The following is a 121,896-nucleotide window of genomic DNA, read 5'->3' on the forward strand; positions in this document are numbered from 1 at the left end:
CAGATTTCCACCGGTCTAATGTCCATTGCTCGTGTTTCTTGGCCCAAGCAAGTCTCTTCTTCTTAGTGGTGTCCTTAGTAGTGTTTTTTTTGCAACAATTCGACCACAAAGGCCTGATTCACGCAGTCTCCTCTGAACAGTTGATGTTGAGATGTGTCTCTGTGAAGCATTTATTTGGATTCAATCTGAGGTGCAGTTAACTCTAAAGAACTTATCCTCTGCAGCAAATGTAACTCTGGGTCTTCCTTTCCTGTGGAGGTCCTCATGAGAGCCAGCTTCACCATTGTGCTTAATGGTTTTTGCGACTGCACTTGAAAAAACTTTCAAAGGTCTTGACATTTTCCAGATTGACTTCATGTCTTAATTAATGATGGACTGTCGTTTCTCTTTGCTTATTTGAGCTGTTCTTAACATAATATGTACTTGGTCTTTTACCAAATAGGGCTAGCTTCTGTATACCACCCCTACCTTGGCTAAAATGCATTAAGAAGGAAAGAAATTCCACAAATTAACAAGGCACATCTGTTAATTGAAATGCATTCCAGGTGACTACCTCATGAAACTGGTTGAGAAAATGCAGAGTGTGCAAAGCTGTCATCAAGGCAAAGGACAGCTGCTTTGAAGAATCTCAAATATAAAATATAATCACTAAAATAGACATTCAGGGACAATCTAACATTTAAAAAAAATGGCATAGCATAGATTTTGTTATAATGTTTGAGTCACTCAGATAGCATAAAAACAAGGCATAAGCAAATGTGTATAATTGCAGGAAATGAGCTTTAAAACTTAACCCCCCCTTTAACCTTGCCAACGCTGCTAAAAGAAAACATTCAGAACATGTGCCTTTCTCTCTCATAGCTTCCACTGATAATGGTGCAATGGAAGCCCATTGGTGTCTGTCAGGCGATACCGTTCTTTGCTTCTCTGCAGTGAAGGGTATGTGTGTGTGCATGCTCGTCTGTGTCAAAAATCCCATTCTCACCTAGTGATTCAATATTTTGGTTATTACTTTGAAACTCAATGGAAAAAGATTTGACTGTCGTAGACAAATGACATGTATTAACACCATCCTCACTACTACAGTGGGGGAAAAAAGTATTTGATCCCCTGCTGATTTTGTACGTTTGCCCACTTACAAAGAAATGATCAGTCTATAATTTTAATAGTAGGTTTATTTGAACAGTGAGAGACAGAATAACAACAACAAAAATCCAGAAAAACGCATGTCAAAAATGTTATAAAATTATTTGCATTTTAATGAGGGAAATAAGTATTTTACCCCTCTGCAAAACATGACTTAGTACTTGGTGGCAAAACCCTTGTTGGCAATCACAGAGGTCAGACGTTTCTTGTAGTTGGCCACCAGGTTTGCACACATCTCAGGAGGGATTTTGTCCCACTCCTCTTTGCAGATCTTCTCCAAGTCATTAAGGTTTCGAGGCTGACGTTTGGCAACTCGACCTTCAGCTCCCTCCACAGATTTTCTATGGGATTAAGGTCTGGAGATTGGCTAGGCCACTCCAGGACCTTAATGTGCTTCTTCTTGAGCCACTCCTTTGTTGCCTTGGCCGTGTGTTTTGGGTCATTGTCATGCTGGAATACCCATCCACAACCCATTTTCAATGCCCTGGCTGAGGGAAGGAGGTTCTCACCCAAGATTTGACGGTACATGGCCCCGTCCTTTTGATGCGGTGAAGTTGTCCTGTCCCCTTAGCAGAAAAACACCCCCAAAGCATAATGTTTCCACCTCCATGTTTGATGGTGGAGATAGTGTTCTTGGGGTCATAGGCAGCATTCCTCCTCCTCCAAACACGGCGAGTTGAGTTGATGTCAAAGAGCTCCATTTTCGTCTCATCTAACCACAACACTTTCACCAGTTGTCCTCTGAATCATTCAGATGTTCATTGGCAAACTTCAGACGGGCATGTATATGTATTCTTGAGCAGGGGGACCTTGCGGGTGCTGCAGGATTTCAGTCCTTCACGGCGTTGTGTGTTACCAATTGTTTTCTTGGTGACTATGGTCCCAGCTGCCTTGAGATCATTGACAAGATCCTCCCGTGTAGTTCTGGGCTGATTCCTCACCGTTCTCATGATCATTGCAACTCCACGAGGTGAGATCTTGCATGGAGCCCCAGGCCGAGGGATATTGACAGTTCTTTTGTGTTTCTTCCATTTGCGAATAATTGCACCAAATGTTGTCACCTTCTCACCAAGCTGCTTGGCGATGGTCTTGTAGCCCATTCCAGCCTTGTGTAGGTCTACAATCTTGTCCCTGACATCCTTGGAGAGCTCTTTGGTCTTGGCCATGGTGGAGAGTTTGGAATCTGATTGATTGATTGCTTCTGTGGACAGGTGTCTTTTTTACAGGTAACAAGCTGCGGTTAGGAGCACTCCCTTTAAGAGTGTGCTCCTAATCTCAGCTCGTTACCTGTATAAAAGACACCTGGGAGCCAGAAATCTTTCTGATTGAGAGGGGGTCAAATACTTATTTCCCTCATTAAAATGCAAATTAATTTATAACATTTCTGACATGCGTTTTTCTGGATATTTTTTATGTTATTCTGTCTCTCACTGTTCAAATAAACCTACCATTAAAATTATAGACTGATCCTTTCTTTGTCAGTGGGAAAACGTAAAAAATCAGCAGGGGATCAAATACTTTCCCCCCCCACTGTATATAATAACCTTAGAATCGGTCATTTCTGTAGTGTAAAATAAGTGCTACGTCTGTGGCTCTGTAAGAGGTGCTGCTGGGTGTTTAACTCACCATGGTCGTGTGCAAAGACAAGCAGAGACTGTTCCTTCAGGGTCTGGCCGATCTCATCATACGGCCCACAATGCTCCCCTGCCCCATGGGCTACGAACACCAGAGCCCTTCAAGAAATGGGGAAGGAGAAGTCAGTCACATTACATGCACATAAGCACATGGACACACATTAACACAAAAACAACATCCTTGTGATCACCATCAAGAGTTTCATCAGAATAAACCATCCCACATCCTCCAGCGATAGCAGTTATCAGAACCCCGACACACCCTTGTTTACCCACAGAGCAGCAGAGTTAAGTGGAACCAGACAGAGGACTAATCTACAAAAACAGACACATAGCCACGAGAAAGAGCAGGGAACCAACCCAGCTTGCCACTGCTGCTTTAGTTCCTGTTTATAACCAGTTTGAAAAACTGAGTGAAGCTCTCAGTCAGTGGCAATTAGCCTGAATGTGTTCAGAGAAGGAGATGTGAAAGGAAGAGTAAGAGAGTGGCTGTTCATTAAACTTCATTGGTATCTCTGTTCCAGTTTCTCTCTCTCTTTCATTCTCTCGTTCTTATTTGAGAGCCTCCGGCTGGCTAGAGCTTCCCATGTACTTATTGGCTAAGGAGTTTCTCAAAGCGCGCCTTTGTGTGAACATAATGTTCCCAACACACATGGGACAGTAGGACTTCTATAGAGCTAATCTCAGTATATTCGGTGTCTTGAGAATGGTAGTAGGGAGTCAAAATTCTCTCCCTCCCTCAATCTCTCCAAGGAATTTGAAACCCACTTCGTCTCCCAGAATGTGGCTTTGAACCAGGCTTATCAAATGCTGCCTCTAGCCTGAAAGAACATCAAGTTTTCCTGCAGCATGAAACAAGCCAAGATGATAATCCTCTTTATGGGATGCAGACTGAACTCTGTTTTATAGGACATGGACTGATATCTATCATGAATAGATTAATTCACTCAAACACAATAAGACTGGCCAATCTCTGTGGCATATCAAGCTGCACGTGTGTGGTCGAGGTTGGGAGAGGTTGTAAATGGGCCAGGGCCTGAACACTGGCATCTTAATCAGATCAAGGGACTAAGCTTCTCAACACTCCAGGGCCATAGCCCTGACTACAGACTGTGTGAGACAGGGCTGGGGACATCACAGTGAATACAGCTACAACCAGAACAGCCAAATGAGCACATCGTGGTGTGTGTGTGTGTGTGTGTGTGTGTGTGTGTGTGTGTGTGTGTGTGTGTGTGTGTGTGTGTGTGTGTGTGTGTGTGTGTTTGTGCAAGTGAGTAGTGAGAGAGCCTAAAAGCAATAAGGCAAACATTCAAGTCAGCCTTGTTTGGTAAGGAAATTATTGTAATCCTGATTCAATTGTGTAAAACATCAATAGTGGAATGACCCACTTAACTACATGCAGTGTGTGTGTGTGTGTGTGTGGACACGTTTTAATATACTTGTGAGTATATTAAATGCTTGTTGAAAAGTCCTCACAGTAATAGCAAACCAACAGAAATTCAGAGAAGTGAGGACATTTTGCCGGTCCTCACTTGTAAAAAGGCTATTTTAGGCTTAGAGGTTAGGGTTATAATTAGGGTTATTGGTTAGGTTTAGGAGTTAAGGTTAGGTTTAGGGTTTAATGTTAGGGTAAGGTTTAGCAGTATTTCTCAAGTAAAAACAATTGCATGAAAACGAGTCGTCTATCTTTGAATGACAACAAACACTTCATTGAAGAATCTCTACTGTTGACCAATGACCAACAAAGGGGCGTAGACTTCGGCTCCGAACTTCAGCTTTTCGAGAAAACAAAATGGTGTGCACAAACAGCCCCCCCCAAAAAACTTGCCGAAGACCAAAACTAACAAAAACTTCCCAGAATAACATCATAATATATCCAGGAACTGTTCTGGATGGGAAGCACGCAGATGCCTTTACTCTCTATATGCCCAGTCAGGGATGTTATCAACTGACCTGTTTTGCAGAATCGGCATGTAGTTGATATTACAACACATTTTTACACAAGCATTTTTTACATTTTAATCCTACCTTTAAAAACTGAGGGGCTGGATCTCACAAAATCATAAAGGGGAGAATCCATAGCTTGTAGAGATTTACACCAAAATGGTCATTTTTATAAATGATGCCACCACATGAACAGAAAGCCCCAAAATATCTTTCTCTCTGATTTTCCCACCCCCATATGAGATGCCAAATACTAGCCGAGTCTAAAGAATAGCATGTGCTAAACAAACAGTGCTCTACTATAAACTGACCCATACTACTGTTAGTCGAAGTTATTCAATTGGCAGTATTCTAGGGACCTGATGGTAACCATAGTAACAGCACTGTAGTAAGACTGTGCTGCTGAGGGGGATGAATGGTTGCTGCAGTAACAGTTGCTAGACCGCAGTGCAGGCATGTAAATGGCTGTTGTTGTTGTGTGAGATGTGGGTGTACTGTACTTACTGTGCCATTGGACTAGCCTGCACTCTGTCTGTACTCACTGTACTGTGCCATTGGACTAGCCTGCACTCTGTCTGTACTGACTGTACTGTGCCATTGGACTAGCCTGCACTCTGTCTGTACTGTACTTACTGTGCCATTAGACTAGCCTGCACTCTGTCTGCACTGACTGTACTGTGCCATTGGACTAGCCTGCACTCTGTCTGCACTGACTGTACTGTGCCATTGGACTAGCCTGCACTCTGTCTGTACTGACTGTACTGTGCCATTGGACTAGCCTGCACTCTGTCTGTACTGACTGTACTGTGCCATTGGACTAGCCTGCACTCTGTCTGCACTGACTGTACTGTGCCATTGGACTAGCCTGCACTCTGTCTGTACTGACTGTACTGTGCCATTGGACTAGCCTGCACTCTGTCTGCACTGACTGTACTGTGCCATTGGACTAGCCTGCACTCTGTCTGTACTGTACTTACTGTGCCATTAGACTAGCCTGCACTCTGTCTGTACTGACTGTACTGTGCCATTGGACTAGCCTGCACTCTGTCTGTACTGACTGTACTGTGCCATTGGACTAGCCTGCACTCTGTCTGTACTGTACTTACTGTGCCATTGGACTAGCCTGCACTCTGTCTGTACTGACTGTACTGTGCTATTGGACTAGCCTGCACTCTGTCTGTACTGACTGTACTGTGCCATTGGACTAGCCTGCACTCTGTCTGTACTGACTGTACTGTGCCATTGGACTAGCCTGCACTCTGTCTGTACTGACTGTACTGTGCCATTGGACTAGCCTGCACTCTGTCTGCACTGACTGTACTGTGCCATTGGACTAGCCTGCACTCTGTCTGTACTGACTGTACTGTGCCATTGGACTAGCCTGCACTCTGTCTGTACTGACTGTACTGTGCCATTAGACTAGCCTGCACTCTGTCTGTACTGACTGTACTGTGCCATTGGACTAGCCTGCACTCTGTCTGTACTGACTGTAATGTTGATTGAATTAGGTTCATACACTAGCAGTGACATTCTGTAGCCTGGCCTATATGACAGGAGCTGTGTGTGTGATCCGAGACAGATTCTCAATCCGCCCACAAACAAGGAACATGCTTCCATGTTTATAGAGAAGTAAAACCACAACCCCCTTGTCAGAGCTAGCATGAGTCAGTTGTAGGCTACTGCAAGCTCCATGGTTTGGTGTGACTCTAGCTTGACTACAGTCCAGATGTTGTGTGCCTCTGTTTCCAGGGCCAACTCTCTGTCTCTGATGTATTGGAGTCTGTTCCATTTTAAATGGTGTTCTGGGGTGAGGGGGCAGGGACCAAGGACAGGTGCATAATAACTTACTGTATTGAAAACATTATGTTGTATCCTTTGAGTCTGACAGTCTCTAACAGGCTGGTGTAGCCTCAAAAAGATTATCTCTGTTGAAAATTCGACTTTTTATTATAGGGTACATAGGATACATAGCTGTGAACGTTCTATTAAATAATAAAGACATTGTTTATCATTTCAAAAATACACGCACAACCTCCGGACATGGCAGGTGACGAAAACAATGTCGTTGTCTTCGATCATCCACGCTCTTTTATGGATTATGCCTCGTTTTACACATCACATGACATTTCTTCCACTGACCTTGGGGGGCCCTCCGGCTCCCAGTAGCGGCAGAACAAGTGCTGTCCGTCGGCATTGACGATGTGCTGCAAGTCGGCGTAGGGGACACCTTGCGGAGTCCGCCGCGGAGCTCCTTGTTCGGGCATGGAGGCGCCGAGGACCCACTCTGCAACATAAACACGGAGCACAGATATTAGGTCGGTGCTGTACAGGTAGGACAGACCGGCGAAAAACAAGCACGTGACCAAGACTTTCATTGTTCGCTCTTTTTCATTCATTTGCCGGCTGGCCGGTGGTCAGCAGCAAGCGATTCCGCAGTTTAGAAATCTTTTTTTCAATTCAACACAGCGATCTACGTCACGGAAGCGTAAGCCTATGTTCAACTCGCCTCCCCCGGGTGACTGTGGTCACGCTTCACCACAACCCCTCCCCCTTCACGCTCAGCAGATGACTTTTATGGCAAGTGCACATTAAATGGATAGCAATATAGTCTTATGTTACAGTAACAATAGGCAGTGGTTGACTTGGGCACACGCTCACCTCAGCTGAGTACCAGCACCTCAAATGTTTTACTGCTTGAGCTCCTGTTCCTCTTAGAGAATATTAACTCAAAAGTATTGTGGAGCTCCTGTATCTAAATATAAACAGTACCGGCACCCAAAATGATTAACGGAACCTATTTCAGTCCAAGTCCAGCACTGACAATAGGCTACAGTGCAGTCAAGGTGACTGAATGTAGGCTACAGAATGTCGTGCAAAAGAGGCTGTCAGTAAGAATTAACCGCGCTATTTCCTGAGGTCGAGTTTGACTACATTTTAATAATAACCTATATCAAGCTGATGTCGTCTTGTGAAAACAAATATACATGTTAACCAATGTGCGCCTTGGAATAGGCTATGGGTCAATTAACTATTGATGACAGTGCTTCTGATAAGCTATAAATAGATCGACCATTCTCAAGGGACATGAGTGGACAGTGTCGACCACACTACCAGTTTTGGCACTGTCGAAAGTGGAGTCAAATAGCACACACAAGAAATACATATAGCCAGAAATGCTAGAAATACTTTTATGTTATTTTTGACAGCCTGTGTCAAAAATCTGGGTCCACAGTCCATTGTTTCAACATATACAATTTTGCTACTTATAACAATGTAGCTAAACGTGACATTTTTGTGATTTAACTGGCATACCTGTCACATTTGTTACGTTACTATTAGTAGCAACATTGTATCTGTTGAATAAAATGCAATATTCAGAGGTGGACAGTAAACTCTTGTCTGAGATAACAACACGAAATGGAAACAATGCTTGAGGTCTTGTTTTTATAATGATGATGACTGGCTAAAAAAGTTGACCAACCTTGTGTCCTGAAAGGTCTGTCAAGTTTCTGCTTCCTCTCACACGGCTCTCTCTTCCTTTTCAGCTCTTTCGGTTGAAGTTGCGTGGCTGCTTGTAGGTAATGCGTGCGAGAGAAAACACCAAATACACACACTGACTGAAACCCATTTCCAGCATGCGGATGGAGCTTCACGTATTAGACCAAAACGCCTCTTGTCCTGCTCTCTCTCTCTCTCTCTCTCTCTCTCAATCCACATGTGTTCTGCATGTCCAGAGCAAAACTGCTATTAGCTAGAGGTTCTGGGAACAGAGAATAGGTGATGAAGATAGATTATGTTTTGTCAGAGGCCCAGAATAAACCCATCCATTTGTTATTAAATGTTCATGTTCACATACTGGACTTGGCCAGTTCCAATTATAGATTGTTATGGTTGTGCAACTATGGATCATTAGATATTCAACTTTTTTTCTATTAAAATCTAATGGTCTCTCTCTTTCTCACACACACAGATACACACATGTGCATGCATGCGCACACGCATGTACACACAAACCCGCACACATGTACACAGAGAGAGAGAGAGAGAGAAAAAGAAAGAAATAAAACATTCATGCATGAATACATATACTTAGTGGAATATGCAGAGAAACTAGAGGAACTAGTGTTATGACACTATTATTGCCTTGGCCACCATTATGTCTCCATTGACTCTTGAGTGCCCTTGAAGTAATAACAGGTAAGTTACATACTAAGAATTTAAGAAAAACATTAAGGTACAGAAAGGGTAACTACTGTTACTGTGATGCACTGGAATGTTGTACATGGATCTGGGTTTGGACATTGTAGACTAATGCATTATGACCCAGAAACATGATATCAAATCACATACAGTCCCAGTCAAAAGTTTAGACAAACCTACTCATTGAAGGGTTTTTCTTTATTTTTACTATTTTCTACATTGCAAAATAATAGTGAAGACATCAAAACTATTAGATAACACATATGGAATCATGTAGTAACCAAAAAAGTGTTAAACAAATCAAAATATATTTAAGATTATTTTCAAAGGAGCCACCCTTTGCCTTGATGACAGCTTTACACACTCTAGGCACACTCTTGGCACTCTCTCAACCAGCTTCACCTGGAATGCTTTTCCAACAGTCTTGAAGGACTTCCGACATATGCTGAGCACTTGTTGGCTTCTTTTCCTTCACTCTGCGTTTTTTAAAAATTGATTTAACCTTAAGTCAGATAAGAACTAATCCTTATTTACAACGACGGCCTACCTCAGCCAAACCTGGACAACGCTGTGCCAATTGTGCGCCGCCCTATGGGACTCCCAATCACGGCCAGATGTTATACAACCTGGATTCAAACCAGGGACAGTAGTGATGCCTCTTGCTCACTGAGATGCAACGCCTTATACCGCTGCGCTACTCGGGAGCCCAAACCATCTCAATTAGGTTGAGGTCGGGTGATTGTGGAGGCAAGGTCATCTGATTCAGCACTCCATCACTCTCCTCCTGGTCAAATAGCCCTTACACAGCCTGGAGGTGTGTTAGGTCATTGTCCAGTTGAAAACAAATGATAGTCCCACTAAACACAAACCAGATGGGATGGCGTATCGCTGCAGAATGTTGTGGTAGCCATGCTGGTTAAGTGTGCATTGAATTCTAAATAAATCACTGACAGTGTCACCAGCAAAGCACCATCACACCCCCTCCTCCACGCTTCACGGTGGGAACCACACATGCGGAGATCATCCGTTCATCTACTCTGCATCTCACAAAGACACAGCAGTTGGAACCAAAAATCTCAAATTTGGACTAATGTCCATTGCTTGTGTTTCTTGGCCCAAGCAAGTCTCTTCTTCTTATTGGTGTCCTTTAGTAGTGGTTTCTTTGCAGCAATTCAACCATGAAGGCCTGATTCACGCAGTCCCCTCTGAACAGTTGATGTTGAGATGTGTCTGTTACTTGAGCTCTGTAAAAGAATTTATTTGGGCTGCAATATCTGAGGCTGGTAACTCTAATGAACTTATCCTCTGCAGCAGAGGTAACTCTGGGTCTCCCTTTCCTGTGGCGGTCCTCATGAGAGCCAGTTTCATCATAGGGCTTGATGGTTTTTGCGACTATACTTGAAGAAACTTATTGCTTATTTGAGCTGTTCTTGCCATAATATGGAGTTGGTCTTTTACCAAATAGGGCTATCTTCTGTATTCCACTACCTTTTCACAACACAACTGATTGGCTCAAAAGCATTAAGAAGTTAAGAAATTCCACAAATTAACTTTTAACAAGACACACCTGTTAATTGAAATGCATTCCAGGTAACAACCTCATGAAGCTGGTTGAGAGAATGCCAAGAGTGTGCAAAGCTGTCATCGAGGCAAAGGGTGGATACTTTGAAGAATCTCAAATATAAAATATATTTTGATTTGTTTAACACTTTTTTTGGTTACTCCATGATTCCATATGTGTTATTTCATAATTTTGATGTCTTCATTGTTATTCTACAATGTAGAAAATAGTAAAAATAAAGAAAAACCCTTGAATGAGTCGGTGTGTCCAAACTTTTGACTGGTATAGTTGATGTTTGGGTCCACCCTGCACATAACGTCAGCAGCCCCAGACTGAGTTTAATGGTTTGAGTGGAAGATCTTGTGAAGTTAATGTCACTTCCTGTTTCAACACAGCCACCACCCTCGGCAGTTTCATAACATAGTCTCTGCACAATGCTTTAGAGAGGCTTAGGTCAGAAGCTTTGCATTCCAAACACATCTTGACGCTTTCAGAGAAGGCTTTTCAAGATCTATCAGTATAACCTGCCTGATCACTGGTAAAACATTCCCTGACTGTAGTGTGTGTTCCCTGACCAACTACCATAAACATGTACAATCTCCCTGTGGAGCTGTATTAGAGTCACGCTTGCAACTAAACATATCAAATCAAAGTTTATTGGTCGCGTACACAGATTTGCACGTTTTATAGCAGGTGCAGCAAAATGCTTATGTTACTAGCTCCATCAGTGCAGTAGAATGTCTAGCAAATGCAATACAAATACACAAATAATCTAAAACAAAATCAGGAAATGGCAGAATGAGTCCAATTAACAATCCAAGGAGACACGTATATTAGAGTGAGCAGTGTCAGAATCCACAAGAAAAATATAAATATGTGGTGTGTATAGACAGTACAGTTGAAGTCGGAGGTTTATATACACTTAGGTTGGAGTCATTAAAACTTGTTTTTCAACCACTCCACACATTTCTTGTTAGCAAACTATGAACATAGAACGCCCACCCAATGTAACACCCTGGCCTAACCAAAATAAAGAACAAAAAACCCCTCTCTATGGCCATGGCGTTACAGCCTTTAAACAGCTTGAATGATGTCATGGCGTTAGAAGCTTCTGATAAGCTAACTGACATCATTTGAGTCAATTGGAAGTGTATCTGTGGATGTATTTCAAGGCCTACCTTCAAACTCAGTGCCTCTTTGCTTGACATCATGGGAAAATCTAAAGAAATCAGCCAAGACCTCAGAAAGGAATTGTAGACCCCACAAGTCTGCTTCATCCTTGGGAGCAATTTCCAAATGCCTGAAGGGATCACGTTCATCTGTACAAACAATAGTACATAAGTATAAACACTATGGGACCACACAGCCGTCATACCGCTCAGGAAGGAGACGCATTCTATCTCATAGAGATGAACGTACTTTGGTGCCGAAAAGTGCAAATCAATCCCAGAACAACAGCAAAGGATCTTGTGAAGATGCGGGAGGAAACAGGTACAAAAGTATCGATATCCACAGTAAAATGAGTCCTTTATCGACATAACCTGAAAGGCCGCCCAGCAAGGAAGAAGCCACTGCTCCAAAACCGCCATAAAAAAAGCCAGATTACGGTTTGCAACTGCACATGGGGACAAAGATTGTACTTTTTGGAGAAATATCCTCTGGTCTGATGAAACAAAAATAGAACTGTTTGGCCATAATGACCATCGTTATGTTTGGAGTAGAAAGGGGGATGCTTGCAAGCCGAAGAACACCATCCCAACCGTGAAGCACTGGGGTGGCAGCATCATGTTGTGGGGGTGCTTTGCTGCAGTAGGGACTGGTGCACTTCACAAAATGGATGGAATCATGATGAGGTAGGAAAATTATGTGGATATATTGAAGCAACATCTCAAGACCTCAGTCAGGAAGTTAAAGCTTGGTTGCAAATGGGTCTTCCAAATGGACAATGACCCCAAGCATAATTCCAAAGTTGTGGCAAAATGGCTTAAGGACAACAAAGTCAAGGTATTGGAGTGGCCATCACAAAGCCTTGACCTCAATCCCATAGAAAATTTGTGGGCAGATCTGAAAAAACGTGTATGAGCAAGGAGGCCTTCAAACCTGACTCAGTTACACCAGCTCTGTCAGGAGGAATGGGCCAAAATTCACCCACCTTATTGTGGGAAGCTTGTGGAAGGCTACACGAAACGTTTGCCACAAGTTAAACAATTTAAAGGCAATGCTACAAAATACTAATTGAGTGTATGTAAACTTCGTACCCACTGGGAATGTGATGAAAGAAATAAAAGCTGAAATAAATCATTCTCTCTACTATTATTCTGACATTTCACATTCTTAAAATAAAGTGGTGATCCTAACTGACCTAAGACATGGAATTTTTACTAGGATTAAATGTCAGGAATTGTGGAAAAACTGAGTTTAAATGTATTTGGCTAAGGTGTATGTAAACTTCCGACTTCAACTGTATATAATTTGGAAAAGAAAATGGTATGTACAGTAGTAGGTATATTAGGATGAGTTGTGTTGAGAATACAGTATATACAGTTGAAGTCGGAAGTTTACATACACCTTCGCCAAATACATTTAAAATCAGTTTTTCACAATTCCTGACATTTAATCCTAGTAAAAGGGCACAGTCAACTTAGCGTATGTAAACTTCTGACCCACTGTAATTGTGATTCAGTGAATTATAAGTGAAATAATCTGTCTGTAAACAATTGTTGGAAAAATTACTTGTGTCATGCACAAAGTAGATGTCCTAACCGACTTGCCAAAACTATAGTTTGTTAACAAGACATTTGTGGAGTGGTTGAAAAACGAGTTTTAATGACTTCAACCTAAGTGTATGTACACTTCCGACTTCAACTGTACATACACAGTGAGTAAACAACAGTATATGAAGTGTATATGAAGTGGCCAGTGTTCAATGTCTCTCTATACATGGGGCATTAGTCTTAAGGTGCAGGGCAGAGTACCGGGAAGGTACCTTGCTAGTGATGGCTGTTTAACAGTCTAATGGCCTGGTGATAGAAGCTGTTTCTCAGTCTCTCAGCATCATGCAAATCATGCAGTCTTTTGTGACACTGTGTCTTTAAGCGATATAGGCAGCATGCATATGTTATTGACACTCTGAACACTGCCTTGGGTGGTAGAACATGAGATAACAGCTTAGCTACATCAGTAAATGAAGATTATATGACACAGCCAGGGGTGGAAATCCCAGGGGGGACGGGGGGGGACACGACCCCCCCATCCTGGGAAAAATATGATTTGTCCCCCCCCCAATATATCACTGTAAACATAACTATCTAATTTAAATAATATTACTAATACGCAATGAAAGCAATTGTGCTGATAATAGACACTTAATAGCTCGTTTTTAAGTTTCAAAAGATTGCGCCCCCCCCCACCCTTTGCCTCACAATGGTTTGATCCACTGCCAGTTCCTTAGTTGGCAAGGTAACAGAGGGTTCGTATCTACTGTAAATTAGTGCTTCAAAGTCCCTGTGATAAGGTTAGTGATGAACTGAAGTCCAAACTGAACAGAACTACACTCTGTTCTACGATTGTCTTAAATATATTTAATGGTCTCGTTGCAAAAGCTAAATTGTCGCAAGGGAACTTTTATTTATTTTATTTCACCTTTATTTAACCCGGGTAGCAAAGATTATAGCAAACACCACTGAAACGGAATTGGTGCTCGCTAGCTTTGCAAATTCAGCTATTGTTGGAAGCTAGCCAATATGAAACAAACGATTAAAATGACAAAAGGTTGCAGCATATGTTGTGTAAATGGTGAACTCATACAGCTGTCAACTCTTGTCACTGCAATCCGTTTCACATTTGCTAGCTACCTTTTAGATCGAAGCCCATATAGAATGATAGAAGATAAGATGGTAGAAGCCCATCTCCTACTGTAAATAACCTGCACACTGTGTGTGTGTGTGTGTGTGTGTGTGTGTGTGTGTGTGTGTGTGTGTGTGTGTGTGTGTGTGTGTGTGTGTGTGTGTGTAGCCAGCTAGAAAAATGGCAGAAAAAAGACGGACATCAGAGTATTTTTCAGTATACCAAAACGCAAAGTAAGAACCCTCGTAGCCTAATATCTCAAAGACTAGTTGATAAAATGTTCATAAGAAAGAAGTGAAATACTAATGGAAATGTTTCACAATGATGTCATTAGGCAGAGCAGGCAACAGATGGCACACAGACAGCAGAGTTGGGGACAGATATGCAGGGACAGACTGGCAGAGACAGGGAGTCTCAGGTAAGTTTGTTGAGTCTTTGTTTGGCAACATTATGAAAGGTTCTCAATTTTTTTGACTAGTAAAATAGGAACATAATTGGAAAATGCCATGGATACCCCCACTCTCAACTTAAACTGGTGACTGAACTAAGATTTGTTAAAGGCAATGGTATTGCTGTTGTGATTAGTTGTGTAGTTTTGGGTACCGGTAGTTAGGAGTACGGCAAACACCTTATTTCTTTGGTTCCTCAATATACATTTACCATATTACAACGTAGGCTATGTGTTACAGCATTACTTTTGGTGTCCCCCTCAGGAATTGCTCTTGAGAAAATTTAATGTAATTGTCCCCTCCAAAGTTGATATAAGATTTTCGCCCCTGGACACAGCACATGCAGATACTATTGAACATTAAGTCATTATTTTGATTGACATTGAACATTTGACAAGGAACTGATATAGACATGACTCTGAACACAATGCATCTCTGCAATATAGAATCAAACATGTATGTTGACAATCACACAGATAACTAACATTATTCTTCCTACAACAAATATAAAGCTAGATATGAAGAGGAACATGTTTTTAGATGTTTTTTTTATTTGTTAACAATTTAAACAATAAATATACAATAGTTTATTTAGCACAGAAAATGTGAATATCTTTCAATATAAAAGTTTCCCCAAAGGTGTATCTATTTGCTTATAGGAAGGTCATAGAATAATATTATTCTGTTTCAATGTACATCCTTGGCACATTGCATGGAGTACAAGGCTAACATTCATCTGGGGTTGTCAAGGTTTGTGCGTCTCGTTGAAGTGTTTGTATCTGTCTCTCTTTTTGATACATTCTTTCTTTCATACTTTCTTTCTGTGTCAAAAAATATGTGGACATAATATGAATGTCAAGTATTCTGAGCTTTCTAATAAGTACCCAAGTACCATACAGTAAGACGCCTCCATTATCCTCAGTATTCAGAAATGAGTCGCTTGCATTTCCTAGAGAGCCGAGAGGGAGATAGAGAAAGACAGGCAAGGGAGAGAGAGATAGAGAAAGACAGGCGAGGGAGAGGGAGATAGAGAAAGACAGGCGAGGGAGAGGGAGATAGAGAAAGACAGGCGAGGGAGAGGGAGATAGAGAAAGACAGGCGAGGGAGAAAGGAGGAGAGGAGAGAGTGTTATACCATGGCTGGTTTGGTTAGAAATAGTTAACAACTACTAAAGGAAAAAGCTCCACTCAGGGTCACGTCCAATGTGGACCACTCTTGTATAGTCACATAGATGTTTGGGGCCACCCTGCACATAACGTCAGCAGCCCCAGACTGAGATTTTATTATTTATTTATTTATTTCACCTTTATTTAACCAGGTAGGCTAGTTGAGAACAAGTTCTCATTTGCAACTGCAACCTGGCCAAGATAAAGCGTAGCAATTCGACACATACAACAACACAGAGTTACACATGGAATAAACAAACATACAGTCAATAATACAGTAGAACAAAAGAAAACAAAAAGTCTATATACAGTGAGTGCAAATGAGGTAAGCTAAGGCAATAAATAGGCCATGGTGGCGAAGTAATTACAATATAGCAATTAAACACTGGAATGGTAGATATGCAGAAGATGAATGTGCAAGTAGAGATACTGGGGTGCAAAGGAGCAAGATAAATAAATATATAAATAAATACAGTATGGGGATGAGGTAGGTAGATAGATGGGCTGTTTACAGATGGGCTATGTACAGGTGCAGTGATCTGTGAGCTGCTCTGACAGCTGGTGCTTAAACCTAGTGAGGGAGATATGATGGTTTGAGTGGAAGGTCTTGTGAAGTTAATGGCACTTCCTGTTTCAACACAGCCACTACCCTCGGCAGTTTCATAACATAGTCTCTGCACAATGCTTTAGAGAGGCTTACGTCAGAGGCTTTGCATTCCAAACACCTCTTGACGCTTTCAGAGAAGGCTTTTCAAGATCTATCAGTATAACCTGCCTGATCACTGGTAAAACATTCCCTGACTGTAGTGTGTGTTCCCTGACCAACTACCATAAACATGTACAATCTCCCTGTGGAGCTGTATTAGAGTCACGCTTGCAACTAAATGCTAAAACAGAGCTGCCAGCAACCAACACCTAAACCCCACAAAACCAAATGTTTGAAAGTAACGATTTGTTTTAGTGAAATAATGTGAATGTGTTTGTGTGTGTGCACGTGCGTGTTAGTATGTTTCACCTCGTCATCTTTGTTAATCTTGGCCCTGTCTGTCTGACAGTGAAGCACTGCATCGTGGATTGAGGAGAAGAGACATGCTTTGCTGACTTTCTCGCTGAAGAACCCACCACTCTCCAGGTTCTCAATAACACCAGCTACAGAAAGAGAGATAGAGAGAGAGAGAGAGGAGGGAGGAATGGATGGCGAGAGAGTGAGTGAGTGAGTGATGTGATCAAACATTCATAATTATGGTTAATCAACATTCTTAACTACATAAACATTGGCCACTTTAGTGATTTTGCCTGTATAATCAGTAATGATAAGCAATTTCCTCAATTACATCAAGAGAATGCAAGTAGATAACTCAGAAAACATGATGGGAAACAGAAACAACTACAGGAACGCCCACTATTTTCAGCACCCAGGGTATGCATGTTACAGTGCTGTATGTTTAGCATGGAGGTTTTGGTAAAAGTACATGGAAAATGTAACTCACTCTGACATCCACACAGGACTACCTCTACACCGATATCGCCGTAGTCTCTTTGGATCTGAAGCAGCACCAGAGAGGTCAAAGGTCAGGTCAGAGGGAGCGAAAAAGAGACTGCTCCATTCATTTTGCTTGAATTGTGTCTCTCATTTTGGCAACATTGCATTTTTGCATTTTATCAGAGAAAATAGAGAGAGATAGAGAGAAAGAAATAGAGGGAGAGAAAGAAATAGAGGGAGAGAAAGAGCGAGGTGAGCTGGCAGAACAGGTTAAAAGGTTGAGTAAGATGGATATCAGTGCATACAGACGACTCACATTGCGTAGAGTCTTGACGCCCACAGTATCCAGGAAATTGACTGGACTCAGTTCCAGGATGATGGCACGAGGAAGGGTGGAGACAGGTTTACTCCCTTCCTCCACTGTGGCCACACCCTTCTCCACGTCGTTCTCCGAACTGTCTGGCTCCCCTTCCTGGACAGGACAAGACATGGATGGATCATCCATAAGACACTCACCCAACACATTACCTGCATATTAATCCAATACTCTCCTAACACATTGACCATATTAGTGGATTTCATTGGAGACATACAAACAGACTGGAATGATCTCTCTCTCTTCAGTGTCACTCCTCCTCCTCACCCATTCCTGTGCATTCTTCTTTGCATCCTTCTTGGCTTTCCTGGCCTCTTTCTTTTCTTTCCTCAGTCTCTTGGCCTCTGCTTTCTTCTTTTGGGAGATGAGTTTGGTGATGTCAATCCCACTCTGGAGACACAATAGCAAGGGAGTGAGACATTCTATCATCTTTTTCTATTCCTGCCTTGGAACATGACAGCATAATGGGGTTGTAGAGAGGAGAGAGGAATGGATGCCATCTTAACAATGTCTGTCACGCTCGCCATACGCACACAGCAGAATGTAAGCAAAACAGCTCAGGCGTTTTGCCAATTTGTCAAAGTATGCTTGTGTAGTGCATAATAATTCCTGTGACCTCACCTTCTCTGCCAGGGCGTCTTGGTACATCTCAGCATTGGCAAAGTAGAGGGTCGCAGAGGAGCGGAAGATCACCACACCAGGGATCTCATTCACCTGAGAGACAATGGTCATTTATATCAATGCTCTTATTATAATAAAGACTAACGGGGGGAGGGGTGCTGGAAAAATGTTTGCCCGTGCTACAGATGTCTGTACAGGTCCGCTAGTACAGGACTAGTAAAGGCCCAGTGCACTACTTTTGGGGAAAAAAATATATTTTAAAATCATTTGTATTTATTTATGTTTTTTCAGTGGGTGTTGCATCACCCTCAGCACCCCTATTTCCCGCAGCTACGATTGAAACGATACAAAAGTGGTTACCCTGCCACTGTTTTGGTAAAAAGCTGAGGGATGGGCGTGGAGAAATGTATCCACTCTCAAATTCATAGATGGATATCAAAAGTATAGTTTTAACCATGTTGAGGCTATACAGTGTTTGTTTACATTTACATTGTTTACAAACCTTGGAGTAAAACAAGCTAATGTTTTGGGTTCTGATCGGTTACGACAGTTAAGGCATTTGTAAATGATATTCTTCTAGAATCAATGGGTGTATATCATTCATTTATAAGTCCAAAAATGGATGTTGCAACTAATGATTCTAGTTTTAAGGATATGATTGGGGGAGGGGAAGCTGATCCTAGATCTGTATCTAGGGGAAACTTCACGCCAGACCCTAGTTGAAGTACACAACTGATATAGTGTAGAAAACCAAAGTGAAACCCCGCCAGACATAGACCTGATACCTACAAGTGAAAGATTCCCTCTTGACTGAGTGGCGGTATGATTAGAGAGTAAGTGAATACGTACTGTATGTTTTTATATCTTGTTTCCATGGATGCATACCTGATTATAGTCCTCCACTGGTCTGTAGATGTCAGTCTCAGGGACCTGCCCTAGGAGGGAGTACTTCGGCCTTAAACGGACAAATAGACAGGTAGCGATTTAACACACGATTTAGTACACAATTTGGTATGTTTTTTCAAAGATAGTTTCATAAGTGGAGCAGATTTGACATCTAGTCCCTTTTAAATCTGTTAAAAGGACTTTTAAGAGTGAATGGGTGGTCTAATGATGTGTGGGGTAGATCCAAATGAGTAGTGTTGGATGTTTGTGGTTAGGTGGAGTCTGTCTGGGATAGTTTTGTGTGTGTGTGTGTGTGTGTGTGTGTGTGTGTGTGTGTGTGTGTGTGTGTGTGTGTGTGTGTGTGTGTGTGTGTGTGTGTGTGTGTGTGTGTGTGTGTGTGTGTGTGTGTGAGAGAGAGAGCGGTTGTGTACTCACAGCTGGGTCCTGAAGATGACCGTGAGCATGGAGAAGGCAATGGAGGCTGCCAGGCCCATGTCTGGGTTGAAGAGCACGGTCAGGATCAGAGTGGCCACCCACACCAGCTAGGGAGAGAGGGAGGGGGGCAGACAGAGGAAAGTTACCACACATCCTCCCTCACCAAACTATCTCACTTTACCCCTGAGACTTCTGTTTCTACTATTACCATATTACCTCTGTGAGGAAAAACCAATTCAATAAAATCTAACTCATCCTCCTCTTTTGCCCCTCTATTCTCTTTCTCCGCTCTCCTCCATCTCTCTAATATATCCCCCTACCCCTCCTCCCCCTGCCCTCTTTCTCCGCTCCCCTTGTCTCTCTCTCACTCACTCACCATATCCACTTTATTGCTCTTCCACAGAGTTGGGATGTCCATGAACTGCTTCATCATGCCATGCAGGTTCACATAGATGATGGCTGCCAACACAGCCTGGTGGACAGAGAGACAGCCACCAATCACAATCACACACAGAACCACCTCAGTCTATTAACCAACAGCCAAAAGAATGGTACCTTTGGCAGCTCTTCAAAGAGAGCCCCAATCCACAGCATGATGACCAGAATCACCATGGCTGAAAGAGCACTCGCCACCTGGGAGGGAGAGGGAGAGAGAGATGGATCATTGAGGGTTAAAACAGACAACAACCAGGCCCTCCTGTAATTGCGTAATGTTGTGAATATTGAGCCCTGTCTGTTGAAATGATGTGCTAGACAACTCATTATTTCAGTTTTAATGAATCCAAGTGGGTGTGTGATGTGGGTTTTAATTAACGCTTCAAGTGTTTTTTAATGAACCCACTTACAGTGGGGAAAAAAGTATTTGATCTCCTGCTGATTTTGTATGTTTGCCCACTGACAAAGAAAGGATCAGTCTATAATTTTAATGGTAGGTTTATTTGAACAGTGAGAGACAGAATAACAACAAAAATATCCAGAAAAACGCATGTCAAAAATGTTATAAATTTATTTGCATTTTAATGAGGGAAATAAGTATTTGACCCCCTCTCAGAAAGATTTCTGGCTCCCAGGTGTCTTTTATACAGGTAACGAGCTGAGTATAGGAGCACACTCTTAAAGGGAGTGCTCCTAACCGCAGCTTGTTACCTGTAAAAAAGACACCTGTCCACAGAAGCAATCAATCAATCAGATTCCAAACTCTCCACCATGGCCAAGACCAAAGAGCTCTCCAAGGATGTCAGGGACAAGATTGTAGACCTACACAAGGCTGGAATGGGCTACAAGACCATCGCCAAGCAGCTTGGTGAGAAGGTGACAACATTTGGTGTGATTATTCGCAAATGGAAGAAACACAAAAGAACTGTCAATATCCCTCGGCCTGGGGCTCCATGCAAGATCTCACCTCGTGGAGTTGCAATGATCATGAGAACAGTGAGGAATCAGCCCAGAACTACACGGGAGGATCTTGTCAATGATCTCAAGGCAGCTGGGACCATAGTCACCAAGAAAACAATTGGTAACACACAACGCCGTGAAGGACTGAAATCCTGCAGCACCCGCAAGGTTCCCCTGCTCAAGAATACATACACAGACCCGTCTGAAGTCTGCCAATGAACATCTGAATGACTCAGAGGACAACTGGTGAAAGTGTTGTGGTCAGATGAGACCAAAATGGAGCTCTTTGACATCAACTCAACTCACCGTGTTTGGAGGAGGAGGAATGCTGCCTATGACCCCAAGAACACCATCTCCGCCTTCAAACATGGAGGTGGAAACATTATGCTTTGGTGGTGTTTTTCTGCTAAGGGCACAGGACAACTTCACCGCATCAAAGGGACAATGGACGGGGCCATGTACCGTCAAATCTTGGGTGAAAACCTCCTTCCCTCAGCCAGGGCATTGAAAATGGGTCGTGGATGGGTACTCCAGCATGACAATGACCCAAAACACACAGCCAAGGCAATAAAGGAGTGGCTCAAGAAGAAGCACATTAAGGTCCTGGAGTGGCCTAGCCAATCTCCAGACCTTAATCCCATAGAAAATCTGTGGAGGGAGCTGAAGGTTCGAGTTGCCAAACGTCAGCCTCGAAACATTAATGACTTGGAGAAGATCTGCAAAGAGGAGTGGGACAAAATCCCTCCTGAGATGTGTGCAAACCTGGTGGCCAACTACAAGAAACGTCTGACCTCTTTGATTGCCAACAAGGGTTTTGCCACCAAGTACTAAGTCATGTTTTGCAGAGGGGTCAAATACTTATTTCCCTCATTAACATGCAAATCATTTTATAACATTTTTGACATGCGTTTTTCTGGATTTTTTTGTTGTTATTCTGTCTCTCACTGTTCAAATAAACCTACTATTACAATTATAGACTGATCATTTCTTTGTAAGTGGGCAAACGTACACAATCAGTAGGGGATCAAATACTTTTTCCCCTCACTGTATCAATGCAACAGAATAATGTATGACTACTGTCATAATGGGAGGTGTCTGTACCTGAGTCTTGCCCCCAGTGCTTTCCTGTACCATGGTGCGGGACATGGAGCAACTGATTGCAAAGCACTGAAACACCCCTCCAATGGAGTTGCTGAGACCCAGGGCTATCAATTCCTAAACCAGGAAGAGACCACTTTCTTCAGTAAATAGGGGAGTGAATAGCACAACCAGTCATTCACAAGCAGTGCATGCCACACATTACAACAACCACACCCAGAGAGATTTCCAATCACATAGTCATTGACAATGTTTTTACCTGGTTGCTGTCAACTTTGTAGCCATATTTTAGGGCAAAGATCCGTCCGAGGGAGATGGCAATGCCGTAGCCAACCACAGACAGAGCGAAGGCATCACCTATCACCTGCCCAAATAGAGAGGCTGTAGGCATGACAGGGGGCTGTAGACTAGGGAGGAGAAACAAGGGTAACAGTCATTATCCTTGACAAGGATATCTTTGTGTGATCATGTTGTGTACTGTAGTTTGGTGGTTGTATAGCTAGGTATAATGCCATCTGTACGAGTGGTTGTGTAGTTAGACTATGTGAGTGAGTATCTGGGATGTGGCCTGTTATGGCTGTGCATGTACTGTATGTTGTTTTGTATCTATGTTGTTTTGTATCTATGTGGTTGTGTATCTATGTGGTTATGTATCGAATAGCCCCCGCGATATGCAACTTTTCAGGGAAGTTAGGAACCAATATACACAGGCAGTTAGGAAAGCAAAGGCTAGCTTTTTCAAACAGAAATTTGCATCCTGTAGCACAAACTCCAAAAAGTTCTGGGACACTGTAAAGTCCATGGAGAATAAGAGCACCTCCTCTCAGCTGCCCACTGTACTGAGGCTAGGAAACACTGTCACCTCCGATAAATCTGCGATAATTGAGAATTTCAATAAGCATTAATCTACAGCTGGCCATGCTTTCCACCTGGCTACCCCTACCCCGGGCAACAGCCCTGCGCCCCCCACAAAAACTTGCCCAAGCCTGCCCCATTTCTCCTTCACCCAAATCCAGATAGCTGATGTTCTGAAAGAGCTGCAAAATCTGGACCCCTACAACTCAGCCAGGCTAGACAATCTGGACCTTCTCTTTCTAAAATTATCAGCCGAAATTGTTGCAACCCCTATTACTAGCCTGTTCAACCTCTCTTTCGTATCGTCTGAGATCCCCAAAGATTGGAAAGCTGCCCCGCTCATCCCCTCTTCAAAGGGGGAGACACTCTAGACCCAAACTGTTACAGACCTTTTTCTATCCTACCCTGTCTTTCTAAGGTCTTCAAAAGCCAAGTTAACAAACAGATCACCGACCATTTTGAATCCCACCATACCTTCTCCGCTATGCAATCTGGTTTCCGAGCTGGTCATGGGTGCACCTCAGCCACGCTCAAGGTCCTAAACGATATCATAACCACCATCGATAAGAGACAATACTGTGCAGCTGTATTCAACGACCTGGCCAAGTCTTTCGACTCTGTCAATCATCGGCAGACTCAACAGCCTTGGTTTCTCAAATGACTGCCTCGCCTGGTTAACCAACTACTTCTCAGATAGAGTTCAGTGTGTCAAATCGGAGGGCATGTTGTCCGGACCTCTGGCAGTCTGTTTGGGGGTGCCACAGGGTTCAATTCTCGGGCCGACTCTTTTCTCTGTATACATCAATGATGTTGCTCTTGCTGCTGGTGATTCTCTGATCCACCTCTACACAGGCGACACCATTCTGTATACTTCTGGCCCTTCTTTGGACACTGTGTTAACTAACCTCCATACGAGCTTCAATGCCATACAACTCTCCTTCCGTGGCCTCCAACTGGTCTTAAATGCAAGTAAAACTAAATGCATGCTCTTCAACCGATCGCTGCCTACACCTGCCCGCCCATCCAGCATCACTACTCTGGACGGTTCTGACTTAGAATATGTGAACAACTACAAATACCTATGTGTCTGGTTAGACTGTAAACTCTCCTTCCAGACTCACATTAAGCATCTCCAATCCAAAATCGAATCGAGAATCGGGTTCCTATTTCACAACAAAACATCCTTCACTCATGCTGCCAAACATATCCTCATAAAACTGACTATCTTACCGATCCTTGACTTCAGCGATGTCATTTACAAAATAGCCTCCAACACTCTACTCAGCAAATTGGATGCAGTCTATCACAGTGCAGTCCGTTTTGTCAACAAAGCCCCATATAGTACCCACCACTGCGACCTGTATGCTCTCGTTGGCTGACCCTCGCTTCATATTCATCGCCAAACCCACTGGCTCCAGGTCATCTATAAGTATTTGCTAGGTAAAGCCCTGTCTTATCTCAGCTCACTGGTCACCATAGCAGCACCCACCCGTAGCACGTGCTCCAGCAGGTATATTTCACTGTTCACCCCCAAAGCCAATTCCTCCTTCGGCCGCCTTTCCTTCCAGTTCTCTGCTGCCAATGACTGGAACGAACTGCAAAAATCACTGAATCTGGAGACTCATATCTCCCTCAATAGCTTTAAGCACCAGCTGTCAGAGCAGCTCACAGATCACTGCACCTGTAAATAGCCCATCTGTAAATAGCCCATCCAACTACCTCATCCACATACTGTTATTGTCACGTCCTGACCATAGTAAGTTGTTATTTTCTATGGTAGAGTAGGTCAGAGGAGCAATTTCTATGTTCAGCTTTTAGTTTGGTATTTCTATGTTGGTTTTTGTTTGGCATGACCTCCAATTAGAGGCAGCCGGTTGTCGTTGTCTCTAATTGGAGGTCATATTTAAGTTGATGTTTGGCCCACCTGTTTTTGTGGGTGATTATATTTTGTGAGTAGTGTTTGTTCCTCCTGTGTCACGGTTTGTTGTTTTGTCCTTCAGTTTATTTTGGTATAGCATTAAGTTTCACAGTCTAATTAATATGTGGAACGAAACAGACGCTGCATTTTGGTCCGATCATTTAAACAGCCGTGACAGTTAGTTATTTTAATTATTTTGCTCCTTTGCACCACAGTATCTCTACTTGCACACTCATCTTCTGCACATTTATCACTCCAGTGTTTAATTGATATTTTGTAATTATTTAGCCGCTATGGCCTATTCATTGCCTTACCTCCCTTATCCTACCTCATTTGTACACACTGTATATAGACTTTTTCTGTTGTATTATTGACTGTATGTTTGTCTATCCCATGTGTAACTCTGTGTTGTTGTTTGTGTCGCACTGCTTTGTTTTATCTTGGCCAGGTCGCAGTTGTAAATGAGAACTTGTTCTCAACTAGCCTACCTGGTTAAATAAAGGTGAAATAAATAAATAAAGATGTATCTGTGGTTGTGTATCTATGTGGTATCTCTATGTGGTATCTCTATGTGTGTATAATACTCCTCTCCTCACCCAGAGGGGATCTCTCCCACCACTTCCACTCCATACTTCCCCTCCAGGTTGACCTGCCAGGAGATCACCGTGGCGATGATGATCTGACAACAGACAGACAGACAAAGAGATTAATTCAATGTTTGAATCCACATTCAGTAGTAGTGGACATTATAAAACAAATCAGCTATTAAAGTCAATGTTGTCAGAGAGTTGGAACTTTGAATAAAATATACTCTATCCATAGATAATTGTTACGGTACTTTGTTGTACTTTCATAAAAATAATGTTTAGCTGTTTATGTGGTCAAAATAAAGTTACTATATTTTTGTTCTACATTAACAGTGTTCCTCCTACTCCACTTCATTATCCATTGTTTATGCACAAACAATTTTATCTCAATGCCATTCATTTGGTCTAATATTCACGGTGGGATCTAATCTGTTTATCCTCTGTTGGGTGTAGGAGGAGTGGGACTGTGACTCACCCCTAGCAGCTCTACAGGAATGGGTACTGGCAGCTTTTTGCCCAGGTAGGTGTTGAGCTCCTTGACCATGATGAGGCCAATGATGGACACCAGACTCACCACTAGGGTGCCTATGTTGGTTTCTGGCACCAGATAGCACACCTCTATCACCGTCTACACACACACAGAGACAGAGAGAGAGAGACAGAGAGAGAGAGATGGGCATCAGGACATGGGACAGGACACATGCTTGAGTATATGCATTTGCCTGTGTGTTTGTAGTACTTACAAAGATCAGGGCGAAGGATCCGCTGTGGCGTTTTGGACTGATACCAAAGGTGTACTTGAGCTGAGAGACGATGACGTGGATGGCTGCTCCGGTGGTGTACCCTCTGACCAGGGGCTCAGACAGGTAGGTCACCACAAAGCCAAACTGAACCAGGCCCAGGAGCATCTACACACACATTCACACACACACACACACGGGAGAAGCTGTCATACAATCTCTGCTAATATAACAGGTAGTTTGGAGACGAGTAATGATGACTAACTTTGCCTGAGACCTAAAGACTTTCTAGGCTTTAGCTCAGCAGGCTAACAGTCTTGTGGCACGCAGTTGAAGTTCAGTCAGATTTACCTGGAAGAGGCCGGACAAGAAAGTAACGGCAGCAGCCACTTTCACCCGCTCCGTGTCTCGAGCCAAAACATCCACCATACTCTGATTGGTGGCGTTAACATACATCATGAAGTTAGAGTCTGGGGCCAAGCGCTCTGTCACTCCCCCGATCATCACACTCATCACTGCATATGTACCTAAGAGAGAGAGGTTTATATACAGTAAAGTAGTTAGTTTGAAATTAATGTTCTGACTAGGCAAAACATTAGTGTTGTGTTCACTGGATGGCAAAATAATGTGTAGTCATCTCGGGTCCTACTAATCACCCAAAATAACTCCAAACAGGTACCCAAAAGAACCCAAAACAACCCCAAAGTACCCAAAACAACCCCAAAGTAAGCAAAATGACCTTAAAACACCCCAAACAACCCCAAAAGGTACCCAAAACACCACAAAAGTACCCAAAAGAACCCCCAAGGTACCCAAAACAATCCAAAAGTACTCAAAACAACTACAAACAGGTACCCAAAACTACACAAAAAGTACCCAAGAGAACCCCCCCAAAGCTACCCAAAGCAACCCAAAACAACCCAAAACAACCCAAACCAACCCAAAACAACCTAAAACAACCCAAAACAACCCAAAACAACCTAAAACAACCTAAAACAACCCAAAACAACCCAAAACAACCTAAAACAACCCAAAACAACCCAAAACAACCTAAAACAACCCAAAACAACCCAAAACAACCTAAAACAACCTAAAACAACCCAAAACAACCCAAAACAACCTAAAACAACCCAAAACAACCTAAAACAACCCAAAACAACCTAAAACAACCCAAAACAACCCAAAACAACCTAAAACAACCCAAAACAACCCAAAACAACCTAAAACAACCTAAAACAACCCAAAACAACCCAAAACAACCTAAAACAACCCAAAACAACCTAAAACAACCCAAAACAACCTAAAACAACCCAAAACAACCTAAAACAACCCAAAACAACCTAAAACAACCCAAAACAACCCAAAACAACCTAAAACAACCCAAAACAACCCAAAACAACCTAAAACAAGCACAAAGAACCACAAACAGGTACACAAAACAACCCATAAGTACCCGAAAGAACCACAAACTGGCCACCAAAACAACACAAAACCACCCAAATGATCAGTTGGTTCACGTTTTGGTTTGGTTTGTGCTATATTGGGTTCAGGATTCTATATTCGATATTGTCACGATAGCAGAGATAATAAAAAAGTTTGACTGAAATGTTTGTGCATGTATAGGTTATTTGGGGTTCTTTAGGGTAACTGTTTGGGGTTGTTTTGGATTGTTTGGGGTGATTAGTAGGACCCATGGTCTCTGTGTGTGACATCAAACATTAAACATGGTTTGTACTCTCTACATAGCAAAGAACTTACCCACAGAGATGTGTTTGGACGACCCAAAGATGAAGTAGATAAGGATGGGGTAAAAGGAAGAGTAGAGACCAAACACTGGGGGCACTGCTGCTAGCAGAGCATATGCCATCCCTACAGTGACACAGCATATATTCATATTCACAAGTTACTCAAAGATGGTTATTATAAGTTTATTAAAGAGGGTAACAGGGCAATAATACAAGACACATAAAAGGATGTTTTAAATACAGAGGTTATATTTAGTCAGGCAATCAGACCTTGTGGTAGGTGCATGATGCCCACACTGATGCCTGAGATCAGGTCTCCGATGGCGTTGTCTCTGAGGGAGTAGCGAGGCAGCCAGGAGAGGACAGGAACAGACGACAACATACAACTCTTCAGCCTGGGGACAGAACACCTGGGAGAGAAGACAGACAGACAGACAGACAGACAGACAGACAGACAGACAGACACACACACACACACACACACACACACACACACACACACACACACACACACACACACACACACACACACACACACACACACACACACACACACACACACACACACACACACACACACACACACACACACACACTGAGCCTCAGAAAAGCTAACACTAATGAGACATATGCAGGTCTGTGGTTAAAGAGGGTAGGTACAGAGATTTGCCTCTAATGTTCTACTGTTTGAGTACCAGCACCTGGTATCAATTACCAGTTCTAAAGCGTTAACCCTGGTATGATACATTGAGTACCGATAATCTCTTAAAGCCCTGAAACATCTTAATAATTGACATTTCCTGTTGCGGCATAACTATGGGGAACTAAGAGGCACACTCAGATACTCTTAGACATACTGTGCTAGAACAACACTAGGATACACTGAGACTATCCAGGCATTACAGATGGTATTATTTTATTTTTTACTGTAGTCAGTTACGTTACCAGCTAAAATGTTGTAATCAGATTACAGATACTTTTGAAAAATTGGAAGATTACTTCTTGGATTACTTTTATGGAAGGGAAAGGGGATACCTAGTCAGTTGCACAACTGAATGCTGTCCCGCCCTGACCTTAGAGAGCCTTTTTATTCTCTATTTTGGTTAGGTTAGGGTGTGACTAGGGTGGGTACTCTAGTTTTTGTATTTCTAGGTTGGCCTGGTATGGTTCCCAATCAGAGACAGCTGTCTATCATTGTCTCTGATTGGGGATCATATTTAGGCAGCCTTTTCCCACCTGTTTGTTGTGGGATCTTGTCTATGTATAGTTGCCTGCGAGCACTACATTAGCGGCACGTTTCGTTTTGCTCTTGATTGTTTTGTGAGTTTCATTTAATAAACATGTGGAACTCTATGCACGCTGCGCCTTGGTCCGACCATCATTACAACGACGTTCGTGACAAATGCATTCAACTGAAATGTGTCTTCCGCATTTAACCCAACCCCTTTGAGTCAGAGAGGTGCAGGGTGCAGCCTTAATCCAAGTCCAAATCATTGGTGCCCGGGGTATTAAGTTCAGAAAGTGTGTTTGCAGAAAATACGTGACGACACCTTTCTGTTTTCTCAATGACATTCAATTCAGAATTTAAAAAATGTGCAAGTTTAAGTTTGTTCCACCTGAAGGAGTCTGATGACAAGTCAGAGATCCCTATGATGACAAGTCAGAGATCCCTCTGATGACAAGTCAGAGATCCCTATGATGACAAGTCAGAGATCCCTCTGATGACAAGTCAGAGATCCCTACAGAGATCCGTATGATGACAAGTCAGAGATCCCTCTGATGACAAGTCAGAGATCCGTATGATGACAAGTCAGAGATCCCTATGATGACAAGTCAGAGATCCCTCTGATGACAAGTCAGAGATCCCTACAGAGATCCGTATGATGACAAGTCAGAGATCCCTATGATGACAAGTCAGAGATCCCTCTGATGACAAGTCAGAGATCCCTATGATGACAAGTCAGAGATCCCTATGATGACAAGTCAGAGATCCCTACAGAGATCCGTATGATGACAAGTCAGAGATCCCTATGATGACAAGTCAGAGATCCCTCTGATGACAAGTCAGAGATCCCTACAGAGATCCGTATGATGACAAGTCAGAGATCCCTCTGATGACAAGTCAGAGATCCCTACAGAGATCCGTATGATGACAAGTCAGAGATCCCTATGATGACAAGTCAGAGATCCCTCTGATGACAAGTCAGAGATCCCTATGATGACAAGTCAGAGATCCCTCTGATGACAAGTCAGAGATCCCTACAGAGATCCCTATGATGACAAGTCAGAGATCCCTCTGATGACAAGTCAGAGATCCCTCTGATGACAAGTCCGAGATTCCTTTGATGACAAGTCAGAGATCCCTCTGATGACAAGTCAGAGATCCCTCTGATGACATACCAAATGCATTTGATGGATGCCTCTCAAAGTGATGCTTCAGAACTTTTGTATAATTTCAGACAGTAGAACGTGGTGTACTGCAAAAAAAACATGTTTTTTTTCCCACTGATTTTTGGCAATTCATATGATATGTTGCGAATCCAATTCGTAAAATATGCTACAAATTTGTTGTGCTTAAGATCACAGACTGCATCTTTAGGGGGAAAGTAGTCCAAAAGTAACTGAAAGTAATCAGATTACATTACTGAGTTTGAGTAATTCAAAAGTTGCGTTACTCATAAATTTGGACAGGTAACTTGTAACTGTAACCGATTACATTTATAAAGTAACCTACCCAACCTTGTGCATTATTATACTGAACAATACTCACTCAATAGTGAGTCATTTCTGAGACACAGCATTCTAGAGATGTCAACACTGAACACTGTTTTGTCACAGTTTAATTTCTTATTAGTTTTTTTTCTCAGTTGTATGCAAGGTTAAAGTAAGGTTATCACCTTACCTCACTGACTCTCTGATTTTTTCAGAGAAAGGGACTCTAACATCTGATTTCTCAGCCAACTGGTCCACTTTTCCCTCATCCAGCACCTCTCTGTGCACGCAGTAGCCCACACGCCTTCTCTCCTCCATGGTTGGGCCTGTGTGATCTGCTAGAGTCCCGTATGTGTAGATGTCACCTCTGATATTCCTTCAACCTTGTCTCTCCCTGTGCTATGATGTGTTGTGATCTTATGACTTAAATGTCTTATGTCTCAATAGAAACTGGCTTCAGGTTGATTCTCAAGGATCAGTTGTGATATCCCACTAGTTTCAACTTGTGGAAAGATGTTTCTCTCCTTCAATGCCGGTTTGTCCAAATATGGTAATCCAAATGCTTGATGAATCTGTGTCCAAACTGTCTGAGTCTTTGTACGACTTTGTTCCAGTTAGAGAGGATATTTTTTATTCATCCCTTTGAGATTCACTGTGTTGCCACACTCTTTTCCTCCTTAGCCTTCTCTGTTAGTGAGTATTCCCGCTTGTCCAAGTATCTTGACAGTGGACCTTGAAGACAAAACAGAGATATAGTCGTGAAGGTGGGGAGGACTGAGGAGGAGAGCAAAGTCCCAGTCAATCATTTGTCACAGCTGAGATGGACAGCCAGGCATGCGGTTGGACATTGGAGCTTCAAGCCAAGGCAGTGAGACAGCAGGTCTTCAGAAAGAGACATATGAGGAGCCTTATCTGGGCCTGATTAGATAGAGGACATCATTCAGTCGAGTCAGGGATATTAACATTGTTTTTGCTTACCCTGTGTGGATGGTGTACGACCAGGTTGTTTGCACAAACTGATACGGCCCCAGTAATGATAGTAGGGGACCTTGAGGGATAAATAATGAACTTGTTGGTTGGACATTCTAATGTTAAAAACCAAACCTTCTTTGGAACAGGTTATTGTTGGTCCATGTGAAAGGAAATGCCTAAAACGACGATCCTGAATGACCTTTCAACTTTGCCCTCCAGTTCACCCCTCTTGTGGAGTCCCTAATATGTAACTATATTTATGCTCTCTGCTAGACTTATTATCTATGGGCAGTTCTTCTGTCCCTCCCTTTGCAGTCAAGTTAAACTGCAAAGTTTAACTTGCAGTTAAACACATTTAGGCTATTTAAAAAATAGCCTAAATGTGCATTTTGATGTATGTGTGTGTATATTCATCACTCCTTTCCCCTCAAATATAATGTATACAGTTTTATTTGATCAAGTGTTTGTTTTAAAACAATCTTTTTGTGGCTTCTCGATCTGACATGGTTTTTGTTTTTTAATCTGTTATGAGAAAAGTCGGCCTCGTTTTGTATGCGGAGCTTTATAACGTCTCCTGTTTATATTGTATTCGGCCCCAATAATGATATTAGGAGACCTTGAGAGATAAATAATGAACTTGTTGGGTTGGAGTTGGTTGGACATTCTAATGTTAAAAACCAAACCTTCTTTGGAACAGGTTATTGTTGGTCCATGTGAAAGGAAATGCCTAAAACGAAGATCCTGAATGACCTTTCAACTTTGCCCTCCAGTTCACCCCTCTTGTGGAGTCCCTAATATGTAACTATATTTATGCTCTCTGCTAGACTTATTATCTATGGGCAGTTCTTCTGTCCCTCCCTTTGCAGTTTTCCCTCCCTCTTCTGACATGGAGTGGATATTTAATATTTATTAATATTTAATTTCTATCTGAAGCTTAACAGGGGTGTTGCACCTGATGATATATGTTGAAACAATATTACTTTCTTTAGTATTCAAAAGGTTCACATAGAGTTAAATAGAAGTGTTGACTTCACAACTTTGCATTGAGAAAAGGCTCCTAATGATAAGTAATCTAACAGGGGTGTTGCACCTGTCAATCATTAAAAGTAAACCCACCGTTGTGGAAACTGTGTGTGTGTGTGTGTGTGTGTGTTGGAGTGTCAGTGTGAGTGTGCAGAGTCCTATTTGGTCAAATTCTTAATATTGTGTATGTATTCTTAGAAACAAGGGTGGCTGAACTTACCCCAGTCTCCCCTATGAAACATCAGTCTTATCCTGGAGGCAGAACTGAGCCATTTCCCCAGCTGCAAAGTCTAAATTGCCTATATTGTAAAAATTCATGAAAACAAAAATGGGCTTTTTGGTCTAAATTTAAGGTTAGGGTTAGCAGTGTGGTTACAACAAGATATCACAGGATAACGTCAGCTTGGTTTCATTTATTTTTTAATGTCACAATAGTTGACGTTTTTCGCAATACATTACAGTCAATGGGAAAATATGAATGTCACAGGCAGGCAGACAGACAGGCAGGCAGACAGGCAGACAGAGACACAGACAGGCAGACAGGCAGGCAGACCGAGACACAGACAGGCTGACAGGCAGTTAGGCAGACAGAGACACAGACAGGCAGACAGACAGGCAGGCAGACAGAGACACAGGCAGGCAGACAGACAGGCAGGCAGGCAGGCAGGCAGGCAGACAGAGACACAGACAGGCTGACAGGCAGTTAAGCAGACAGAGACAGACAGGCAGACAGACAGGCAGGCAGGCAGAGACACAGACAGGCTGACAGGCAGTTAGGCAGACAGAGACACAGGCAGGCAGGCAGGCAGGCAGGCAGGCAGGCAGGCAGGCAGGCAGGCAGGCAGGCAGGCAGGCAGGCAGGCAGGCAGACAGACAGACAGAGACACAGACAGACAGACAGGCAGTTAGGCAGGCAGAGAGACAGAAAGACAGTTTCAAGTTTCAAGTCAATAAAAACAAAAATTGACCAATATCCTCTTCAGAATTCATTCAATAATTCATAACAAGGCTCTTAGTTTTCTAGAACTGCAAGACCATTGTGTCCAATGAAGGTCAAAAACGCTTTTGGTTCTATTGACTTCAGATTTCATATGCCGGGTCCCCAGATCACAAATATGTAACATTTGGGAAGATGAAACTTTGTTAACCCTTTGAAACCACCCCTACGACGCCCAGTTAAGTCACTTCAATGTACAGCTTCCTGGGGACACTGTTTAACGATGCCCTGTCTTTCAAATCTTTACGTTCAGAATTGACCGATAAATGAGAGAGGTTGAGGAAGGACAGGACTAAAAACAAAAACAGAACTATTGTAAAATAGATTGTGTCCATAAAATGTATATATTATGTATAAGCTGGAAGTAGAAGCCTAAGTATTGTTGTTGTCACGACTTCCGCCGAAGTCGGCTCCTCTCCTTGTTCGACGTCACCGGCTTTCTAGCCATCACCGCTCCATTTTTCATTTATCCATTTGTTTTGTCTTGTTCCCTGCATAACTGGTTTTCATTCCCCAATCACACTAGATGTATTTATTCCTCTGTTCCCCCTCATGTCTTTGTGTGAGATTGTTACGTGTCTTGTTTAACGCGCTATTTCTGGTGTGCGTTTACTCCGTGTTTATTTCACGAGGTATGTTTATTTGCTTGCACATATTATTGTGACTGTTTGCAAGTTTTGCACTTTGGCATATTGGCTGGAGGTTTTCGATGCAGTGTGTTGCTTTCTCCTGCCTAAATAAAGTATGCGCCTGTTCACAAATCTCTGCTCTCCTGCACCTGACTTCGCTCCCAGTACGCACACCATTGACAGTTGTTCATTCATTTACTCCAATTAGTGTAGTGTAGGGTTAGTGGAAAATAATGAAGGAAAATATATTTTAAAAAGATGTGTGAAGAATATATATATACATATATATACAGTTGAAGTCGGAAGTTTACATACACCTTAGCCAAATACATTTAAACTCAGTTTTTAACAATTCCTGACATTTAATCCTAGTAAAAATTCCAAGTCTTAGGTCAGTTAGGATCACCACTTTATTTTAAGAATGTGAAATGTCAGAATAATAGTAGAGAGAATGATTTATTTCAGCTTTTGTTTCTTTCATCACATTCCCAGTGGGTCAGAAGTTTACATACACTCGATTAGTATTTGGTAGGATTGCCTTTAAATTGTTTAACTTGGGTCAAACGTTTTGGGTAGCCTTCCACAAGCTTCCCACAATACGTTGGGTGAATTTTGGCCCATTCCTCCTGACAGAGCTGGTGTAACTGAGTCAGGTTTGTAGGCCTCCTTGCTCGCACATGCTTTTCCAGATCTGCCCACAAATTTTCTATGGGACTGAGGTCAAGGCTTTGTGATGGCCACTCCAATACCTTGACTTTGTTGTCCTTAAGACATTTTGCCGCAACTTTGGAAGTATGCTTGGGGTCATTGTCCATTTGGAAGACCAATTTGCAACCCAGCTTTAACTTCCTGACTGATGTCTTGAGATGTTGCTTCAATATATCCACAGAATTTTCCTACCTCATCATGATTCCATCTATTTTGTGAAGTGCACCAGTCCCTCCTGCAGCAAAGCACCCCCACAACATGATGCTGCCACCCCCATGCTTCACGGTTGGGATGGTGTTCTTCAGCTTGCAAGCCCCCCCCCCCTTTCTCCTCCAAACATAACGATGGTCATTATGGCCAAACAGTTCTATTTATGTTTCATCAGACCAGATGACATTCTCCAAAAAGCACACTCTTTATCCCCATGTGCAGTTGCAAACTGTAATCTGGCTTTTTTTATGGCAGTTTTGGAGCAGTGGCTTCTTCCTTGCTGGGCGGCCTTTCAGGTTATGTCGATATAGGACTCATTTTACTGTGGATATAGATGCTTTTGTACCTGTTTCCTCCAGCATCTTCACAAGGTCCTTTGCTGTTGTTCTGGGATTGATTTGCACTTTTCGGCACCAAAGTACGTTCATCTCTAGGAGACAGAACGCGTCTCCTTTCTGAGCGGTATGACGGCTGCGTGGTCCCATGGTGTTTATACTTGCGTACTATTGTTTGTACAGATGAACGTGGTACCTTCAGGTGTTTGGAAATTGCTTCCAAGGATGAACCAGACTTGTGGAGGTCTACAATTTTTTTTCTGAGGTCTTGGCTGATTTCTTTTGATTTTCCCATGATGTCAAGCAAAGAGGCACTGAGTTTGAAGGTAGGCCTTGAAATACATCCACCGGTACACCTCCAATTGACTCAAATTATGTCAATAAGCCACACACACACACACACACACACACACACACACACACACACACACACACACACACACACACACACACACACACACACACACACACACACACACACACACACACACACACACACACACACACACACACACACACACACACACACACACACACACACACTACCAGTCAAAAGTTTGGACACCTACTCATTCAAAGGTTTTTCTTTATTTACTATTTTTTACATTGTAGAATAATAGTGAAGACAATTACATTGATGGAAGCTACAATCTATCTGCAATATTAAAGCTGATCTACCCCCTAAACATTTTTAAAATATATATTTTTTGACCATTCTACAGATGATGGAAGACTGTTTTTGTGTAACTGCAGGGAGAGAATAAAGGACCATGTTGATTAATTAAGCCATTTCCTGTTGCCACATGGAGCTGAACCTCAACATAGGGCATCTCTATAAGCTCACGATTGGTTGTGTGCAAGGACGGTTAGCTAATTCAATTGCAGTCAACGCGGGCGACATGGTTATGTGAGGGCTGTAGGTAATGCTTTTCTATGGAAAAAAGCCTTGTTCTCGGTGGGACCAAGTTTTCACTGTGAAGAGGTCATGTAGGCTTGCGTTCTGTTGAACAATCCCCATGAGCGAATTTTGTTTCAAGCCTCAACCGTTCTGCTGATGTCACCCAAAAGCACGTTAAGTCTAGGTCACTGAGGCCTACCTTTCTGCCATGCAGTGGGGGAGGGGCAAATTAATACTATGGCTTAAGTCTTGGTTTGAGGTCCTAACCTTAACTCTAGCTTCATGTCCACTCCCAGCTCAACCCTAAACCTAGCCTCAACCCTAACCCTAGCTTCATGTCCACTCCCAGCTCAACCTAGCTTCATGTCCACTCTCAGCTCAACCCTAAACCTAGCCTCAACCCTAACTCTAGCTTCATGTCCACTCCCAGCTCAACCCTAAACCTAGCATCAACCCTAACCCTAGCTTCATGTCCACATCCCAGCTCAACCCTAAACCTAGCCTCAACCCTAACTCTAGCTTCATGTCCACTCCCAGCTCAACCCTAAACCTAGCATCAACCCTAACCCTAGCTTCATGTCCACTCCCAGCTCAACCCTAAACCTAGCCTCAACCCTAACCCTAGCTTCATGTCCACTCCCAGCTCAACCCTAAACCTAGCCTCAACCCTAACTCTAGCTTCATGTCCACTCCCAGCTCAACCTAGCTTCATGTCCACTACCAGCTCAACCTAGCATCATGTCCACATCCCAGCTCAACCCTAAACCTAGCATCAACCCTAACCCTAGCTTCATGTCCACTCCCAGCTCAACCTAGCTTCATGTCCACTACCAGCTCAACCTAGCATCATGTCCACATCCCAGCTCAACCCTAAACCTAGCATCAACCCTAACCCTAGCTTCATGTCCACTCCCAGCTCAACCTAGCTTCATGTCCACTACCAGCTCAACCTAGCATCATGTCCACATCCCAGCTCAACCCTAAACCTAGCCTCAACTCTAACTCTAGCTTCATGTCCACTCCCAGCTCAACCCTAAACCTAGCATCAACCCTAACCCTAGCTTCATGTCCACATCCCAGCTCAATCCTAAACCTAGCCTCAACCCTAAACCTAGCTTCATGTCCACTCCCAGCTCAACCTAGCTTCATGTCCACTACCAGCTCAACCTAGCATCATGTCCACATCCCAGCTCAACCCTAAACCTAGCATCAACCCTAACCCTAGCTTCATGTCCACTCCCAGCTCAACCTAGCTTCATGTCCACTACCAGCTCAACCCTAAACCTAGCATCAACCCTAACCCTCGCTTCATATCCACATCTTGGCCTCAACCCGAACACTAACTTATTGTCCACATCAACCCTAACTCCAAGAGCTGAGCCAAGATGTGGAGGGCTAGGGTTATAGCTATGGCTAGGGTTGAGCTGGGAGTGGACATGAAGCTAGGGTTATGGCTATATGTGCATATGAAGCTAGGGTTAGGTTTAGTTTTGAGTTTAGACCCTGCCTGCCTGCCTGCCTGCCTGCGTTTATGCCCGTCTGTGAGTGGACATGTACACTGAGTATACCAAACATTAGGAACACCTTCCTGATATTGAGTTACACCCCCCCACCCCCCCTTGTGCCCACTGAACAGCCTCAATTTGTCGGGGAATGGACTCTACAAGGTGTCGAAAGCGTTCCACAGGGATGCTGGCACACAATTGTGTCAAGTTGGCTGGATTTCCTTTGGGTGGTGGACCATTCTAGATAAACACGGGAAGCTGTTGAGTATGAAAAACCCAGCAGCATTGCAATGCTTGACACAAACTGGTGCGCCTGGCACTTACTACCATACCCTGCACTTAAATATTTTGTCTTGCCCATTCACCCTCTGAATGGCACACATACACAATCCAATATTTCAATTGTCTCAAGGTTTAAAATCCTTCTTTAACCTTTCTCCTCCCTTTCAAAACACCAACCTGCTCTGAAACATGGACTTGAACACAAGATACCATATTGCTCCAACACATATGTTATATAAACAGCTTCTTTTTCCTTTCTTTCTAAACCCACAGCAGAAAGAATGAATGACTTGACAGTATGGTCTTGTTGTGAACTATCAGCATGTGGATTGCAGTCATAATACTATACAGGTAATGTACAACCTTTCACTGAGCGAGGTTGAAAAAACCATCCACATTTACCCTCCTGAATTCCACTTCATTTGGAAACGATGTGACAAGAGGGCGAGTCAGTCAGTCATGATTTATTTCTATGTAACATGAATGTAACATTCTATGTAACACCTTGACATTTGTCTTTCCAAACTTTACCAACCCACCTAGGCAATGCCAGTAGTACAGCAGGCCTGAAATGGAAACGAGGATGCCATCGTGGAATGACATCAGCTGAGCTCAACCAAGTCTTATCTCATTGGAGGTGGTCCAAGAGAAACAGCCAACGTTAAACCCACACAGACACCTCTTATCATTACGCAGGAGGGTCAGACTTGGACATGTCACAGAGATTGCAGACAGACAGACCAACCGACTGACTTAGGCTGGCTCCTCTCCCTATGCTGTCTTTTCATAGCTGAAAAGAAGACTACAGCATGTTAATATTGAGCTCAAAAGGAAAGAAACCTTCCATAGTCCTATGCTACAATCTGAAACCGACATGCACAGTACATTACAATCTGAAACCGACATGCACAGTACATTACAATCTGAAACCGACATGCACAGTACATTACAATCTGAAACCGACATGCACAGTACATTACAATCTGAAACCGACATGCACAGTACATTACAATCTGAAACCGACATGCACAGTACATTACAATCTGAAACCGACATGCACAATACATTACAATCTGAAACCGACATGCACAGTACATTACAATCTGAAACCGACATGCACAGTACATTACAATCTGAAACCGACATGCACAGTACATTACAATCTGAAACCGACATGCACAGTACATTACAATCTGAAACCGACATGCACAGTACATTACAATCTGAAACCGACATGCACAGTACATTACAATCTGAAACCGACATGCACAATACATTACAATCTGAAACCGACATGCACAGTACATTACAATCTGAAACTGACATGCACAGTACATTACAATCTGAAACCGACATGCACAGTACATTACAATCTGAAACCGACATGCACAATACATTACAATCTGAAACCGACATGCACAGTACATTACAATCTGAAACTGACATGCACAGTACATTACAATCTGAAACTGATTTCTAAAGCAACTGCAATCACATCTTCCACCAAAAACAGTACTATCAATGTCCTGAGGGGTACAATTAATAGCAGTGTCCAGTTTCACATTAGGATATATATTCAGTACATCAATCACTGTTGAGGGTAGAGCAGGGAGCTTTATAAGGGAGGTTGTTATGGCAGTAACATGACGGTTTGTGGGAATTTATCTGGGCAAGCTGCCAGAAACACACAGTATGGAATATCTCTATCTCACGCTCTCTCTTATGCTCATTATCACACACACACACACACACACACACACACACCACACACACACACACACACACACACCTTATTCAAAGACTGTCTGTATGGTTGAAGATAACACAGAACACACAGATAAGATCAACAACATCCATTATGATATGCTGTGAGGTAAAGGAGGCCCATACATTTTGATCTCACAGCACAGTCATGTTTTATGATGTAATGGGTATTATGTTTTACTGGATTATGCAATATGTTATGCACCAGTCACAAAGCTATTGTTAAAGGCAATCAACCCAATCAAGCAAATTCTTTGTCTGGGTTGAGGTATAGCTTATGTTATATTGTCTGGGTTGAGGTATAGCTTATGTTATATTGTCTGGGTTGAGGTATGGTTTATGTTATATTGTCTGGGTTGAGGTATAGCTTATGTTATATTGTCTGGGTTGAGGTATGGTTTATGTTATATTGTCTGGGTTGAGGTATAGCTTATGTTATATTGTCTGGGTTGAGGTATAGCTTATGTTATATTGTCTGGGTTGAGGTATGGTTTATGTTATATTGTCTGGGTTGAGGTATGGTTTATGTTATATTGTCTGGGTTGAGGTATAGTTTATGTCTCGTGGCATGTAGCCTACCTACAGTACCTCAGAGAGCTGAAGAACAGCTCAGCGTTTGCAAAGCACAGAGGGTTGGAGCAGGAGAATACAGTCACTCCAGTTATCAGAGAGAGGGCCATGGCAGCAGTCAGGCCCAGATCCAGGTTGAACAGCAGGGTGGAGATTAGGGTGGCCAAACACACCAGCTGTAGGGAGAGACGGACGTACGATGTCTTTTTATGACGGCTTATTCTGGTCGGCCATTTTTATGACGTCTTATTACTGACCAGAAAATGTCTTTTTCTGACCACCATACGACCAGCAGGTCATAATTCTGACCACTATAACACTTCATATTAAGGGCTCCTTATTACAGTGTAATTGCATGTGTAATTACAGTGAAACAAGCATTGTAGTTAACTGGAACTAATAGTTAGTGTAATAACATGTAACTGGTAGTAATTGTGGTCTGTGATTACAAAGGTGTAACAATTAATGCTTGTTACAAATGGGCAGCTTTCCACTACATTCACAAACGTTGTGTTTTGTTTCTTCTCAGCTGCGTCCGATTCAATAACAACTGTCACAAAGGTTGTGACTCCTCGTGGATGTGCTGGGTGTCCGAGAGATTATGCTCAACAGACTAATTACTTAACCATGAATGTGGACTGTTGAAAATATATCTCCTGTCAATGTTATTGCTAGCACTTGCCACCAAAATAAAGTGTACCATCTGGGTTAAGGAAAAACACACTATTTCAAAGCATAGTACGTCACTTGGTATTTTATGTTTTACATGTTTTAAAGGCACACGTAGCCTACATATCAATGCATACACTCAAATATTTAGGTCAAATAGGGGAGAGGCGTTGTGCCGTGAGGTGTTGCATTATCTGTTTTTTTAAACCAGGTTTGCTGTTTATTTGAGCAATATGAGATGGAGGGAAGTTCCATACAATAATGGCTCTATACAATACTGTACGTTTTCATGAATTTGTTCTGGATTTGGGGACTGTGAAAAGACCCCTGGTGGCATGTCTGGTGGGATAAGTGTGTGTGTCAGAGCTGTGTGTAAGTTGGCAATGCAAACAATTTGGTATTTTCAACACATTAGTGTTTCTTATAAAAAGAAGTGATGCAGTCTCCTCAATGTAATGTTTGCATAAGTACAATGTAATTACTAGGTGTTACACGGGATTTAGATAGTTAAAATGAAATGTATCTTGAGGGGTACTTACTTGTAATTAATGTGTACTTATACAGTACATTACGCATCCTGACAACCTGGCCCACATTTTAAAGCTTCTGGAAGTTTCAAAAAGGGCTCATCGGCTGTCCCCATAGGAAATCCCTTTTTGGTTCAAGGTAGAACCCTTTTGGGTTCCATGTATAACCCTCTGTGGAAAAGGGTTCTTCATGGAACCCAAAAATATTATACCTGGAGAACAGGGAATACCACTTAGCAGTCAAATCTTTTTGCCTTTTTTGTGTACATTTTGAGAAACTGTTGTTTTCCTGCTTTGTTGTTGTGTAGCCTACCAAGGGCACTGTCCCAACTACCATACAGTATGTGACCGATGCGCTCGAGCAAGCAGGCTGCCTGCACACAGAGATCTATTGCTGCACGTGATTCCAATCCAAGTTTTAGCTGGAACTGATATGGCTACCTCCTTATTTAGCTACTGAAATTGAAATAAAATGACAATGCATTATGTTAATTGTTTAAAAGCTTTAAGGGAAAATATAACAGTCATATTTTTGGGGTCAAATTCAGGTGCAATACTTTTTGGACTAATTATTGATGGAAATAAATGCAATAAAAATAGGGTTTTTTAAATCCTGGTGGATTGTAGTAGGACATTGAAATAAAATACATAGGCCTATGTGTTATTTGTTAGATAATGGGCAACTGGACATTTAACACATTACCCTAAGCATGATGGGATGTTAACCACACCTGTATGGAAGCACCTGCTTTCAATATACTTTGTATCCCTCATTTACTCAAGTGTTTCCTTTATTTTGTCAGTTACCATGACATATACAGTACCAGTCAAATGTTGACACACCTACTCATTCAAGGGTATTTCTTAATTTGTTCTATTTTCTACATTGTAGAATAATAGTGAAGACATCAAAACTATGAAATAACACATATGGAATCATGTAGTAACCAAAAAAGTGGTTACTACATGATTAATAGTCGGGTGATTGTGGAGGCCAGGTCATATGATGCAGCACTCCATCACTCTCCTTCTTGGTCAAATAGCCCTTACACAGCCTGGAGGTGTTTTGGGTCATTGTCCTGTTGAAAAACAAATGATAGTCCCACTAAGCGCAAACCAGATGGGATGGCGTATCGCTGCAGAATGCTGTGGCAGCCATGCTGGTTAAGTGCCTTGAATTCTAAATAAATCAGACAGTGTCACCAGCAAAGCACCCCCACACCATCATACCTCCTCCTCCCTGCTTCAGGGTGGGAACGACACATACGGAGATCATCCGTTCACTTACTCTGCGTCTCACAAAGACACGGCGGTTGGAACCAATTTGGACTCATCAGACCAAAGGACAGATTTCCACCGGTCTAATGTCCATTGCTCATGTTTCTTGGCCTCTTCTTCTTATTGGTGTCCTTTAGTAGTGGTTTCTTTGCAGCAATTCAACCATGAAGGCCTGATTTCACGCAGTCTTCTCTGAACAAATGATGTTGAGATGTGTCTGTTACTTAAGCTCTGTGAAGCATTTATTTGGCCTGCAATCTGAGGTGCAGTTAACTCTAATGAACTTATCCTCTGCAGCAGAGGTAACTCTGGGTCTTCCTTTCCTGTGGCGGTCCTCATGAGAGCCAGTTTCATCATAGCGCTTGATGGTTTTTGCAACTGCACTGGAAGAAACTTTATAAATTCTTGATGGACTGTTGATTTTCTTTGCTTCTTTGAGCTGTTCTTGCCATACTATGGACTTGGTCTTTTACCAAATAGGGCTATCTTCTATATACCACCCCTACCTTGTCACAACACAACTGATTGGCTCAAACGCATTAAGGAGGAAAGAAATTCCACAAATTAACTTTTAACAAGATACACCTGTTAATTGAAATGCATTCCAGTTGACTACCTCATGAAGCTGGTTGAGAGAATGCCAAGCATGTGCAAAGCTGTCATCAAGGCAAAGGGTGGCTACTTTGAAGAATCTCAAATATAAAATATATTTTGATTTGTTTAACACTTTTTTGCTTACTACATGATTCCATATGTGTTATTTCATAGTTCTGATGTCGTCACTATTATTCTACAATGTAGAAAATAGTAAAAATAAAGAAAAGCCCTGGAATGAGTAGGTGTGTCCACATTTTTGACTGGTACTGTTAGAGATAGAAGATGTGAGAAGAAGTCTTTATTTGTGCCAGAGTTTAGTCCGGTGGCAATGCAGCCAACTATGGACTACATATTCCCACGGGAGACCAGGGTTAAATTCCCGTATCAGACTTTTAATTATGCATCACTATCACTTGTACCCCCCTCTCATTTCACTACTATGTCTATCACAAAGAATAATTCCCTTCTCCTTAAAACATTTAAAATCACTACCTGAGTTTTCACCTAACACTCCCTTAGACCGTACTGTGTGGCAAGGATCAGCTGACAGCGAAACACAGGAACATCCGTCCAATTGTGTTGCAGAGCCCTATCGCCAACAGGTCCTACAGCAGGGAGACCACTTATAGCAATGAAATAGGGGGAGAGAAAAACTGGTCCTTCTGACAGTGGAGTGAGGATAGTGAGTTCATTATGAGATCTCATTTCTCTGTTACCTGGTTGCTGTCCAAGGTGTAACCATGTTTGTGGGAGTACATTCTCCCCATGGAGGATGTGAAGCTGAAGCCTACCGCAGCTAGGGACAGAGCCGGACGAAACAGCTCCTTGGCCTGTCCTAGAGAGGGGAGGGTTGGGTTGGGGGGGGGCAGACTGGAGCCACGGAGAGAGAGAGGGGACCTACTGGTAGTGTCATCATATGTTTGTATCTATCCCATGTAGCTTGGGAACATAACATTCTAATAACTTAAGTTTTATATCACAAATAAATTATCTTTCACTATTATTTCTCTACATTGCACAAACAGATGAAGAGAGACAGTAAGACTGACCCAGTGGGTATGTGTCCTACTACCTGGACACAACTCCAACTGCACTGACAGGAAGGAGGCCAGGATTACTCCAACTGCACTGACAGGAAGGTGGCCAGGATTACTCCAACTGCACTGACAGGAAGGTGGCCAGGATTACTCCAACTGCACTGACAGGAAGGTGGCCAGGATTACTCCAACTGCACTGACAGGAAGGTGGCCAGGATTACTCCAACTGCACTGACAGGAATGTGGCCAGGATTACTCCAACTGCACTGACAGGAAGGTGGCCAGGATTACTCCAACTGCACTGACAGGAAGGTGGCCAGGGTTACTCCAACTGCACTGACAGGAAGGAGGCCAGGATTACTCCAACTGCACTGACAGGAAGGTGGCCAGGATTACTCCAACTGCACTGACAGGAAGGTGGCCAGGATTACTCCAACTGCACTGACAGGAAGGTGGCCAGGATTACTCCAACTGCACTGACAGGAAGGTGGCCAGGATTACTCCAACTGCACTGACAGGAAGGTGGCCAGGATTACTCCAACTGCACTGACAGGAAGGTGGCCAGGATTACTCCAACTGCACTGACAGGAAGGTGGCCAGGATTACTCCAACTGCACTGACAGGAAGGTGGCCAGGATTACTCCAACTGCACTGACAGGAAGGTGGCCAGGATTACTCCAACTGCACTGACAGGAAGGTGGCCAGGATTACTCCAACTGCACTGACAGGAAGGTGGCCAGGATTACTCCAACTGCACTGACAGGAAGGTGGCCAGGATTACTCCAACTGCACTGACAGGAAGGTGGCCAGGATTACTCCAACTGCACTGACAGGAAGGTGGCCAGGATTATCTGAGGATAAAGTGAAGAGAACAGAGGAGAGGAAGTCATCAGACTGGAACAGTCGTCAACAGAAAGACAGACCTTTATGCAATTCTGACTCATTTCTGAATGTGTGTGTGTGTGTGTGTGTGTGTGTGTGTGTGTGTGTGTGTGTGTGTGTGTGTGTGTGTGTGTGTGTGTGTGTGTCTACCAGCACCAGCTCCCATGGAATGGGCATGGGTGGCATGGGTAACTTGGTCTTGAAGAGTCTATTCAGCATCTTGACTCCCAGCAGGATCACCATAGAGGTGACCAGAACAGCATGCCAGGCGTTGCAACAGTCAATCAATCAAATCTATTTATAAAGCCCTTCTTACATCAGCTGATGTCACAAAGTGCTGTACAGAAACCCAGCATAAAACCCCAAACAGCAAGCAATGCAGGTATAGACGCACATGCTGTCACTCCAGACACCACATCAACATTGCGCACACACACACACACACACACACACACACACACACACACACACACACACACACACACACACACACACACACACACACACACACACACACACACACACACACACACACACACACACACACACACACACACACACACCAAGCGGAGCTTACCCAGCCTACAGCCAGAATGCCGCTGTGTCTGTAGGTTGGGATGACCAGAGTAGAGGCAGCTGGTGGATGTTGATATGGAGCGTTGTTGCCATGGTGTAACCACTCAACGGGGCCAAGACAGCCAGCGACACACACCCCAACAAAAACAACACTGTCTGTAGAGTAACAGAGACAATTGACAGTGTGTGTGTGCGTTCACCTGTATGAGGCCACAAAGGAAGGTAAGTTGTACTGCCACGTCTCTGTCAACCCTCCCGCTCCTCAACACCGTTGCTAAGCAACTCCACGTTACACTTCACAGTGCCAATCAGGATAGCAAGAATGGCGAAAGTACCTGTGTCAGTCATACATACATACAAACATACCGATAGATATTATATTTAAAGCCTTGCATGATTTTCTCTCTCATGGTAAATTGACCCACATTTCACTCTGTTAGCACCTAGCTGAAAGGACAAATAAATGACTCCTCTGTCCTTTCTCCTTCATGACCTGGAAACCGATAAGTGGAGTGTCAATTCGTTATTAGGTGAACGGAGGAGTCTGCCTCTGTCCTCGATTGCGTCTTCCCGCGGAGCATCCTCTGAGTTTACTCTGCCACACACAAGAGAAAATCATGCACACATTTAAAAACAATATGCTACTTATCCTTTTATCACTAAAATACATTTGTACAACTTTAGTCATGTATTTTGGGATTCGTACTCTGTAAGCATCATTTGCCTGATGCGGTGCTAGTGGAGGAGTCTCATTTCATACAAGTGCATTTGTTTCCACGTTTCCTCTCCTCAATTACCTTTTTCAAAAGGATGTAAGGAGAGTACGGAGGACATAGGAGTTTAGCGAAATCCAATTGAGAATCTTTCCATGAATACAGCGCTGGGGCAAACAAGGCCCCACTGTCACTCACCAGCATTCTGTCTTCTACCTCTCCCAAACCGACCTGGACTTCTTTCTGAACCGCTGCCCCAGGAAATCCAGCTGTGTGCTTCATCCAGCATGGCTGTGTGATCAGGCAAAACAGGCTTGAGAGAATTAAGAATAACACTGTCCATCCTGAAGTCAAAAGCACAGTGCAGAAACACTCTCCAGCACTGCTAGATAAGGACGGTCAACATTCCCTGACTTCTGCCAATTTTCCATTCGCCAATGTCTCTCTATTTTTGGTATAAATAGTTGAGTGAAAAAGTTTAGATATAATTAGAGTGAATGCACAAAAATAATAGCATAGTAATTAAATAGGTGTGTAGTAGAGTAAATACTACGGTGAAAATAAAAGCTGTAGAAAACTATGTGCAGAGAGAATGAGTAGGCCTATGTAACGTGAATGTGAGAGTGTGTGTCCCGTACACCATGTGTGCCTGGGAGGGTGGAGTGAAGCCTTGAACTCTACTCAGAATAGCGCCAATCCACCCTCCCGACTCCCTCCCTTCCCAACTGTTCAATGCTACTGAATACCTCCTTTCTCAATGGCTCCCATTCAGACAGAGGCTGCATCCCAAATGGCACCCTATCCCTTTTTAGTGCACTATGGGCTCTGGTCAAAAGTAGTGCACTATATGGGGAATAGGGTGCCATTTGGGAAGAGAACTGTGGCTTTAGTAGGGCTTTGCCCAGGAGAAAGAGTCCAAACAAACCCCATGATCTCCTGGCCCATCTCTATAGCCATACTGTCATATCCACAGGATGACTTAAGCTATTAAGCAAATGTGTTTCTTTCTAAGAGATCAATCTAAAATCCTACAACACCATCGGTGAAATGGTTGGTGGATTACAAGGCATCATTCACGACTACACTGAACTAATCCCTCAAAGCCAACAGTGTGGAGACCTGAGGAAAGCATTCAACACATATACTAAATCACGGAAACACAAAACTGCTTAAAAAGGTCCTGAAAAATGAAAATCCTGTTGTTTTCATGAAATTGGATTATATTTGAATGAAACCAGATCAAAGAAGGGCTACCAAAGTATGAAACATGACTGTTGCTTCTACACTGATAAAGTTTGATCACAGGGTTATAATTGTGTTATGTTCCACCCCATTCTGGAGGACAAAGTCCAAATAGACAATAGTCTCACTATCCACTGATAACAGACAGCCACACGTGACACTATGTCAGTTAGCACAGGAGGGCATGTACACTACATGACCAATAGTATATGGATACCTGCTCGTCCAATATCTCATTCCAAAATCATGGGCATTAATAAAGGAGTTGGTCCCCCCTTTGCTGCTATAACAGCCTCCACTCTTCTGGGAAGGCTTTCCACTAGAAGGAACATTGCTGCAGAGATTTGATTATATTCAGCCACAAGAGTATTTGTGAGGTTAAGCACTGATGTTGGGCAATTAGGCCTGGCTCGCAGTCAGTGTTCCAATTTATCCCAAAGGTGTTCGATGGGGTTGAGGCCTGTCAAGTTCTTCCACACCGATCTCGACAAACCATTTCTGTATGGACCTCGGTTTGTGTACGGGGGCATTGTCAGGCTGAAACAGAAAAGAGCCTTCCCCAAACTGATGCAACAAAGTTGGAAGCACAGAATCATCTAGAATGTCATTGTATACTGTAGAGTTAAGATTTCCCTTCACTGGAACTGAGGAGCCTTGCCTGAACCATGAAAAACAGCCCCAGACCGTTATTACTCCTCAGCAAACTTTACAGTTGGCATTCGAGCAGGTAGTGTTCTCTTGGCATCCGCCAAACCCAGATTCGTCTGTCGGACTGCCAGATGGTGAAGCGTGATTCATCACTCCAGAGAACGCTTTTTCACTGCTCCAGGGGTCAGATGGCGGCGAGTTTTACACCACTCCAGCTGACTCTTGGCATTGTGCATGGTGGTCTTATGCTTGTGTGCGGCTGCACAGCCATGGAAACCCATTTCATGAAGGTCCCGATGAACAGTTATTATGCTGACGTTGCTTCCAGAGGCAGTTTGGAACTTGGTAGTGAGTGTTGCAACCGAGGACAGACAATCTTTACATGCTACGCAGCTCAGCACTCGGCGGTCCCGTTCTGTGAGCTTGTGTAGCTTACCAATTTGTAGCTGAGCCATTGTTGCTCCTAGATGTTTCCACTTCTCAATAACAGCACTTACAGTTGACCGGGGCAGCTCTAGCAGGGCAGAAATTTGACGAACTGACTTGTTGGAAAGGTGGCATCCTATGACGATGCCATGTTGAAAGTCACTGAGCTCTTCAGTAGGGCCATTCTACTACCAATGTATGTCTATGGAGATTGCATGCCTCTGTGCTCAATTTATACACCTGTCAGCAATGGGTGTGGCTGAAACAGCCGAACCCACTAATTTGAAGGGGTGTCCACATACTTTTGCATATACAGTGCCTTCGGAAAGTATTCAGACCCCTTGACTTTTCGTTTTGTTACGTTAGAGCGTTATTCTAAAATTGATTAAAATATGTTTTCCCTCATCAATCTACACACAAGACCCCATAATGACAAAGGGAAAACAGTTTCGAATTTTTTTCTAATTTATTAAAAACAAAAAAATCTTATTTACATAAGACCCTTTGCTATGAGACTCGAAATTGAGCACAGCTGCATCCTGTTTCCATTGAACATCCTTGAGATGTTTCTACAATTTGGAGCCCACCTGTGGTAAATTCTATTGATTGGACATGATTTGGAAAGGCACACACCTGTCTAAATAAGGTCCTACAGTTGACAGTGAATGTCAGAGCAAAAACCATGCCATTAGGTCGAAGGAATTGTCCGTAGGGCTCCGAGACAGGATTGTGTCGAGGCACAGATCTGGGGAAGGGTACCAAAACATTTCTGCAGCATTGAAGTTCCCCAAGAACACAGTGACCTCCATCATTCTTAAATGGAAGAAGTTTAGAACCACCAAGACTCTTCCTAGAGCTGACCACCCGGCCAAACTGAGCAATCGAGGGAGAAGGGCCTTGGTCAGGGAGGTGACCATGAACCAAATGGTTACTCTGACAGAGATCGAGAGTTCCTCTGTGGAGATGGGAGAACCTTCCAGAAGGACAACCATCTCTGCAGCACTCCACCAATTGCAGCACTGACCCGCTCTGCCCATTCAGCGCCATTTACCCGTTGTTGTCTTAGCTCTCCTGATCAACACCTGTGATTGCTTTTGTGCCTTTCTTTAATGTCAATATGCCTTGTCTGCTGCTGTCTTGGCTAGTTACTGTTTTATTTCACTGTAGAGCCCTCAGTCTCACTCAAAATGCCTTATATAGCTCTTTCGTCCCACCCCACACACATGCAGAGACCTCACCTGGCTTAACTTGTCTCTCCAGAGACAAAACATCTCTCATCGTCACTCAACGCCAAGGTTTACCTCCACTGTACTCACATCCTACCATACCCTTGTCTGTACATTATGAATCTATTCTCCCACGCCCAGAAATCTGCTCCTTTTACTGTCTGTCTCCAACGCACTAGACAACCAGTACTTATAGCCTTTAGCCATACTCTCATCCTCTGTTCCTAGAGAGGTAGAGGTTAACCCAGGCCCTGTAGCAATTAGTTCCACTCCTATTTTCCAGGCACTATCATTTGTTGACTTCTGTAACCGTAAAAGCCTTGGTTTCATGCATGTTAACATCAGAAGCAACTCCCTAAGTTTGTTTTATTCACTGCTTTAGCACACTCCGCCAACCCTGATGTCCTAGCCGTGTCTGAATCCTGGCTTAGGAAGGCCACCAAAAATTCAGAAGTTCCCATCCCCAACTACAACATTTTCCACCAAGATAGAACTGCCAAAGGGGGTGGAGTTGCAATCTACTGCAGAGATAGCCTGCAGAGTTCTGTCATGCTATCCAGGTCTGTGCCCAAACAGTTTGAGCTTCTACTTTTAAAAATCCACCTTTCCAGAAATAAGTCTCTCACTGTTTCCGCTTGTTATAGATCCCCCTCAGCCCCAGCTGTGCCCTAGACACCATATGTGAATTAATTGCCCCCCATTTATCTTCAGAGTTTGTACTGTTAGGTGACCTAAACTGGGATATGCTTAACACCCCGGCCGTCCTACAATCTAAGCTAGATGCCCTCAATCTCACACAAACTTTCATGGAACTGAAACACGGCACCCTCATAGATAGCATCCTGACCAACCTGCCTTCTAAATTCCTCTGCTGTCTTCAACCAGGATCTCAGTGATCACTGCCTCATTGCCTGTGACCGTAATGGGTCCACGGTCAAACGACCACCCCTCATCACTGTCAAACACTCCCTAAAACACTTCAGCGAGCAGGCCTTTCAAATCAGCTGGGCTAGACAATCTGGACCCTCTCTTTCTAAAATTATCTGCCACAATTGTTGCAACCCCTATTGTTCAATCGCTCTTTCATATCGTCTGAGATCCCTAAAGATTGGAAAGCTGCCGCGGTCATCCCCCTCTTCAAAGGGGGTGACATTCTAGACCCAGACTGTTACAGACCTATATCTATCCTACCCTGCCTTTCTAAAGTCTTCGAAAGCCAAGTTAACAAACAGATCACCGACCATTTCAAATCCCACCGTACCTTCTCCGCTATGCAATCTAGTTTCCGAGCTGGTCATGGGTGCACCTCAGCCACACTCAAGGTCCTAAACAATATCATAGCCTCCATCGATAAAAGACAATACTGTGCAGCCGTATTCATTGACCTCGCCAAGGCTTTCGACTCTGTCAATCACCACATTCTTATCGGCAGACTCAACAGCCTTGGTTTCTCAAATTATTGCCTTGCCTGGTTCCCTAACTACTCCTCAGATAGAGTTCAGTGTGTCAAATCGGAAGGCCTTGTCTGGACCGCTGGCAGTCTGTTTGGGGGTGCCACAGGGTTCAATTCTCGGGCCGACTCTATTCTCTGTATACATCAATGATGTCGCTCTTGCTGCTGGTGATTCTCTGATCCACCTCTACGCAGACGACACCATTCTGTATACTTCTGGCCCTTCTTTGTACGCTGTGTTAACAAACCTCCAGATAAGCTTCAATGCCATACAACACTCCTTCCATGGCCTCCAACTGCTCTTAAATGCAAGCAAAACTAAATGCATGCTCTTCAACCGATTGCTACCCGCACCCGCCCGCCCGCCCGTCTAGCATCACTACTCTGGACTGTTCTGACTTAGAATATGTGGACAACTACAAATACCTAGGTGTCTGGTTGGACTGTAAACTCTCCTTCCAGACTCACATTAAGCATCTCCAATCCAAAATGAAATCTAGAATCGGCTTCCTATTTCGCAACAAAGCATCATTCGCTCATGCTTCCAAACATACCCTCGTAAAACGGACTATCCTACCGATCATCGACTTCAGCGATGTCATTTACAAAATAGCCTCCAACACTCTACTCAGCAAATTGGATGCAGTCTATCACAGTGCCATCCGTTTTGTCACCAAAGCCCCATATACTACCCACCACTGCGACCTGTACGCTCTTGTTGGCTGGCCCTCGCTTCATATTCGTCGCCAAACCCACTGGCTCCAGGTCATCTATAAGTCTCTGCTAGGTAAAGCCCCACCTTATCTCAGCTCACTGGTCACCACAGCAGCACCCACCCGTAGCACGCTCTCCAGCAGGTATATTTCACTGATCACCCCCAAAGCCAATTCCTCTTTGGCCGCCTTTCCTTCCAGTTCTCTGCTGCCAATGACTGGAACGAATTGCAAAAATCACTGAAGCTGGAGACTCATATCTCCCTCACTAACTTTAAGCATGAGCTATCAGAGCAGCTTACCTATCATTGCACCTGTACATAGCCCATCTGTAAATAGCCCACCCAACTACCTCATCCCCATATTGTTACTTATTTTTTTGCTTCTTTGCACCCCAGTATCTCTACTTTCACATTCATCTTCTGCACATCTATCACTCCAGTGTTTAATTGCTAAATTGTAATTATTTCGCCACTATGGCCTATTTATTGATTTACCTTATTAATCTTACTACATTTGCACACACTGTATATAGACGTTCTATTGTGTAATTGACTGTACGTTTGTTTATCCCATGTGTAACTCTGTGTTGTTTTTTGTTGCACTGCTTTGCTTTATCTTGACCAGGTCGCAGTTGTAAATTATAACTTGTTCTCAACTGGCCTACCTGGTTAAATAAAGGTGAAATAAATACAAATAAAAAACAATTAGGCCTTTATGGTAGAGTGGCCAGACGGAAGCCACCTAAAGACTCTCAGAACATGAGAAACAAGATTCCCTGTTCTGATGAAACCAAGATTGAACTCTTTGGCGTCACGTCTGGAGGAAACCTGGCAACGCAGGATTGGCTTCGGGACAAGTCTCTGAATGTCCTTGAGTGGACCAGCCAGAACCCGGACTTGAACCCGATCGAACATCTCTGGAGAAACCTGAAAATAGCTGTGCAGCAACGCTCCCCATCCAACCTGACAGAGCTTGAGAGGATCTGCAGAGAAGAATGGGAGAAACTCCCCAAATACAGGTGTGCCAAGCTTGTAGCGTCATACCAAAGAAGACTCTAGGCTGTAATCGCTGCCAAAGGTGCCTCTACAAAGTACTGAGTAAAGGGTCAGAATTCTTATGTAATTGTGATTTTTTTTTGTGCTATTTTATAAAAAATAAAAGCAATAACATTTTTGCTTTGTCATCATGGGGTATTGTGTGTAGATTAATGGAAAACAAATAATTGAATACATTTTAGAATAAGGCTCTAACCTAACATTGTGGAAAATTCAAGGGGTCTGAATACACTGTATAGTGTGGGTACAGTATGTGAACGTGTTTGTGTGTTTCAGCAGCTGTGATGCATGTTCTCTCCTAACACTGGTGTCATTGTGGCAGCAAGGCAGCAGGGAATAGGTGTGTGAGAATGATTGTACAGGTGAACTCAGGTATCTGTACAAGTGAGCTGGTCAAAGCTCAGGTGTATGTGATCATGTGTACTTTGCTGTACTGATATGCATAATGGTCTTTGGACAAATCATCCATTTGCCACATCACATATTAACACATTAAAGACTATAACTGATTGTAGAATATAAAGTGATATGACTAAAACAAATAGTCTTCAAAAAAAAAAAAACATTATTGGGAAAGAATTATTGTAAACATATGCCACAGGATGGGTACATCCGAACATCACACCTGCGGGACAGGTACAGGATGGCAACAACAACTGCCCGAGTTACACCAGGAACGCACAATCCCTCCATCAGTGCTCAGACTGGACTGAGGGCTTGTATGCCTGTTGTAAGGCAGGTCCTCACCAGACATCCCCGGCAATAGCGTCGCCTATGGGCACAAACCCACCGTCGCTGGACCAGACAGGACTGGCAAAAGTGCTCTTCACTGACGAGTTGCGGTTTTGTCTCACCAGGGGTGATGGTCGGATTCGCGTTTATCGTCGAAGGAATGAGCGTTACACCGAGGCCTGTACTCTGGAGCGGGATCGATTTGGAGGTGGAGGGTCCATCATGGTCTGGGACGGTGTGTCACAGCATCATCGGACTGAGCTTGTTGTCATTGCAGGCAATCTTAATGCTGTGTGTTACAGGGAAGACATCCTCCTCCCTCATGTGGTACCCTTCCTGCACACTCATCCTGACATGACCCTCCAGCATGACAATGCCACCAGTCATACTGCTCGTTCTGTGCATGATTTCCTGCAAGACAGGAATGTCAGTGTTCTATCATGGCCAGCGAAAAGCCCGGATCTCAATCCCATTGAGCACGTCTGGGACCTGTTGGATCGGAGGGTGAGGGCTAGGGCCATTCCCCCCAGAAATGTCTGGGAACTTGCAGGTGCCTTGGTGGAAGAGTGGGGTAACATCTCACCACAAGAACTGTTGTTGTGAGCTTTACAGTGCATTGTTAATTATTCCATGCCCTGTGTGTCTCTGTTGACAGGATCGAGTGTCTGTTGACAGAGAACAAAGCCAGAGGAAAACAAACACTTGAGAGCCAACAGAGATGAGAGGGGATAAAACAGGAGATGAGGAGGAGTGGGAGAGGATGCAGAGCAAGAGGAGAAGGAGCTGGCCTTTTAAACAGTAATGGACCAGAAGTCAACAGACAGTGAAGCAGGTTCAGATAGTAGTGCTATTAAATTAAGTGGTGGGAAACCTTCGTTGGTTCACAGTACCTGCTGGTTTCCTTCCAGAGGAGCCAATCATAGGCAACCGATCCCGTAACACCATAGATCCTATAACCTGTGATGACAGAGCAGGGAGATCACAGTTCATTACTTTAGTCCATAATAACAAATGACAACAATGTTACCTATCACTACTAAAGTACCTCTCTGGTGGGTGTGGAGGGCTCCTCCTCAACTTGGGGGTCTTTCCTCGTCCCTCGGGGGTCCACTGGCACACCTCAGCCTCGTTCCCCTGGCTCTGGCGACGCCGAGGCATCCCTCACGCACCACTACACAAACCCCTCCTTTCTCACTTTAACCTTTCAGCAGACAATGCCTTCTGTCCAACTGTTCTTACAGTAAATGACTTCACCAATCAGCCCCGACTCCCTTCAGGCATCAATAGATTCCTTCCATGAGTCTTCTCTCACTCTGCAGACTACCGTTGAATTACAGGTCTTTCTATTGAAACAAAACAAATCCAGAGATTTCCCATTGAGCCTGTAAGAAGCAATGTGTATGTATTCACATATACAGTTGTTTTTATACGTCATTGGTCAGAAGGCATCACCTCCTTCCATCCTCTGGCTCTTCAACTACCACTCTCTCTCTCAATAGTTTACTTATTCATTCACCTCTGCTGTCCATTTCCATACTCAAACTCTTCTCTCTCTCTGGTTGCCTTCTTTTTCTGATTCAGTCTCCCTTTATCTCCTCAGTGAAGATGGTCCTCTGATGGGAATCGGAGATGTGAATAAAATATTCATGTTCACCTGCTGCAGTCTTGCCCCCCTGTAAACTTGTGCATTGACCCCCATCGAGACCTCCCCCCCCGAGGAAAATGTCAGATGCTTTGACAATGAATTTTGTAAAGTACACAACAGGTCATGTTGTCTTCCGGACAACGCTGGTGAAAAGACTCTTTCACACGTCCCTCTTTCACACATCTTTCTTCCAGTTCTATGCTACCCGCTCCCTCCATCCTGCATGTTTGTTACCTTCAGTAGCTGTAACCCCTGTCCACAGACAACCACCCAGCCCCTTTCCCTAGCCCCAACTTCAGGCCCAGCCCCCATCCATATCTCCAGCCCTACTGCGTCTATGACATGGGAGAAGAGCGCTCCCTGCTGGCTGAGTCCGGTACTGGCCAGCCACAACAAACACCCTCTGGTCAGGGGGGTGGACATCAGGCCTGGGCTCAGCATCCTTAGGGCGGTCAGAGGGGCAGTGTGAGCTAAAGCCACTGACCACTGAGACTGGAGCTGTAGACACTCTGCTGCCCTCTACCTCCTCCCCCTGGTACTGCCCCCTGATGAGTGCCAATGACAGCTGTCTGTCATCTCGACTGGCTAATTTGTCCCCCCAGGCCTTCCTCCCATACGGCAAGGGTGTTGACTATCCTCTAGTGAGCGGGGACTGTTAGACAGGGGCTGGGTGGGGCTAGGGCCGCAGTAGGGGGCTTGTCCTCCGAGTTGGCCACGGTGATCATATTCCATACTGCTATCCTTCCATCTGTGGCTGCACTGAAGAGGAACACACCTGATGGAGACAGAGGTGAGAGAACGTTAGGCAGATGTTATTATTATGATTGGCCAACAACAAGCTACACGAGCCACGCTCCACTCTCGTGAAAAGCAAGAGCAGCCGCATAAATGTTAGCATTTCTCTCTCTCTTACTGCAGCAGTTGCGTTCGGATCTGTACGGGCCCTTCCGGACAAGTCAGTTAAAATTACAAATACCTGTGACCCCTGACAATTATATCAGATCCGACCCAGACCTGTGACATTCCGCTCGGGACCCGGACCAGGTCTAGGTTACAGGTGAATCCGTGAAGACCTCTACCTCAAGCATTGGACTAGTAAAATAATGGTAGGTAAATCCCACGTCTGCAGTGGCCGTACAGCACTACGATATGGCCTCCGCAGAAGTCAGGGCATGTAACTTATTGCGCTTTGCAGAGCAGAGCTGTTGTGATGGAAGTGAGTTTGTGTTTATACTGGACCTCCCGCCCCCACCTACCGTCAACCAATCAAGTCAATGCAGAGCTATACTGAGCCCTCCGCATTGTTACAGAATTTGGGAGGCGCACGCGATGCGGTACGGAGCTCAATTTAGCCTCTACGTGCATCACACCCTCCATACGGCGCCTCCAACTTCATTTTTAGATTGAGCATGAATTGGACTTTAAGCAACAGAGTGTGCTTGTAGTCCTGTGAGAGAAAGGGCAGCTGCATGACAGTATCTGTGTGTTGTGTGTTCTGGTAGAAAGTCAGGGGATATCTTTGAATGTTAATAAAAATGAACCATAAGTTCAAACACCTCGTTTCTGGGTCCATTTTCAGTCTTGTGTCAGTTCTGCTTTCTCTCCCACTAATCGTCCAATCGGTGGCTGGCCACCTGTATCACCTGACAGGACTCTCCATTTCCTACAATCAGCAGCCGGAAGCACTGCATCTGAGCCCGCATATACAAACAGTGCAGAGAGGCACTGTGTTGCTGTCTGTTCATCGGTCAGTCCTTCCATCCAATCATTTGACTGCTGTCAGTGTCCGAATATTAGAGATGTGGTTGGTGAGGAACGACAGCACTGACAGCACCGGTCTGCAGTCGGACCGCCAGGACGGTCAAGCTGGTGTCCTCTCCTCCGGTCACCAGCACCTCCCAGCAGCCCTCTCCAGCCTCCACCACCCCCAAGCGACACACACAGCCCACTCACCTGCCATGCAGCCCATCTCTCAAGTCCAGGCTCCCTGCCTGGCTGGATACCTCCCCTGCTTGATGAACACCAGGATCCCCTGGCCCACTGAGAGGCCATCCTGCTGGGGGCAGTCGCTCCAGGACCAATGGCCTCCTCCACAGGGCGCTGAAAGCAGCCTTTCCTGCCTCACAGGGTCCCACACCACAAGTTGGACCGAGTGGAAGACCATGATCACAAAGTGGACCTCTTTACCACTCCCAGACCCAGTCTAGTTCCTGGACCCTCAGGTCCTCTTCAGAGTCCTGGGGTTCCAAAAGCAGAACTCTCTCCAGCCACTCCATCCCCCTGCATGCCCGATGGACCCTCAGAACCTCAAGGCTCTCTGGTCCAATCCAGAGGACTTACACAGCTATCTCTACCTGCGCTGTACAGCTGCCCGCGATGCTCACACACCCACATCACCCATTGCTTCCCGTGCACCCCAAACAGAGAGCTCACAGGCTGGAGGGCCAGCCTCTCTCTTATCCTTATCCCCCTCTCTGACTGTCACATCCCCCTTTCCATCATTGCTTTCAACTGTCCCATTATGTGCCTCTCTTCCAATCTCTTCATACCTATGCTCTGCTCCATCACCCCCCTTGTCTTGCTGGTGTTCTCTCCCTTCAAAAAGAACCAGTGATCCTCTCCAGGTAAACTACAGCAGTGAGCCGGCGTTTTGCACAGGAAGGCAGGAGGAGAGCACAATGGTTCTACCCTTAGATCCAGTCCTGTGTCTCTCATCTCTACCTCCACCTGCCAACGATAGACCAGCCCCTCTGCCCCAGACACCTGCAGGTATCCCCTGTCCCTCTACCTGCCCAACCCACAGCACACTGTGGACCTTTCCTGGCCCTGCCCTCAACAACACCCCTGCACCAGGCTGGGACATAGGGAAGACCTGCACCCCTTCACGGAGGCTGCCTATAGCACACAGCAGACCCCCAACGCATAACTCTCAACACCTCTGACACACAGGACCTGAACTCAAGACCCCCCTGTCACAGGAGGGGAAGCCCAGGTCCACCAGGCTCTCGCCCTCTCCTCGCTCAGCATTCCCCTCCCCCTTCTCACCCCCCACCTGCCATAGCTGGACTCCTCGATCTGCCGGCCCCCGGTGGCCACCCACATGCCCTGGCCCTCCCCTCCCTCAATGACCGCCCTCACTCCCCCAGCCCGGTGTCCATTCAGTGTCCGGCCCACCCTCCCCCACCTCCCCAGTCCCACAACAGAGACCCGTCCTCCCCAGTGCTGTACACCCGTCCAAGGGACAGCTTTACGGAGAAGACTGGTGTCCGTACAGCACCCCCATACACGTCGGGCTGGGGTCATATCCCCTCCAGCACCCCCCAGGTCCCCCACCCCCCGAGAACCTCACACTGAGGTCATTAGAGGCAGAGGCCAGCCAGCCAGTCTCCCGGCAGTAACAGAGGCTGAAGATGACACCACTATGACCTGGCAGACACCTTTCCACTGGGGCCTTCCTGTCTGGCTGTGCCCCTCCTGGCCTCCAGAGCACCAGCTGGTTGAACACTGTCTCCCCCACCAGGTCAGAGTCCTCCTAGGTCCCACCGAGGAGCAGGGTGAAGTACAGCAAACACCCCTCCTGGCAAGAGCAGAGGGCCAGGACGCGGCCCTCCGCAGGGTCCAGCAACAGAGTAGCATTGTGGGCCAGAGCCACCCTGAGGAGGGGCTCTTCCTCTCCAGAGACCAAGTCGACATCCAGGGCCCAGTCCTGCAGCTCCATGAGGGCTGCAAGAGTGGCTCCAGCCTCTACCTTCTAGCACTCAGCCTCAGCAGGCGCACAGCCTTCCCTCCAAACACTACCACCTCATCCTCTGGGTCACGGGTCCGTCTGTCTCTTGGCTGTGGTTTGGGACGGATCCCATGGATGCGGTAGTTGTGGAGCAAGCTCAGTGAGGTGCAGGCTTTGGGCTGAGGTTGGAGGCAGTAAACTGTCAGGATCGGACCCTCACATGTACGGACATATGCAAATGTCATTATTTAAAATAAAATCTTTATGACAGAACAAGGACAAAGGAAGATTGTCCTTGTGTGGCTCAGTTGGTAGAGCATGGTGTTTGCAACGCCAGGGTTGTGGGTTCGATTCCCACGTGGGACCAGTACGGAGAAAAAAAAATTATGACATGTATGCACTCACTACTGTAAGTTTCTCTGGATAAGAGTGTCTGCTAAATAACTAAAATGAGAAAGGATGCAGTTTATACATTTCTTGGAACATGGCCCAGATCAGATTGATAATGCTAGGGTTATGATTAGGCAGTAATGACCAGAGAATTAGGAATTTGAATATTAGTAATTTAATAGGATCTCTATGGTACGGACGGTCTTGTATTCTCTAGCCAGGGATCCCTCCCTTAGGAACTCCAGAGCAGTGACGCTATCAAGGCTGCGGTCTCCATAATCACTGAGCTCCTTTCCTCAACAGTACCTGACAACCTGGGACACATACAGAAGAATTAGCCAGTAATCCTCTTATTCAAAAGCCTTTTTCTGTAGTGTGCCAACATCAACTTGCTAGATACTAGCGATGTGTGTGCTGTAACATTAGCTTGATAATTTGTGGCTTTAGCCCGTTATGTTAGTCTTTCTCTTATGAATGAGAATCAGAAAAAAACGAGTTAAATTTACAATAACTTCTGATTTAATGTCAACACCAAGGCAGTAAAACACAATATGAGAAACACTTTTCACGTCGCTTCAATACAGCTATGACCGGAAGTGACTTTTCGTAGCAGGTTAGGAGAATTACAGGTTAAGGTTAGGAAAAGAGTTAGCGAAAGGTCAGTGGGTAACCCCTACCCTGACCTTCACCAACCCATTTTAAGTGTTAACTTCAATGAGGTAGGGACGTCTCAAGGGTCCCGGATTAGAAAATGCTCGTGTAACCTGCTACAGAAATCACTTCCGGTTGTAGCTGTATCGAAGTGGCGTGAAAAGAGTGTGTACCAATAGCTAGCTAGATGACATAATGCTAATAACTTTGTATAATAAAAAATAAAAAGTATAACGCTAACTAGCATGCTAACAACTAGCTAGCAATGTCAGGGCTACTGCTGTATTAGAAATACTATGGCTAGCTACTTACATATCTATATAGGAGAACCCTTTCATTTCTTGCAAATCATTTTATCCATTTCGTGTATTGGTTCTATCTAGCCACCCATGTGTTTCTCCACTGCCAGAGTAGTGTGTATGCCACGGATCCAATCAAATATGTCTACACTGACATGCATCGCAATTGCAATAAAGTTGATACCCATTGGTTAAAAACTAGTTGAACGTGCTATTTGCGTAAATTACGCAGATTTGTTGTTTACATTTTGTATCCTGGCCACTCAAAGTGTTTTTCTGCGCAATTATTGTCTGTCTGGTTGCATGTCAGTAATATAAAATGTACATAAAATACGTGCATTTAAAGGGGAATGCCAGGTTTATTAGTTTGACAGTAATGCTAGCTAGCCATCTTGCTAACAAACCTGCTAAGGTAGCAAGCAAGGCATTCGATACGTTTTAGGTGGATGCAAAAATTTGGAATCCTTGCCAACGATGACTGATGCCTCTAAAAATCTCAACCTTGCTGCAGGTATTCATATAAATTTCAATGTCGTTCTGATGTGCTTCCTTCCATTTCAAACCAGGAAAACAAATGATTTTGTGCGTTATTAACAATCACAGAATCGACCACTGCACCTGTTCATCATGTAATTTGATTTAACAGTGGACAGCCATCTGTTGCTATAAAAACATTCCAAAACAGTTGGTTATCCAAGATGATGCTCTACTGTGGATTACAGTACCATTCATGACAATGACACATCCAAGTAAATGCATGCGCCTAGCAGTTCTTCCAAATGATCAGGTCATCAAATTGAACTAAACCACACAACCCCTCAGCTCCACCCCGTTGCCTTGGCAACCAACAACCATGTCGTACCTCACGCCCAACTTCACCATGCAGCAAAAGCTCTACTTCCTGCAGAGGATACAAAGTGTGGCACAGTCCAGGACTTCAGGAAGGACACCAATACCACGGTGCACTGCAAAGCCGTGTGGGGCGAGGTGGTGAACGCCTTCAAAGCCGCCTTCCCTGACTGGCCACCCAGCTCGGTGGGTACCATGAAGACACTGTGGAAGAGACTGAAGGTGAGGTGTCACCAGGTGCTGCACCGGCACCAGAAGCAGGTGGTCACTGGCCTGCCTGTCACGGCCCTGACTGAGGTTCAGCGAGAGATCACGGCCATGGTGCCCAACCTCATCTCCAACCAGGACAACGTGGACAGAGAGGAGGGCTACACCAGCCTCTGGCCTGGCTCCCCCACTGCAGGGGATACTACACTACTCAAATCAAATCTATTTATAAAGCCCTTCTTACATCAGCTGATATCGCAAAGTGCTGTACAGAAACCCAGCCTAAAACTCCAAACAGCAAGCAAGCACTACTCTGTGCTGACACTCCGCTAAGATGAGCTCATCTACATTGAATTCACACGCTTATATTTGTTTTCCTCGGATGATAGAATGATGTGGTGTCAACCAATCTGCTCACACACATAGTCCAAAATTATCCCTTGATAAAGATTAGCAAAACAAAATACTAAAATAAATACAAATATTGTATGCTCCAAAAAATTACATGATTTTATACAAATAAAATGGATTGGCACCCCTGTTTTCAATACCTCACTTTACGTAGCCAGTAGATTGACCTGCTTGCTTACAGCTGCACTAGGGTCGTACAGACTTCCTGTGTAGATCAAGACACCGCGAACCGGAGCGAGACATTGGCTGGGAAAACGTACCTTAATCCAGGGATGAGAAATGTGTTGTACACTGAATTGTCCCATTATCTCAACTGTTACCCTGAGAAGATTGGACGACTGCTAAAGTAGCAGACGTTCAATCTTCTCGGTGTAACAATTGGGATGAATTATTAAATATTAAAGCATTAGGCCTCACTAAAGGCATCAGTCATACAAAAGCTATACTTAAATCTGAACTGGTTCTCTAGCAGATTAGTAAGAATGGCTCACCCCGTTTTTAAGAATGGCCTTTTTCCCTTTATTCAGATTAACCTTTCACTTTCAGTTATTTGAAAATTAAATAATCTACAAAATGTCGATATTTTTTAACAAGCCATAGAAAGTTGGTTGCAATTTCAGTTTAATCCATCAGAAAAAAACAGAACCAATATTACAATGGGGTAGCTGACGTTTTTACAGGCTCCTAAACAAACTGGGCTATTTTGTTGGTAAATTATTTTGTACATAATGATGCTGCCACCACCGTCTTTTGACCAAAAAGAGCTTCTGGACATCAGAACAGTAATTACTCACCTTGAACTGGACAAAGATTATTTCTTTATTGAGTCCGACGTGAAGGATATACTGCTTTCGAGACCAGGCCCAAATCCTTTGGCCTTTTGGCAAACTCCAAGCGTGCTGTCATGTGCCTTTTACTGAGGAGCGGCTTCCGTCTGGCCACTCTACCATAAAGGCCTGATTGGTGGAGGGCTGCAGAGATGGTTGTCCTTCTGGAAGGTTCTCCCATCTCCACAGAGGAACTCTGGAGCTCTGTCAGAGTGACCATCGGGTTCTTGGTCACTTCCCTGACCAAGGCCCTTCTCCCTGGATTGTTCAGTTTGGCCAGGCGGCCAGCTCTTGGAAGAGGTTTGGTGGTTCCAAACTTCTTCCATTTAAGAATGATGGAGGCCACTTTGTTCTTGGGGACCTTCAATGCTGCAGAAATGTTTTGGTACCCTTCCCCAGATGTGTGCCTCGACACAATCCTGACTCGGCGCTCTACGGACAATTCCTTCAACCTCATGGCATGGTTTTTGGTCTGACGTGCACTGTCAACTGTGAAACCTGATATATACAGGTGTGTGCCTTTACAAATCATGTCCAATCAATTTAATTTACCACAGGTGGACTCCAATCATGTTGTAGAAACATCTCAAGGATGATTAATGGAAACAGGATGCACCTGAGCTCAATTTCGAGTCTCATAGCAAAGGGTCTGAATACTTATGTAAATAAGGTATTTCTGTTTTTTAATTTTTTATACATTTTCAAAAAGTTCAAAAAACCTGTTTTTGCTTCGTCGTTATGCGGTATTGTGTGTAGATTGGTAAAAAACCTGTATTTGATACATTTTAGAATAAGGCTGTAACGTAACAAAATGTGGAAAAAGTGAAGGGGTCTGAATACTTTCCGAATGCACTGTATAGCTCAGTATTTGTACAGTCACAATGAGGTAATGTGTCTTCTCAACTAGATCACATCTCCATAGACAATCCTCTCTGTATGATGATCTTACATATGAAAATGTCGATAGAGTTCTTCTATTATAAGAGCAGAATGTCTTACAGTGAAGTTAATCTAACCCAGTGTCATGTCTTCCCCACGAGTGTGAGAGTAAAGACCAGGTAGCCATGAGTATCGGCATCACCTCCTTTACAGCACTAACAGGAAGTGGTGGACCCCTCCGGGCCCCCTCCACCAACCAGCCCAATGCCTCCACCCTCACCCACAGTGGATCCACTGGTTCTGGGACGTCCCCTTCCTACCCTTCTCTGCCCATCCCAGCTGCCTCATCCGCTAGCCTGCTCACCTCTCGCCCTGTGAACTTTGATCTGCCCTACACCCCCCGGGCCACCACACGACCCCTCACCTCTCTGGCGGCAGTGGCAGGGCAAGGTGCGGAGGACCCACGGTATGGGCCGCGCATGTTGGAACTGTCGGAGCTGGAACATGAGCAGAGGATGAGGCTTCTACAGATGGAACAGAAGGTTCTAGAAGATAAGAGACAGGCTGTGAGGCAGAAAGAGAAGGCCTACAGGCTAAAAAATAAATACTAATCAGGCTAAGCTGAAGAAGATAGGGGAAGAGGTACAACCGCCCTCTAGTAGCGAGGACATGGAGGATGAGGATCACGATCAAATCATTTGACGTTTTACTTGCTTTTTACATTTTTATTGCTCTTATTTTCTGACAATGATTTTTTCCGTTAATGATTTTTTCCGTTTTTGACAGTTTCAGGTTTTAGTGATTTTTGTTTCAGTATTCCTTCTCACTGCTGCTCAGAATCTGGGGGAGTTTTGTTGTAATGGGCTGGGGTAGATGTCTGAATATGAACTTGTTTTCATCAGGGAATGTCACTCACAGAAAACACATCTTGTTAGGAATAGTTCTTTTTTTAATGTGCAACATTTCTCTTGTATGGTTTCCACGGTAAATGAGGAGCAGCTGTTTTAAATTCCCCCCATGCTGACTGGATAGCACATACCCCAGAATAAACAAACTGACAAAAACAATCCCCCATCCCAACCTCTCTCTATCCCCTCATCATCACACTTCAATGTCTTTCCTCTTGACTCTTGTCATCTCACTCGTTCTTTTCTCTCAATGCATTTTGTCACAGTGGGAGAGTCAGGCCATAGGAAACATTACATCCTCTCACACAAAATTACAAAGTAATAAATATGATCGTCATAAATAAAATAAAATCTTATGTCTGTACAAGTTAAAGGTACTGCAATAATAAATCATGTGAAAAAATAACTGCCCAGTAGCTAAATAGCTGGAGCAGCTAAACATAGATGGAACATGGGTAAGGATGGATATTGGGGGTACCCTGGGGACCTTTTTGGCAATTATAGTGTCACATTTATAATAACATACCACCAAAGACATGAAATGATATTACAGCAGGTAATTGAAAATAGATATTTTACACTTAAATGGACCATATATCCTCAGGCAGAGAAAGTGTTAGATGTGGAACCAGATCTGATATAATACTTTGTTTTGACTGATATGTTTTGTTTGTGATTTGTAGTAGCACAGAGAGATATATGATGCTGTAGAATAGATGATCGACATTCAAATGCAGTGGGTCTTGGATTAACAGAACAATTATGTCTAAAGAATGAGATAATCAAGCCATCATCAAGCCTTGCAAATATCAAAGTATATCTGCTTTCTTTCTTGTTCACAATCATTTGTTCTATCAAATCTCGCTTTCCTAGAATTCCTTCCTATTTACAATCACCCGCCCCCAACATCTTCCTCATCCTATCACGTCTCGTAATCTCATCCAATCAACACTAACCAACCCTGGCCCTAGTTTTATAAACATAGTTGACAGGTTTGAGGAAAGGTTTCGGGATAATGGTAGTGGAATTTGGGATTGAGTTAGGGCTATCGCCCATAGCAACAGATTCCATTCACATCTCCTTCACAACCGCACAATCTTCCAAAACGTCACAAGAGATTTTTTTTTTCCATCTCTGTTGAAAAAGATACAAAATGTATAAAAATGTTATCTACAGGTTCATCTTTTTCTTAGCAGATCGATTCCGATCTTTGTGTTCATGTTGAAATCTGAGGATCGAAGTTCGTTAAAACGTAGTGGCTGAGGTAGCCACCCCTCTGTTTCAATCATATAGCCCTCCTCCCCATACTGGTTGCTACTTGTGACCGAAAATACTTAACAGCAGCACCAACCCAGCACCTTCAAACTCCCTCTCACTGTCTCTGCCTTCCTTCAACACATATCCTCCAGTATCCCAAAGTGCTTCAGCAGCCCAGGGGCTCCTTGACCTCTGCCCTACCCCCGCGCAGTCCTTGGTAACCCCACTAGACATGCATTGTGGGATTTGGAGGGTGTCATCAAGACTGTCCTTCACTTCTGTTGACTCTGAAGAGGCAAGAGAGACCACAATCAGTGACAAGGGAAAAGAACATCATGTTATTAATGCTACATAAATCTCCTGATATGTAGGCTATGACACATTTAGAATCCAAATCACCACATCTTTGATGGGGACCAAAAAGAGGGCTGACCAAAAAGAGGGATACGTGAGGATAGAGAGAAAAAGAGCAGAGCAGGAGTGTGAAGAGAAAAGGCAGCAGGTAGATGAAGGTGAGTGAGTGATTGAGTTCAGGACTTACTCAGAGTCTGGGGAAACCTCAGAGATGCTGTGGGAGGTGGCGGAGTGGGGCGGGGAGGGGGAGGGTCCCTGTGCAGATGAGGGGTCTGGGGGGGTGAGCACAGAAGAGCTGAAGGAGGCCAAGATGGAGGACAGGATGTCCAGGTGCTCGCTGGACGGGTGGCGGCTGGGGGGTGCGCCGAGGGCAGGGAGGGGGTACCTACATGGGGGAGCAGAGTCCAGCCGGCCGCGATGGGGTAGGGGGGACTCCTGGGGCTCCTCGCTGATTGGAGGTGGAGGGGAGGAGGGTGGGGGCTGGTCGGGGTGCGAGGGCTGACGGGGGGGTAGTGTGCGCAGCCACTCCCTGCAGGGCTGGGACTGAGTCACCCCACCGCCCCCATTGCCCTCCAGCTGCTCGCGGGAGCGGCTGCTCATTAGCGCTCCTCCCAGGTGTTCACGAGAGGAGGCCTGGCGTCGCATCAGGTTGTTTAGCTGGGAGCGCGACCCCCCCAGACTCGGCTCCACACCTCCATTCCCACTCAAGTCCTCCTGGGAGGCGTGGGCGCTGTGCTGCTGGATGTCCAGCCTGTCTCTGGAGCTGCTCAGGTTCTCCCTGGAGGCTCTGTCCAGGCCCGGCTCACGGCGGCGGGGGAGCAGGTCCAGGTTGTCCCGGGAGCCCTGGCGGTCCAGGCGGTTCTGGGACCCTCCTCCAGCCTGGCGGCCCAGGGGGTCTCTGGAGAACTGGCGGCGAGCCAGAGAGTCTAGGTGCTCCCTGGAAGAGTAGCGGGAGGCGGGCTGGGACAAGGAGCCCGTGCCGGACAGGGAGCCTGTCCCAGAGTACATGCGGCCATAGGAGGCTGCCGGGACACCCCTGTGGCCCAGGGTGGAGGTGCGGTACCAGGAGAGATCGCTGGGGACCCGGCCCATGGTGGAGAGACCCTGCAGGGCCGGCGGACAGCCAATACGGTTCTTCAGAATGCCTGAGACAGCAGGGAGAGATGAGAAGAGAGAAAAGGTTAATCATGTGTATGTATTTTGGCCTTTGAGTCTACATGAATCTGTATGTGGAACCCATTGGTAATAAATGCCGGTCATCAGCACTCCAAAGTCAACCATTGATACCCACAGACCAAAATAGTATAATCTGGTCCAAGGGCGAGGTTACTGAGGTTGTGACTCACCCTTGCGGTGGCGGCTGGGCTGTCCTGTCAGGCCGTTCTCGTCCCCGCTGGTCAGCGCTGCGTCAGGTTGGTTGTTGTTGGAGCCATCCTTGCTGTAGTCAGCCCCTAGTCGGCGCTCTGAGCCCCACTTCTGCAGGGAGTGGACCTCGCACTCCTCCAGCGCTGGCCAATAGGAGAGCAGGTCATTGCCGTCTAGGTCTGACACACAAAGATGGACAATCGCCAATGGCCAACAACTCAAAATAAATCACAACTGAATCCAATATGAGATAAAGTTTTGTAGAAGTGACAGGTAAATGCATAAGGATTTTTATTGATTTATGGATATTGGTTTCTGACATTTATGATATCTGTATGTATTAATTTGTGAATCTATGAGTCTATCCAGTCTGACATTTTCTTAGCGTCTGTGTGTACCTTTGGTGCTATTGTGGGCGGGCTCTGTGAGCAGCCGCTCGCTGTGATTGGTGCGTTTGAAACGCCGCTGGATGCGTCCACGGAGACGAACGTTGTCCTCACTCTCGGAGGAGGGGATGGAGAGACTACGTTCCCCTTCCAAAGAGACATCTGAGTCTGTGTCTGAGTCCTCACCTGAGAGGAGAGACAGAACAACAGAGAGAGAGAGAGAAAGACAGAACGACAGAGAGAGAGAGAGAAAGACAGAACGACAGAGAGAGAGAGAGAGAGAGAGAGAGAGGGAAAGACAGGACAGAGAGAGAGAGAGGGAAAGACAGAACGACAGAGAGAGAGAGGGAGAGAGAGGGAAAGACAGAACGACAGAGAGAGAGAGAGAGAGAGAGAGAGGGAAAGACAGAACGACAGAGAGAGAGAGGGAGAGAGAGGGAAAGACAGAACGACAGAGAGAGAGAGAGAGGGAAAGACAGAACGACAGAGAGAGAGAGGGAAAGACAGAACGACAGAGAGAGAGAGGGAAAGACAGAGAGAGAGAGAGAGAGAGAGAGAGAAAGACAGAACGACAGAGAGAGAGAGGGAAAGACAGAACGACAGAGAGAGAGAGGGAAAGACAGAGAGAGAGAGAGGGAGAAAGACAGAACGACAGAGAGAGAAAGACAGAACGACAGAGAGAGAGAGAGAGAGGGAACGACAGAACGACAGAGAGAGAGAGAGAGAGGGAACGACAGAACGACAGAGAGAGAGAGAGAGAAAGACAGAACGACAGAGAGAGAGGGAAAGACAGAACGACAGAGAGAGAGAGAGAGTGAGAGAGAGAGAGGGAAAGAGAACGACAGAGAGAGAGGGGGGAAAGAGAACGACAGAGAGAGAGAGAGAAAGACAGAATGACAGAGAGGGAGAGAAAGACAGAACGACAGAGAGAGAGAGGGGAAAGAGAACGACAGAGAGAGAGAGAAAGACAGAATGACAGAGAGGGAGAGGGGAAAGACAGAACGACAGAGAGGGAGAGGGGAAAGACAGAACGACAGAGAGAGAGAGAAAGACAGAATGAGGGAGAGGGAGAGGGGAAATACAGAACGACAGAGAAAGACAGAATGACAGAGAGGGAGAGAGAGAGAGAGAAAGACAGAATGACAGAGAGGGAGAGAGGTAGAGAGAGAGAGAAAGACAGAATGACAGAGAGGGAGAGAGAGAGAGAAAGACAGAATGACAGAGAGGGAGAGAGAGAGGGCACCAATAAAAACGTAAAAGTGGTCATGCACATTTGTTATCATTTTAAGTGTATTGTATACAGTATTAAAACCCTAGTTGAGTGTTTATGAATGTGTGTATTTCTATTACAATGCATGTGTGTGTGTGTGTGTGTGTGTGTGTGTGTGTGTGTGTGTGTGTGTGTGTGTGTGTGTGTGTGTGTGTGTGTGTGTGTGTGTGTGTGTGTGTGTGTGTGTGTGTGTGTGTGTGTGTGTGTGTGTGTGCGCGCGTGTCAGTGGGTACCTCTGTCTCTATGGAACATAGCCACGTCCAGGTCTGTAGCTCCAGTATGTCCCAGATTGTGTTCCAAGGTCTGGCGGGCCAGCAGGTTCTCTCTGTGGGAGGACAGGAGGTGTTAACCAGAGCATTTACACATGACATCACGCACACTGAGACACTGGACTGGTCACTACATTAACCAGGCTCCATATAAACCTTATTCACAAACAGTGGAAGTCTGCAGTACATGTACACAATGAGCCGGTTTTCCAGACTCTGACTGAGCCTACTCCTGGACTTAAAAGCATGGTTTATGGAGAATCTCCATTGAAATAGCTTATAGCCCAGGACTAAGCTGAGTCTGTGTCTGGGAAACAGCCTCACAGATCCTCACAGATGGCTTACTGACCGAGCGCTGCTGACAGAGGAGATGGTGGAGGCTCCGAGGGTGATGCGGTGCAGTCCGCTCTGCTCCAGCAACGACGCATTGTTGTAGGGGTTCTGACCCTTGACACAAAACACCCACGTGTTGAAAAATACATTCAGGACTAGAGCACACCAACATTCTAGGTCATACCGCGCTAGTCGAGTCTGAATTAGAGCACACATCAACATTATAGGTCATACCGCGCTAGTCGAGTCTGAATTAGAGCACACCAACATTCTAGGTCATACCGCGCTAGTCGAGTCTGAATTAGAGCACACATCAACATTCTAGGTCATACCGCGCTAGTCGAGTCTGAATTAGAGCACACATCAACATTCTAGGTCACACCGCGCTAGTCGAGTCTGAATTAGAGCACACATCAACATTCTAGGTCATACCGCGCTAGTCGAGTCTGAATTAGAGCACACATCAACATTCTAGGTCATACCGCGCTAGTCGAGTCTGAATTAGAACACACATCAACATTCTAGGTCATACCGCGCTAGTCGAGTCTGAATTAGAGCACACATCAACATTCTAGGTCATACCGCGCTAGTCAAGTCTGAATTAGAACACACACCAACATTCTAGGTCATACCGCGCTAGTCGAGTCTGAATTAGAGCACACATCAACATTCTAGGTCACACCGCGCTAGTCGAGTCTGAATTAGAGCACACATCAACATTCTAGGTCATACCGCGCTAGTCGAGTCTGAATTAGAGCACACATCAACATTCTAGGTCATACCGCGCTAGTCGAGTCTGAATTAGAACACACATCAACATTCTAGGTCATACCGCGCTAGTCGAGTCTGAATTAGAGCACACATCAACATTCTAGGTCATACCGCGCTAGTCAAGTCTGAATTAGAACACACACCAACATTCTAGGTCATACCGCGCTAGTCGAGTCTGAATTAGAGCACACATCAACATTCTAGGTCATACCGCGCTAGTCGAGTCTGAATTAGAGCACACATCAACATTCTAGGTCATACCGCGCTAGTCGAGTCTGAATTAGAGCACACATCAACATTCTAGGTCATACCGCGCTAGTCGAGTCTGAATTAGAGCACACATCAACATTCTAGGTCATACCGCGCTAGTCGAGTCTGAATTAGAGCACACATCAACATTCTAGGGGGGGCGCATGCTCACAGGGTTCTGTGGGGCTCTAGGTGCATCCTCGTTGGGGCTCTTCTTGCCCAGACATGACAACTTCCAGACCTCCTGCACCTCCACGTTCAGCACCGTGAATACCAGGAACATAGCAAGACCCTGGGAAGAGGGGAATGTATACATTAACACACCACCAAGTACTCACCAGGACTAGAAAGCAACTCACACAGTCTAATAAGGCGCGCGCACACACACACACACACACACACACACACACACACACACACACACACACACACACACACACACACACACACACACACACACCAGATAGGGTCAGTACCTGCAGTAAGCATAGTACAATGAAGATATAGTGGAAGGCCAGAATGCTGTTGTTGACAGCCATCAGCCCAAAGAACCAGGTAGAGGTGGCCAGGAGCAGCAGCAGGATGGCACCGCGTATAGTGGCACTGGAGAGACAGAAGGAAAAGGAAAAGAATAGAATAGAGAGAAAAAAGAGAGAGAGCATGTCAAACAATGTGAGAGACAGAGAGGTTTTTTATCAAAAAAGCTTTTATGGCTGGATTTAAAGGTATACTGTTTTACTGCAATAGAATTGTATTCAGCAGAACGCGGCAATTTATATGTAATATGTTCAACCTCTCTGGGATACTCACATGACAGGTAGTTTCTTGGTCTCTTTCTGGGAGGGGTTGCAGGACATGCGAGCCACAATCAGAAACATCACACCATTCATCTGCAGCAAAGAGACAGCAATGAGGCAGACATGAGACTAGATAAAACTAGAACTACAGAGAACTAGAGGCAAACAAAGTGACTGACACAGAACTAGAGGTATAGAGGCAAACAAAGTGACTGACACAGAACTAGAGGTATAGAGGCAAACAAAGTGACTGACACAGAACTAGAGGTATAGAGGCAAACAAAGTGACTGACACAGAACTAGAAGTATAGAGGCAAACAAAGTGACTGACACAGAACTAGAGGTATAGAGGCAAACAAAGTGACTGACACAGAACTAGAGGTATAGAGGCAAACAAAGTGACTGACACAGAACTAGAGGTATAGAGGCAAACAAAGTGACTGACACAGAACTAGAGGTATAGAGGCAAACAAAGTGACTGACACAGAACTAGAGGTATAGAGGCAAACAAAGTGACTGACACAGAACTAGAGATATAGAGGCAAACAAAGTGACTGACACAGAGTGAGAGGGAGACAGTACCAGGATGACGATAGCGATAGGTCCAGCGAAGCTCCAGATGAGTTTGTCATATATGGAGATCCAGCAGAAGTCTGGGTTTCCATAGCCCTCAGGATCCAGCCCTACCGCCAAACCTGAACGAGAGTAAGATGTGTTTTTTACTTTGTGTTCTTACTAGTATCAGTGAAATCCATTCTAAATCAGGTCTCTGTAGGGACCTGCGTGTGTGTGTGTGTACCTGTAATGATAGCAGGCACGCCCCATCCGATGGCATAATAGAACCTCATGGCTCCATAATTGATGTTGCGTGCCTCTGTCTGCATGCGGTAGATATGGAGCCCCTCCACAAACAGCCAGGCAAACGTGGCCATGAACAAATAGTGCAGCAGGATGGCCACCACCGTACACAGGAACTAAGAGAGAGAGGACAGTCAGAGACATGTATAGAGATTATGTTATGACAACTTTCAATGTATTCATATGGGTCTGTAGCCGAGTTCAGTAACTATTTTCCCATTGGGCTTCTATTGGTGGGTTTGGCCGAAATTTGTTTAACTTCTCTGGGCTCGGTGGGACGTGACTGTTCCACACTATTCAACAGCCAGTGAAATAGCCTGGCGCGAAATACAAAACAGCAAAAATCTCAGAATTTCATTTTCTCAAATATCCAACTATTTTACACCATTTTTAAAGATAAGACTCTCGTTAATCTAACCACATTGTCCGATTTCAAAAAGGCTTTACGGCGAAAGCATAAAATTAGATTATGTTAGGACATAAACTTTACAAGAAAATCCACACAGCCATTTTCCAAGCAAGGACATGCATCACAAAAACCAAAAGTACAGCTAAAATATTCACTAACCTTTGATGATCTTCATCAGATGGCACTCATAGTACTTCATGTTATACAATACATGTATGTTTTGCTCGATAAAGTTCATATTTATTTCCAAAAACAGCATTTTACATTGGCGCGTGATGTTCAGAAAATGTATTCCCACCAAAACGTCCGGTGAATGTGCACATCAATTTACAAAAATACTCATCATAAACATTGATAAAATTTACAACAGTTATTGAAAAAATTATAGATACACTACTCCTTGACGCAACCGCTTTGTCAGATTTCAAAATAACTTTACGGAGAAAGCACATTGTTCAATATTCTGAGTACATAGCTCAGCCATCGAAGCAAGCTATACAGCTACCTGCCAAGTTCTGGCATCAACAAAACTCTGAATTAGTATTATAAATATTCTCTTACCTTTGCTGATCTTCGTCAGAATGCACTCCGAGGACTCCTACTTCCACAAGAAATGTTCGTTTTGTTCGAAATACTCCTTATTTATGTCCAAATACCTCCGTTTTGTTCGTGCGTTCAGATCACTATCCAAAGGCATAACCCGCGAGCGCGGTACCAGAGACGAAAAGTCAAAATGTTCCATTACCGGTCGTAGAAACATGTCAAACGTTGTTTACAATCAATCCTTAGGGTATTTTTAACATAAAACGTCGATAATATTCCAACCGGACAATAGCATATTCATTCCAGGAGAAAAAGAAGGAACGGCGCGCTCGCGGGATCGCACATCACCAAGCCCTTTGTCCATAGGCAGTCCACTCATTGACTGAGTTACTATTCTCTGCCCAGTAACAGGAGAATGATGAAAAAACTTTCTGAAGGCTGTTGACAGCCAATGGAAGCCTTAGGAAGTGCAACGTGACCCCACAGACACTGTCGTTTCGATAGGGATTCAAAAGAAGAACTACAATTCTCAGATTTCCACACTTCCTGGTCGGATTTTTCTCAGGTTTTTGCCTGCCATATGAGTTCTGTTATACTCACAGACATCATTCAAACAGTTTTAGAAACTTCAGAGTGTTTTCTATCCAAATCTACTAATAATATGCAAATATTGGACTCTGGGCCTGAGTATTAGGCAGTTTACTCTGGGCATGCTTTTCATCCGAAATCGAAAATACTGCCCCCTATACCCTAAAAAGTTAAGGCCTTTGGCTTTCAGACCAGTTAGAAAACATTTACTGGGAGAGAGAATGTACGAAATCTGGTGTCATACTGTAAGCATCACAGTGCAAAACACCAATGAACACAAAGGCAGAGAGATGTTCAGCCTTGGCACATGTTCAGCCAGATGGTCATTTTGTCCACCCACTCAAACAGAAAAACCTTTCAGTCAGTTTGACTGGAAATGATCCAGATTGTGTAGATTAGCTAGTTAAAAATAGTAAATGGGATATTAAAGGTCATTGAAGACAATGATATAACATACTGTTACTGTACATACGATACACAGTTGTTGAACGTACCCATGCATACTGTGCCATCTTGGTTGGGTGCACACACACCCATGCACATAAACACACATAGCCCCATGCACACTGATCTCTCTCTGTCTCTCTCAGACCCCCCCCCACACACACAACACACACCTAACCTACCCATCCACACATACCTGCTGCTCGGTCTGGTTGATGCCGAGCAGGAAGACGAGCTCAGAGAGCAGCATGGCGGCAGCCATGTTGGAATGGATGGAGCGGGTGTTGGACTTGAGGCCCCGGAGGCAGGACAGCACCAGGACGGTGAGCAGCAGGGCCAGCATGGACACAGACAGGGAGAAGTAGGTGACCAGGGCCAGGGACTCCAGATCCCCCTCCAACTGTTCTCTCTGGGAGCTGTCCATCAGGACACCAAAGGTGCCCAGCCTCTGACACTGGCAACGCACGTGGGACGTGTTCCTGTATACTACGATGCAGTCCCTCACTGTCCAGCAACCTCCCACCTCCAACCTGTAGAGAGAGGGGGGTGGGGTGAGAGAGACAGAGAGTGAGCGTCAGAGTGAGAGTGAGAGAGAGAGAGAGAAAGAGAGAAGGGGTGGATAGGGGTAGAGAAAAGGTGGGTGGGAGAAAGTCAGGATAAAGAAAAGAGATGGGTTATTAAGAGAGAGAAAGATAACGGCATCAAACCCACTACAACTCCCAGTTGACAGTATTTATTTCCCATAGAGCACAAGCCCCCTCAAGTCATGTAAAGCTCTACTCACGGGCTGCTGTGGTTCCACTGGACACACAGGGGCTTGCTGCGGTTGGTAGTTTCCAGCAGGCGGAACTCCAGCAGCAGGGGCGAGTCCAGCGGACCCCCGACAAACGTCTGGTTGTTGTAGATGGACACACTGACCACTGGAGAGTTCATCACTGGATGTCTGGGGAGTCTAAAGGAGAGGAGGAGTGACAGAGGAGAGAGAGAGAAAGAGAGAGAGAGAGAGAGAATTTGTTTTAGTAGGACAGACGTAATAGCCCTAACACTGTTTTATGGTCCACCAAACACACAATACTGTTGGCACAATTCCAATGTTGTGCTTCGAAAAGTCCAATGAAAACATAAATAAACAGTCATAAATACAGACTCCTGGTAAACCAGATGTCATGAGAGAGACAGACACTGGAGGACAGGCGTATACAGTACACACACACCTGACTCCTCGGCGGTCAGTGTGGTACTTGGGGGGGAGTGCTGCTCCAAGGCTACGATAGATCAACATGATGACAATGGTGACAGGCGGCTCGAGTAGCGAAACAGAATGCCTGGCTGCAGCATAGTCTCCCGTCTGATTGGCCAACATACTGACAGGGGCAGGAGCTGTGTTCTGTGAAGCTGAAACTGGAAAATGCACAAGGCATAAGAGGAGTGACATAAGGTAGGTATGTGTATGTGCTTGTGTGTACAGTATGCGTGTTTGTGTGTTTCAGTGGCTGTCGTGTATGTGTGTGTTCTCCTTACGTTGGTGTCGTTGTGGCACCAGGGCAGCAGGGGGCAACACCACATGTGTGTGGGGGTCCCAGAGAGCCTGGCCGCGGAACAGAGGGCTGTGGTAGCGAGGGAAACGTCTGCGCACGTGAGTGTGGTTCTCAACACGGTCCAGGTTCATCACTGAAACACGAGCATACACACACAGTCCATGACTCCAGGTTACACCACACAACATAACACAAATAACCTGATGAACAATGTTGTTGGTTTACTCACTACTCAGCAATAAAACAAGTATTAAAGTCAAGGTCGGTCATCTGTCATCACTGTGTGGTTTCTACACTTGTTTTTGATATTTAGTTGTTCCTGCCAAAACCAACCCCTGGATCTCTACATGCACTGCTGTGCACAGGGTTCTCTCCTTCGTTTTTACACAGGAAAAGGACTAGGGCTACACACTTGCATGGATTGACTACTTGACCAAATAAAGCAGGAACAACCATTCAATACAGAAAGGTAGACCTCACTTGACACAATGAACTGATCCCACCACATACAGTGGGGGGGAAAAGTATTTGATCCCCTGCTGATTTTGTACGTTTGCCCACTGACAAAGAAATTATCAGTCTATAATTTTAATGGTAGGTTTATTTGAACCTACCATTGAGATACAGAATAACAACAAAAAAATCCAGAAAAACGCATGTTAAAAATATTATAAATTGATTTGCATTTTAATGAGGGAAATAAGTATTTGACCCCTCTGCAAAACATGACTTAGTACTTGGTGGCAAAACCCTTGTTGGCAATCACAGAGGTCAGACGTTTCTTGTAGTTGGCCACCAGGTTTGCACACATCTCAGGAGGGATTTTGTCCCACTCCTCTTTGCAGATCTTCTCCAAGTCATTAAGGTTTCGAGGCTGACGTTTGGCAACTCGAACCTTCAACTCCCTCCACAGATTTTCTATGGGATTAAGGTTTGGAGACTGGCTAGGCCACTCCAGGACCTTAATGTGCTTCTTCTTGAGCCACTCCTTTGTTGCCTTGGCCGTGTGTTTTGTGTCATTGTCATGCTGGAATACCCATCCACGACCCATTTTCAATGCCCTGGCTGAGGGAAGGATGTTCTCACCCAAGATTTGACGGTACATGGCCCCGTCCATCGTCCCTTTGATGCGGTGAAGTTGTCCTGTCCCCTTAGCAGAAAAACACCCCCAAAGCATAATTGTTCCACCTCCATGTTTGACAGTGGGGATGGTGTTCTTGGGGTAATAGGCAGCATTCCTCCTCCTCCAAACACGGCGAGTTGAGTTGATGCCAAAGAGCTCCATTTTGGTCTCATCTGACCACAACACTTTCACCCAGTTGTCCTCTGAATCATTCAGATGTTCATTGGCAAACTTCAGACGGGCATGTATATGTGCTTTCTTGAGCAGGGGGACCTTGCGGGCGCTGCAGGATTTCAGTCCTTCACGGCGTAGTGTGTTACCAATTGTTTTCTTGGTGACTATGGTCCCAGCTGCTTTGAGATCATTGACAAGATCCTCCCGTGTAGTTCTGGGCTGATTCCTCACCGTTCTCATGGTCATTGCAACCCCACGAGGTGAGATCTTGCATGGAGCCCCAGGCCGAGGGAGATTGACAGTTCTTTTGTGTTTCTTCCATTTACGAATAATCGCACCAACTGTTGTCACCTTCTCACCAAGCTGCTTGGCGATGGTCTTGTAGCCCATTCCAGCCTTGTGTAGGTCTACAATCTTGTCCCTGACATCCTTGGAGAGCTCTTTGGTCTTGGCCATGGTGGAGAGTTTGGAATCTGATTGATTGATTGCTTCTGTGGACAGGTGTCTTTTTTACAGGTAACAAGCTGCGGTTAGGAGCACTCCCTTTAAGAGTGTGCTCCTAATCTCAGCTCGTTACCTGTATAAAAGACACCTGGGAGCCAGAAATCTTTCTGATTGAGAGGGGGTCAAATACTTATTTCCCTCATTAAAATGCAAATCAATTTATAACATTTTTGACGTGTTTTTCTGGATTTTTTTGTTGTTATTCTGTCTCTCACTGTTCAAATACACCTACCATTAAAATTATAGATTGATCATTTCTTTGTCAGTGGGCAAACGTACAAAATCAGCAGGGGATCAAATACTTTTTTCCCTCACTGTAAAGGGTAAGAGAGCAGATGGTTCTGTCCTGGGGGGGACTCACCGATGTTGGGGGCAACCAGAGCCACGGGGTTCAGGTAGGTGAGCTTCATGTTCTGGGCCAGGGTCTGGGCATACTGCTCCAGCAGATCAGCCAGCCCTCCTGCCCCTCCCTGGGCCTGGATCTGGGCCCGCCATAAACTTGCACTGCCTGGACCCAACACCGCACTGCAGCCCTGCAGAACATTCTGGAGACGGAGAGGGAGAGGGAGATTCAGTTCCTACACACACAATCTAATAAAACAGTGACTGCATTTTCCAAACTCCACTAAAAGGTTTTATGAGCGTGTTGCCAGGCAACCCTCACCTCGTTGAAGTTTGCGTCCTGGGTGGCGGTCAGGCCGAAGCCCGTCTGCAGACTCTCGAAGGTCAACAGGCGGGACAGTAGCCGCTCGGCAATCTGGAGGTCATTGCCATAGAGACGGGGCGTGGCCTCGGTGACATCACGGAGCTGGTGGGCCAGTTTCTTCTCCATGATGGTGCTGAGCTCTGTCTCGTTCCGCTCAACCGACTCCAGCTATGCACACACACACACACACACACACACACACACACACACACACACACTATTTTAGACACCATTCCGTATTGTACAGTTCCAACCAGTATGAGCAATGGGGTAGTGGAGTATTCTTACTGCTGCATTGAGCTCCACAAAGGGAGGAGAGGTACAGTTGTAGAGATCCGGCTCCAGCCAGCCCCTCTCCACATCACAGTGTCTGATAGCAGCACCTGGAGAGAACAGACACAGACACTAATACCTGTATAACACATCCACAACACTAAAAAGCAGCACAGGGGATACATTCAAACATAGATAGTAGGTTTCAAAGGAATGGGGCGTTTATCTGCCTATAGTCAGTATAGATCATGAGTCTTCTAATGGGAGATGTTATCTTTCCTTCTTTGGAAGATTCAGGAAATATACAGTATACTGAACAAAAATATAAATGCAACAATTTCAAAGATTTTACTGAGTAACAGTTCATATAACTACAGAGAAAGTGTAGAGTGTTGAGGGACTGACCCACGGATCCTTTAGGACAGGGCACGGCAGCTGGCAGGTTGAACTTGGTTCTGGGCCACCAGATACCCAGGGTGATGGTCTTAGGACAGCCGTCATAGATGACTAACAGACAGAGAGAGAAACAGGCAAAAAGACTGTTAGTATGCTCAATATTACAGTAAAAACTGTGTATGAAGGCAATGACAATCTCATACTAGTTTGAGAGGAGAGAGGTTTGACAAGAGAGAGATGTCTTTGAGAGAGAAAGAGTCTTACAGCAGGGAAAATAAGGGAATCAGAGAAACGAGAGGCACAGAGAAGATGAGAGAGAAGACGTGGGAGGAAGAGCGAAAGAGAAGGGAGGGGAGAGAAGACATGCGAGGAAGAGAGAAAGAGAAGATCACAGGTAGGAGGAGAGGAATCCCTCGGTCTCACCTTCGCAGCCCTTCTGTGTGACTTCAGCAAAGGGGTTGTCGCACATGTTGCACTGTCGACCAATCACACCAGCCCGACACTGGCACTGGCCACTCTCTGGGTCACATGACCGTGAGAAGGAGCCCACAGGGTAGCAGTCACACGGCAGGCAGGAGTCACTTCCCCGCAGGCGGTAGTGGAACTCCTGACACACACGGATATATACACAGAGATAGGTACACAGAGAGACAGACACACATATACAGAGATATAGACAAACAGGAAACAGATATACACCCAAACACATGTAGACATAACATTCAGACCAAAGACAACCTCATCCAAATACACAAAGAACAGACATAGCAAAGTCACATACATATACACGCAAACATTCACATATACAGGCATATCCATGTACATAGACGCACACAGACGATACACAAATGCGCACACCAACATGAAAAGGGGAAAAGAGAAGGATTTAGAGAGAAAAAGAGATACGTAAGGAGACATGGACAGACAAACACAAAAAAATATTGTCAGGTGGCCGTTTAGAAACACCAGTATGTTAAATCTCATCTTAGAACAATTCAACATTTAAATTACAATACTCAATATAATGCTATACTGTGAGAAAACGGAGCTTCTGTACTGTCCTTGAAACAGGATTTAAGATGGGGTCACAGTTTGGAGGGTGGTAGGAGGGATAAGGGGGGTCCGTTGGCATTAAGAGTGTTAAGGGTAATGGGGATGCTCAGATTTCAAGGTGAAGCTGCTGATAATGCCTCATAAGGTAACGCCTGTTTGATAGCAGTGTCAGGTTAGGATCAGTATCAAGGATTAGGGTCACAAACAGGGATTAGAAGATAGTAGCTAAGGGTGGTATACAATGATTATATGTCTGCTGAGGTATGTAAGAGCATGGATCAGTGCCTGGGATTGTGATATGAGTTGATTAACGGTAAGAGTATTTACTGCTGATACGCGTGATTGTGCGAGCGCTTGTGTGTGTCGTGGCGGGCAGGTCACCTTGCAATGGCAGTGGCCACTGGTCTTGTTGCAGTCGGGGTCGAATCCTTTACTGGTGTTACAGTGGCAGGGCCCACATGTTGGAGAGCCCCACCAACCTCGTGGACACTGGTGGTCAATCCTACACAGGCACGCACACACACACACACACACACACACACACACACACACACACACACACACACACACACACACACACACACACACACACACACACACACACACACACACACACACACACACACACACACACACACACACACGTTAAAAGTGGTAGTTCTCCCAATTTCAGTCTCTGTCTGCTATATAGGCCACAGTGCCTAGATCAAAGGGAAATTAGGAAGTGACAAATCTGTGAGACCTAAAACTAGGAGGGATTTCACATTGGGGTGGGGTGACACCTGGTTCACATATACACTGTGTTTTATCATCACAGAGAAACTTAAGTCTCCTCTTATCCTCTCCTGGGGATTAGGGCATATCTGCTGAGAAACAAGGACAACAAAATCCACTTTGACAGATAGACAGAGCAGAGCACTGTAACACTGCTGTCTCACCCCAGTCTCAGGCACTGCTATGGTGTACTGTTACTAACATTAGAAACACACACAGACATTTGGGACTCAGTCATTTAGCTGGGGTTCAGTCATCCAAAGTTGATCTATAGTTATAGTGTTTACTGACCTGTCTCCATAGTCACAGATGGACAGTATGTTAATAATGTTAATGTATTTAAAGTTGATCTACAGTTGATGTATAGTTGACACACTGACCTGTGCTGACAGTACTGCCCATAGTGGTTGATCTATGGTTGATCTACAGTTGATGTATAGTTGACACACTGACCTGTGCTGACAGTACTGCCCATAGTGGTTGATCTATGGTTGATCTACAGTTGATGTAAAGTTGATAGACTGACCTGTGCTGACAGTACTGGCCATAGTGGTTGATCTATGGTTGATCTACAGTTGATGTAAAGTTGATAGACTGACCTGTGCTGACAGTACTGGCCATAGTGGTTGATCTATGGTTGATCTACAGTTGATGTAAAGTTGATAGACTGACCTGTGCTGACAGTGCTGGCCATAGTGGTTGATCTATGGTTGATCTACAGTTGATGTATAGTTGACACACTGACCTGTGCTGACAGTACTGCCCATAGTGGTTGATCTATGGTTGATCTACAGTTGATGTAAAGTTGATAGACTGACCTGTGCTGACAGTACTGGCCATAGTAGTTGATCTATGGTTGATCTACAGTTGATGTAAAGTTGATAGACTGACCTGTGCTGACAGTACTGCCCATAGTGGTTGATCTATGGTTGATCTACAGTTGATGTAAAGTTGATAGACTGACCTGTGCTGACAGTACTGGCCATAGTGGTTGATCTATGGTTGATCTACAGTTGATGTATAGTTGATAGACTGACCTGTGCTGACAGTACTGGCCATAGTGGTTGATCTATGGTTGATCTACAGTTGATGTAAAGTTGATAGACTGACCTGTGCTGACAGTACTGGCCATAGTGGTTGTCTCCACAGTCACAGATGTATCCGTGTGATGAGCTGGGCTTTCTGTGGCACTTGGCATCATTCTCACAAGGGTTCAGCTGGCACGCTTCTATGCAGCCCTTACCATAGAAACCTACAAAACACACACACAGTCATTACCATGGGAACCTACAACACATGTACACAGTCATTACCATGGGAACCTACAACACATGTACACAGGCATTACCATGGGAACCTACAACACATGTACACAGGCATTACCATGGGAACCTACAACACATGTACACAGGCATTACCATGGGAACCTACAACACATGTACACAGGCCTTACCATGGGAACCTACAACACGTGTACACAGGCATTACCATGGGAACCTACAACACGTGTACACAGGCATTACCATGGGAACCTACAACACGTGCACAATTGAATATAAAAAGGGAGTGGCTCCTAATCCGTGACTGGATCTTTTATTTCTGAGGCTTCATATCTGTGAGTGAGCAAATTCTCACAGTATCTCGACAGAATTTAGGACTTAGATACATAGCTAGTTAAATAAGAGTTAAAAGGCAAAAAGATGATATTCGCAATGTCACTAAGCAAAAAAAACTACAAAAACAGCAATAGCCACTACAATGTCAAAACATAAGTTCAGTACCATTTGCTTGATATTATGGACCCACGACTATGGTGTATCAACATTAGCATGCTAGCGACGCTATAAAATGTTTTTATAACTAACCCTTCTGTTCTCTACTAAAAAAATATAAATGCATGTTTCATGAGCTGAAATAAAAGATCCCAGAAATGTTCCATACTCATAAAAAGCTTATTTCTCTCAAATGTTGTGCACAAATTTGTTTGCATCCCTGTTAGTGAGCATTTCTCCTTTGCCAAGATAATCCATCCACCTGACAGGTGTGGCATACCAAGAAGCTGATTAAACAGCATGATCACCTTGTGCTGGGGACAATAAAATGCCACTCTAAAATGTGCATTTTTGTCACACAACACAATGCTACAGAAGTCTCATGTTTTGAGGGAGCGTGCAATGGACATGCTGACTGCAGGAATGTCCACCAGAGCTGTTGCCAGAGAATTGAATGTTCATTTCTCTACCATAAGAATTTGGCAGTAAGTCCAACTGGCCTCACAACCGCAAACCACGTGTAAGCACACCAGCCCAGGACCTCCACATCTGGTTTCTTCACCTGCAGGATTGTCTGAGACCAGTCACCCTGATGAAACTGTGGGTTTGCACATCCAAAGAATTTATGCACAAACTGTCAGAAACCATCTCAGGGATGTGCTTGTCGTCATCACCAGAGTCTTGACCTGACTGCATTTCGGAATCGTAGCCGACTTCAGTGGGCAAATGCTCACCTTCGATAGCCACTGGCACACCGGAGAAGTGTGCTCTTCACGGATTAATCCTGGTCTCAACTGTAACAGGCAGATGTCAAACAGTGTGTATGGCGTCGTGTGGGCAAGCGGTTTGCTGATATCAACGTTGTGAACAGAGTGCTCCATGGTGGAGGTGGGGTTATGGTATGGGCAGGCATAAGCTACAGACAACGAACACAACTGAATTGTATCGATTGCAATTTGAATGCACAGAGATACCGTGACGAGGTCCTGAGGCCCAATGTCGTGCCATTCATCCGCCGCCATCACTTCATATTTCAGCATGATAATGTAAGGCCCCATGTCGCAACGATCTGTACACAATTCCTGGAAGCTGAAAATGTCCCAGTTCTTCCATGGCCTGTACACTCACCAGACATGTTACCCTTTGAGCATGTTTGGGATGCTCTGGATCGACTTGTACAACAGCGTGTTCCAGTTCCCGCCAATATCCAGCAACTTCACACAGCCATTGAAGAGGAGTGGGACAACATTCCACAGTCAACAGCCTGATCAATTATATTCGAAGGAGATGTGTCACGCTGCATGAGGCAAATGGTGGACACATACTGACTGGTTTTCTTATCCACGCCCCTACCCTTTTTTTTTAAAGTACAGCATCTGTGACTAACAGATGCATATCTGTATTTCCAGTCATGTCAAATCGATAGATTAAGGCCTAATGAATGTATTTCAATTGAATGATTTCCTTATATGAAATGTAAAAAAATGAAATGGTTGCGTTAATATATTTTTTATAAATGTTTTACACTGGTGTTAGCTTGCTAGCTAGCCAGAATTAGCTACCTAGCTAGCAAGCTCTAGTCTAGTCCAATGGAAACCGATGCAACCCTGCTGGCTACATGGCTAGCTAGATGACCAGTGGGGACAGTGAAGTTCATATGATATTCAACCATCTAATAAGTGCCATCGTGCAGAAAAAACTGTTTGATGAGCTAGCTAAGTTAGCTAGCAAGGTATACTTGTTATCAAAGAGGATGCTAGCTAGCTTTGCATGCATGGCAGGACCAGTGTTGTCAAAGAAAGTAGAGACCGCCTCTGGTGCTGTCAATATTACAACCAGGACGGACTGTTCTATGGGACGCAAAAGCGCCGTCACATACACAGATGCAGCTCTCATGCATTGCAAGGATATTTTATTAGCTGTAGTTAATCATAGTCAATACACATAAATTCACATAGCTATGAGTGAGCATGTTGTAAACTGTAAAGTGTCTAGCTAGATGCGTCATCGCCAGTATCTTGCTATTGCATAAAAAAGTGCATACGACAAAATATATCTCACTACGTTGCCTATTTAGTCAACAACTTCTCTGACATTTGGCTCGTAGTTCTTGAACAGGAAAGACGTGGAGAAAGTGTTTAGTGACCTACCAGATCACAACAAACAGAACAGCCAGGGGGAGATAAAAAATGATTGTTAGGGAGAAATCAACCATATCACCACTAGGTATCATCGTATCACCACAGATCAAATTGATTTCAACACTACTTGATATAGAGTCCACTAGCTTGCTGCACTGGTGTAAAATGTCTATTGCATATGATTTGTATATAAACATACTTGGGACATTTTGGAAAACACTTATGGATCTCTTAGGCACACATACATCTATGTATTTTCTCTGTAAACTGATTATAAAACGGACTCACATTTCTGGGGTGAATTGGGGCTAACTAAATGAGAAATGGCAATCCAGGAGAAATGGAAATACTGCATCATTTGTTGTATCAACTGCCTTCTTACACTAAGATAAAATCACATGTTATTTGTCACATGGGCTGAATACAACAAGTGTAGACCTTACAGAGAAATGCTTACTTACAAGCCCTTCACCAACAATGCAGTTTTAAGAAAAATAAGTAAAAAATAACATAATTAAAGAGCAGCAGTAAAATAACAGTAGCGAGGCTATCTACAGGGGGTACCGTTACAGAGTCAATGTGTGGGGGCACAGGTTAGTTGAGGTAATTGAGGTAATATGTACACGTAGTTAGAGTTAAAATGTCTATTCATAGATAATAAACAGAGAGTAGCAGCAACCTAAAAGAAAGGGGGGGACAAACAGTCTGGGTAGCCACTTGATTAGCTGTTCAGGAGTCTTATGGCTTGGGGGTAGAAGCTGTTAAGAAGCCTCTTGGACCTAGACTTGGCGCTCCGGTACCGCTTGCCGTGTGGTAGCAGAGAAAACAGTCTATGACTAGGGTGGCTGGAGTCTTTGACAATTTGTAGGGCCTTCCTCGTATAGAGTTCCTGGATGGCAGGAAGCTTGGCCCCAGTGATGTACTGGGCCATACGCACTACCCTTGTGCCTTGCGGTCGGAGGCCGAACCAGTCAGGATGCTCTTGATGGTGGAGCTGTAGAACTTTGAGGATCTGAGGAGGCATGTCAAATCTTTTTAGTCTTCTTACGGGGAATAGCCTTTGTCGTGCCCTCTTCACTAATGTCTTGGTGTGTTTGGACCATGATAGTTTGTTGGTGATGTGGACACCAAGGAACTTGAAGCTGTCTACCCGCTTCACTACAGCCCCATCGATGAGAATGGGGTGTGCTCGGTCCTCCTTTTCCTGTAGTCCATAATCATCTCCTTTGTCTTGATCACATTGAGGGAGAGGTTGTTATCCTGGAACCACACGGCCAGGTCTCTGACCTCCTCCCTATAGGCTGTCTCATCGTCGTCGGCAAACTTAATAATGGTGTTGGAGTCATGCCTGCCCATGCAGTCATGAGTGAACAGGGAGTACAGGACGAGACTGAGCACGCACCCCTGACGGGCCCCCGTGTTGAAGATCAGCGTGGCGGATGTGTTGTTACCTATCCTTACCACCTGGTGGCGGCCCGTCAGGCAGTCCAGGATTCAGTTGCAGAGGGAGGTGTTTAGTCCTAGGATCCTTAGTTTAGTGATGAGCTTTGAGGGCACTATGGTGTTGAACGCTGGGCTGTAGTCAATGAACAGCATTCTCACATAGGTGTTCCTTATGTCCAGGTGGGAAAGGGCAGTGTGGAGTGGAATTTCCCAACCGTGAAGCATGGGGGTGGCAGCATCATGTTGTGGGGGTGCTTTGCTGCAGGTGGAACTGGTGCACTTCACAAAATAGATGGCATCATGAGGAAAGGAAAACTAAGTGGATATATTGAAGCAACATCTCAAGACATCAGTCAGGAAGTTAAAGCTTGGTCGCAAATGGGTTTTCCAAATGGACAATGACCCCAAGCATACTTCCAGTTGTGGAAAGGTTGTGGCAAAATGGCTTAAGGATAACAAAGTCAAGCTATTGGAGTGGCCATCAGAAAACCGTGACCTCAATCCTATAGAAAATTTGTCGGCAGAATTGAAAAAGCGTGTGCGAGCAAGGAGGCCTACAAACCTGACTCAGTTACACCAACTCTGTCAGGAAGAATGGGCCAAAATTCACCCAACTTATTGTGGGAAGCTTGTGGAAGGCTACCTGAAACGTTTGACGTTTCGGCAACGCTACCAAATACTAATTGAGTGTATGTAAACTTCTGACCCACTGGGAATGTGATGAAAGAAATAAAAGCTGAAATAAATCACTCTCTCTACTATTATTCTGACATTTCACATTCTTAAAATAAAGTGGTGATCCTAACTGACCGAAGAGAGGGAATTTTTACTAGGATTAAATGTCAGCAATTGTGAAAAACTGAGTTTAAATGTATTTGGCTAAGGTGTATGTAAACTCCCAACTTCAACTGTATGTGCATTAATACATACTACACACAAAAAACGCTTTTAGCATAGAGCTGTTCACACAAGATCCATCGGCCGCTATTCAATCCTATCGCAGGTTCTAGGAATTGCGGCTTTTAAAGGCAATGTGTTTGTAGAGATCCAATTCATGGTAAATGCTGCAAATGTTGGCTCAATTGGAAATGGCCTTTTATTAAAAACCGAAGTGCCTATAACATAGCACTCAGTCACTATAAAAACCTATACAAAACAGCAAAACACCATAGAGCCCTACTGTCCACACACATACAATATTTATGTATCAAAGAAATCCATATAAAAATAGAGCTCTTTTCACAAACACCGTTTTCATCAGAAAAAACAAAGCTTCCTGTTGAGTTCTTCTCACATCGTTTTCTTTAGTGGACCGAGTTTAGAATAAGCTCCCTATAGAACCAGGTGAGTGCTGTGAACCTCTTTCTGTGAACAGCTCTTACAAAAGTCCCTCACAAAGGATCCCGCACCTATTAAATGTGTTCTTGCATTCACAATATAAGGATATGTCACTACTATTCCTACACATAATAGCCCTCACCATGGAAACTGACAAAGACAGAGATGTTGGCCTTGACTGCATACAAATGCACACAATGACACCATCATTGCCGTGGCAAGCTGCATGTTGGGGAAATTAACATACACTGCATATACAAAAGTATGTGGCTACCCCTTCAAATTAGTGGATTCGGCTATTTCAGCCACACCTGTTAAATGGCAGGTGTGTAAAATCGAGCACACAATCATAACATCTCAATAGACAAACATTGGTAGTAGAATGGCCTTACTGAAGAGCTCAGTGACTTTCAACATGGCACCGTTATAGGATGCAACCTTTTCAACAAGTCAGTTCGTCAAATTTCTGCCCTGCTAGAGCTGCCCTGGTTAACTGTACGTGCCGTTATTGTGAAGTGGAAACGTCTTGGAGCAACAACGGCTCAGCCGCAAAGTGGTAGGCCACACAAGCTCACAGAACGGGACCGCCGAGTGCTGAAGCACGTAGCCTTTAAAAATGGTCTGTTTAACACTCACTACTGAGTTCCAATCTGTTTCTGGAAGCAATGTCAGCACAAGAACTGTTCGTCACGAAATGGGTTTCCATGTCTGAGCAGCCGCACACAAGTCTAAGATCACCATGAGCAATGCCAAGCGTCGGTTGGAGTGGTGTAAAGGTCGCCGCTATTGGACTCTGGAGCAGTGGAAACGCGTTCTCTGGAGTGTTGAATCACACTTCACCATCTGGCAGTGACGGATGAATCTGGGTTTGGCGGATGCCAGGAGAACGCTACCTGCCCGAATGCCAACTGTAAAGTTTGGTGAAGGAGGAATAATGGTCTGGGGCTGTTTTTCATGGTTCGGGCTAGGCCCCTTAATTCCAGTGGAGGGAAATGTTAATGCTACAGCATACAATTACATTCTAGACAATTCTTTGCTTCCAACTTTGTGGCAACAGTTTGGTGAAGGCCCTTTCCTGTTTCAGCATGACAATGCCCCCGTGCATAAAGTGAGGTCCATACAGAAATGGTTTGTTGATATCGGTGTGGAAGAACTTGACTGGCCTGCACAGAGCCCTGACCTCAACCCCATCAATCACTATTGGGAGGAATTGGAACGCCGACTGCGAGCTCTGGGTCAATTCAACTGCAATCTATCAGAACTAACCCTATTTCATTTTCATTGCACCTAATTATCCTGTGCATGCTAAAAAGCAAACAGGCGAACACAAACAAACACAGCCCCACACTGACAGCAGATGTCCTTATGTCAGTGCCCTGTCGTGCGGTGCCCTATGTGTACATACAGTATGTGTGCCTGTATAGTATATAGTGTGTGAACAGCGCTGTAACTCTCTCGTGCGTGAGAAAGCCCTTAAGCTAATTCAGCACTGGCGTACTCACAGCCAAAGATGAGAGGGAATTATTCAGAGCACTTCCGAGTGGCGTTATGAAACTTTGATTTGTCTCCTCCTGACGCTCATTGGCCAGCTCCATATGTACTGTAATGCTCATTGTGCTGATGAAAGCCAACACCGTGGTAATGAAGCACTGCTACACTATGCTAATAGGGAGAGGTGTTTGTTGTAGATGGTGCTAAAGGGATGCCAGCCTCTGTATTTCATCTCCTCCCCCTGCAGCGCTCACCGCTTCCTCTCTCCTTCTTTTTTCACTCTTTCTCCATCACACCTCTCAAACTTTCTTTCTCTATACAATCACCTCACCTGATAGTTTTGTATAATTTGCCAACAGAGAAATAAACATAGGTCTTTTTGCAAATGCTAAATGCCTGCACATATACACACACACGCATTTGCTGACTCACAAAAACACAAATACATATTCTCTCTCTTGCAGTATCTTACCTGGTTCGCACAGACAGGTGTGGCGTTCCCAATCGTCACAACAGCGGCTGTGGGGCAGGCAGGGGGAAGAGACACAGGGGTTGCCAACGCTACAGCCCGTCTCCACTTTGACAGCCCTGGAGGGGCGGGGCAGGGGCGTGGCATCTGGTCGCACCCCCAAACGAACCCCCTAAAACAGACGAAATAGGTGTCAAATACAGTCTCATAAGAACATAGACCAATATACCATACATAGACCAATATACCAAACATACATAGCATACATGCTAACACACAAAGTCTATAAGAGTCCCAGAAAGAATTATGGGCATCGGTTAAGAAACAGTTGCCATTGTGATCGGAGCCTTACCTGGATGCAGCCCCGTATCCCGTTCTGCACCTCCCCCAAGCCCAGGACTCCGCCCACATGGAGGTGTTTCACTTTCAGCCCATGGATCTCATTCCCCACTATCACTGTGCCCTGAGAGAGAGAGGGAAGAAATAGAGAGAGACAAGATAGATTACACTTAAAAATGGATCATTTTAGTCAGTTAACAGACGCTGTTATTCAGAATGACTTCAGTGCATTCAAATAGATGGAGTTAGAGAAAGAGAGGGGGGAAGAGTGAATATGTGAAAGAACAGAACAGAATAGATATAAAGGGTTAGACAGGTTTAGGGAGAGAAAGAGTGAGAGACACAAAAATATTTCAACGAAAGCAAGTGAACAAGAAGGATACAGGAGAGACCATGAAAGAGCAAGACCGTGTGTGGTGCTACATGGCTGGAGTGAATCTTTACAAACCCAGGTTTTAACACCAGCAGTGGGCAGACATTACACTGGCTTTAGGATTGGATATTGGGATTAACAACCTACAGGATTACAGGGCCAATGAGAGGTTAGGATTTGCATTGAGACGTCTGCACTGCTGAGTCATATGAGGGTTTAGTGGGTCACTGGTCATTCTGGTCACGACCTTAATGTGTCTCTCCGGGTAAAAGTCGCCTTTAGGTACAGATCTAGGATCAGTTTACGCCTCCCCAATCATAGCCCAATCAATTAAGGGAAGAAACGCGAATCTGACTTTAAATCAGTGTGTAGGGACAATTTGTGACTCTCACCTGGAAGAGGCCAAAGTCGAGGCGGACAGTAGCCACGTAGCGCGTCTCCCTCCCGCTACGGACGTCTCGGAGCTCCAGCTGCAGGTCATGCCAGCGCCCGTCGCTCACCTGCACCTGGTCCAGGCGCAGACGCACCGGCAGCGTCGACCCCTTGGTCACCGAGAACACCAGCTGACCACTCACCAGCTGCAACAGAGACACGTGTAAATAATCCACACAAATATGGTTTGGAATCCCCCTGCAGGTTGCTATTACTCCAACATAAATGGACCCATTTCCAAAGACAGACGGACATATAGACACAGATAAACTAGTGCAGGTTAGGTAGCACAGGTAAGTGTTGATGTATGTGTGTACAGACCTGGAAGATCAGGCTGGTGTACTGTCCGGCCTGTGCCTGCAGTAGGGTGCCCTCCCTGGCCCGCGTCCTGAACACCAGCCCCAGGTACCAAGGTGTGGAGATGGTCACGTCATTCTTCAGGTCCCACCAGAGGGCACTGTTTCCCAGGAAACGATGTGGGTGGGGCATCACTGTAGGGGGGCAGGGAGAAGAGGTATGGTCAGTGAGGTTAGTATTAGGTGTGTGTATACGTCCGTTTATAAAGGACTGAGAAAAGCCTATGTTTACTGGACAGGTATGTCAGTGCTTATCTTACCATGGCTGCAGTCCTTCCCTCCAAACCCTAGGGGGCAGTCACATGAGAAGGTCTCCCAGCTGACACGACACGTTCCTCCGTTCTGACACGGGTCGGAGTTACAGAAGGGCAGCTTGGCACTACATCCTATCAGAACCAGGGAAAATCATTACATCTGTGTTAACAAACTCAATCAACTTAGCGGTTAGTGGTTTCTATTGACAACACTGGAAGAAGCTAGCTAGCTAACGAAGAACAACAAAGAATATCTAGTTAACAGAAGAAAAGAAAGAGAAAATCAGGACAGAAGAAAAAGGATATCAAAGTGAAACAGTTCTCTAAAGACACAGGAGACAATAATACAAGAAACAACACTTCTGTAGCTTGTCAACTATGTGTCTGTCTATCCCTGTTCTCTCCTCTCTGCACAGGCCATACAAACGCTTCACACCGCGTGGCCGCTGCCACTCTAACCTGGTGGTCCCAGCGCGCACGACCCACGTGGAGTTCCAGGTCTCCGGCAGCCTCTGGAACTGCCGGTCTGCAGCCAACAAGGCTGAGTTCATCTCAGCCTATGCTACCCTCCAGTCCCTAGACTTCCTGGCGCTGACGGAAACATGGATTACCACAGATAACACTGCTACTCCTACTGCTCTCTCTTCGTCTGCCCACGTGTTCTCGCATACCCCTAGAGCATCGAGCCAGCGGGGTGGTGGCACTGGAATCCTCATCTCTCCCAAGTGGACATTCTCTCTTTCTCCCCTGACCCATCTGTCTATCTCCTCATTTGAATTCCATGCTGTCACAGTTACCAGCTCTTTCAAGCTTAACATCCTTATCATTTATCGCCCTCCAGGTTCCCTTGGAGAGTTCATCAATGAGCTTGACGCCTTGATAAGTTCCTTTCCTGAGGATGGCTCACCTCTCACAGTTCTGGGTGACTTTAACCTCCCCACGTCGACCTTTGACTCATTCCTCTCTGTCTCCTTCTTTCCACTCCTCTCCTCTTTTGACCTCACCCTCTCACCTTCCCCCCCTACTCACAAGGCAGGCAATACGCTTGACCTCATCTTTACTAGATGCTGTTCTTCCACTAATCTCATTGCAACTCCCCTCCAAATCTCCGACCACTACCTTGTATCCTTTTCCCTCTTGCTCTCATCCAACACTTCTCACTCTGCCCCTACTCGGATGGTATTGCGCCGTCCCAACCTTCGCTCTCTCTCTCCCGCTACTCTCTCCTCTTCCATCCTATCATCTCTTCCCTCTGCTCAAACCTTTTCCAACCTATCTCCTGATTCTGCCTCCTCAACCCTCCTCTCCTCCCTTTCTGCATCCTTTGATTTTCTCTGTCCCCTATCCTCCAGGCCGGCTCGGTCCTCCCCTCCTGCTCCGTGGCTCGACGACTCACTACGAGCTCACAGAACAAGGCTCCGGGCAGCCGAGCGGAAATGGAGGAAAACTCGCCTCCCTGCGGACCTGGCATCCTTTCACTCACTCCTCTCTACATTCTCCTCTTCTGTCTCTGCTGCTAAAGCCACTTTCTACCACTCTAAATTCCAAGCATCTGCCTCTAACCCTAGGAAGCTCTTTGCTACCTTCTCCTCCCTCCTGAATCCTCCTCCCCCTCCCCCCTCCTCCCTCTCTGCGGATGACTTCGTCAACCATTTTGAAAAGAAGGTTGACGATATTCGATCCTCGTTTGCTAAGTCAAACGACACCGCTGGTCCTGCTCACACTGCCCTACCCTGTGCTTTGACCTCTTTCTCCCCTCTCTCTCCAGATGAAATCTCGCGTCTTGTGACGGCCGGCCGCCCAACAACCTGCCCACTTGACCCTATCCCCTCCTCTCTTCTCCAGACCATTTCCGGAGACCTTCTCCCCTTCCTCACCTCGCTCATCAACTCATCCTTGACCGCTGGCTACGTCCCTTCCGTCTTCAAGAGAGCGAGAGTTGCACCCCTTCTGAAAAAAACCTACACTCGATCCCTCCGATGTCAACAACTACAGACCAGTATCCCTTCTTTCTTTTCTCTCCAAAACTCTTGAACGTGCCGTCCTTGGCCAGCTCTCCTGCTATCTCTCTCAGAATGACCTTCTTGATCCTAATCAGTCAGGTTTCAAGACTGGGCATTCAACTGAGACTGCTCTTCTCTGTGTCACGGAGGCTCTCCGCACTGCTAAAGCTAACTCTCTCTCCTCTGCTCTCATCCTTCTAGACCTATCTGCTGCCTTTGATACTGTGAACCATCAGATCCTCCTCTCCACCCTCTCCGAGTTGGGCATCTCCGGCGCGGCCCACGCTTGGATTGTGTCCTACCTGACAGGTCGCTCCTACCAGGTGGCGTGGCGAGAATCTGTCTCCGCACCATGCGCTCTCACCACTGGTGTCCCCCAGGGCTCTGTTCTAGGCCCTCTCCTATTCTCGCTATACACCAAGTCACTTGGCTCTGTCATATCCTCACATGGTCTCTCCTATCATTGCTATGCAGACGACACACAATTAATCTTCTCCTTTCCCCCTTCTGATAACCAGGCGGCGAATCGCATCTCTGCATGTCTGTCAGACATATCAGTGTGGATGACGGATCACCAGCTCAAGCTGAACCTCGGCAAGACGGAGCTGCTCTTCCTCCCGGGGAAGGACTGCCCGTTCCATGATCTCGCCATCACGGTTGACAACTCCCTTGTGTCCTCCTCCCAGAGTGCTAAGAACCTTGGCGTGATCCTGGACAACACCCTGTCGTTCTCCACTAACATCAAGGCGGTGACCCGATCCTGTAGGTTCATGCTCTACAACATTCGCAGAGTACGACCCTGCCTCACACAGGAAGCGGCGCAGGTCCTAATCCAGGCACTTGTCATCTCCCGTCTGGATTACTACAACTCGCTGTTGGCTGGGCTCCCTGCCTGTGCCATTAAACCCCTACAACTCATCCAGAACGCCGCAGCCCGTCTGGTGTTCAACCTTCCCAAGTTCTCTCACGTCACCCCGCTCCTCCGCTCTCTCCACTGGCTTCCAGTTGAAGCTCGCATCCGCTACAAGACCATGGTGATTGCCTACGGAGCCGTGAAGGGAACGGCACCTCCATACCTTCAGGCTCTGATCAGGCCCTACACCCAAACAAGGGCACTGCGTTCATCCACCACTGGCCTGCTGGCCCCCCTACCTCTGAGGAAGCACAGTTCCCGCTCAGCCCAGTCAAAACTGTTCGCTGCTCTGGCACCCCAATGGTGGAACAAGCTCCCTCACGACGCCAGGACAGCGGAGTCAATCACCACCTTCCGGAGACACCTGAAACCCCACCTCTTTAAGGAATACCTAGGATAGGATAAAGTAATCCTTCTAACCCCCCCCCCCTTAAAAGATTTAGATGCACTATTGTAAAGTGGTTGTTCCACTGGATATCATAAGGTGAATGCACCATTTTGTAAGTCGCTCTGGATAAGAGCGTCTGCTAAATGACTTAAATGTAAATGTAAATGTAACACAAACACAGACAGGTATGCTAAAGACGCTTTGTGTCAAGTCTACAAAACTTAGTGCACTGTGTTCACAAAATATTATACTTTTGGGAACAGAAAACTGTATTGAGATTGAATTTTTCATCGATGAGAAAATGAGTAGAACGTCAGCCCAGTTTCATCTCGCTCCATCTTCTTCATCTGCTGGCCACTGTACTTCCTCTCATCACCATATTTGGTGGTGAGTGAGTGGAAGTTCCAACTGGGTTTCTACCCCCTGTAAAGTATCTGAGTTTCCACTTGTATCTGTGAGTATGCTATACAGACCAGGTAGGGTTCCATTGTTAGCGATGTATCCCGCCAGGTCCAAAGGTCTGTTGTCGATGTGGAGGTCTTTCATACAGCCAATAAACTCCCGGGTGTGAAACGGGAAATGATCAGGCATGTTGGGCACTCCGCCCAAAAACAAGGGACCGGTGAGATCCAGAGATCTGAGAAGGGGGAGAGAGAGGGAGAGAGGGAAAGAGAGAGAAGGGCGAGGGATAGAGAGAGAAGGCAGAGGGATAGAGGGAGAAGGTAGAGGGATAGAGAGAGAAGGCAGAGGGATAGAGAGAGAAGGCAGAGGGATAAAGAGAGAAGGCAGAGGGATAGAGGGAGAAGGTAGAGGGATAGAGAGAGAAGGCAGAGGGATAGAGAGAGAAGGCAGAGGGATAGAGAGAGAAGGCAGAGGGATAGAGAGAGAAGGCAGAGGGATAGAGAGAGAAGGTAGAGGGATAGAGAGAGAAGGCAGAGGGATAGAGAGAGAAGGCAGAGGGATAGAGAGAGAAGGCAGAGGGATAGAGAGAGAAGGCAGAGGGATAGAGAGAGAAGGCAGAGGGATAGAGAGAGAAGGCAGAGGGATAGAGGGAGAAGGTAGAGGGATAGAGAGAGAAGGCAGAGGGATAGAGAGAGAAGGCAGAGGGATAAAGAGAGAAGGCAGAGGGATAGAGAGAGAAGGCAGAGGGATAGAGAGAGAAGGCAGAGGGATAGAGAGAGAAGGCAGAGGGATAAAGAGAGAAGGCAGAGGGATAGAGAGAGAAGGTAGAGGGATAAAGAGAGAAGGCAGAGGGATAGAGAGAGAAGGCAGAGGGATAAAGAGAGAAGGCAGAGGGATAGAGAGAGAAGGAGGATGGAAGAGAGGAGCACAACACTATTAGATGTTGTCCTTTGACCTTTCCTCAGCGCTTACAGAGCACAGCAGCAGCGGTGAGTGACTTGTCAAGTCCAGACAGCATTGCCAGGCTTAAGTGGCAATGCTGAGGGTTTAACCCTGACACTGACTTGCACGTGACGTGCACGTGTGTGTGTCTCTATGTGTGTGTGTGTGTGAGATGGAGAGACTTACTTCTTGGAGCTGGTCTGCTTGCCCTGAGCAGCACAGCTGTAGTTGCCGAGCTGCGTTCCGAAGCGTAGCGACACTGCTGTGTCACAGTCGTCCACACTGACCACCGCCACCTTCTCATCAGACGGACCCTGGGCCTCCCCACTCACACTGCGCTTGGGCTGGGGCAGACACAGTGACAGTCAAGTTTAACAGACACACACACACACACACACACACACACACACACACACACACACACACACACACACACACACACACACACACACACACACACACACACACACACACACACACACACACACACACACACACACACACACACACACGCACACACACACGCACACAAACAAACAGTACACACACACAGTACACACAGAGAATACACCAAAACACCTTGCTGTACTCTTGCTGCTTGTGCTGCTACAAAGACAGAGAGTAAAATGCAGTACACACACAGTGGGCTATCAGAGAGAGGGAAGAATATGTGACATAGAAAGAAACACAGACACTGAAAATGGGCTAAGAGGGCAGGGGAACTCACAGCCACACTCACAGAGTGAAAGACAAACCTGTACACACAGCCATACCGTACTTACACTGTGCGAGGGCTGAGAAAAATGTAGAAGGGGAGAAAATTCTAACAAATGCATGGTATGTGCAGATATTAAGGGTTACACACACACACACACACACACACACACACACACACACACACACACACACACACACACACACACACACACACACACACACACACACACACACACACACACACACACACACACACACACACACACACACACACAGGGACTCACCTTGTTGTAGTAGTGGATGTGGACAGTGTGCCAGTTTCCATCGGCCACGCCCCCAGGTAGAAAGGGGCTCACCTGAGTGGACAATTCACCTGGGGACAGACAGGTCAGAGGTCACACCTAAAACCAGGGTTTCCCCTACCATTGTATAGGCGGGGCACACCCACAAAGCCATACACATACAGATAGCGATAGACACATACCTGTGGAGTACTTGAGCACCACCTGTCCCTCGAGGATCTCCAGAGCCAGGAAGTCATGTTTCTCATTGAAGCGTCCGTTGTAGAAGAGAAGGCCACTGTTTTCCAGAGTGGCAAAACTGTAACACAACCCACAACCATGTTAGGGCGCTATGAGTAACCCCACCATCACACACACGGTACATAGTACAGGATAAGCTGTAGGGTTCACCGCAAATCTCTAATGCAAGTGTACATGAGTATATAGAACATTGTGGTATATAATAAATAAAAGATCTATGCCTGCTGAGAGAGGCTGGGACGGATCACCTCGTGTCTTAAAGCTAATGTACCTCTGAGTCATGGGATTTAGTTAGACCTGAGATCACATTTGTGACCACTTCACCCTAGCAACCACGTCTGACCAATCAGAACACACCAAGGGGCCACACCAGGTCCCAAGTTGGGCCTCTAGGAGTGGGGGAGGGGACAAAGAGAACAGGATAGAGGGTAAAATATAAAAATATAAATGACATATGAAAGAAAGAGCAAGAAATTGAGAAAGGGTCTAAAGAAAAAGATTGAAAGAGAGAGTGAGAGAGAGAGAAAGAGAGAGAGTGAGAGAGAAAAGAAAGTCAGTACTCACGTGAGAGAAATGGAGAGGTGGAATCTCTGGCGGAGGCCTCGGAACATGATAAAGGATTTGGGGGGGAAAGAGCGTGCGGTGACAGCGCAGTAGGGCCGCTCGTACCCTCCTGCGGGGCACTCACAGCGGAACCCCCCTCCAGACAGCTCCCTGCATGTCCCACCATTCCTACACACCCCCGGGACACAGCGGCCCTGACGCCTGTCCCACTCACACCGATCGCCTGGGAAGGAGAGGGGATGCAGCGTGTTAGTGTACACATACAGTACAAGTCCAAAGTTTGGACACACCTACTCATTCAAGAGTTTCTCTTAATTCTTTTACTATTTTCTACATTGTAGAATAATAGTGAAGGCATCAAAACTATGAAATATCATATGGAATCATGTAGTAACAAAAAAGTGTTAAATCAATCAAAATATATTATATATTTGAGATTCTTCAAAGTAGCCACCCTTTGCCTTGATGACAGCTTTGCACACTCTTGGCATTCTTTCAATCAGCTTCATGAGGTAGTCACCTGGAATGCATTTCAATTCAACAGGTGTGCCTTGAAATTAATTTGGGGAATTTCTTTCCTTCTTAATGCGTTTGAGCCAATCAGTTGTGTTGTGACAAGGTAGGGGTGGTACAGGAAAGGAAGACCCAGAGTTACCTCTGCTGCAGAGGATAAGTTCATTAGAGTTACCAGCCTCAGAAATTGCAGCCCAAATAAATGCTTCACAGAGTTCAAGTAACAGACACATTTCAACATCAACTGTTCAGAGGAGACTGTGTGAATCAGGCCTTCATGGTAGAATTGCTGCAAAGAAACTACTACTAAAGTACACCAATAAGAAGAAGAGACTTACTTGGGCCAATAAACACGAGCAATGGACATTAGACCGGTGGAAATCTGTCATTTGGTCTGATGTGTCCACATTTGAGATTTTTACTTCCAACCGCCGTGTCTTTGTGAGACGCAGAGTAGGTGAATGGATGATATCCGCATGTGTGGTTCCCACCGTGAAACATGTAGGAGGAGGTATGATGGTGTGGGGGTGCTTTGCTGGTGACACTGTCTGTGATTTATTTCGAATTCAAGGCACACTTAACCAGCATGGCTACCACAGCATTCTGCAGCGATACACTATCCCATCTGGTTTGCGCTTAGTGGGACCATTTGTTTTTCAACAGGACAATGACCCAACACACCTCCAGGCTGTTTAAGGGCTATTTGACCAAGAAGGAGTGTGATGGAGTGCTGCATCAGATGACCTGGCCTCCACAATCCCACGACCTCAACCCAATTGAGATGGTTTGGGATGAGTTGGAATGCAGAGTGAAGGGTTTAAACATATGTGGGAACTCCTTCAAGATTGTTGGAAAAGTATTCCAGGTGAAGCTGGTTGAGAGAATGCCAAGAGTGTACAAAGCTACTTTGAAGAATCTTAAATATAAAATATGTTTTGATTTGTTTAACACTTTTTTGGTTACTACATGATTCCATATGTGTTATTTAATAGTTTTGATGGCTTCACTGCTATTCTGCAATGTAAACATTTTCTAAATAAAGAATAACCCTTGAAGGAGTAGGTGTGTCCAAACTTTTGACGTGTACTGTACGTACGAACATACTGTACATACATAACTAGTAGGCTAACAACAGATGCAAACATGCACCAAAAAAAGTACAGGATACGTACAAATATTGACAACTCACATGAATGGAATAATGTAATCACGTAAAGCCCTATTTATAATGCCATTTTTTTCTTCATTACATAAAAAAAGAAACACTCTACAAAACTCCCACTATATATACAAAGGTATGTGGACCCATTGCTGACAGGTGTATAAAATTGAGCACACACATGCAATCTCCATAGACAAACATTGGCAGTAGAATGGACTTACTGAAGAGCTCAGTGACTTTTAACGTGGCACGGTCATAGGATGCCACCTTCCCAACTAGTCAGTTAATCAAATTTCTGCCCTACTAGAGCTGCCCCGGTCAACTGTAAGTGCTGTTATTGTGAAGTTGAAATGTCTTGGAACAACAACGGCTCAGCCGCGAAGTGGTAGGCCACACATGCTCACAAAACGGGACCGCCAAGTTCTGAAGCGCGTTGCACGTAAAACTCCTGTCCTCGGTTGCAACACTCACTACCGAGTTCCAAACTGCCTCTGGAAGCAACGTCAGGACAAGAACTGTTCGCTGGGAGCTTCATGAAATGGGTTTCCATGGCCAAGCAGCCGCACACAAGCCTAAGATCACCATATGCAATGCCAAGCGTCAGCTGGACTGGTGTAAAGCTCACCGCCATTGGACTCTGGAGCAGTGGAAAAGCGTTCTCTGGAGTGATGAATCACTCTTCACCATCTGGCAGTTTGACGGACAAATCTGGGTTTGGCGGATGCCAAGAGAACGCTACATGCTCGAATGCATAGTGCTAACTCTAAAGTTTGGTGGAGGAGGAATAATGGTCTGGGGCTGTTTTTCATAGTTCAGGCTAGGCCCCGTAGTTCCAGTGAAGGGAAATCTTAACTCTACAGTATACAATGACATTCTAGACGAGTCTGTGCTTTCAACTTTGTGACAACAGTTTGGGCATTGTCTTGGAGCAACAACGGCTCAGCCGCAAAGTGGTAGCTCAAGCTCACAGAACGGGACCGCCGAGTGCTGAAGCGCGTAGCCTTTAAAAATTGTCTGTCCAACACTCACTACTGAGTTCCAATCTGTTTCTGGAAGCAATGTCAGCACAAGAACTGTTCGTTGGGAGCTTCATGAAATGGGTTTCCATGTCCGAGCAGCCGCACACAAGTCTAAGATCACCATGAGCAATGCCAAGCGTCGGTTAGAGTGGTGTAAAGCTCGCCGCTATTGGACTCTGGAGCAGTGGAAACGCGTTCTCTGGAGTGATGAATCACACTTCACCATTTGGCAGTGACGGATGAATCTGAGTTTGGCGGATGCCAGGAAAACGCAACCTGCCCGAATGCCAACTGTAAAGTTTGGTGGAGGAGGAATAATGGTCTGGGTTGTTTTTCATGGTTCGGGCTAAGCCCCTTAATTCCAGTGGAGGCAAATCTTAATGCTACAGCATACAATTACATTCTAGACAATTCTATGCTTCCAAATTCATGGCAACAGTTTGATGAAGGCCCTTTTCTGTTTCAGCATGACAATGCCCCTGTGCACAAAGTGAGGTCCATACAGAAATGGTTTGTCAAGATCGGTGTGGAAGAACTTGACTGGCCTGCACAGAGACCTGACCTCAACCCCATCGAAAACATTTGGGATGAATTGGAACTCTGACTGCGACCCAGGCCTAATCACCCAACATAAGTGTCCTACCTCCTTAATGCTCTTGTGGCTGAATGGAAGCAAGTCCCTGCAGCAATGTTCCAACATGTAGTGGAAAGCCTCAGAGGAGTGGAGGCTGTTATAGCAGCAAAGGGAGGACCAACTCAATATTAATGACCATCATTTTGGAATGAGATATTCGACGAGCAGGTGTCCACATACTTTTGGTCATGTAGTGTATTAAATGTATAGATGAACCATAGGAATGTATAGAGGACTCATCTTCATATCTGTGCCATTATAGCATCTGTGACAGCATGGGCAGCGCCACTGAGGCTACAATCCATCAGAATCCCCACCCAGTTGACTACTAAAATGTCTGAAGCATGGTGGAAGCACACAATGGAGCTGCCCATGCTATAACCGCCTTCTGGCCACTAGAAACCATGTCTCACTAGAGGCTTCTATCATTCTCTATGGGATGAACCAACATTTCCTCATACAATTCCTTTGCCAGGATTTCTCAAAATATGACTGTCACTGCAGGCAAACCCATTTGTGTGGGCAGTAGTCCCTACTGAATGCCCAGCAAATAAAACTATATCACTACAGGCAAAAATATACATATAGTCAGACTCAGCAGATTGAGTACAATACCCAGCTAGAGAGCTCCAGCCAGCCTCCCTATCAATGAGCTGGTGTAAACACAGTCTGGGGAGGAACTGGCTTCATCCTGCAGACACACTGCTCCTCCAGGCCCCCAGTTTAGAGGCCTGCTGAGGTCCATGGAGACATGCAGATCATGTTAGAGCTGCAGGCTAGGCCTTTGTATGGCGGGCCTAATGGTGTCTCGTTGGTACAATATTTGTTCAGCGTCAAGGCACTACTATGGTGAATGCAGCCACTGGCATGGTTTAAAACAACCACCAAGCAGACGATTGTGCTCGGTGGGCGAGACTGCAGAGTGCCTTGGTCTTTTTCTCATGCATGTATGGACACCCACGCTGACACACACACAACCTGGCTGACTGTACCCCCCGGTATGATGTGCAGTGTTAAAATATGGTAGGGTTCTGTGTCTAAAAACATCAAGACTTTAAACGTGTTTCACCCCCCTTTCACCCCCCCCAGGCAACAGCATTCACTGCCAGCTGGTCCTGCCAAACACACACCAACTACCAAACACCCCCAAGACACACACACACCACATACACACACACACAAAAACCACCACCACCAATTATATTATTTTTCTCTCTCTCTGGCACGTGCATGCTCACACACACACACACGCACACGCACACGCACACACACACATACACAAACACACACACACACACACCAACTTATTAATATTAAAATAAATAAACAGACATTAATAATCATGAATTATTTGTCTAGTGATACAGACAGACAGACACACAGACAGACAGAGCAAACGTCTAGTAACCTGAAGGTTGCGTGTTTGAATCTCATCACGGACAACTTTGGCATTTTAGCTAATTAGCAACTTTGCAAGTACTTACTTCCTTTTAGCTACGACTACTTAGCATGTTAGCTAACCCTTCTAACCCTAACTCTAACCCTAACCTTAACCCTTTAACCTGAATCCTAACCCTAACCTTGATCCTAACCTTAACCCCTAACCCTAACCCTTTGCCTAGCTAACATTAGCCACCTAGCTGATGTTAGAGACAACAAATGTGAATACATAACATATCATATGTTTTGCTAATTGGTAACATATTGTATAAATTGCAATTCGTAACATATTGTATGAAATGGATGATAGACATCCACAAATCAATGTATGCCATATTAAACGTAACATATCATACTAACTGGAGTCGCCCAGATTTACATTTACTATGTTATGTCTACCACTGAGTCCATGTTGCCCTGGCAAAGAACAGAAGATCCTATTCTTTTCACTTCAATGACTCTCCTATAATTGTTTGGTGTACAACTCTGCGCTCAACACATTCGACACACTCGAGGCCCACTCAAACCATTAGGGAGCACAGTTTAGCTTCTACATTCATATTCTCCACAGACTTACATGGATATGGAGCAATTACTGTACAAAAGCTTTCCCTAAGATAACAAGACACTTATGCTCTTGTTATAAAAAACGACTACATTCTACTGGTGCTTCTCTATTCTCTTTATTCTGGACAAACGGAGCACTATTTCTGTCCTCTTCCCCCTCTCCCTCTTTTCTTCTCCACACTCCCTGTCCATCCTGACATCCCCTTTTCCTCTCTTCCTCCCTTATTCTCTCCATCCCTATGCCTGCACATCCTTAAAACTATCTTCCTCTTGCCCTTCATCCCTATCTCTGCTTCTTATTTCCCCTGCTTCTTATTTTCTCCTCCCTTCCTCATTCTCTCTGTATCTCGAGCTAATGCATTCACACCCCTTCATTCATGGGATGTTTTATTCATCAAAGCCATCGCTTCCCCTACGGCTCCTCAACCTTCCCCTCCTTCCCTCCCACACATGGTACATCCCCCAGAGGCCATCTCTCTACCTTCTTCCTTCTCTACCTCCTCTGACTCTTTCGCTCTCTTTTTATACCTCCTTCCCTCTCTCTTCATCTTTACCTCCTTCCTTCCCTGTTCTCTCTCTACATCCTTCTCTCTTTTTCTCTCGCTACTTCCTTACCTCTCTTTCTCTCTGTACATTAGTCCCTCTCTCTTTTTCTCTGCCTAGTTCTCCTCTCTCTGCCTCTGATGCTTCCCTTTCTTCTTCCTAGCTTCGCCCCTCCCACTCCCTTTAGTCCCCCTTTTCCCATGTGGCTCAGTTGGTAGAGCAAGGCGCTTGCAAGATCAGGGTTGTGGGTTCCATTCTCACGGGGGACCAGTAAGAAAATGTATGCACTCACTGCTATAAGTCGCTCTGGATAAGAGCATCTGCTAAATTACTTAAATGTAAATGTAAAATGTATTCTTTGCTCCATCTCTCCCTCTCTATACCCCCCCTCTTTCCTTTATCTATAAATACTCTAAGTAGTTCTCTTTTCTCCATATCTTTCATTATCTCCATGGGAATCATTCTGTCTATTGCAGAATCCTTATTAAATGCCTGTGTTAGATGTCTGCAGTCCATTGAAACAACACAGTGACATTTCATACAAACACAGGCAATACAGAAAATCCTCAAAACCCTCCTCTCTATTTCCCATCAGTCTCTATTTTCTATTCATCGTTGCGATCGCTTTCTTCATTCCCCGTATCTCTCTCGCCCTCTTTCTAGTTCTCCCTCTCTCCTTAAGTCTCTAACTTCTCTCTCTGTAAGAGTTTGAACAGGGCTTAAGGCTCCTTCTCACTTCTGAAAGAGAAGGGCTGGTTCACCCCAAGCTTTTTTGATCTGAAATGAAAGAGAACATGAAACACCTCTAACATATTCATGGCATCTATCCTCCATCACTTCCACCATAACACAGTATTGCAGCTATTCCCATGGGAAAGGAGGAGGGATGGGAAACACGTCTAGTCCTGTGTCCTTGTGAGGACATAACACTACTCTGTTTCCAGAGACTCACGCACAGGAACAAACACACACATTTTTCATAAACAGTCAGAAAACATCACACAAAATGTCAGACACAGTGAATCAGACATAAGCATACACACACACACACACACACACACACACACACACACACACACACACACACACACACACACACACACACACACACACACACACAGTGACTAAACACCTATTAGCTGTGTAGTCTACCTGTGTAGTCTTCTCTACAGATACAGGTGTAGCCCCCTTCCCTGCGAGCACACACTCCTCCGCTGAGACAGGGGTTGGAGTAACACAGGTTGATCTCCGTCTCGCAGTAGTCCCCAGTGAAGCCTGCGGGGCAGCGGCAGCGCAGCCCGGCGATGGGGTGGATGGGCCGGAACAGGATGGAGGGAGAGGAGATGAAGGGAGCAGAGCTGTTGAAGCGAAGCACCGAGATGCACTTCATGTAGTTCTGACACGGCTCCCGCAGACACACGTTGTCATCGAACGGGAGCACCTGTTTTACAACACACACACACAGATAGTTTCAATTCAGTGGACGGGTTGGGAAAAGAGTGAGAGTGAAAGAGAGCGTGCGTGTGTGTGCGTGTGTGTGTGTGTGTGTGTGTGTGTGTGTGTGTGTGTGTGCGTGCGTGCGTGCGTGCGTGCGCGTGTGCGTGTCCGTCCATGAGTAAAATGTACTCTTGTAAGTGTGTGTTCAGTGCGTACGTCTATGTATCTTGATGCGTAACCACATATGTCTAATGCTATCTGTGTTTCTGAGTTGATCTGTCTGTTCTTCCACCTCCCGTACCTCCATCTTTGCCAGGGAGGTGAGGTGCGGACGGTTGAGGTAGAGTTGCTCTTCCAGGGCCTCTGAGGGTAAAAAGTTACCCCCGGGCAGCGCAGCGGTGAAACTGACATTCAGGATGCCCCCTGCCTCGCCGTCCGGCTGGATGTTGAATACAAAAACATCCTCCGGAGGGATGGACAGCACCGCCGACACCCCCTCCAGGAAGTGACCCAGCAGTGGGGACAGGAAGTGCTGCTGGGACATGTTTTGGAGGCGCACTGTCACGCTGCTGCTCAACATGTCCTCGGTGATGATGAGCACTCGTAGAACGCACTGGGCCGAGATACTGTGGACTCCGTCTGAGAGAGAGGGAGAGAGAGGGAGAGGGGGATGGGAGGAGAGAGAGGGGGTGAGGTTGCTATGTCAATCTGTAGAGATACATATATTTAGGTAGCATGTGAGCAGCCGTCATACAAGTGCATAATCTTCACACACAGAGCAATTTATCCTCCTTTTATCTTCACTTTGTCACAGGATAATTACACTACTTTTCCAAAAATTGCTCAAAATGATTACAATAAAAACAATGATGAAAGTACAATATAATAAAAAGATAATACAAAAAGTATACAAAAAGTATACATTAAATTCAGTATAATACTACTAGAACAGTTACATGCATGTGAATACAAAAACTGTAGGAAATAGATTGTCTGTAAAGAGCTTGGAAGTGTGGAGTACTACAGGGCAAATAGGAAAGAAGGAGAGAGTGAGGGTCGGTGGAGCTACTGAGAGACAGGAGAGAGTGAGGGTCGGTGGAGCTACTGAGAGACAGGAGAGAGTGAGGGTCGGTGGAGCTACTGAGAGACAGGAGAGAGTGAGGGTCGGTGGAGCTACTGAGAGACAGGAGAGAGTGAGGGTCGGTGGAGCTACTGAGAGACAGGAGAGAGTGAGGGTCGGTGGAGCTACTGAGAGACAGGAGACAGAATGAGGATGTTGACATTGTGGGGGGAGGGGAGCAGTGGCAGCTGGTTTGATTACAGGATTATGAGGACACTGACTCCCTACTGACCTCACACTCACATCACACACACACACACACACACACACACACACAAGGCGCTAATAAATGAACAGCCAGGGGGTCGACTAGGATTATGAGAGGAAGGCTCAAAACAAAATATGATTCTTCATGTTCAAGAAATAATATGGGGAAAAACAGTGGAGAATTTCTCTCATTGTAAAAAGAAAAAGGAAATGTCAAAACAGAATACAAAATAGGGAATACAGCTCAGGCAAAATATATTTTACATTTGAATAACTTGCAAAAATGAATATCTAATTACTTTTGTTATTGAAATGAGACATGGATTTTAGTCAAGGAGGTAATTTTTTGTGATTTGCCCCCCTTGCCTGGCTTATTTCCGGCTAGCAGCTACATAGCTAACTCAGAAACAGGTACACACAATGAGCTACAATATAGGCTAATCCACCTAGCAGCTAGCTAAGTCGGGAGCAGGTAGGCTACATACAGTACAATATAACTGAGCAATCAGCAATAACTTAGGAACAGATGCTGTACATACAGGACAATAATATAACCCAGCTAGCAGCTAGTAGCTAACTCAATCTGAAGCAGGTACTGTAGCTACACAGAGTACAACAAAACCCAGACCTAATACATATAGCTACTGGCCCTCTGAGGCTAAGCTACCTTTCTAGCGCACATCTTTAAACTTTTATAACCCTCCCCAAAGCATAAATGGAGGTTATTTTAGCATCTTTAGCACTGAGGTGAAAACAAGCGTTTGTAAATAACACTTTGTGGGCTTCTTTTTTCTCCTATCCATGTTTTCGCGTCATGACTCCACACTTCAAACGGAGGAGTGGCGTTTTAGGTCTGCTGAGTTGAGAGGGGCTATTCCAGGTGCACTTGGCTAATATAGTTTTACAGCCTCCTAGATATAAGCAATGCTTCCTTTCCTAAACCTAGGGCTGGAAATAGCAAGTTGCCTGCTACCCACGTCAGCAGCTATGCAGTACATGCCCAAACCTTTTTAAAGAGATGGAGCCTTGCCTTGCGCCTTGCTCTGTCACTTTAGCCAAGCCTGAACCTGCTGTGAGACGGGAACAACTTTCATTTCATGTTCACACACACAGCTCCCTGTCCCTCCAGTCATATCAGGGGAGACTGAACAAGTGTTGGCCTTTTCAAATGGATGGAAATTGTTTTGGGCATGCAGAGTCACCTAGAAATAACAATTGTAGGTCCCCAGGAGGGTTAAATTATGAACACACAATGTGGCACAGACTCACACACACGGAAACACACACACACAACCATAGAAAGAAACACATCCATAGCCTGCATTCATTAACAATCTTGCGTGTGTGAACACAGACACACACATACACACTACAGACAGTGGTCTGACAGATGATTTCCGTGCTCTGTTTGTTCTAAAATCCCTTCTCCCCCTGAGGTCTGAACACTCATTATTCTCAGTGCAAAGTAGAACGGAATAAGCCACACAGTCAAAGAGCTCTCTACAGGCTTATACTGCATCTTTACAACACAGTGTCTAATCTCCCATTAAACCACATACATGGATATACACACACACACACGGTCACTTTACACACACATCAGGCATCAGCATAAAAGTGCATTTTACAGACTTATGCTTATAGTCTCAGTGATCTGATCTATCTATGTTTTATCTTCACAGGCGCACAGACGTATCTACCCCGCCACGTTTACAACTACTGTATGTATATAACGGGAAATTACTCATCTGTAGCATACACACTCCCTCACATTGACTATACTGTCCTTACGCTTGCACACACAAATACACCTGGACACACTCACTACAGGATGCATTAGGGTGTGTTGAATAAGTAAAGGATGATACTAAGAGAGGAGAGAAAGAGAGAGGGGGTATTGGACCCTGCTGTCTACTGTGGTTAAAGTGCATTACAGAGGGATTATATTATTATTATTTATTTGTTGTATTTTTACCCCTTTTTCTCCCCAATTTCGTGGTATCCAATTGGTAGTTACAGTCTTGTCCCATCGCTGCACTCCCGTACGGACTCAGGAGAGACGAAGGTCAAGAGCCATGCGTCCTCCGAAACACGACCCTGCCAAGCCGCACTGTTCTTGACACACTGCTTGCTTAACCCGGAAGCCAGCCGCACCTATGTGTTGGAGGAAGCACTGTACAACTGACGAAAAAGTCAGCTTGCAAGCACCCGGCTCACCACAAGGAGTCGCTAGAGTGCGATGGGAGAAGGACATCCCAGTGGGCCAATCCCTCCCCTAACCCGGACGACGCTGGACCAATTGTGCGCTGCCTCATGGGTCTCCTGGTCACGGCCGGCTGTGACACAGCCTGGGATCGAACCCAGGTCTGTAGTGACATCTCAAGCACTGCGATGCAGTGCCTTAGACCTCTGCGCCACTTGGGCTGCCAACAGAGGGATTATTTAATGTGAAAATCCTACAGCTGGAGCAGGAAGAAAAGGATCTCTTTACGAACACTGAAAACTGTGTCAAAGTATCTGGCCATCCCTTGCATGACCAGTCAAGAACACATTTATATATGTTGGACGGTAAACGTTTACAACACACGTTTTATAGAAAGCGCAAATCAAATCTCTATTATTTGCCTTTCATGTTTAAATCTCTCTGTCTACACCCATATGTACTGTATAGTATAGACACACACAAACACAGATACACCCGCAAGCACACAGATTCACACACACACACACACACACACACACACACACACACACACACACACACACACACACACACACACACACACACACACACACACACACACACACACACACACACACACACACACACACACACACACACACACACACACACACACACAAAAGAGGGGAAGTGGTGGTGGTGTGTGTTGGTGTCCCAGGGGAAGAAGACAGACAGATGGACAGAGACAGATATCAGATGAGTCCTGCTGTCCTGTTGGGATCTTAGACTGACTGGCTATATTACATCTTAATCTCCCCACTCTCTAGTCTTAGACAAGAGCACGAGTCAAAGCCAAGCAAGCGAGAGAGAACCAGAGATAGCCACAGCCCCAGAGAGAGAGAGAGAGAGACAGAGAGAGAGAGAGGGAGAGAAAAGAGAGTGATACAGAGAGCCCATGAGAGACAGAGAGAGAGAAAAGAGAGTGATACAGAGAGCCCATGAGAGCCAGAGAGATAGAGCAAGAGACAGAGAGCATGAGAGAGAGAGCGTGAGAGCCAGAGAGAGAGAGTGAATGTGAAGGGAGGGGAGGAGAGGAGAGGGGAGCCAGGCAGACACAGACAGCAGCATATACAATGAATCTGACAGACTTGCTCTCAGACTGACTGTATTTCATTATAATCTCATAACACTCCAGCCCTGGAGGAGAGGAGTGGGCAGAGAGAGGCTGAGAAAGGCTGAGTGTGGGAGAGACGGAGGGAGGGTGAAAAGGAGGGAGGGAAACGATGAACAGAGAATCCTACTGCAGAGGGAAAATTGAAAGGGGCAGGTAGAGAGGGAGAAAGAGAGATGCACAAACACACACGCACATACGATCACGCACACATACACAGACAAACAAACACAGATAGACAAACAAACACACACTCTTACTCAAAATCACACACAAATAGGCATTAAGCACCCACAATGCAATTGGAATAAAAGCTCTGTAAATAGGCCAGCTCACACAAAAAACACTGCCCATATAAAACCTATTTATTAACAAACTAGAAATGCATGACTGTTGTACAGTAAAATAAATCATAAACCATTGTTACCAGGCAGTTTTGTCATACCATGCCACATATCACCTCTTTCATTTATCTCAATACAAATACATGAATCATGGAACAAGAGCCTAAGTATTTGAAATGCCCCTTTACCGCTCAGCCATTCCCATTTTCTGACCAGCCCTTCCTCCACACTATTTCTGTCCCACACACACACACAAACCACACACTCTTTCACACACAAATCTCTCTGTCCCTGTCCCGCTCTCACACATCCAGCCACACACTCTCTCTCTCTTTGTCTCACCTGTGACAGTGATGAGCATGGGGGCCACCAAGGCTCTGTTGTTGTCCAGCTTGCGGCTCAGCCGGATCTCCCCGCTGCTGTGGTTGAGAAGCAGCAGGTGCAGCTCGTTGCCACGGTCGATAGTGTAGTAGAGGCGGTCGCTCACGTCCGGGTCGTGGGCCGGCACCCGTCCGATCCCCCCACTGGGGAAACTGTTGGAACGGTTGGACACAAAGTTGTTGAAGATAATCTGGAAGTCCTGGAGCTGGGGCCGGTTGTCGTTCTGGTCCACCAGCCGGATGCGCACCGTGGCCCGGCTCACCAGGGGGGCTGAGGTGGCCTGGACCACGATCACGTACTCTGAGCGGGCTTCGTAGTCCAGGTCGATGAGGGAGGTGAGCTCCCCAGAGAAGATGTCCATCTGGAAGATCTCAGGGATGTTGCCTTCTACGATCTGGTACATGATCTGGGCGTTGGCCCCCTCGTCTGGGTCTGTGGCTGTAATCTGGGCCACCACTGACCCCACAGCGCTGTTCTCCTTCACTAGAACCTCAAAGTCGTCTGCTGGGAACACGGGCGCGTTGTCGTTGACATCGAGAACTGTAACCTGGATGTGGACGGGCGTCCGCTGTGGAGGCACACCACGGTCCACTGCGTACGCGGTCAGCTCATAGAAGGGAACGCTCTCTCGATCCAGACGACGGACCGTGCGTACAATGCCCGATGTGGGCTCGATGGTGAAGTCTCCGTCGCCATCCTCCCCATTCTGGAAGGTGTACTGGACGCGGCCGTTGGCGTGGGCATCTCGGTCCATGGCGGATATCTGTAGGACGCTAGTGAAGGGTGGCGCGTCTTCACTGACGGTGCCCTGGTACCTGGGGCTGAGGAACTGTGGTGCGTTGTCATTCACATCGTTCACATTCACCTCTACGTAGGTGGTGTCAGACTTCTGTGGGATGCCGTTGTCCCGGGCGGTGATGGCCAGAGTGTAGGTCATCTGGTCTTCGTAGTCCAGCTCGGCCTGCAGGGTGATGGCTCCACTGGACGGGTTGATGCGGAACTGGGGGATGTTGTCCTCCAAGAAGTAGGTGATACGAGCGTTCTCACCAACGTCATCATCCGTGGCACTGATGACCACGACCGTGCTGCCCGGCGGCCGGTCCTCGTTCACAGACACTGAGTAGTGAGCGCTCTGGAATACAGGCCGGTGCGTGTTGGCATCCGTGATGTTGACGTGGACCTGGCACGTGTCGTGTAGTGTGCGGTCTGAGGCGGTCACAGTCAGAACGTAGCGCCGCTCCTGTTTGTAGTCGAGTGGCAGCGCTAGAGAGACCATCCCTGATCCTCCGGCTGTGCTTATGGCAAAGCGGTTACGCGTGTTGCCCCCCGTGATCTGATAGGTGACCGCACTGTTGACATCACGATCGACCGCGGTCACAACGACCACACTGGTGCCCACGGCCGCGTCCTCATTAAGCCTCACAAAGTACTCTTTCTGTAGGAACTCTGGCCTGTTGTCATTGACGTCCATCACTGTTATGGTCACGCTGGCTGTGGCAGAGAGAGGTGGGACGCCATAGTCTCTGGCATCCACCCCAAAGAAGAAGTGTTCCACAGACTCCCGGTCCAGAGCCGAGCTGACCGTCACCCAGCCGGTGGCAGAGTTGATGGCAAAGGGCATGTCAGGGCTAGTGCCAGTCAGCCTATACTCCAGACGGGCATTGTCCCCAGAGTCGGTGTCGATGGCCTGGATGTGGAGAATGGAGCTGCCCACGGGGGCACTCTCCAGCACTGACGCCTGGAACGGTGTGGACACAAAGATGGGAGGGTTGTCGTTGACGTCGGTCACCTGCACGCTGATGATACCTGTATTGTTGGAGAGGGGCGGCCGGCCGTTATCCTGGGCCCGGACCCTCAGAGTGTACTCCCTCTCTGCTTCAAAGTCCAGAGGGGCAACTACCTGGATCTCCCCTGTCACACTGTCGATGTTGAACTGGCCCCGGCTGTTCCCACTGATGATGTTGTAGTGGACGGCCGCGTTGCTATCCTTATCATGGTCCGTAGCACTTACCCTCAAGATCTCCGAGTGGGGCCGGACATCCTCCCTGACCGCCACCACATAGCGCTTCTCGCTGAACTGGGGAACGTTGTCGTTCTCGTCCAGCACCGTGATGAAGACCTTAACGGTGGCTGAGCGCGGCCCGGGCTCCTTTCCCTGGTCACTGGCCTCCACGTGGAGGGTGTAACGCTCGTTGGTCTCCCTGTCGACTGCCCCCCGCGTAGTGATCAGCCCTGAGCGGGGGTCAATCTCGAAAGCGGCGCGAGCGGTGGCTGCGGTGTCTCCTATGAAGCGGTAGCGGATGTTGGCGTTGGACGGGGCATCCAGGTCAGTGGCTCGGAGCTGCAGGATGGGGTAACCCTCTTCCACATTCTCCCGGATGGTTTCCCGGTACTCTGCATGCTCAAAAATGGGCGAGTGGTCATTGCGGTCGGCCACGGTGATGGCCACCATGGTGGTGCCAGAGAGGCGTGGAGAGCCGTGGTCTGACGCTGTGACCCGGAAGTAATGCAGGTCCATGTGCTCCCTGTCCAGCACCTGGGAGGTGGTGATGAGGCCCGTGTCGGGGTCGATGTGGAAGTAGTCAGTTGATCTGCTGTTCATAAGAGGGGCCATGGTGTAGCTGAGCCTGCCTGCATCACCTGAGTCTGGGTCTGTGGCTGAAATGGCTATGACTGAGGTGCCTGGGGGCTGGTTCTCTGGTACCTGCACCTGGAAGTTATACAGGGAGAAGTGAGGGTGTCTGTTGGCAGCACGCCGAACGCGTCCCACCACCAAAACCTCTTTCTCTCTGTCCTCCTCACCTCTATCTTTCACTATGTGCCTTTCCAGGCTTCTCTCTCCCCTGGAACTGTGCCTTTCCTCCTCTTCTTCCCACTCTCCCTGTGTGCTTTCATCCCCCTGCCACTCTTTGTTCCCCCCTCCTCCTGCTCCACTCTGTGCCTGTGTGTGCCTGGCCCTCTCCTGACCCTTTCCTCCCTCTCCCTCTCCCTCTCCAGTTTCATCTGTTAGGGCTGTGGCTCTCTTTGTTATTCCTTCTGACTCCCACTCCTCCACTTCCTCCCTCCACGCCTCTCTGGCCTGTCTCTCCCCCTCCCCCACCTGTAATTCTCCTTCCCCAGACCCCTCTTCAACCTCGACCCCCATATGCCTCCCTCGCAGACTGACACCTTCTTGTTGTAATGGCACCAGTTTACTGGATTTTAATTGCGTGCGTGTGCCCCCCTGTACAGTGGTTAAGCTGTCGACAGCACACGCAGCGTGGAGGCACTCTTCCGGGAACGACCCCTGCTGTGTCTGTGAGCACGGTCCACTCAGATCCCCAGACACCTGTCTACTATCGGCATCGTTACTTTCGTCACTCGTTAGAACATTCTCCTCTTTGTTCTCCTCGTTGCTATTGTTGTTGTGGTTCTGGTTGTCATTTCTGATGTTGTTATTGTTATTGACGTTGTGAACACTCCCGAAAAAGATTGGCTGAAAGTGGTGAGCCAAATCTGCGTGTTTACTTTGGGAATCCTGTGTAAAGGTTTTCATGGGAGCTGTCCACAGTGCCTGTGGTGCTGAACCCAGCTGAGAAGGGGTAGTGTGGTGGGGGCTAGCCTGTGGCCGGGAATGTGAGTCTGAGTCATCATCCCGTTTAGTCAGGTTGAGCTCGATGGAGAATGATAAAGGGGTTGTGGTTACGATATCCTTGTGAGTAATACCAGACTTAATTGCACGGGCGTATGCCGAGAATGATATAGTGAAAGCAGTGATGGAAGACATTACAGGCGTGACGAGAGCTGACTCACTGTGAGCTGGCTCAGACTGAGGGTGAGGATTAGTGGCTCGAACAGACAATTCTGCTGCCTGTATGTCGTCATGGAATAAGGAAAACGAGTTTGTAGAGCTAAGTGAATTTATGTTTTCATTAGCGGTATGCCTAACGTTAGATAGAAAACAGAGGCTCTCCGTAATATTTGTGGTGGGGGAAAAGTGGATGTCGACATTACTCCCTGCTATGCTCCCCCTAGGTCCAATAACGTTGGCTGAAGGTCCTCCCCCCACATCCATCTGCTGCAAAACACAACACCTCGTTACGAGGAGAGACCCCCAGGGTAACCCCTTGCTCTCTACACGGGATTGAGAGGTCTGTTCTCGGCCTGCCAACACTGATAATTTCTGTGGAGGAGCAGCCCGCACTTTAGGCTTGGTTGTTAGATAAACAGAGGCAAAATCATCCTCCGGATCATTTGCGTTTACGTGATTGTTGACTTGTGCCTTCTCTCCGTCCATCCTCTGGCCCACACCCATGGGATGCCCAGGACTGGGCACTGCAGGCGTGTCTCGGGTACGACTACAGTAACAACCTGTGAGGGCCATCCGCCCTTCAGTAATCCCGGGCGACTGGTAACATCTGGCCGCGCTGCCTACGGCGGCTGAGGTGAGATGGCATGTGTAGGGCTCTTGCGCCCCGCTTCTCCCTGTTCTCCCAATGGTCATAGTCAACGAACGATTGCAACCATTGCTTGTGAGATCGATAGCATTGTGACTGCCCACATGAGAACAATCCCCGGTGGCCACCTCGCCGGAGTTCAAAGCATTATCGGCCAAATGAGAGTGAGGGCCCCATGTCAGCTGTCCAGGTGGTTGCTTAGCTATATATATGTGCTGTGTTGGAGAAAGTGGGTGGCGGAGAGGCCTTCTACACCTTTCAGAAGCCCCTCTCACGTCCCTAGCTATCTCGAACGCCTCGCTCTCAGGTCCCGGGTGGTGGCCGCGCACAAAAACTCTCCTGGTGTCGGGTTTGGAGAGCAGCAGACAGGATGGTAACCGCGCGCACACTCTAGTCCTTTGTACAAACCGCATTTTGCCATTTTGAACAGGGGAAGTGAAAACAGGTGAAACAACGCCCCTCTCCCCACTGCTGCTCCTGCTCATACCTGCAGGGTCGGGAAGCATGTCTCCATTCCACGCCCCTGTCGACCACCCTTCTTCCGTGCACAAGGGTCCAAAAGGGTCTCCGTGCGCTCCGTGCCATATAAAAAGACTCCACACTGGGCATTCTGGTCCCGATGGGAACCGCTGTAACGTCCACCTGGGGCGAATCACCGAGCCGCTGTTGCTCGCCAAGACCCCAGCTTCCCCGGGATGGCTAGGTGTCTCAGGGCAGGGTCCCGGGCTCCAGCGGCAGGGCCCTGCTGCCTTCCCCGGGATAACTGCGAACAAAGGGCTGAGGAGCAGGTGGAGAAGAAGTGGCGAGAGCAGGCAGGAACCCAGTAGCAGTGCAGCCATTAGTCTGGTAAGATCCTTTCTCCTCTCCCCCTTTCTCCCTCTCACCCCTCTCTCTTTCTCTCTCCCTCTATCTTCGAGTGCGTCTCTTCCTCTCTTCAGTCGCCGGCTAGGTCGCCAGCTCCAGCGGCACCGCTCGACACCTTCCCCCGCGCTCCCCCGTCTCTCCTTGGGCCCGGGAAGTTGTCATTTACTCGCTGTGTTCGGTAGAACTCGGGCTGTCGGCGTCAGGGGTGCAGCATCTCTCCCTTTCATTCATATCCAACATGGCTCTCAGCAGACCCCGTGGTACTACCATCCTCGCGTTATACTCTCCTCCTCTCTACACCCCTCCCCCTCGCTACTCTCTTCCTCCGCCTCCCTCTCTACTCACAGAAATAGGAGAGAATGGTTTATTCCAGCGCGCAGGGCTGTTACCCCACCCGTAGCCGCCATATCCACAACTGGAAGCGACTCTATATCTCACAATCATCTTTTAATAAACCCATCTCAATAAATTACATTATAGCCTTATAGCCTATATCAGAACCTAATAGCATGTAGCATATGAAACCAAATGCCATTTTGGTGATAATGAGAAATATTTAGGCTTTATTAAATATGAAAGTATAACACAGAGAGTACTGCAAATTGTATTTATTATTGCACATGTTCTGTCACTCGTAACCTAATACATTATAAAGACAGTTAGGCTTATGTTATGTACCAAATGAGCTGGCTGAATTGAGCCTCTTCATGACGCCATGCTCTGCCTAAACATCAATGAGTAATTTACAGTAGCCTAGCCTAGGCTACCCCCTATTCATTGCTTTTCTTTCGATATAATTATCACCCTTCACTTATTATTTTAGTTAAACATTAATTTATATGGATATGACCAAATATATTTCCTTGTATTTGCAAAGTGGATGAAAAGTAGTTTATATGAAAATATCACTTGTATTCCCAATTTAATCCCACAATTCATTCTGCTGGTGAATTATACAACCTATCAAATGAAATCCCCACATTTCGGAAATGGCTGAGGGAGGGAAGGCGTGTCTGGCAGCCTTGGCTTGTATCGTCGGATGTGCTGTGGCACAAAATTGATATGTTAGGAAAACCAATCTGTATTTCTCTCAGTCTGGCTGCCTGTCGCCGCTGCCACGGTTGGAGCGGATCCACGCATTTTGAAATATTCATGCTCCAACCACAATAATATTGTGGACAAAAAAACGCCAACCCCCGCGCTCTATGCATTTGCTCTCTTCTGATATCCGAGCCGAGCTGAGAACAGTCAGTCAGTAGCCGCGAGGAGGCGAGGGTCAGACCGTTAAGGCAGGCAGCCCTGTTGGGTGTCATTGCTCGATCGCCTTGCTCGCACACCAACAATATTTTCTGTGAAAAGTAGGTTATGCTGGCGAGCCGCCCTCTCGGTGGTTAGGATGGATAGGCCTACATGTTATCTCGCGCAAAGCAGTCTAGCCAAAGTGGCACTTGTGATATCATAGTGAAATAGTGTGAGGAAGAAAATGCAATTTACCAGGTTACATTAAAACTGGATATCATTCCATGATATTCCTAGATTTAATATAAATAATGTATCTGGATAAACACACTTTTGTATTAATGGAAAGTTCTTGAAATGTGAAGCGACGTCAAAGCGGGGTGCTGTAAAACTCTAGCCGTCCATAGTCTCAATGGTGACTCCCTGTTTAAATAAAGGTGAAATAAAAACATGTAAAATTAAAAAAAATTATAAACAACGTGAACGAGAGGCTTGTAGAATCATGACTCTTCCGAGTTTTCAGTTCATCGTTGGCCGGTAGTTGGTCCTGCGTGCTCTGGGAATGACTGACTCAAATGAACCAAACTAGTAGAAAGATTCGTTATTTTGATTGAACGAGTCGAAAAGAGCCGAACTTCCCATCACTACAATACATTCTAAAATGTACGCGTGCCCACACACACACACACGCAGACCTATACGTGCATTAACGAGATACATATATCATTAGCTGATACATTAGTGCACTTAACCGTCAAATGAATGTTGCATGGCCAGAGCAATGTTGCATTAACGTAGTTGGTTGGCCTCTGGATAAAAGCATGTGTTATTTTCTTGTAATTTCATACATTTATTCACGCGCAACCCATATTCTGAGTAGGAGGTAAGTATTTTGAGTAGGAGCTATCCTTTAACTTAACAGGTCTTATGTGGACTCAAATGGTCCGAGTGATGCAGCAGGCCTATTTAGAGTGTCGCTGTCCGCTGTAATGAGGTCGATCACAGAGCTACTAAATATGACCCAACATTTCAAGTCATTTCTCGTCGGAAAGATATCAATGTTGTGGACTGCTCAGACTTAGAGTTCTTTGTTTAAAGTGTTCAACAAGGATTCATTTTTTGAGAGTTCTGCCCCTGAACAAGGCAGTTAACCCACTGTTCCCCGGTAGGCCGCCATTGTAAATAAGAATTTGTTCTTAAATGACTTGCCTAGTTAAATAAAGGTTAAATATATATATATATATATTTTTTTTTTTAATGGTTATGTAGGCTACTTTCAGCATAGTCGACATGGTCGCTGTCCATGGTACTGTAGTGCTGACATGTCCATAGCCTGATCGTGCGCCAATCTATCCCATCACATTTTTGTCTTATTTTATTACTTTTGTGGGTCTGATGGACCCAGAACATTTTGGGGTTTTTAAGTCTTTGTCAATGCAAATGCTCAGATATTTGTAGGCGGGAACATGATCAATGGGAGAACCATCCAAATAATAAATATGTAGTTCATTGCATTCATTTTCGCACCAGGTTATCAATTAACCTATCAGTTCTAAACATGTATATTCCTTCTCTATGCTGCCTGTAGCATGATCGTTTTTAATGCGCGCATATAGGCCTATGAAGGACAGCTGTTGGTCGGAGAACGTCTCCAGAGTCGCCGAGTAGCATATTAATCCAGCCAGCTGGTCAAACAAGCGAGTCACTCAGAAGAGTCATTCAAAAACAACGAATCGTTCGCAAACTGTACATCACACATTTATAGACACCCTTTTCAAAAAACGGTTGTGTCCAAATTTAACTGGGTGGCTCCCCTCCACGCAACCGTGGATCCATAAGCGCATCCCCACTGGGAGTCCCCTATCTATCTGCCACGAGCTGCTTTTCAACGGTGTGAGTTACCATGGGAACAGCGAAAGTGGGAGTACTTTTAGCCTGTGGTGGATTACCCCGCGGGGGGTCGAGTGTGCAGGGAGGGAGGGGCACTGTGGAGGCTTTCTTCACTCATTTTGCCTGCCAGTCACATACTCCTTAGCCTAATTGCATGCCCCCGGCCCCTCTCTCCTTGTCTGACCAGGCCCGGTGCCACAGAGTCTCCAGACCCTTTCCCCCTCCCTGAAATCCTGAGCGGCAGGTGGTAGCGGCGGCACGGTTTACATCTGGCCTCGACTGGAAATTATGCGGCAGTATATATTCACGAGAGGTGTGAGGGAACGCACATAGATTGACGGATAGGCTAATCGTGTCATTTGCCAATGCCAACCAATCGCCTGTTGTCATCGACATCGATCATTTATGGGAAAAGGCCAGGGCCCTGGCCGTCCTGCCACTTAGACAGGTCGACACAGAGGGTCGCTATCCGGGAAGACCCACTCCATCCCTCCTCTCTCTGATGGCATATGGCAGCAACTGCGTGGCGCATGTGGGGTGATTGTGTGAATCTTGCAACAGCTTATATAGGGCCTATGGTTTGCGCGTGAATAATACAGCAGTAAGCCTCTGCACACTACGCTGACGTGAATACCAAACAGCCAAGAAAGATAAAGGGCCCTTAGCGCTCCTTGATCTCACAGTTGATTAGAGACCATTCATTTATTCATTTGTTCGGGCCTATTGTCCTATTGAAACCTGTTTCCTCTCATGTTTGAAGTGTGTTTTCCTTCTTGCCTTCAACAGAGTCAACCAAAAGGATGATGATGTCATTAATTATTTGGGGAGATTAGCCCTATGTGATAAGGCCACATGGTCCATATGTTTGTTATCTGGCTGCTAGTTTATTAGATTCAGACAGGGGCCTAGAGCTTGGCCAATTTGATCATGAAATTACTGGCTCTACCATCCTATACACAAACACATCAATCCACCATTCTGGGTTCCATTATAAATCAACACATCAATCCACCATTCTGGGTTCCATTATAAATCAACACATCAATCCACCATTCTGGGTTCCATTATAAATCAACACATCAATCCACCATTCTGGGTTCCATTATAAATCAACACATCAATCCACCATTCTGGGTTCCATTATAAATCAACACATCAATCCACCATTCTGGGTTCCATTATAAATCAACACATCAATCCACCATTCTGGGTTCCATTATAAATCAACACATCAATCCACCATTCTGGGTTCCATTATAAATCAACACATCAATCCACCATTCTGGGTTCCATTATAAATCAACACATCAATCCACCATTCTGGGTTCCATTATAAATCAACACATCAATCCACCATTCTGGTTTCCATTATAAATCAACACATCAATCCACCATTCTGGGTTCCATTATAAATCAACACATCAATCCACCATTCTGGGTTCCATTATAAATTAACACATCAATCCACCATTCTGGGTTCCATTATAAATTAACACATCAATAGACCATTCTGGGTTCCATTATAAATCAACACATCAATCCACCATTCTGGGTTCCATTTTAAATACATTGAAACAACCATGTTGCTAGGTAAAACATTTTAACACATTGGAAAGGGTTTTCTGTCATATAAACATCTAAAGCAAATAATGAAAATCTCTTGATATGATGAAGAGAGAAGTTTACTGACACACACACACACACACACACACACACACACACACACACACACACACACACACACACACACACACACACACACACACACACACACACACACACACACACACCCACCCACCCACCCACCCACCCACCCACAGTTATATTCAGGTCACAGAGTTTTGTTTATAAAACCAGTGATGAGAGAGACCGTGTGGATGGATGAAGGAGGGAAAGTGACAGAGACAGAAGTACATTTTCAGTGTGGGCAAACAACGGTAAACACATTTTTTTAAAGGATGTTCTGGGTGAGTGTGTGCCTTAAGTATATTGTATGCGTGTCAGAAAAATTGTGCATGTGTTTTTGTGTGTGTGTGTTTGTAGTTTTTTAGGCCAGCTGTGTGTTGTCTCTTATCAGCCAGTGACCCAAATCACTGAATAAAGAGAAAGGGAGAGAGAAAGGGAGAGAAAGGGAGAGAGAGAGAGATGGGGCTGAAGAGCGGGAGAGAGAGTAAG

The 121,896-nt window shown here is 45.5% G+C and overlaps 3 protein-coding genes, 1 long non-coding RNA gene and 2 pseudogenes across 10 annotated transcripts in view; all 6 read right to left on the reverse strand.

Moving 5' to 3' along the window:
- LOC106566779 (monoglyceride lipase) overlaps window positions 1–8,441 on the reverse strand; it is a 38,541-nt gene extending 30,100 nt beyond the window's left edge. The window contains exons 1-3 of one of the 3 annotated variants that reach the window (XM_014135167.2): window positions 8,206–8,441; window positions 6,864–7,008; window positions 2,773–2,879 (exon numbers count right to left, since the gene is read on the reverse strand). In XM_014135167.2, the coding sequence (XP_013990642.1) occupies window positions 2,773–2,879; window positions 6,864–6,988 (232 nt within the window). In that variant the 5' untranslated portion in view covers window positions 6,989–7,008; window positions 8,206–8,441. Of the gene's footprint in view, window positions 1–2,772; window positions 2,880–6,863; window positions 7,200–8,205 lie in introns of those variants that run through there. The other 2 variants (XM_014135166.2, XM_045693090.1) reach the window with 2 other exon arrangements.
- Window positions 8,442–15,311: 6,870 nt separating this feature from the next.
- On the reverse strand, window positions 15,312–31,549 carry slc26a6.2 (solute carrier family 26 member 6, tandem duplicate 2). Its single transcript, XM_014135170.2, has 19 exons — window positions 30,987–31,549; window positions 28,355–28,494; window positions 28,098–28,208; window positions 26,691–26,866; window positions 26,343–26,507; window positions 26,075–26,227; window positions 25,609–25,691; window positions 22,499–22,646; window positions 22,243–22,356; window positions 20,302–20,379; window positions 20,123–20,218; window positions 19,747–19,853; window positions 19,312–19,381; window positions 18,427–18,519; window positions 18,073–18,195; window positions 17,746–17,901; window positions 17,437–17,491; window positions 16,962–17,095; window positions 15,312–15,729 (listed from the first exon to the last, which is right to left on the reverse strand). The coding sequence occupies exons 1-19, from the start codon at window positions 31,112–31,114 to the stop codon at window positions 15,706–15,708; spliced, it is 2,154 nt and encodes a 717-aa protein (XP_013990645.1). The 5' UTR covers window positions 31,115–31,549; the 3' UTR covers window positions 15,312–15,705.
- Window positions 31,550–38,197: 6,648 nt separating this feature from the next.
- Window positions 38,198–56,164, reverse strand: LOC106566784 (uncharacterized). 5 transcript variants are annotated; one of them, XR_006758525.1, is made up of 5 exons: window positions 55,983–56,164; window positions 55,512–55,809; window positions 55,357–55,423; window positions 46,257–47,259; window positions 43,928–45,648 (listed from the first exon to the last, which is right to left on the reverse strand). It is a non-coding gene; the product is annotated as an uncharacterized lncRNA (long non-coding RNA). The 5 variants fall into 5 exon arrangements; XR_006758523.1 differs by having other exon boundaries at window positions 43,930–45,648; window positions 55,512–56,164; XR_006758524.1 differs by lacking the exons at window positions 55,357–55,423; window positions 55,512–55,809; window positions 55,983–56,164 and adding an exon at window positions 38,198–40,865 and having other exon boundaries at window positions 44,253–45,648; window positions 46,257–48,688.
- Window positions 56,165–57,459: 1,295 nt separating this feature from the next.
- On the reverse strand, window positions 57,460–58,974 carry LOC123726137 (WD repeat-containing protein 6-like; annotated as a pseudogene).
- On the reverse strand, window positions 58,577–61,327 carry LOC106566783 (WD repeat-containing protein 6-like; annotated as a pseudogene).
- A 3,955-nt stretch (window positions 61,328–65,282) lies between these two features.
- On the reverse strand, window positions 65,283–116,913 carry LOC106566780 (cadherin EGF LAG seven-pass G-type receptor 3). Its single transcript, XM_014135168.2, has 35 exons — window positions 111,254–116,913; window positions 106,189–106,526; window positions 105,603–105,891; window positions 98,573–98,795; window positions 97,951–98,066; window positions 97,751–97,839; window positions 96,936–97,093; window positions 95,879–96,042; window positions 92,108–92,233; window positions 91,813–91,982; window positions 91,452–91,637; window positions 90,700–90,810; window positions 90,351–90,519; window positions 82,804–82,945; window positions 81,301–81,421; window positions 80,290–80,473; window positions 79,876–79,977; window positions 79,486–79,580; window positions 79,156–79,365; window positions 78,853–79,036; window positions 76,674–76,823; window positions 76,367–76,553; window positions 75,937–76,104; window positions 75,349–75,682; window positions 73,110–73,284; window positions 72,893–73,005; window positions 72,324–72,403; window positions 71,990–72,116; window positions 71,686–71,805; window positions 70,510–70,607; window positions 70,125–70,216; window positions 68,634–68,807; window positions 68,217–68,414; window positions 67,058–68,015; window positions 65,283–66,803 (listed from the first exon to the last, which is right to left on the reverse strand). The coding sequence occupies exons 1-35, from the start codon at window positions 116,565–116,567 to the stop codon at window positions 66,776–66,778; spliced, it is 11,493 nt and encodes a 3,830-aa protein (XP_013990643.2). The 5' UTR covers window positions 116,568–116,913; the 3' UTR covers window positions 65,283–66,775.
- Between the last annotated feature and the right edge of the window lie 4,983 nt (window positions 116,914–121,896).

Source organism: Salmo salar, chromosome ssa13 (genome assembly GCF_905237065.1).
Source record: "Salmo salar chromosome ssa13, Ssal_v3.1, whole genome shotgun sequence".
Taxonomy (NCBI): Eukaryota; Metazoa; Chordata; class Actinopteri; order Salmoniformes; family Salmonidae; genus Salmo; species Salmo salar.

Excerpts from the sequence above, each read along its gene's own strand:
- slc26a6.2 (XM_014135170.2), bottom strand. The coding sequence starts at position 31,114 with ATGGAGGAGAGAAGGCGTGTGGGCTACTGCGTGCACAGAGAGGTGCTG. Across the intron at positions 20,219-20,301 it reads TCTTTGAAGAGCTGCCAAAG|GCTGTGTTGGCAGCCATCAT; the intron begins GTACCATTCTTT and ends TCTGTCCACCAG. Across the intron at positions 19,854-20,122 it reads AGAGCAATAAAGTGGATATG|CTGGTGTGGGTGGCCACTCT; the intron begins GTGAGTGAGTGA and ends CTCTCTCCCTAG.
- LOC106566780 (XM_014135168.2), bottom strand. The coding sequence starts at position 116,567 with ATGGCTGCACTGCTACTGGGTTCCTGCCTGCTCTCGCCACTTCTTCTC. Across the intron at positions 76,824-78,852 it reads TCTGGTTGCCCCCAACATCG|TGATGAACCTGGACCGTGTT; the intron begins GTGAGTCCCCCC and ends CTCGTGTTTCAG. Across the intron at positions 68,415-68,633 it reads CGCCCACAATAGCACCAAAG|ACCTAGACGGCAATGACCTG; the intron begins GTACACACAGAC and ends TTTGTGTGTCAG.